General features: G+C 37.4%; 2 protein-coding genes across 2 annotated transcripts; both read left to right on the top strand.

The window, feature by feature from the left end:
• The first annotated feature begins 33230 nt into the window (after window positions 1-33230).
• CLCA2 (chloride channel accessory 2) lies at window positions 33231-88060 on the top strand. Its single transcript, XM_044674093.1, has 14 exons — window positions 33231-33461; window positions 34898-35035; window positions 45337-45487; window positions 47240-47348; window positions 48340-48499; window positions 57306-57533; window positions 58991-59224; window positions 61924-62101; window positions 65707-65813; window positions 68526-68750; window positions 71714-71984; window positions 73919-74089; window positions 76434-76670; window positions 87271-88060. Exons 1-14 carry the CDS (start codon window positions 33231-33233, stop codon window positions 87711-87713), a joined length of 2883 nt encoding a protein of 960 aa, XP_044530028.1. The 3' UTR covers window positions 87714-88060.
• An 8604-nt stretch (window positions 88061-96664) lies between these two features.
• On the top strand, window positions 96665-129114 carry LOC123245857 (calcium-activated chloride channel regulator 1-like). The gene is made up of 14 exons (XM_044674849.1): window positions 96665-96823; window positions 99304-99444; window positions 99616-99763; window positions 103707-103812; window positions 105246-105423; window positions 106626-106847; window positions 108214-108441; window positions 111703-111877; window positions 116389-116495; window positions 120464-120679; window positions 124214-124475; window positions 125485-125649; window positions 127582-127815; window positions 128729-129114. Exons 1-14 carry the CDS (start codon window positions 96665-96667, stop codon window positions 129112-129114), a joined length of 2727 nt encoding a protein of 908 aa, XP_044530784.1.
• Window positions 129115-137698: the final 8584 nt, after the last annotated feature.

The raw sequence follows: 137698 nt of genomic DNA, 5'->3' as shown, positions 1-137698 counted from the left end.
AAAAAAATTTTCCCAGGTTGTTGTTTCTCTTCTAATCTTGGCTACATTGGTTTTGTTTGTGCAAAAAAAAAATCTGTATTTTAATGTGATCAATCCCAATTTTTTTTCCTGGATGTATTTGTCAGTTCTAGGCTCCTACCAAGAGAATTCCTGGGCAGATAATCATATCCCCAGATTCACTTAGAAGGGGGCTCCTTAGATATTTTGTGAATATAGACTGAGTCATAATTTGTGAGAGGAGAACATGCAATAAAGCCTCTCCTTATTGCAGCAGAAAAGCATGCTGCAAAGCATTGTAGGACTTAATCAGTTTGGTTTTTGTATAACAGTTGTTTTAAAATAAAATTTCTATGTTATGGTTCTGTGTTTGGAAGTAGGTCTCAGGATCTGCTCTGTCTTGTGGCCAACCCCTCCCTGTTATAGCAGGGCCAACCTTTTTATCATCTTCCTAAAGTAAGTTCTCCTCGCAGACTCTGAGATTTAGCTCTTGTTTCAGCAAAAAGCAAATAAGGTTTATTGATTAAAGTTTCCTCAGATTCAATTCTACTTGTTGCTGGTACCTGTTTACCGTTTGAATAAACTGCCTGCCTGGATTCTAATCTGCTTCTTGGCCATTATCTTGACCTCTTGTCCATGACGTGGACTCTTTCTAATTCTTGAGTTCCCTTCTACACTGAAATCACTGTATGAGACCAACTACCTTCAGATTACCTTTCAGGTGTGGCATTATCAGCGCAAGCTGCTATTCAGAAATCTATAAAAAACCTTGGATTCTTTAGCTTCAACTCCTAGACTTACCTTGGCTCTGATAATTCTGGCTTCCTATTCTCTGCCTTGAAATCCACCCCTACCCACAGTACTGTCATAATGGTGGAGAAATTAGTGTAAGCCTATTGAACTGGAGAAGAGAAAGAAGTATTTGACAAAGTGTTGCATCTGAAAGGTAATCTGGACAAAGTTTCTCATATAATGGCAAGCAAGTTCCAACCTATAACAAATAAACAACCTGAAAGCATATCAAAGACACGTATGATTGGAAAAACCTAATAGATGCTGATGAGACATAACCTGTGGGCAGTCACTCATCACTGATATCTTCAGGATGACAACAGAAGAAGGTGACAACCTTCAATGCTGCAAAACTCCTAATATTTTTGTACTGCTTTTGCCATTGTTAGGCCCAACTATCTCTCCTGCTTAGTTATATAGTTAGTCAATAAATGTTTATTAAGCACCTACTATGTGCCAGGTACTCTCCTAAGCACTGGAGATCCAAAAAGAAGCAAAAGATAGCTCTTTAGCTCTAGAACCTCACAATTTATCACCACTTCTAGCTTCTGACTCAGCTAAAATCCTTGACTGAGGTATGATAAAGTTCTCCTTATCCACAAAAAGCAGACATTCTTCTTTCTCTGATTGCCAGCTAAAGCTTCCCTACTTCTGTTCCTTCAGTCTTGTTTTTGGGCCAAGATTCTCGGCCCCCAAAGTTAGGCTCTTTCTGAACAAAGCTAATATGCTTAGACTTTAGCATCTTCCCCCCAATTCTTCCTGGTCACCCTACCTTAGGCGGGCTGTCCAACACACTTTATAAATTCCTATCATTGCAAACTAGACAAGAAACCCAACAGTGTCCATTGGCCCAATCCTTACCAAATAACTTTGGGGATTCTCTAGTTTTTTCAACTCTTGGTCTCTCTATTCATGGAAATGTATGAGTATAAAAAAAAGGCACAATGTATGCCCAGGTGGGGCAAGTTCACTGTTTCTACTCATTTCTTTACTCCATTTCTGATCTTTTCATATACAAACATGGCCACTAGATGTCTAAAAGAGGCACACCTTTACATCTCATTGTTTATGTTATTCACTCCTTATTATCCTATAAATATGATATGATCAATGTCTGTGAAAAGTGCTCCCTTTCAGGAGGAAGGCCACTAGCACATTGAGTGGTGAATTTGTGGGAAGACATGAACAAAGAATCCCAAAGAATAATGGAGAATGGATGAGATACACTCTGATTCACTGAAGATGAGATCATATTTCCATTTCAGTAAATTTGGAAAATGGAATCTAGTCCTTTCCAGAATACTTAAATTATGCTTTTTTTAAGTAACCAAGAATATGATGTGGCCAAAGTATAAATCAATTTCAAAAGTTAAAAGTCATAGGATATTTAGTCGTGTAAATTAAACTTACAAAATTTGAAAGGTAAAGGCTATAGAAAAGTCATGGGATTTAGAGTATAAGAAATCATGTTTTATAATGGAAATAAGGAGCTTGATCCAAATTAAGGCTACTTCCAGCTCTGGCTTAAAAGTAGAATAAAAAGGAATCTTTGGCAATATGTTCAAGCCAGATATCTACTATGCCAGAAAGAGAACAATGAGGGAAAGGAGTGAAATCTCCCTCTGTCCTCCCTTCCAAGTTCCCACCTTCATTAATTCCAAAGATCTATAGAAAACATAGGAAGGGAGGACAAAGGCCAAAGCATCTTACCATATAGATAATATGGTAGATAGAGCACTGGGTCTGAAGTCAGGAAGTCCTGAATTGAAATCCAGCCTCAGATACTAGCTGTGTGATCTTGGGCAAGTCAATTAACCTCTGCCTCAGTTTCTTTATCTGTAAAATGAGGATTATCCCCTCCTGCTAACTCCTTGTTTTTATAGCTATCTATCTGTTTTTGCAATCTAATTATGTGAGATAATTTCCTCTAACCTTTTTCTTTCCCCCATATTGAAATAAAGTTACTTGTCTCTCAAGATTGATGTGAAGAAATGAGATAATAATTGTAAAATACTTAGTGCAATGAATAGCACATGGTAAGCACTATATAAATGTTAGCTATCATTAAGTGTAATTATGTTATTATTACCATTATTAATTCAATCAATAAGTTTTTATGAATTTCCTGCTATGTGCCAAGTACTAGGGATTTAGAGACAAAAAACAAATAGTCTCTGCCCTTAAGGAGTTTATATTCCATTGGGGGAGATAATATTTCAGTCCATGCAAAACGTGCTGAGATGGGAGATAGCGTCCTATGTGAAATTCAGCCAACACATACATCAGGGTGAGTAAAGTATATGTAACAGGACCCATCCCTTCTGAGAAGCATATCTTGAGTTAGTCCCCTTCCAGGATCCCATGTGCCCAGGATAGCTTCTAGTGACACATATGCCTTATCCTATAGCCCCCTTGATAAAAGATATGCCCAAGCAGAGGCTTCTGGCTGGACCCCGTTTGTTCTCCCCCCCAACACAGTGACGGCATTTAATAATTGTTTATTGCTTGATTGAAGACGGAGACCTTGGGGGAATTACAGAACAGAATGAAGTGCTGAGATAGGCGAAAATGAAATGCCTTTCTAGATGTTCTACAAGTATTTCATATTCTGAGTATTGTTTCCAGGGACATTACGTGTGTCAGTCTCTGAGTAATTCATGTTTTAAGTGCAAGGGTGGAAGATTTGGATCTCATTCTCTATCCCTCGACACAGTTTTTATAGTCATAGAATGTAGTACCAGATACTGAGGTGATAATGTGGCCATAAGCTATTAACACCCTGTGAACCCTTTATAGAGTGAAGACCTTTTTCTGTGGGAATTAAAATAATCCTGGCCATTGAAGGAACACAAGTTTATCGTGCCTGTGGGGGCTTTAAATAGAGAAGCCCTGAGAACAATTGGACAGTGATTTCAAGCATTCTAGCCAACTTTGGGAGGAGTCAGCAGTTGAGGAAGAAGCTAGCATCTTAGAGGGAATGAGGGAGGGGATGGACTTCTCTCTCTTCTCCATCAGTATCTATCAGCAGAGCTACTTGCCCAAGACCTAGGGGCTCAGTTTGAGAAAATCCAAAGAACAGATGAAGGGGCAGAGATAACACACAAGACCTCAAGGGCGCATTAAGCAGCAAAAGTATCATAATGACTCATATACTCTTTGTGGAGATTGGCATTAAAAAAAAACATTGGCACCTGATGCAGTTTGCAGGATTGGTGAGCAAAGCATTTTTTATTTCACTTCTGCTCTGTTCTATCCAAAAATTTCACTCTTGGTCCATGTCTATTAGAAGGAGAAACAAGTCAGGATTTGGTCTTAGCCATCTGTGGGCAATTGTCTCCTTCAAAAAGCACCAAAGTGAAGTTGAGGACAGCTCCCACAGTGCATCAGGCACCAATGAATCTGACCTTTTGGACTTGTAAGATTCCTTCTAAGACTGGGCATGTCCATCTCAGGACTACTTTTCAGTTACTTAGATGCAGAGAAGGAAACACAAAGTAGAACAGGCAGCCAGAGGAACAAAGACTTGGGCCAAAGCCCAACTAAGCACCTCTTCTAGCTGCCATGTAGGAGCCCTCGCCATGCAGTTCGGGTGGAAGACAGCCTTTCCTCTTACCCAAAGTAAGACCCACAGGTAGGAGATGCCCATCAGAGAGTCAAAGGAAGACATCAACCGGATGCTGGCTTTCTTTTTTAATTAATGTAGAACCCTTTCCTCCTTGCCACTGTCACACTCACTGGCTGCAGGGAGGACTAAGGTGCCCTCATACCAAAGTGTTGAGCCAAATATATCCCTCAGGGTTATCTTGGAGACTCAAATGTTGCCTTTATGGGCTTCAAAGCCCATTACATAGTATCTGTCAATGTCAACACACTTATGAACATGTTTTAAGCATTTCTTTCATGATAAAATAAATAGCAGTCCTAGGAGGCAGCTAGATTGTACAATGGAAGGAGCTTTAGATCTGAAGGCAGAAGACCAGAGTTTAATGGTCTGACACTTATGAACTATGTACCTTTGGGAAAGTCACTTAACTACCTCAGTTTCCCCAACTGTAAAATGAGGATTATAATAACTCTACCTCCCAAGGTTGTTATGAGCATCCAATGAAACATTATTAGTAAAATATTCAGGAAAGTACTCAGTACAATGCCTAACACAGCAGGCATTTAATAAATGCTTGTTCTCTTCCTTTCTTTATATCTGGTTTCCATTGTATAATGAGTCCCTTTCTAGAAGAGACCTGATCGATTCATTTGAGAGAAACCATAGCTTTGGGAAACTTAACTAGGCTATGTTTATGCACCCTTTTATATAATCAATAATGGGAAAGAGGCAGCAGAGAATAGTGCATAGATAAGCTTTGACAACAGGAGAACCTGGGTCCAAGTTTTGCTTCTGAAATACCAAGTCAACTCTCTGACTATCAGTAATAAGTTGTTGGTATGCATCCGTGTGAGGAGTTTTTCTATGGGGAAAAAAAAAAGAATCACAAGCCCTGGCCCTGCCTCCACCCCTCAACCCCAAAGAAAAGAAGTCACTGGTCAGCAGAGCTGCTACTCTTGTCAGTGATTAATGAGAACATATTGTCTGTCCCACAAGCCTCAGGGGCACGGCTGCTCTGTTCCTGATGGTGGGTCACCTCATGCTGCCTGGGCTTCTCTTTCCTCGCCTGTGGAATCCTGCCCAAGCTAACAGTCCTAGCTTTGGCAAACTGTCAGGTACTCACTATTTTCCTGCCTTTATTTTAGAAAAGGATATAAGCGTTGTTAATACTGTGATTTACAAATAACTCCTCGCTCTTCAGCGGAAACTTCAAACAACATTTCTTACCCTGGGACTCATTTTTTACTGCCTCTAGCCAAGGCCGCTCTGAAATCCTATTCCAATGGCTTGCTATGGCGTAGAGATGACTTTGGGTCATGGGAGGCCACACCAGGGGAACAGGTTCTGGTACAGCGTGGCCTAAATCTATATGATCTCATCAAGATGGAAAGTTGTGGGTCTGGCAATGGGCCCTCCTAGGTCCATCATACAACCTGGTTAAGTGTTTAGAGGCTCCTCACCGACTTTCAAAGGCCGTCTGCCCAATTTTTAGAGAGCTGCAGTTTATGTCAGCAGTAGGAATACCTGTTTGAGGAAATTCTAGATCCTCCAAGTTTTGAAACATGGTCAAGAGAACAACATACTTTATTCTTCCCTAAGGTTTTTCTAGATAACAGTTGACTATGGCCTCCCTCTCTCAGTGCCAAGCCTACGGTCATCATCCTTCAGGATTCCAAAATACTCAGAGTTTGAGTTTTTGTTTTCTCTGTCATCAGCTTGGCCCCCATAAGCCATGCTTCTTGCATTTTAGGGGTTCAATGAATAGCAACCCAATTGCATCTGACAATTCATAATTAAATAGCTTTTCCAAAGGGATATTTACTTCCAAAATATAGCTGGACAGAATGATTTCAGAAAAATCTGTGAAGACTTACATGAACTGATGTTAAATGAAGTGAACAGAACCAGGACAATGTATACAGTAACAGCAATACTATATGATGATCAACTTATCTATTCTCAGCAATACAACGATCTAAGACAATTCTGAAGGACTCCTGATAAAAATGTTATCCACCCCCCAAGAAGGAACTGATGGGGTCTGAGTACAGCCTGAAGCCTACATTTGTAAACTTTATTTCTCTGGGGTTTTTTTTTGCCTGTTTTCTTTCACAACATGACTAACATGGAAATATGATGAGACCCCTGAGTTTTGCATGACTATTGTATAGTTAGAATGTTCTACTCCAGGACTACATTCCCCAGAATTACTTTAGTATTAACCATCATCCTTTTCCTTTCATCCACTTAAAGTCCTTGCCTGTTTGTATATAGTTGTGGGTTACCCCCCTCTTCTCTCTCTTTTCCTGCACGCATGGCTAGGAAAGCTGGCTTTATTCGGGCTTTTACTTTTGGCTTTTCTTCCCTTACTTCAAGTTATTATTATTAAACTTTATAAAATATAATACCTGGAGTATTAGATATTAATTTTTAATCTTATACTTTATATGTACATATATGAAACCTATATTAAATTGCTTGCTTTCTCAATGAGGGGGGAGGAGAGGGAAAGAATTTGGAACTCAAGATTTAAAAAAAATTATCTTGGAAGTTTTTATGTGTAACTGGAAAAAAATTAATTAAAAAGATATAGATATGTCAAGTAAAAATCTTTAAATAAATTAGATGCTCATCAAATAAAAATAAACAAAAGTATAACCAGAAAAAGTACAAACCTTTTCCTCAATATCTCTTATTACCTTGGTATTCTGGGGAGTGAGGATTAGACTCAGAGTTTAGCTATGAAACATAGCTTAGACTCCTGGATCTCCTTGCCTTAAATTCCCAGCCCAGTCTGGAGACTCCATTCCCTGTGCCTAACACAGAGAAGAATGAACAAAAATGCCCCAAACTGGGTGGGGTGGCTTTTCTCCACAACCTTGGGAGGGGAAGGACCTGCAGGAGTTCCTTCTAAGGTAGAGTTTTATCATAGGTGTGTGTGGTGTATGGGGTGTTCAGGGAACAAGTTGGGAGGACTTGAATCCTTTTCAGGGATGCTCATCCACCTTTGGGAACCCTCCTGCTAGCCAGCTCTCACCCGTAGTTCCAAGAAACTGCAGCATGCACTGTGGCCGTACCCCAGTAAATTTATTGTCTGTGCAAGCAGGCTTAATCAGGCTGAGAGTAAATAGCAGCCCTCAGACTCACATGTGAGTCAGACGGGTGTCTGCCCAAGGATATAAAGCCTTCCCCTAGCACAAGGGATCAACGAGAAGGATTTGTTCCAATGGTCCTGGGGCGTGCTTAGGGCATGGTTGGACATCAAAGAAGCCAAGGGCATTTGCTGCATCCAGGCCCATCACCAGCTCTTCTGACTTTTGTTTTGCCACCAAACTCTGTAAGAGAGAGTGAGCCTGATGATGTAGTAGGACTCTGCCCCCACTCAAATCCAGTTTATACATAAGACCAAAGATATCACCAGTAATGCCATTCTGGTCCTCTTCAAATAGGAAGGATGGCAAGTTCTCTCACAGAAAGCTGTTAAGCAAGGGGTCACCTCACACCCTCAGAAGAAATTTAGCCCAAAGCCACAACTGGTGCTGGCTTGGGCTCATCACTTTTGGCTTTACAATCAATGGAAAAAGGATTCTCCTAATAATGTGGAAGGCCAGTTGGAGAAGTTGGAGAATGTCCACATAAACTCTACTCTTCATGGGTTTCCTGAAAGCAGCTCCCTAGTGTCCACTGATGGGGTCTGCACATAAACCAGACCTTCATTCCATCTGTATGACCCATATGAAGGCTTAGAAATACTATCTACCAGGTTTGCTACCATGCTCACTTAACTCCTCCAAGAACTCCTCCAAACTTTAATGGAACCAAATTTTATAGGTTTGATTCAGCTTTGTATCGCTTTGTACTTCTCCCTTTTAAAGTGAGATTGTAGGGGAAAAAAAAGCTATTTAAGCTTTTGTCCCACATCTTTAACAGTTGTTTCTTTTTTTAAACTTTGTTTATAATGCCATTTTGTAAATTGTAGAATCATCCAGTACTTTAGTCTCATTTAATTTTCATTTTCCTCCAAAATACATTTTCTGTTAAGCTTTTACTTCAGCATTTTGTTATAGCCAATGACCTCATTAATATGGTTATTCCCTCCAATGATACATAGACCATCCAGGCTATCTCATCCAGTCCAATTTTTGTCAATAAAACATCAAGGATTTTATTGAATTTCACCATCTCCCATGTTACCCATACAGAGAGAGATCTTCCTCTAATTCTTTCCTGATTCTCCTCAATGTTAGTGCCTTTCCTTTGTAGTCTTCTCCAATTTATTCTGCACATATTTTATATCTGCTTCATGGTTCGATTGTTGTCTTCCTTGGTAAACTAGGAGCTTAAGAGCACGGATTGGCTTTTGCCTTTCTTCCTATCCCTAGTGCTTAGCACATTGCCTGGAACATAGCTGATGTTTAATAAATTCTCGTCTCCTTTGCCTGATGTGTAGAGTGACCTGCTAGTCTGATTCTTCTTCGTTCCTGATGTTCCCCGATTCACGACCATCTAAGGAATCACCAGGAAAATTCTTCTGTTCAAAGACAAGGCCAGGAATAGTGTGGGATCCCAAATTTCCAAATGTGATCCAATTTACTTTTCTCCTTTGCGGTTTTGAAATTCAACTCATTGTCCATCTTCAATGCCCTGTCCAGGCTCTGGTGTGTGTGTGTGTGTGTGTGTGTGTGTGTGTGTGTGTGTGTGCACGCTCATGCACATGGAAACAAGCCTGATTCATTTTTGAGAAATGATGTAAAAGACATCATCCGACACCTATGATTTGAAAGGAGGGTAGAGACCAATAATATAGCACAGCTAAAGAAAAGAATAGCAAATGCAGCGTGATGGTGACACTGATATACACAAAATACCCAAGGAATGAAGTTTAGCAAGCATACACCTCCCTGTTTTTTGCCTGGCTTGATACTGATACTCAGAAGAATTAAACAAAGCAATCTCTGAGGATACATCTAACAAGGAATCTTGAAATGTTTTAATATGGGCTCCTATTATACATACATGCATGATTTGCTGAAGGACAGACTTAAAGGCTGCATCATCCAATTTCTTTTGTTTTTAAATACTAAATGCAAAAAATATCTTACATTCTTGACAGTTGTGTGAGACAGAATTTCCAAAGATCTAAAACAGGGATTCATTTATTTTTCTTTTAACCCTTACCTTCCAAGGGAAAAGAGTGGTAAGGGCTAGGCAATAGGGATTAAGTGACTTGCCCAGGGTCACACAGCCAGGAAATGTCAGGCCATATTTGAACCCAGGACCTCCCGTCTCTTGGCCTGGCTTTCAATCCACTGAGCCAACCAGCTGCCCACTATGGTTTTATTTTATTAGAAAAGCATCTGCGCAGGTGTGGGTATGTCTTGTTTACTCATTTTCTTTCTGCTGCAGAGATGGCTAATATCATAAATAAGACTATATATGGAAGGAGGTATTTTCCTTGACAAATAGCATTATCATTATAATGGAGATTATCAGAGAAGCAATGTAACACAATTGTAGGAGCCGTGCTTAGGAAGTCAGAGGAGCTGGGTTCAAACTGGAGCCCTGACATTTACTCTCTGTTACCTTAGACAGGTAATGTAATGGGCTTACCAACAGAAGTTCCTTCATCTTTAAAATAAAGGAGGTTGGGCTGTGGGACCTCTGCTGTCCCTTCCAATTCCAGATCTTCAATTCTATGAGTTACACAATGAGGGGGTTGGACTAGATGACCAGCCAATGTACACTGGAGCCAGCCAGCTTCTGTCAGCTCTCAGGAGCTGAGGACTAACTTTTCACCATGAGCATTTACACAGTGGAAATCAGTAAACACTACAAATCATGGTCTGATTTATTGTTTTATTGATTATCTAGTCTGAAGAAAGTGTTCATAAAAAAGATTAAACTTAAAAATACATTGTCGGCACATTTCTCTCCCCTGGAGAGCCAGCCATAAACGTTCATTGGCACAGCCTGTTTCCAGCTTTAAATCTATGATGATCTAGACCAGTGATTCCCAAAGTGGGCACCACCACCCCCTGGTGGGTGCTGCAGAGATCCAGTGAGGCAGTGATGGCCACAGGTGCATTTATCTTTCCTATTAATTGCTATTAAAATTTTTTAAAAATTAATTGCCAGGGGACTAAGTAATATTTTTTCTGGAAAGGGGGTGGTAGACCAAAAAAGTTTGGGAACCACTGATCATGACCATAGTTAGTATGTATGTGTGTGTGTGTGTGTGTGTGTGTATATATATACATGCATATAAATGTATATGTGGTGGTTCCAAAATCATTTATATGTCTGTGTTTGCATGTATATGTATATATATACACATATGTATAAAAAGATAAAATACATATTATATAGGTTTGGGGAGAATCTGCTAAAAACATATATATGATAATAAAAATATAACATATACAAAGTAATATAATGAATGCAATATACATTAATATTTTGTCATGATAACTATATCCAATGTTATATATGATATATATTGTCTTGGTTGATCCTCTCAAATAGTATATATTATTTATATCATATATCACATCACATAATATGTTATTTATTTATTCTCTCAACAGCCATATTTTCTCTCTCTCTCAACCTCTCAGTCTCTCTCTTTCTATCTCTCTCAGTCAACCTTTCTCTCTTTCTCTGTCTCTCTCTCTGTCTCTCTCTATCTATCTCCCTCTCTCAATCTCTCTCTTTCTCTCTCTCTTTCTTTTCAACTTTTACAACTGAGACAGATTATGCTTTCTTATCCTGTGGGATGCTACTTATCCCTCGTTTCCCGTAAGTCCTCCATAGAGGAAGTCCATCCACCCTCTATCATTCTTATCACTTGTCTATCTCTATTTCCAAACCTGTCTTCAATAATATCCTTTTTGCCACTTTTTATGCATTCTTCCATTGTATTTCCCATTGCCCTTGGGTCATCTACAGTTTGAATTCTGCTGAGATCAGGGTATTCCATCATTCACATATATGCCCAGCACCCCTGCAAGAATTCAAAAAGGGGGTAAATATCTGGTAGAAAACCAGGGAAACCATTGGTATGAACAAGCCATTTTCCATAGAAACAAGAATCATCAGACATTAGCTAAAGAAAAAGCAAATAACATATGTGAATCAGATTTTCCTCTCTGTATGATAACTAATTCCAGTAATTACCATAATCTGGAAAAATTCAAAAATGTTTGGAAAAGTATGCCAACAACTGTCAAACCAGCACAAGTTATAGCATATGGCCAGTGTCTACACTCAAGGAAAACAGCTTATATATGGAACATTTAATATATTATCTCTTAGGAGCTGATCCATGTGGTGTCTTGGCCATATTGGAGGATGAGAAAATTTATTCCACAGCCATTTCAAGGAAAACATTGTTTATTCTGCTTTTTTATTTCTCATCAGGTTTCTTCCCCATAGGAATTTAGCTTTTTTTTTTTTTTGAGGCCAAGAAAAAAGTGCTTCCTAGCTATAAAACAACCTCCATAAACTCTTCAATGTGGTTGACCTTGTTGCCCAGTCATGGCTTTGAAAATGTAGTATAATCAGCTTTAATATCAAAACATGAAATCATTTGTATAGTCCTAGAGAATACATACATTTTCTCTACGACCCTGGCACAGTCCAGAAGTATATTGTTACCACTAACAACCCGTCCTCAAATCTATTGCTTAGAGAACTCCCAGAAAAAAAGAAACAAATAAATGATATTACCAGATGGAAAGAGGGACATCCATATACAATTAGGGCATAGAATATGTGAGGTTTGGAAGCAGAAGCTTCACTCTCCAATGATATAAGAATGGGCTTAACACAGATTTGGAAAAATTACATTAGAAATGGAGATTTTTCCTAGTTCAAAGAAGTAATAAAAATAAATGGTGATGGTCAGTACCAAGGTGGTCTAGATGGAGCAATATTTCCAGAAAATCTCTTCTCTCCCTTATCCCCCAGTTTTACAGCCAAAAAAGAAGCTTCTCATTTAAATAGCCTATTTTAAAAGAAAAGTATAGAATAAAAGACTGTATCTATAGTCAATAGAGGGAAGTTCCAGGACGGAGGTTCTGTGCATCTTCCCAGATTAATCTTCCTACCTTGACTAAAGACCCTTATTATAACCAAAAAAAAAATCAATAAACTTAAACTTGAGTCCTTGTTCTGATACTAGCCATGTGATCATAAATGAGTTATTTGTTTTCTTTGAGCTTTAATCACTACTGGTAAATGGAGAGAGGGCCAGCTAAGTAGCTCAGTGGAATGAGAACCAGGTCCAGTGATGAGAAATCCTGGGTTCAAAGCTGGTCTCAGACATTTCCTAGCTCTGTGACCCTGGGCAAGTCACTTAACCCTCATTGCCTAGCCCTTACCACTCTTTTGCTTTGGAATCAATACACAATACTGATTCAAAGACAGAAGATAATGTTTTTTTGAAAAAAGAAGAAAAATGAAGGCAATACTATTTTGCTATTTCAAATAGAATTGCCATGAATAAAGTACATTGTAAGCTTTAAAATAATATGTAATTGTGAGATATTATTTTAACTAGATTGAAATCAAATGGTCAGATCATTGATTTAATCAAATTTTCAGTGTCTTTGACTGTCCTTGTGAAATTTGAAATATAAATATATCAGAAGATACCAGCTATATGTATAGCTAATGTCTTCTGAATAGTGCTTAATCTACAATAGTGGAAAAACAAATATTTAAGGTGACGACAATAATATGTACCTAGCTTGTGAATATCAGTAAAATGAATATGAATCGAAGGAACTTCCAAATAGTAGAAATTATTAGCACATCTCAAGTAACATTTAAAGATTTTAGCTTGATGCCACAGTTCATAAGAAAGTTGCTGAAGAGAATTCATTTTTGCATCTTAACAACTCATTCTTAAACTGATATAGTGTCTCCTTCATAGCTGATATTTAATAGATCTTTGTCTTAATATCTTAGTATAACTTTAATAAGTTAATAAGTTGCTTGAATTTCATTTCCAGCCCCTTCATTTTTGAACAAGCTGATCCTCACGTCTGGAATGGACTCCCTCCAGTCACTGGTGCTCTCTCCCTTCTCAAATTATGATGCGTAATTTTAGCCATGGTCCCATTTCATCATCTCAATAGACTATAAGCGTCTTGAAGGCAGGTACCATTGTTTTCCCTTTGTCTAGTTAGCGCAGAAAGCATTTAAAAAATGTCAGTTGGGTTGGAATGTTTGTTGAGGCATGAAAAAGGTTTGCAACATTGCTCCCAAATTATGTGATCAAAAATGCTTATCTGGGTAGACAAAGCCAATTTATTCCATGAAATGTATAGATTTTTAAAAGCCACATATTCCTTGTAATCATTGATTTTAAAATGTTGCTAGGACTTTGCTAACTTCATTACCCGTTCTTTGGAACTGAGGTTGAAAATTCATTACACAACATGTACTTAATTATTTTCATTTTAAATATGCAACTTTATTACTATAGGAACTGTGAGGTGGTGTAGTAGATAGTCTCCAGGATGTGGAGTCAGAAAGAATTGAGTTCAAGTCCTGCCTCAGACACTAGTTTTTTAACCCTGTCAAGTCACTTGAGTTCTCAGCCTCAATTTTCCTCATCTGTAAAATGAGAATAATAATAGCACCTATCTTACAAAGATGTTTATTATATGAATTGACATATTTAAAGCACTTTGAAGAATTTAAAGAAAATAAGAGCTAACTATAATTATTATTATTAATACAGAACAGCATGGACATTGTCTTTCCTTCCCGTATTATTTGCCTTAACAGTCTGAATCCTAACCCTCATATTCTACCAATTCATTTCTCCTTTCTTTTCATCTTCATCAGATAGCAAAACACACATGCAAAAGACAAATACAAAGCTGTTTCAGCCAACACAAAACTTACTTCCTGCTAGAACATATATTTTCCAGTCATACGTTTTTTATGATAACTTTTGCCCCAATTTTTCTTTTTCCAGAATGTCTTTTGACCTGCTAAAGCCTGACATTCTCCTCTCTCTTGCCATTTGGGTGGTCTTCAACTTCCATTCTTCAGAGTTCTATAACTCACAGCTATACAAGCTCACTGAAAAGATATTGGTGTTTGAAAGATGGGTCTTTGTTTTGAGGAGAAAGTTAAGATCATTAAAAGAACTTTCTAATACCCCATGTTAAGAATGAGAAAACTGAGGCAACTTTCTCAAGATCATACAGCAATTAATTGCCAGAGCCAGGATTAGAACCCAAGTCTCCTGACACCAAATTCAGTCTTCTTTGTGCCATATACAGCTGCTGGTTGACAGGATGTGGTCTTTGTCCTTAAGGACCTTACAGTATCTGGTTATTTATCTTTCTTCTCTGTACTAGAAATGTAAAGACAAAGAGAGAAATGTGAGAGCCAGGGAAAACATAGAAAACCAGAGGAAGGTTGAGAAACCCCAACTAAATGAGCCATATTTGTAAGAACTTGAGTGAGAAATAAAAGCAGTGGACAGAGCAAGAAAGCCCAATCAAGTTCTAGTCTATGGTCTTCAGATCAGATCTGTGATCCCATCCTAGCTTCCTGATGGGGGTAACCAAGGAAGCAGAGAAATAGATAAGTGCAATCGTATCATAGTTCATTCCTTAAAGATCAGTTTTTAAAATAGGGGTGAAATCTCCTAACCAGGTGATTGTAATGATCATTGAATCTGGCACCTATTTGTGATTTTTTTATCATTGGCACCTACTTGTAGTTTTTTGATCATTGGATCTGGCACCTACTCTTTTCCAACTTTCAAAAAACCATCTTATTGTATCATTGTTCTTCTAGGAACAAAATTTGAACATTGTCATTAAGTGCTTTACATCTGTTATCTCATCTGAACTTTATAACCACTCTGTGAAGTAGGTGTAATTATTTCCCCCATTTTACAACTGAGGTCTAGAGAATAAGTGACTTTCTCAGTAGTCTGTGACTAATAATATCAAGATTTCGCATAGTTCTTTAAGGTTTACAAAGCACTTTACAAATTTTGTTTTCTTTTATCCTCATAACAACCCTGTGAAGTAGGTACTGATCCCCCTTTTTAATGGATGAAGAATCAAAGGCAAAGGTTAAGTGACTTGTCCAGGTCATATAGCTAATTAGTGTCTGAGGCTGGAGAGCCTAGACTTAAGTCTTCATGACTCCAGGTCCGTTGCTCTATTCATTAAACTGTGTAGCATTAAGCAGTATGATTTACTTAAAATTTTTCCTCATGAGTTCTGGAGAAATTCCAATATTCCCAACGAAAAAATAATAGACATTTGAAGAATATACCTCTTACCTCTCTCTCTACCATTTTGTATATTAGTTTCAAGGACTTGAAGATGCTTGAGGAAGTTATTGGTTGTCAAAATGCCAGAAGTTGTCCATTATTGATGTCCACCTGGAGGTTAGGAGCAGGTTGCACAGTAACCTGTATTGCAACCCTACTTGTCAAGAGCCTTCTGTCATGGCTTAGAAAGTCCTGGCACTCTTGTAAGGGTGAATTCTTAATTCTTCTTTTGCCTGGTTTATTCCCTTGGGGAAGATTGACTTCTTGGGAGCTCCAGAGAGAGGGAGCTCTGGAGAGCTCCATAGAGCAATGGAGAAAAGTAGGTATGGAAATGGTCAGCTACCAAGCTGCACTAGAGTTGCTTTTCTTTTTAGTGGAAGATAATGGCTCTTGTAAGGGGATATAAGGATGAGAGATGTTATCATAGAAGTAGCAGCTGTCAAATCTACCCAGTTGTGGGATTGAGTCCAGAGCAAAGCACAACACAGAAAGGAGGCATGGTACCGGAACTGAAACTAGGAATTCTGATCCCTGCAGCAAATCATTGGAAGAGTAAGGATATCTGGAACATAACAACTCCTGTATATAGCTGAGGTGCACTAGAGACCAAGGTCGGACTTTGAGAAGACTGAGGACCTGGGAGACCTGCATGTTGTAAGGAAGCCAGTATTGGTGGGGAAAAGATTGCAAACCCATTACCTAGAGGTCCATGCATTATAGGATAACAAATTTAGAGCTGGAGGGATCTTGGGGGTCATTTACTACTAACCTTCCCCTCATTTTACAAATGAGGAAATTGCCTTAGACACCATCGGACAGAGGTGGATGAAGAGATTCAACAATTTCACATACTACTTTAACTTAATCAGAAAAGGAACTTGGAAGAGAAGGCAGTGGGGAATTAGGTGGAAAAGTATGCCACTAGAGGCTCAGAAAACAAACCTGGATGTCTGAATGTCTCGAGTCAGAAAAAAAAAGGGATAGACAAAAGAAATATGTGGAAAGCTGAAAAATGTACCAATGGGAGTAGTTGTAAACATGTAATACTTTTTGTACCCTGGTGATGTATCCTTTCCCTTTCTAGAAATCCATTCTTCATCAGTTTGCTTTATTTCTTCTTTTGATTATTTCATAAAAATTAAATATACACAAGTGAGATAAAAACTGCATTGCCTTACAACTCAATGGAACTGAAGCTGGACTTTCCTCTCTGCCTTGAAACAAAGCTTTAGGAAGAAAAAAAAAACCTAATAATATGTTCTTGAAAACCATGCCTAAGATGTCAGATCATCTGACTCCTCTGAGACTAATAAGACAGTTTACTTGCTCTGTGGGCAGTTCTCTGCCAGCTGACTCCCCTGAAAAGGAAGTGGACAGAGAGATGTTTTGTGACTGGCTGTTGTTGGTAGAATGAGACAATGAACAAAGACAAGCTTTAGATTCTTCGGTTACAGAAACTGAATAAAGTCTTCTGTTCCTGAAAACAGATAAAAGTCCCAAGTATGCCAGACACTTAGCATTTATATAATATTAAAATAAGTTCTTATAACTGTTTCTCCATCCCTTCCCTCTTCCCACTTAAGAACATTTTTCAGATTGATATCACTAGCCAAAAGTTTGTTTAGTGAATGAAGCCTGCTTTGTACCCACAGAACAGTCATCTTTCTTGGCAGCATACTCTATACTCACCCACTCTGCCCAGAAATATTCCCCTGAGCCACACTTTCCATTTAAACATTTATCATTTCTCTTAAGAAAAGTACAGCACAGCCAAAGAAACAAGAGGGTCAGTATCTATGAAATAGCTTTATATCCCTCATCCTGATCAAGTTGGGTGGGTTAAGGGCAGACAGATTAAAAGAAGTCACTCTGATTTCCCGTTACCACAATGAGGAAAATCGTATGTTTTAATATTATCACTTCATTTTCTGTTTCATTATCTGAGGAAAAAATTTGATATTTTTAGATTCATCCCTAAGGAATAATGTAAGAATTGGAAGGAACCTAAGAGACACTTTGATAATTCACCAAGAATTTTCTTCATGTCATTCTTTATGAATGGTTGTTCAGCCTCTTCTTAAGTATCTCCAGGTAGGAGGGACCCTTCTCTCCCAGAGCAGCCCATTTACATTTTAGATAGCTCTGACTGATAGGAAGTTTCTCCCTTATCAAGTACACATTGGTCTTTTAAATGCCCATTCTCTGCTTGTAATTGTACCTTTTGAAGTCAGGAAGAACAAGTCCAATCCCACTTCCACATGGTACTCTTTAGATGGCTATCATGGCCTCCTCCAAGCCTGTTCTCCAGGTTAAACATTCCCAGTTTCTTCAAAGGACTCTCCTATGGCCTGATCTCATTGGCCTTTTATCATCCTGGATACCTTACTCGGGACACTCTCCAGCTTAGCAATGTCTTTCATAGAATGTGGCATCCAGAACCGGAGGTCTTTTTGCCATTTTCTCTCTAAAATCGTACCCATAGTTTGCAAGGGACAATGTTTCTGCCAACGAATGATGTTAGACAGATAATTTATTGGGACAAACAAGAGAGAAGTGGGACTAAGTATTTAATGATTATCCAGCCCTAGCTTACTTTAAATAAAAGGTTCTCCAACTTTTTCACAATGGTAGAACCTTTCAGTTTAAACCAAACTTTGGCATAACCTTTGCATCAAAATCCTTTTATTGTTTTTCATTCCTAGTAACAGTGACATAAATTCGGGTGATTCAGGGTTCCTTGCAGCATCATTTGAGAAACACTGGCTCAGATCATAGAGATGGAAACAGTTCAGTGGAGTGTAACACTGCCTTTGGAATTAGGAGACTTAAGTTCCAATCCTTCCTTTGCCAGTTAATTATTCTTCTCCAGGCTGTATTCCTCACTCATATCTATAGAACTTTCTATCTCTTTATACTAGAAGCTCACTCCATCCCTGCACTACTTATTACACTGGAAATACTTCCACCTTCTGTGTTCTCTCCCCCTGATTGGTTGGTTCCTTCCAGAAACTCCAGTCTAAAGAGGAGACCCAGAACTTGGTTCCTGTCCAGGTTGAACTTCTGATCCTGGGACTTCCTCTATCCCACTCCTGTATAGGACACCTTCATCTCTAACCCCACTCCTGCTGCCACTTCTTTTTATGCATTGAATCCCTCCATTAGAATATAATCTCTTTTAGGATAGGGATTATCATTTTTTTCAATTTACATTTTTATTCCTAGAGCTTAGCACAGTACCTGAAACACAGTAAGCACTCAATAAATATTTCTCAACTTGACTTGATTTGTTTTCTGTGTGATCTTGGGCAAGTCACTTCCAAATACCACCAGTTAGCTTTCTTGTTCCTCCTGAATCTTCTCTTCCCCAGACTAAATACCCCCACCTTATTCTTTTTCTGGTAATTAAAATATTTTCCCACTGTATCTCTTTCTAGCTTTCCCCTGCCCTAGAGAATTATTCATATCTTCTAATAAAGAATTTTAAATAGAATAAAGAAAAAAAGTTCTACAAAACTAATCAATATATGACAAGAAATCTGACATTATGTACATTATTTCATACACACACACACAAATTTCTACAAAGGAGTGGTAGATAGAGCTGAAATCAGGAAGATCTGCTTATTAGCAATGTGTCCCTGGCAAGTCACTTAAAATCTATCTGCTTTAATTTCCTCATCTTTAAAATGTGGATAATAATAGCACTAACCTGTTAGGGTTGCTGTGAGGATCAAATGAGATAATAATTGAAAAGCTTTTAGTATAGTGCCTGGCATATAGTAAGCACTATATAAATGTCAGCTATTATATCTCTTTTTGGGGGCCACATTTGACCATTATAATTTTATAATTTCAATTGTTTCATTGTTCTTTCTAGTTACATTGTTGAAATTATATTTTGTTTTCCTGGTTCTGCCTATGTCACTTCTTGGTTCATATAAGTTTTTTCTATATATTTTATATTCATCATATTCATCATTTCTTAAAGCAGTGGTTTCAAATCCAAATAGAAATGAAGGCCAATAATCATGAATAAAGAGCCATATTGACTTAAGAAACCATATAATAACATTATATGGGAATATTATTGATTTTTGTGAGTCAATTTATTATTCATTAAATTCATTAAAAGTTTCAAAAAGTTTTTTTGCAGATTCTCTTGGATTTTCTAGGTAAACTATCATATCATCAACAAATAGAGAGTTTTGTTTGCTTTTCCCTTCTCTAATGCCTTTAATTCTTTTGTCTTATTTGTATTGCTAATATTTCCTAGAGCTACATTAAATAATAGTGGAGAAAGGGGGTCATTCTTGCTTTATTCCTATATTTATTGGGAAATTTTGTGTGTCCCCATTACATATAATGCTAGCTTTTAGATTTAAATAGATACTTTATATTATGTTAAACAAAACATTTTTGCTGACTACAATAATTTTTCCAATCTATTTTTGTAATCTTCTTACTAGAGTTTTACTGAATTTTAAAGTTGATTTATTCATTATATTGGACTGTAGTTTTCTTCCTTTATTTCATCCCTTCCTGGTTCTATTAGTTATCCTTGTTTCATAAAGCATTATTTTTTGGTCAGTGTTTTAGAATATTTTGCCCGATACACACACACACACACACACACACACACACACATATATATATATATATATACATATATATATAATTCTTTAAAAGTATGATAGGATTCTTCTGTAAATTTATCTGAAGCAGAAGTCCCTTCCTCATTACTACTCTGGTATAGTTACATCAATCATTAGTTCCATTTCCTAAGAGCAATTTAAGATCTCTATTTGGTATTATGTTAATTTGGGCATTTTATATGTTTGTAGGAAATCTTCTCTCTTATGTCACTCAGATTCTCAAAGTTTATAAAAAAAGGAAAATGATAATTGTTGGACCTGTCATTTGAAGACAGGCACACTACTACACCACTGGTAGAGCTATGNTTCTATTAGTTATCCTTGTTTCATAAAGCATTATTTTTTGGTCAGTGTTTTAGAATATTTTGCCCGATACACACACACACACACACACACACACACACACACACACACACACATATATACATATATATATATATATATATATATAATTCTTTAAAAGTATGATAGGATTCTTCTGTAAATTTATCTGAAGCAGAAGTCCCTTCCTCATTACTACTCTGGTATAGTTACATCAATCATCAGTTCCATTTCCTAAGAGCAATTTAAGATCTCTATTTGGTATTATGTTAATTTGGGCATTTTATATGTTTGTAGGAAATCTTCTCTCTTATGTCACTCAGATTCTCAAAGTTTATAAAAAAAGGAAAATGATAATTGTTGGACCGGTCATTTGAAGACAGGCACACTACTACACCACTGGTAGAGCTATGGTTTGGTCTAGTGATTTGGGAAAGCAACCTAGAACAATATCTAAAAGTCACTAAGCTATGCATATCCTTTGACACAGCAATACCACTACTAGAACTATATCAAAGAGATATCAAAGAAAAAAGAGAAACCATATTTATGGAAGTATTTATGGCTGTTCCTTTTATAATGGCAAAGAATTGAAAACTAAATTCGTGCCTGTAAATTGAATAATGGTTGGGACCAATTAAGGTGTGTGAATTTAATAGAATATTATGATGTCAAAAATTATGGAAAGATGAATTTTAGCCAGACCTGGGAAGAAGTCTGGATTGATGCAGAATGAAATGAGCAGAATCCAGTGACTAATGTATGTAATAACAGCACCGTATGAAAGAAGGGGAGAGTAATGAATGTTGGAGGGGATGTGGCAAAATTGGGACATTAATGCATTGCTGGTGGAGCTGTGAACTGATCCAGCCATTCTGGCTGGCAATTTGGAATCACGCTCAAAGGGCTATAAAAGAATGCTTGCCCTTTGATCCAGCCATACCATTGCTGGGTTTGTACCCCAAAGAGATCATAGATAAACAGACTTGTACGAAAATATTTATAGCTGTGCTTTTTGTGGTGGCAACAAACTGGAAAAGGAGGGTATGTCCTTCAATTGGGGAATGGCTGAACAAACTGTGGTACATGTGGGTGATGGAATACTATTGTGCTAAAAGGAATAACAAACTGGAGAAGTTCCAGGCGAACTGGAGAGACCTCCGGAAACTGATGCAGAGCAAAAGGAGCAGAGCCAGAAGAACATTGTACACAGAGACTGATATACTGTGGTAAAATCGAATGTAATGGGCTTCTGTACCAGCAACAATGCAATGACCCAGGACAGCCCTGAGGGATTTATGGTAAAGATGCTACCCACATTCAGAGGAAGGACTGCAGGAGAGGAGACATATAAGAAAAGCAACTGCTTGAACGCAAGGGTCGGGGTGGACATGATTGAGGGTGTGGACTCCAAACTACCACACCAATGCAACCACCAACAATTTGGAAATAGGTCTTGATCAAGGACACATGACAAAACCAGTGGAAATGTGCGTCAGCCATGGGTGGGGGGAGTGCGGGGGGTGAAGGGGAAAGTAGGAGCATGAATCATGTAACCATGTTAAAAATGATTATTAATAAATGTTAAAAAAAAAAGAACACCACTTTGAAAGACTTAAGAACTCCGATAAAAAAAAAAAATTGCCAACTATCATTCCAAACACACTAGCCAGTCCCTAGATTGAAATATACTTCTGACAGAAAGGTGATGAATTGAAGGTGAAAAATGAGACATATTTTCAGATGGTCATTATACAAATTTGTTTTGCTTGACTATACCTATATGATAAAAAGGGTTTTCTTTCTTATTTTTTTTTTTGGAAATTAGATGAGGAGAAGAATGGGAGGTAATGGGGTGAACAAAAAGAAAAGTAAGAAAAAGAGCATCCTTGAAATAGTAAAAAAAAAAAGTGTAGAAGAAAATGAGAGCCAGTAGGAAACATGGAAAGCACGTACCCTGGAAAATAACTTGTTAAATTTATTGTATACTTCAAAATAAAAGCAAGCTGCTCATAATGCAGATTCACAATTTCATACACAATCTTTTTCTCTTTTACTTTTTATATGGAAATGTTCAACTTAAATTGTGTTGGTTAAATTCAAAATCATTTTAAAATCTAAGATAAGTTTTCCTTCTACATATGCATAAAAATTATAATGCACACACATACATACACACACACACCTACCCTTTGTAAATTTGCATTTACTTCATTCAGCTTGTATGTACTGGATGCTCCATATATGTTTGTTAAACTGAGTTGAAGATATCATTAAGAGTGAAGTGACTGATCTTCAAACTAATGTGCACCTTAGACTCTGTTTTTAGCAGCTGTTCTTTATTTTAGCTGGCAATGTAAAAAGAGATCTGAGCCCGAATTATTGTGGGTACATTGACAGGATAGGAATACCTGGAGCAGGCAACGATTACTCTTGTTTACAAGATCATTGTTTATATTACTTTCTGTGAGGCACAAAAGAGCCTAGTAGTTAATGCCCTATAATTATAATCTATGATGAAGGGATAAAACAGAGGGAGAATAAGAGAGGAGTGGCTCTAAGCCTGAGAAAAGACACGATGGGTTTACCTGTTTAAATGACTGAGCTGTCTCACAAAAAAAAAAAAATCACTCACAGATGAAACCTAGTATCGTACCAGTACATATTGCTGTATGGTGGTTTTCAGTCGTGTCCTACTCTATCTCACCCCACGTAGGATTTTCTTAACAAAGATACTAGAGTGGTTTGCTATTTCCCTCTCTAGCTCATTTTATAGATGAAGAAACTAAGGTGCATAGAGTTGAGTAACTTTCTAGCTAGTCTGAGTCAGATTTGAACTCAGGAAGATGAAACTTGCTGACTTCAGACTTGGCATGTCATCCACTGTTCCAGGTAGCTGTTCATATTATTATTTCCTTGTTTTATTATATCCTACCCCAGGGAAGAACTTCAGGGAACATCTCTTAAATAAATGTTAAGAATAGCTCCTATCTCCTCCAAAGGGATTAATAGGGTGCCCTCAACAAAGGTACTCAGAGTACAAAGTAGGGCAAATTAGAAGGCAGCCACTTATTTGGGTCACTCCAAGAAAAAATGCTTAAAACTCAGAAGATTCATAAAGGCACTTTGACAAATATTTAAAATGCTTTTTTATTTGCTTTTGAATGAAACCAAGACATTTTCCATTCTTAGGAAGAAGCAAAGAGTCTTGTGACACTGCTCATTCCACATTGTACCTTCACCTTAAATCTGTATTGTCTGAGCAAGTCAAGGTTCATCTCTTCTGACAAGTCAGCACATAATTTATCTTCATGTTAGTGTCCATCTTCTCCTCCAAGGAATGGTGTAGTAATAGGAAGGGACTCCTGCCAGTCAGCATTCATACAGCTCCTGACCTTCAGAACTCTCATTCTGCTGTCAGGGCTAGGAACACCCATCTCAGGATCACTGTTTAGTCATCTGTGCTCAGAGAAAGAAACACAAAGTAGAAGAATTAGCCAATGTTGAAATCCAATCTCACTTTCACTTAGATGAGCGCATACTCTTGCTTCCGTGTATAAGCAACTGTCCCAGTTACAAGAGGATGTGTAAAGTATTTCCTCTTCTACCATCTACATGGAGGTCTAAGGGAATGAACTGAAGAGTATTAACACATTTGATTAGTTCAGAGAAAGATAGATAATGAAATTATTTCTCTTCTTAAAATCTAAGTGGACAGCTCTTCCTACTCTTTGATCTTTGACACAGTTCTTCCCCTAATCGTGGGGACTAAGAAATGAATGACTTCATGAATGAAAAAGCATTTCTAACCACCTATTATGAGCAAGACACTGTGTTAGATATTGGGCATACAAAAACAAAAATTAAACCATCCCTGCCCACAAGGAACATGCATCCTCCTGGGAGAATAGTAAGAAGAGACAATAAGAAAAGTAAAGTAAGTTGAAAGAGGAGATTAGACCTAAAAGATATTCTCCACTGGGTAGCCTTTCAAGAGATCATGAAAGGTGGGGAAGAGATCTACTCTATCTATAGTCATAAGATTATTTATCTAGATCTGGAAAGGACCCAGGAGTTCATCTAATCCAATCCCAAGATTCTACAGATAAGGAAACTAAAGCTCAGCAGACTCAAATGATTTCTCCAAAGAGGCACAAGCTTATGTGACAGAGTCAGGAATCTAATTTAAGACTTCTAACTCCAGACCAATGCTCTAACTATAACACCATGCTTCTACTTCATCTAATCATTGGCCAACTACCCCAGATCTCATTGGGGAATTATTCCTAATCTCAAATAAGGGATTCTTGTGTTCTCCCAAAGCAAGAGTCCTTTAGCTCTGAACCAGAGATATTCTCTTTAGAAGTAGCCCAAGGTCCAGATAATAAGGAGAATTTTCCCTTTATTGCAACTATTACTAGAGTAAAAATGGTGAGAAATAGCCTGGTATATTAAATAAGAATCAAGAAAGACCAGGAGCCCAGGCCACCTTCTGACTCATTTGACCTAAATCACTTCTAAGTTTCTAAGAATAAATGTTTAGGGACAGTTAGGTGGCTCAGTAGTTAGAGAGTCAGGCTCAGAGATGAGAAGTCCTGGATTAAAACAATTCCTAATTGTGTGACCCTGGGCAAATTATTTAACCTCAACTGCTTAACCTTTACTGCTCTTCTACCTTGGAACCCAATATTTAGTATCAATTCTAAGACAGAAGGCAAGGTTTGTTTTTTTTTTTTAAGACTAAATGTTTATAGGATTGTAGCTGATTAGTAGAATAGAAGGTTCTTCCTCACTGGGAGGTTCTCTTACACCAAGGAAATAAAAGATCTGGTTAAAATGATAATTAATTATTATTATAGTAACAATAATAATAAAATAATAATACTTATTGCTCACATTTATAACAAGATGATGATTCAAGAATGAAAAAGGTGAAAATAAAATTAATTGGATATCACTATCTGAAAGAAGGTCAGGCAGTCAATAAGCAGTTATTAGGCATTTAAAGGCATTTATTCTTCTACTGTGAAAACTTTCCTGGAAATACTCATAAGACCTGCATGCTGGTCTTGGTTCTCTTCTAAATAATGGGTTGGCCTGAAGTATGACACTTAATCTCACTGGGCTTTGATTTCTTTACCTGTAGAAAAGACATTCTAAAATAGTGAAGAAAGTATTGTACTAACAGTGGGATCAGAATTTAAGACTTCTGACTTTTAGTACATAGTAACAGCAAGACTGTATGATGATCAACTATGAATTGATTGACTATCATCAGCAATGCAAGTATCCAGTGCTTAGAATATAATAAAAGCTTAATAAAAGTTTTACCTAGCTATTTCACTAGCAAAAGAAAGTAATCAATCAAAAAAAAACCTTTATGTCAAATATCGGTTTTAATTGTTTCATTATTGTTCTTTCCATTTATAGTAGAGGTACTGTTTATTATTTTCCTGGATCTACTTAGTTTACTTTGCTTCAGTTCATATAAGTCTTATGTTTCTCTGAATTAACTTTAATCATCATTTCTTATACCATAGTACTATTCCTTTACATTCATGTGTTCCAATTGGTTTAGCTATTCCCCAATCATAGAGTGTCTATTTGGTTTACAATTCTTTGCTACTATAAAAATTGTTGTATTAAATATTTCAGTATCTATGGGACATTACTTTTGGTCATTGACCTCCTTAGGATATTTGACTAGCGAAGAATCTTCGAGTTAAAAGGGGTAGATATGTGATTCATTTTATTTACATGATTTCAGAATGCTTTTAAGACTAGTTGGACCAATTCACAGCTCTGCCAACAAGACATTTGTGTATTTGTCTCTGTGCAACTCCTACTATATGATTTATTTCTGATTTTTTTGGTTAACATTGCCAATTTTCCTAGAGATGAAATCTCAGTGTTGGTTTGTTTTTATTTGCATTTCTATTGTTATTGTTATTTTTATCATTTTAAATTTGAACCAGTCTTTTATATTGTTGCTAGTAGTTTACAGCTCTTTATAGAACTGTATACTTATATCCTTTAATCATTCAAGAGGGAGGGTAAGGCAGAAGGTATATAGATAGGGGAAGGAAAGAGAAGACAATAAGCATTTGGATAGTGTCTATTATATGCCAGGTACTGTGCTAAGTGCTTTTTCAAATATTATTTTATTTGAAGTTGAACAGACAATGACCTAGAAGGAAAGAGAGCATCATAACTAAAACTTTTGATGTCATTGACAAAGAATTGGAAACTAAGAAGATGCTCATCAATTAGGGGATAGCTGAATAAATTATGTTACATGAATGTGATGGAATAATAATATGTTGTAAGAAATGATAAAGAAGGGGCTGACTAGAGAAACTTGAGAAGGTTTATATGAACTGATGAAAAGTGAAATGAGCAGAACCAGGATAATAATGCATAGCAATATTATAATTCCCTTACCACTCCTGGGCCAAGGACGGTCCCTAGCCCGGATGAAAAAGGAGGAGGGTTGGGCGTGGGGCTAGCAACCCCACCCTGTAAAAACTACATCTGCTAAAGAAACTGCAACCTAAAGTAGGGGCAGCTGGGCTAGCTCAGTGGATTGAGAGCCAGTCCTAGAGACGAAAAGGTCCTAGGTTCAAGTCCGGGCTCAGACACTTTCCAGCTGGGTGACCCTGAGCGACTGAGTGTCCCATTGCCTACTGGATGTGGCCCTATGCTCCTAGAATGGAGTCCCAGGATAAAAAAAATATTATAATTATAATAAATTGTGAAAAATTGTGAAAAAGTTAGTAATTCCAATTCAATCCTTGATAATTCCAAAAATTGATGATGAAAAATGCTATCCACCTCCAGATAGACAAGTGATAGACACTGGGAGCATATTGGAGTACTTCTTCTCTTTTTTTTTTTCCTTTACAACATGACTAATGTGGAAATATACTTTGCATTACTTCATAGTATAATAGGTATGGGTTTTTTTTTCCTTTTTAATAGTTGGGGGAGGAAATGAAGATATATATTTTTTTAATTTTTAAAGTACCTTTTAAAGTTTATATTATTTTTTAAATTATTTACTTGAAGTAGTTAACAGAAGGGAATGGAAAAAGCCCATGCCTTATCTTTATTCAACAAAAGCCCCAGTGAACACCAACAAAAACTCCCAGAATTAAAAAAAATAACAGATAGCATTTCCATGATGCCTTAAGACATGCAAATCACTTGCTATATTATCAAGTGATTCCATTTTATTTGTGTAAAAGTTTTTCATTTTAGTATAATCAAAATTATTTATTTTATCTTTCTTAATGGTCTCTATTCTTTATTTGGTTAAGAATTTACCTTCTAGACTCAGTAATAAAAATATTTTATCTGGTTTTCTTCTAATTTTTGTTATGCTATGATCTTTAATATTCATTTGGTATTCATTTTGGCTTTGTTATAATATAGCACAGCTATTGATCTATACCTGGTTTCTGCTAGACTGTTTTCTGCAATAGACTTTAAGCACTCACTGTTTAGTACTTTGGCATATGCCATTTCCTAACCTTTTGGGGATATCACCTTGGTTTCCTTCCTCCTCAGAGACTTTGCTTATAAATTAATTTTAAAATATTACTTAAAACCTACTATAAGCTAAGTAGGGAGGTATAAAGACAAAAATGAAATAGTCTCTGCCTTCAACCATTCTACCAGGGGGAACATAACATGTCCACAGTTGAATAAATAAGAAGTATATACAAAATAATACAATATAAAGTAATTTCCAGAGGCAAAGATGGGGATTAGGAATAATTAGGTGACAGAAGGCAGTTAGGTGGCACAATGGAAAGAACATTAGGTCTGGAGATAGGAAGATTTGAGTTCAAGTATGACCTCAGATACTAGCTGTGTGACCGTGGGCAACTCACTTAACTCTATTTGCCTCAGTTTCCTCATCTCTAAAATGAGATGGAGAAGGAAATGGTAAACCATTGCAGTATATTTGCCAAGAAAGCTCCAAATGGAGTCAGGAAGAATCAGACATGACTAAAAAACACCTGAACAACATGAGAGAAGATGGTCCCTGGAATATGTTAGAAACCTAAGGTAGTTCTATTACATCCTCTTGAGCAGCAACTGCCAAAAAGTCTTCAGAGACTTGGGATCTTTACTTTGGTTAGTGACTCATTATGTACATTGCTGGCAGTTAGCAAAATGAGACTGGGAGAAGGAGTGGAGAGACTTGCTGAAATTTCCATTTTCCATCCCATCTTGGAAGCTGGGAGGAAATCAGTTTTGTTTTCATAAAGTTGTCCATGGAAAACTAATCCTTTGGATATAATGCCAACTGCCTAATCATCTTTGGGAGGAATTTTACTGGAGCCAACTGGAAACAACAAAGCCTTCACATCTGTTTTCTTGATCTTCCAAATCTACTTCTCAATAAACACAGAGTTCACCCTCCAACTTTGAATCAGAGGCTCTAAAAATAAGTCTTAAAGTAGAACAGCAACCACAGGATCTCAGACTTACAGTCCTTCTCTTGTATGGCTCTGTGGGATGCCAGACTGACTGAATAGCTCCATTTCCCAGCTTTAGATAGAAGGTGACCCCAGAGACACACACATCCTCCAGTAACAGAGTCATCAGAAATCAATATGAACCAAAGAGATCTTAAAGTTTACATTTTGACTTGTTACTTTTTATATTTTTTTTAAATAAATTTCATTGAATTAGTAAACAGAAGGGAATAAAGGGGGAAAAAGCCTTATCTTACATTGTAGTAAGAGAGAAAACCAAGTCTTTATGCAACAAGAACCCCCAATGAATCCAACAAAAATAACTCCCTGTATTAGAAGTAATAATAATAGCTAGCATTTTCATAGTGCTTTATGATTTGCAAATCACTTGCCTTATTGTCTCATTTGATCCTTATAACAACTCTAAGTAGATAATATTTATTATTCCTTTTTTGCAGGTGAAAAAAACTGAGTCTGAGAATTGGCTTGCTAAGGATCACACAACTAATAACAGAGTGAGGTAGGTGCCATTGTTATGCCAATTTTCCAGATGAAGTAACTGATGCTGAGGGATTAAGTGATTTGCCAATGCCACACAGCTAGTATATACATTTGAGAATTTTTTTAAACTTTTAAACTTTATTTGTTGATTTTTACATTAAAGTCCCCCCAGTGTCCCAATCCTTCTCTTCTGTCCTCACACTACATAAGGCATCATTTCACACACACACACACACATGCTTGTTTCTATTCATCAATTCTTTCTCTGGTGGTAGATATACATTCAGTTCTTGCTGTTTCCAAGTCTAGCACTCAAAGCACTATCACCTAATTGTCTCCTAAATGTCTTTGACAGAACTGAAGGTGAACTCTGGAAGATTCTATTGATTGTTCCAGCCCCCCTACATGCACAGGACTCAGTTGACTTTTTTGATGCAAATGATTTCCCTGGGCCTTCCACTCACTGAAAAAATTCCAGTGAGTGTCCAGGATTTCTATTGTGGGGAGAGAATCCTGCCTAGAACCAATTATAAGAGAAATACAAGACAAAATAACTTCAAGCTTTTACTTCACACCCAGAACTTTGGCAAAGATGACAAAAGATGGGACTAATGGGTGTCAAAGGGGTTATAAGAAAATAGGTAAACTATTGCACTATTGGTGAAGCTATGAATTAATATAATCATTTCAGAAGGCAATCTGGAATTACACAAAGAGAGCAACTAAAATGTCCATGCCCTTTGACCCAGGGATTCCATTAGGCTTATAACCTAAGGAAATCATTAATATGAAGAAAATCCCTATCCACACCAAAATATATGTAGCAATACTTTTTGTTATAACAAAAACGTAGAAACAAAGTAGATGCTTATTGATTGGAGAATAGCCAAACAAAGGTGGTGCCTGAATGTGATAAAGTGTTACTGTGTTGTAATAAACCACACACCTACCTAAAGTTAGTAGCAGATCTTAGCCTAAGCATAAATATAATCTAGATATAATTTCTGGTAGGACAACAGTGACTTAGCATGAATATTTTGCAAAAGTCTTACTTTAACATTCATCATACTATGGAGGTAATCCTGCATTCCTGAGGGGTTATGGCATTAGAACAAAAGTTCCACCAGGTATGACCAAGCTGAAAAGACTTGGTTTTGGAAGCAGTATGGTCTTGGCAACAAATTGCATCTGCCACTTAAGGACCAGTCTAGCTATATATGGTCCTGATAATGTATGTTAACTAAGAACCAGATGGGTTAAAGTGATCAAATTGAATGCTGATAGGAACATGAAGAAACAGAAAATTAAATTGACAGAGCAGTTGTGAATTTTTTTAAAGAAAACTAGACAGAAATATACATTAAAAGCTATAAAGCTGTTCATGCTCACTGACTTAGGAATTCTTTACTAGGGTTAGTCCATAAATATTGAGATGGTAAAAAGTTGTGTATGTATGAAAATATTCACAGAAGTTTTGTTTATATTCACCCAAACTGGAAATAACACAAATATAATGATTGGGAGAAATGGCTGAATAGACTGTGATATTTGAATGTAATGGATTGTATTATATTATTAAAAAAGATAGATATTAGAAATTTAAACAAAATAAAGGAAACATAAAAAAGATGAAAAGAGAAGAAAGGAGTATAAGACATGAAGTGATTACATTTTTTAAAATAACTACAAAATTAAGAGAAAAACTATTCAAGTAAAAAAAAACTCAAAAGGAACTAAAAAGCAGAGGATATTTATGTTAGCATACATATATAATTTATATACTTTTAAACAAATTATAAACAATTATGGAGTTTGTGGGTTTGAAAATAATTTTCATGCATTTTTATTTAGTTGAACATTTTATGTTGGTGGTGGCAGTTACTAAGTATAAAAAATAATGAATGTGTTAAATACAGAGAAGCAGGGAAAGAAAAACTGAAAGATAGTGAAGTAGGTATAGTCAAAAAACTATATATATGATTACTACAACAACATAAATAGAAAGAATCCCAAATAATTATAATCTTAATCCAGCAAAACTACCAAAAACAAGCATAAATGGCCCCAAAGAGTCAATGAGAGAAGACATCTTCCATTCTATTATGGATGTAAGAAGTCAATGGATGTAGAACATTGCATAAAGTGCCATATTTTTAAAGCATTGATCAGTTTTTCTGATTGTTTTTTCTTTCTTTTTTTTCCTTAAAGCATATTCTTTGCTATGTAGGGATGGATTTCTGGGAGAGAAGAGGAGGTGGGATGCCAGGGGAAATTTCAGACTATATAAAATAAAATATATCAATGATATTTTATATTTCAAAATGATTCTTCGTAACTTTGAGGTAGGATTCACACCTGATAATTCTGACAATAAGAACAGAACTCATTTCTTCTCTGTAATCCTGCCACTATATTATGGGACAATTATCAGCAAATGTGGTAGCTGATGTACTGATAGTCCTGTGTCCAGACTCATTGCAACCAAGGAGATGGAGGTGCTTTTCCAGTTCTCTTGGCTGCTGATGTCAGAAAAAGAATGAAGAATGCTTCAGCATGTCCCCAGACTCAGAAACATGTTGGAGAGATGCTAACACGAAGGTTTGTACTCTACTCCCAGTTCTATCATTCTCTTTGTAGAGCCCAGTATGAAATCCTCATCTTTTATTAATTTTTTTAAACTGAACAAAGAGATCCATTCAGATGAGTTCTGATAGCAAGAGCTTTATAAATAAAGGAAACTTCAGAGCATACTCTGCAATAATGTGTGTCAGTATTTGATGGCATTCCTGGGCATTAGAGGAAAGATGAATATGTTGTAATCAACTACCTAGAGAGAGGGTTGAGAAATGAGGCTATTCTTACATCCTACTCAAGGAAAGATAACAGAGAAGCCAGGAAGAAAGACTTTGGTAGCCTGACCCCACCACCTTAGTGCTGACAAGAGGATGTTACCTGATAGCTCTTGCCTTTGCAATAAGGAGAGAACTCTTTCAGACATCTCTTGCCCTATGGGACAGGACTGTAGTCTTCTTCCAGAAACTTCCAAAGAAACAGGTAATTTGAAGCTGAGGAAGAAAAATGATCCTAGAGGAAAGGAAAAGGGAGGTGGGAAGAAAGGGGACCAGGCTGTCAAGGAGGGCAGGAGGTTTGACCAAAGGGAAATCATTCTTCAGTTTTGCCTTTCTACTCAAACAAAGGAAGAAGGTCATGCCCTCCAGGAGATCTGGTCTCCATCCCAGTAGGACCACAAGTGTCAGCCAAGTTCTTCCCCTACCCTACTCTCAAGCTGTCTTTATCTCTATTTCTTTCTCTCTTTTGTTAATAAGATAGCAAATGAGTAAGACGGCTGGCAGGTATAGCTGCCCAACCATGATTGGAAAGGAAGACTGGCTACAGGGCTGGGCAGGTACAACACTGACTACAGAAAAAAGATCTGCCAAGACAGGTTCCAAAGAGATCCACCCTGGGTGTCTCCAAAAGAAGCATTTTGGTTCAAGTCTCCACATCTCCCAGTTTCAAGGAATAGAGTTGGACAGCATTAACTACCCCGGGATCATGAGCATGGCAGAGAGCATATGAGTGAGCCAGGATCCCTGGGCATTCTTTCCAGCATGCCAAAGAGAAATAGCAAAAAAAGTCTGTCCCATGTTTCTATCCTGAAGTCTCTGATTCTCTTAGTTGGCCTGAGCCCAGAACTCCTGCTGCTGGGGACCAGCCTGCAGCTACAAGACAATGCCTATGATGGGTTACTTGTTGCGATTCACCCGAGAGTATCAGAAGATCAGAACCTCGTTCCGAAAATTATGGTGAGTGAAAGAACCATTAGCTTAGCACTGTTAAAATAGCCCTGTTTTCTTTTCAAAATGAAAATTCAACAACTGTACAGTGTCAGAGAGAGTTTTTCCAGTGGCCCTTGAAAGTGATTATTCATGGTATATATCTGCCTATTCTCAGTTCACCCCAAACTGATCTGGCTCCTTTTAAGGTCTACAGAGCTACTGATTTTACCATCAGTTATTAGAGCTTTTGGTTTTACTTTGCTATTAAGTTTTTATTCTATAATTAAAAGAAATAAACTCATACTAAAGCAAAAACTGGAAAATTAGCCATTAAAGTATAACTTACTGCACTTCCTTCCTCCCTCCATTAGATGGTCCTGAATAACACTACCTTTGTGGGGGAAATCAGGAAAAAAACCCATCATAGTATGCTAAAAATTTTAGAAAAATAATTGTATATGATAGTAATAAATATCATTCTCTGAAATAACCAAGATCTATTTCGGTGAGAAAACAAATCGAATGCCAGCCATTGGAAGGAGGGATGGATTTTGACCCAGAGGATCTAGGTTCAAACATTAGCTCCACTACTCACTAGCAACGAGGCTTTGAGGGGCTCACTTGGCCTCTCAGTTAACCTTATCTCTAAAACAAGAAGGTTGGACTAGAGGACTCTCAAGTCCTTTTTACCAAAGTCTATTCTATTTTACTATCTAATCCAAGTTGTCTATGAAAAAGAATCCTTTCTGCATTGTACCCATAAGTAGTCATCTAACCTCTGCTTAAAGGTCTCCAAAGAGGGGGAACTTGCCTCCCCCAAGGCAGCCCTGTCTACTTCAGGAATGCTCTAATTGTTGGGAAGCTTTTCCTGATGCCAGTCTTAAACTCGCCTCTCTGCAAGTCTGCTCACTGCTCTGAATGCAATTTTTTTTTCACCATAAGAGTAAAGCTTGCCGGAAAGATGGCACCTAAGTAGGAGAAGGGTCCGTCAACTAAGTGACTGAAATTAGAAGGGAGTCAGGAGAGCATTATTTTTTCTTCCTCTGCACCTGAGTGTCCTCAGTCTTAGCAGCACCATGTAGGAATAATATTGCATTATTTAGTGCTTCCTAGAGGGCAATGATAAGCTGAACTCAGCATCGTCCTTGAAGGCATGGGCTCCAACATGTTCTTGGGTGAGACAAAAGGAGAACATCTTAGAAGCCATTAAAATTCCTCTAAGGCACTGAAAGGGTTAGGAAGGCAAGTTGAGACAACACTTCTTTTCCCAAAACTCCTTTTAGGGAAACAATATTAAAAATGTGCTTTGAAACTAGTTCCGTAAAACTGGGATGTCTTCTTAAAAGAGAGAAAGTCAGATTTTTCATTAGTCACTCAGCCTGGGTTAACAAGTCTTTCAGGTTGGCTCATGAAGCAAAAGTGCCCTGCATGATGAAATATGTTCTGCTTGTGTTTGCATCCAGGAAATGATAACTGAAGCTTCCTCTTACTTGTTCAATGCTACAAAACGAAGAGTCTATTTCGGGAATGTAAAAATCTTAATACCAGCCACCTGGAAAGCTCACAATTATAGTCAAGCCAAACAGGAGTCCTATGAAAAGGTAAGAAAGAGTTTAGGTTCCCAGTAAATAAACCTGATTACATTAAATCAAGGATTCTTGAATTATGTCTTTATTTTCACGAACACCTAAGTGAAACTCAAGATTGCCTTCCTTCTTCCCTTCCTTCCTTAGGATTATTTAAAAATACAGATATTGGTGCAATTAAGTGGATCAGTGGATTGAGAGCCAGACCTAGAGATGGAAGGTCCTGGGTTCAAATTTGGTCTCAAACACTTCCTAGCTGGGTGACCCTGGGCAAGTCACTTAGCCCCCCATTGCCCAGCCCTTACTATTCTTCTGACTTAGAACCAATACACAGTATTGATTATAAGATAGAAAGTTGTGGTTTAAAAAAATACAGGTATCCCTTCCACATCATGACTTTCTCCATTCTGGTTTTGATATATCACAGGTCAGAGTAAGAAATTAAATGGGAATTTTTTGAGAGTTTTGTGAAAGCTGCAGACAACATGCAAAGGCCAGCAGATGATACAGAAAAGGTTTAGAGACTCAGAAATGCATAAAATATGTGAATAGTATTAAAAGATATCTTTTGTCTTTTAAAATCACAAGTATACACAGTTCCTTTTTAAAAGTTAAAATAAGCGAAAAGTTAAAATTCTGAAAAGAACATGAAAGCAAACAAAAAAAAAATCAAAGCTTTACATGGATTTTCCAGATGGCCAGGGTGTTGGATCCCTAACCCCTGGCAATGCAGAAGGGATGCTTATATAGCCATAGACTTTACCAGACAGCTAAAGGGATCCATGAGTTAAACAAGAAAAAGTTAAAAACTCTTGTATTACATGAATATTCACAATACAAAAGTGCGTTAAGTAAAAAGTTCTCTGTTCTTTAAAAACAATCTAAACAACTATAAAGGGACTAGCACAATACCTGGAACATAGTAAACAATATATAAATGTTTATTCCCTTCTCTTCCCCTGCCCATCAATTAAATAATTGGATTTAGTGAAATATAGTTTGGGATTTGTTTTTTGTTTTTATAAAGCCTAGGGACATAGTTCAATACAGGGGAAGAGAAGTGTTTCTGGAAGAGGACCTGAATTCAGATCCCATCAGTCTTACAACTTGGGTAACCTTACTTAGATAAGTCCTTTAATTTCAGTGGGCCTCAGTTTCCTCATCTATACAATGAGACAGGCTCTGCTAAATGGTTTCTGGGACTTTTTTTTTGTTCTAGAGCTATAGTATCATTGTAGAATTCAAAATTTGAAATGACATCTGAAAAATTCAGATCACTGAATTGAATAAATAAATGTCCTTTTTGGAGAGATGGTTATCCATAAATGGCCTGGGGGCATGAATTAAGGAAGGTTATGAAAGACAAGATTTAAAAAAACAGAACAGTTCTATTATCCAAGCAAGCTCCCAACGATGGAGGGGGGTCCTTCCTGGAATTTTTGGTTGGGAGCCCAGAATTTAACATTCCCCGCTGATTGCCAATTGTAAAGAAGAGCTTGTCTGTCCTCATTTCCCAAATAGTCTGGAGCAATAAACATACATGTATAAACAGAGACACCACCCACATGTCCACCAATATGACTGCATTGTGATTCTTGAGGCTAAATAGAAAACTTTCACATTTTTACAAATCTAGAACCCTATTTTAGATGGATGTGGAGTTAAGATGGAAGACAAATGAGGAATAAGGGCCTTTTTCCTTTCTTAAAAAAAAACTCTTGGGGCAGCTGGGTAGCTCAGATTGAGAGTCAGGCCTAGAGACGGGAGGTCCTAGGTTCAAGTCTGGCCTCAGACACTTCCCAGCTGTGTGACCTTGGGTAAGTCACTTGACCCCCATTGCCCACCCTTACCACTCTTCCACCTATGAGCCAATACACAGAAGTTAAGGGCTAAAAAAAAAAACCAAAACTCTAACATTTCATTTAAAAAATCCTTTAGCATTTTTTTTATTTAGAGAGAGCCTTGGCAAACACAGGGCATTGCTCAAGGTCTCATCCATTTAGAACACTTAGAAGTTACCTTGAAAGTCATGATGTTTGGTCTCTTCATTTTCCAACTGAGGAAACTGGGTTCCAGTTCTTGTGCAAGATTAGTGAAGTAAATGGCAAAGCCAGGAATTGAAACTAGATTCTCTGACAGGCAAGAGCAGCTAGGTGGCACAGTGAATAGAGTGCTAGGCTTAAAGTAGGGAAGACCTGGGTTCAAATCCAGCCTCATACACTTAGCTGTGTGACTTTGGTCAAGTCACTTAATCCTGTTTGCCTCAGTGTCCTCATCTGTCAAATAAGTTGGAGAAGGAAATGGCTGACCACTACAGTATCTCTGCCAAGAAGACTCCAGATGGGGTCATGAAGAATCAGCCATGTCTAAAAACAACTGAAGAGCCAAAAATTTCTGATAGGCAAGCCCAGCATTCTTTCCGCCTTTCTGTCTGTTGTATGATCTGCCTTCTAAAGATCCATCTTTATTCTTCTATTGAATAGGCAGTATCATGCAATAACCAAGGCCCTTAAATTTTTTGTATCATGGATTCCTTGGTAGTCTGGCAAAGCCTATGCATTCATTTTAGTATATTTTTAAATACGTAGGATGACAAAGAAAACCTGTTATACTGAAATTCTGTTATCAAAATATGTTGTTGCTATTTTTTAAAAACAAGTTTATTTGTTGGAAAGAAAATGGGACCTGGATGGATGTCAGGAAAGACGTTGGTTTGGAATTCTCCCTCTGATGTTCTCTCTGTGTAATTGAAACTGTAGTGACCAGCAGCTACTATCAGTGGAAATCCAACCCATTCAGTAGGTGAAACTTCTTAACCTTTGATTTGGACATGACAGAGATTTGGCTACACTTTCCACATTTCAAAGGCATGACTCCTAGAAGGGATGTTTTTCTAGGCAACTGTAGAAAAGGGTTTAAGAATCTCCGTAATAAGGCGTGGGTGAGGATATTGGTTTTCTAATGCTTTATTTTTCATTGACTTTCTGATTAATTATTTCACTCTTTCAACATATTTTTCTTGACTTCCCTATTTAGCCTAAAAGAAAATATCAGGTAGGCTGCTGATAGGCATACTAACACAGTAAAGCTCTGATTTGGTCCAACTGTTCCTGGAAAGTAACGTGGAAATTATACTACTTCTAACCAAAATGGCTAACCAAAGGAGACAAATTGCCTGTTTCTTACTTACTTAGTCCAGCAAAACTCTGAAATTATAATCAAGATAAATAATATATAAAATAATAATAATAATGAAGAAATCCAATGAGAAATTATTGAAAATGACTTTGACCCCCAAACTGGAATGGGAACTTTTTTCTTTTCTTTTCCCCCAGAGGAAGTTTATTTTTTTTAAACATTTATTAATATTTGTTTTTTAGAAAAGTTAACATGGTTACATAATTCATGCTCTTACTTTCCCCTTCACCCCCCGCACTCCCCCCACCCATGGCTGATTCGTATTTCCACTGGTTTTAACATGTATCATTGATCAAGACCTATTTCCAAATTGTTGATAGTTGCATTGGTGTGGTAGTTTCAAGTCTACATCCCCAATCATGTCCGCCTCAACCCATGTGTTCAAGCAGTTGTTTTTCTTCTGTTTCCACTCCTGTAGTTCTTCCTCTGAATGTGGGTAGCGTTCTTTTCCATAAGTCCCTCAGAATTGTCCTGGGTCATTGCACTGCTGCTAGTACAGAAGCCCATTACATTCTATTTTACCACACTGTATTGGTCTCTGTGTACAATGTTCTTCTGGCTCTGCTCCTTTCACTCTGCATTAATTCCTGGAGGTCTTTCCAGTTCACATGGAACTCCTCCAGTTTATTATTCCTTTTAGCACAATAGTATTCCATCACCCACATATACCACAATTTGTTCAGCCATTTCCCAATTGAAGGGCATCCCCTCATTTTCCAGTTTTTTGCCACCACAAAAAGCGCAGCTATAAATATTTTCATACAAGTCTGTTTATCTATGATCTCTTTGGGGTACAAACCCAACAATGGTATAGCTGGATCAAAGGGCAGGCATTCTTTTATAGCCCTTTGAGGATAGTTCCAAATTGCCAGCCAGAATGGTTGAATTAGTTCACAACTCCACCAGCAATGCATTAATGTCCCAGTTTTGCCACATCTGGAATGGGAACTTCTGGCAAAGCCAGCACCAGCTAATATACCCAGCCTGCCAGCACAACTGACAATGAATCAGAGGCTTATGTAGCTTGAAGGGTTTTATGTCTGGAGTTAACAAGACCAGAGGATTTCTCCAGAAAGCACTAAAAAGGTCAGAAATCTCCAAGGTCCCTCCCTACCTTGAGAGAACAACCAGATCATTATGGCAACATTCAGACCAGGACACCAAAGAGCTCCAAAATCCTCAGCAATTTATTCTGAGACAACACAGAAAGCCCTGAGAATTCACTGCTGTAAACATTAGAAATCCAGAACACCTAGAAGGTAGAGGTCAGTGCAGGAACTCCAGAAACCAGGGCAAGATAAAGCCTGGCATTGGCACCAAGCTGCTATTGAGGAGCTTATTTTAGAAAGATGAATAAATCAAAGAAAACACCACCAGTATAAAAATTTGTTGTAGATCTAAAGTTCCATAAAGTGAAGGTACAAGTAATTCTACAAGAGTTACAAGTAATGATTTGAATTTTTTAAAAGAGAATTTTCCTCAAGGACTATGTAAATATCTAGAAGAAAGGAAGAAAGATATTAAAAATAAATAAATAAAATATAAGGAAAAAAGAATTGAAGGGGAATAAATAGCTTAGATGATACAATGGTGAATTTTACCCAAGTAAATAATTCTTTTAAAACTAATGGACCAAACTAATCAATGATTCCATGAGAAAGTAAGAAATATTAGAATAAAATTAAAAATGAAAAAAAAATTAGAAAAAAAAACCTAAGAAGAAAAAATTATCAAAAACAATTGAAATCAGGACAAGATGATACAATTTATGAATCACTGGATTTCCCCCAAATCATGATTTTTTTAAAATCCCAGAAACTACATTTCAAGAAATCATAAGCAAAAACTATCCATGTCTATTTGACCAAGAAAGAAAATTAAATGTAGAATTAATTCACTGATCATCTCTTGATCAGGAAGAGAGTAAAGAAGGAAAGGCAAAGTCCCGGTGATGTCATAACCAAAATCCAGAGCTCTTATATCAAATTCAATATTCCAAAAGGCAAAAGATATAGGCTTTCAATGAGAAATGTTACACCATAAAGCTTCTCATAATCATTCAAGGGGTGGGGTGCAATGGATTTTTAGTGGAATAGAGAACTTACAAACACTTCTGCAGGAAAGACCAGAGCAGTGTACAAACTTTGAGCTATAAAAACAAGAGTCTAGAAAAATCAAGAAAGGTAACACATCTAGAATGGGTTTTATGATGATGTAGTGTTAACATTCTAATAGTCATTCAGTCAAAAAGAATGCATTAAGTGCCTACTGTCTGTCATTGGGGATACAAAGGAAGACAAAAGAAAGTCCCTCTCTGAAGGAGAACACAGTCGGATTGAGGAGAAAATTTTAAAATATACAAAAAAATTAAAGGATAAATAAGGAATCATTAATGGAGGGAAGGCACTAGAATTAAGGACTATATGGAAAGACTTCTTGTAGACAATGGGATTTTAGCTAGAACTTGAAGGAAGCCAGGTAATGTAGCAAAGATAAGAAAAGAGAGCATTCTAGGCTTCCAGAACAGCCAGAGGAAATTCCTAGAGTTGAGAGATGGAGTATCTTATTTGTAGAATAGCAAGGAAGCCAATGTCACTGGTTTAAATGAAGTATAAGACAACTAAAAAATTAGGGGGTAGGTAGTGGCCAGGGCTCTGAATGATAGACGGGTTTTTTGTTTTATTTATTTGATCCTGTAAATGAAAGGGAGACACTTGAGTTCACTGAGTAGGAGGGAGTGACATGGTTGAACTTGTGCTTAAGGAAAATCACTTTGGTGGCTAAATGGAAGATGGATTGGAGTGGGAAGAGACCAGCTATTTCAGTAATCTAGGTGTAGGATGATGAGGGTCTATACCAGAGTGGTGGCAGTGTTAGAGGAGAGAAGATGGCATATTTGAGATGTTATAAAGAAAGTTGTAGTCAAAATACCTCAGCAACAGATTGGATATGTGTGGAGAGAGATAATAAAAAGTTGAGGATGGCACCTAGGTTGAGAAGCTGGGAGACTAGAAGGGTGGTGGTACCCTCAAGAATAATATGGAAGTTGGGGTGGGGGATGAGAGTTCAGGGGAAAATATGATTGTTTTGATTTTGGATATTTTGTTTTTAAGATATCTACTACTGGCCAGTGGAATAAATTAAATACACAGTGCCTATTAATAAATGACCATAGTAATAGTAAAGTTTTGTACAAACAAAACTAGTGCAGCCATGATTAAAAGGAAAGCAAAAGGCTGGTGGGGTTTGGGGTGGATAGAGAGTTTACAGCAAGTATCTCCAATAAAGTTCTCATTTCTCAAGTATATAGAGAACTAAGTCAAATGCATAAAAATATAAGTCATTCTCCAATTGATAAATGGTCAAAGGATATGAACAAGCAGTTGCCAGATGAAGAAATCAAAGTCATCTATAGTTGTATTAAAATGCTCTAAATCACTTTGGATTAGAGAAATACACATTAAAATCAATGAGGTACGACTTCATACCTATCAGACTGGTCAATATGACAAAAAAGGAAAATTATAAATTTTGGGAGGATGTGGGGAAATTAAGACACTAATGAATAGTTGATGTAGTTGTGATATGATCCAACCATTCTGGAGAGCAATTTTGAACAATGACCAAAGGGCTCTAAAATTGTGCATAGCCTTTGATCTCACTATAAGATCTGCATCCAGAAGAGATTTTTCTTAAAGGGGAAAGGACCTATTTATTGCAGGGCAGCTAAGTGGCACAATGGATAGAATACCAGAGCCTGGAGTCAAGAGGCCCTGGGCAAATCACTTAACCCAAATTGCTTAGCCCTTGCCACTCTTCTATCTTAGAAATGACCCTAAGTCAGAAAGTAGTTTAGATGTGTGTACATTCATTCATTCATTCATTCATTTGTTGTAGCTCATTTTGTGATGGCAAAAAAATGAGAAATTTAGGGGTGGTCCCCCAATTTGGGAACAGCTGAACAAGTTGTGGCATATGATTATGATAGAATACTATTGTGCTATAAGAAATAACAAGCAGGATGATTTAAGAAAAAATTGGAAAGGCTTACATGAATTGATGCAAAGTGAAGTGAATAGAACCAGAAAAACATGATACACAGGGACAGCAACATTTTTTGATGAATAATTCTGAATGTCCTAGTTATTCTTAGCAATTCAATGATCTAAGACAGTCCCACAGAATCGTGGTGAAAAATGCCACCTACCCTTTGAGAAAGAACTAATGGAGTCTGAATGCAGACTGAAACATTCTATTTGACCTTCTTTCTTCTTCTTTTTGGTTTGAGATCTCTTCCATAAAATTACTAATATGGAAAAATGTTTTTCATGACTACACATTTAAAATCTTTATCAGATTACTTACTATCTCAGGAAGAAAGGAGAGGTGGAAGGGCATAAAGGAGAGAGGGTGAGAAGGAAGAAGAGAATTTGGAATTCAAAAAAAATTTAATGGATATTAAATTTTGCTTTTACATGTAATTGGGAAAAATAAATTTTAAAAAATCATAAAGAAGATGTCTACTGAGCATCAAATTTGCAATGCCTAAAAAGCAGCTGGAGGTGTAAGATGGAAGGTCAGTACAGAGGGTATAGAGCAGGATGGATACAGTTGAGAATAAGCAGTATAAATTTGAAAATTAAATCCATGGAAGCTGATGAGACCACAAAGTGAAGTAGTATAGAGGAAGAAGAGAAGAGGAGAGGTGAGGAGAAGAGAGGAGAAGAGAGGAGAAGAGAGGAGAGGTGAGGAGAAGAGAGGAGAAGAGAGGAGAGGAGANGTCTGAGGCTGGATTTGAACCTAGGACCTCCCGTCTCTAGGCCTAGCTCTCAATCCACTGAGCTACCCAGCTGCCCCTGTAGTATGTGTTTTGAAAAAGTATCATGGGGCAGCTGGGTGGCTCAGTGGATTGAGAGCTAGGCCTAGAGACGGGAGGTCCTGGGTTCAAATTTGGTCATACTTCCTAGCTGTGTAACCCTGGGCAAGACACTTAACCCCAACTGCCCAGCCCTTACTGCCCTTCTGCCTTGGAACCTATATTTCACATCAGTTCTAAGACAGAAGGTAAGAGTTATTTAAGAAGAGAAGAGTAGAGGAGAGGATGGGAGGGGAGGAGAAAGGAGGGGAGGAGAAAGGAGGAGAGGAGAGGAGAGGAGAGGAGAAGAGAAGAGAGGAGAGGAGAGGAGAGGAGAGGAGAAGAGAGGAGAGGAGGGGAGAGGAACCAGCCTGAGGGATATTTATGAGCAGAAGGCATGACCTGGATAAGGATCCAACAAAGGAGAAGACACCATGCAAGCAACTACCTATAAACACACTATATATAGGACAATTTGGAGAAAATCAGCAGGAGGAAGACACTAACATTAAAGGGGATTGGGAATGGTTTCTTGCAGAAGGTGAGAGTTTAGCTAAGATTTTAAAGGAAATCAAGAGGTTGAGATGAAGAGGAAGAGGATTACAGGCATGGGAGACAACAAGTGAAAATACAGGGATTTGGAAAGCAGTGTGTATCTTTTGGGAGGAAGAGTAAGGAGGCCAATGTCACTGGATCACAAGGAAGCTGGGGACTGGGAAAACTTGTTGTAAAAGAAGACTGTCAAGATAAGAAGGAACCAGATTAATAAAGGGAGAATAAAGAAATTTCCCTTCAGAATCTTAATGTTTTTAAAGGGGATTGAGAAAGTTAAATAAGGAAAAGAGAGGGCCTAGAGGGTATATTGATTCTTTTTTGAGGGATTTTAAGAGAGGAAAGAGAAGGGAGAATAAAAGGAATATGCTAGTATGGAAAGGAGAAAGAAGAGGGAGGCAGAACTTGCTATTTTTCATAATTAGAATCCATGAGAAGAGTATAAAAATATGGAAGAAAATGTGGGAGAAGTGGGCATAAAATGAACCTCACTCTTATCTGAAAGAAGAGTTGAACAAACACATACAATGGTTTGGTGTAGTCAAACATCAAACTAGTTTTAGAGGGAGGATAACTCAAGGGAGCGAATAAAGCAAAACAAACTTCCTGATTCCAAAGAGAGTATTAAAAGGAAAAAAGAAAAACAAAAAGCAAAGAACTAGAACATAAGAGTGTGCTCAACAATTGAAGAATGAATGAACAAATGGTGGTGATATGAACATCATGGAATATTGTCATGCCTTAAGAAAGACTGAAAGAAACAATTTCATAAAATCTTGGATAGTTTAAATGATGGAGAGTCTAGTAAGTAATACTAGGAGAAAAATTTGTATGAGGGTGACAACAGCAACTTTGAAAGACAACTCTCATCAGTGCAATGACCAGTCATGTTTCCAGTGATTTCAGTGATGGAACACACTACCCACCTTCTAAAAGGGAGGTGATGAATTGGAGATACAGAAAGGGTTATACATTTTTGTGCATGGCTTGTGAAGAGGTGTGAATAAATATGCTCTCGAAACCAGCCCACTCCTCTTCAGGAAAAACTGTGGTTTTCAGCTTGAGACAAGGTAGAAAAGGACTTTGGTTGAATGCTTGCTCCTTCTTTTCTCCTATTTATGAGAGGAGAATCATATCATAACAGAATTGCATCTCTTTACCTCTCTCTGCCAAATATTGCTGGTCTAAGTGTACAATTTTCAGGATTTCCTTGGTAGTTGACCCTTAACTAGAGAGAAATGGCAGAGAGGGGAGGGAAGCTGACACCTGCCAGCTTAGCCCCTTCTTATCAAATCCTAGTTACCCCAAAAGACCATCACAGAGAGCAAATAGTAAGGGAACCCCTTTATATAAGCAAAACAGAAACCGAAGAAATTCTACAACTTAAAATTAATTTACAAACTAGGATAAATTGAAGAGGTGTCAACCTAGATTATTTAAGGAGAATTCTCACCAGGAAGTTCCTTGTACCAAAAATGTAGTTGATTCAGTCCCTATGCAGTAAGGAAATGAAATTAAGGGGAGGTGGTGGCAGTTTTTATTTACCTTTAAACAGGAAAATGGGGAAAGGTCATATGATCATAATGTGATTTCATATTACTTTTACTAAACATTTTAAAGTACAGTTAAATATTAAGGGAAGGTACTGTGATTAAATTTCAGTGTCTCTGCATTTTTTATTTCATCCATGTGGTATTGCTATTGTTTTTAGGCAAATATCATCATAGCTGATTGGTATAGGAAACATAGAGATGATCCGTATACCCTACAGTACGGAGGGTGTGGAGAAGAAGGCAAATATATTCATTTCACTCCTAACTTCCTCCTAAATGATAACCTGACTGCCATCTATGGACCACGAGGTAAGTTCAGTCCATCGGTTAACCAACCACCAGAATGTCATCAAAGTCCCTACTATGTTCAGTCTATAAACACTTATTAAGCTCCCAATATGTCCCAGAAATTGCTAAGTGCTGGGGATACAAAAAGAAGCAAAAGACAGTCTCTGTCCTCAAGGACCTCACAAATCTACCAGGAAAAGTTTAAAACACTGTGTGATCACTAGATATAGATCTGTAGACAGGTGAATACTATTTAATGAAGATATAGATCTACATACATACACACACATATATAAAATCTTCATAGCAGAATATAAAGGATCACCACCCAGCACATGATTTACAATCTAGATACAAAGAGAAGAAATTCACCATATGAAAAGCTAGCTAACAATAGAAAGATATGAGAAGTATTTTGGCAACTGTCTGGGCGCTCTTCCATTGGAAGGTTTAGGATTGATTAGATAATCTGGAGATGAGCAAATATTTATGATTATTTAATTTATGGCAGCTGAGTGGCAGAGTACATAGTGCTAAGTCTGGAGTCAGGAACATTCCTCTCACTGAGTTCCAATCTGGCTTCAAACACTTACTAGCTATGTGACCCTAGACAAGTCATTTAACCCAGTTTATCTCAGTTTCCTCACCTGCAAAATGAGCTGGAGAAGGAAATGGCAAACTATTCCAGTATCTTTGCCAAGAAAACCTCCAATGGAGTCTCAAAGGGTTTGACATGACTGAAACCACTGAACAATAAAAGTTAAATTATGGACAGATTAGCGGAAAATAAAGAGTAAGAAAATTGGATAGATAGGGAAGGGTCTATGAAGATTGTAAAGAACTTTAAATGCCAACTGGAAGACTGTATATTTGTTCCTGAAGGTAATAGGTAGTCACTGGAATTTACTGAATAGGGGTAGGGCTAATGTAATTAGATTTATGCCTCCAGAAAATCATTTTAAGAGACTAGAGTGGGGACAGGAGTCAGGAAGACCATTTAGAAGACTGTTGCAATAAGCCAGACAAAAGATGATGAGCCCAGTGGCTATATGAGTAGAGAGAAGGGGAGTCATATGTGAAAAAAGGCTGTGAAGGTAGAAATCATGAGATTGGGCAACAGGCTAAATATTTGGAATGAGTGAGGAGTTGAAGATGAGACTAAGTTCTAAGCCTCAGTTGCTGGGAGAATATTTAATAGTAATAGAAAAATTGGCAAACGGGGAGACTTGGGAGTGAGGAAAGTCATGAGTTCTGTTCTGGATATACTGTTTTTGAGATGCTTCTGGGATATATAATTGAGATGCCCAAAAAGCACTTGGTTAGCTCATTGCCTCTCCCTGTGATACCCATACACTGGATGAATCCATGTAGATTTACCTGATAGAACTAAACTCAATAACCTGATGGTAAAACTATAGAACTAATGGTGGAAAGGACCTTATTTATATACCACCTAGTCCAACCTCCTCATTTTACAGTCAAAGAAATGGAAGCAAAGTCACCCACACAGGCAATGAGAATCAGAGGAGAGAGTTAAACCCAGGACTCTCCAATCCTTCATCTAGTGGGAGGACAACGATGATGAGTTCTTAAAGTAACAGGTGGTGAGTTAGGCTGAACCCCCAAGTCTGAGAGCATCTCAGGACATGCCAGAGATAGGAATGGCCAAGCGATTTGTCATTGTAAGGGATTAGTAAGGCCTCTTTGCGTAAGGACTGACATTTAAGCTGATTATCAGGAATTCAAAGAATGGGCACTTTTTTTTCTCCACAGGCAGAGTTTTTGTCCATGAATGGGCCCATCTTCGCTGGGGTGTGTTTGATGAGTATAACAATGAGAAACCTTTCTACATGGCAGGGCACAATCGGGTGAAAGTCACCAGGTTGGTATTTTCTATCTGAGTTTTAAATCCAGTCATTAGAAATTTGGAGCAGGAAAGGACCTTGGAAATTGTAAAGTTTCTTTTTGGGGGAGTTGGGTGGAGAATTTTAGATCTCTTCAATTATGCTAAAAATAATAGGACTTTTGAGGTGCCATGTTTCTATTTAAGTCAAAGGAAAGCCTTTAATTTGAGATTCCTAGAAGCCCCAAGGGCAAGGGAAGAGAGGAGGAGAATTATAGTATTCTATATTTATATAACTTATTTAATATATAAATATATAATTTATATGAATATTAAAATTTTATATATTTACATAAATTAAATAATTATGATTATAAAAAGGACACATCGAGATTTCCAAAGAGGCAAACTATATGACATCTTGGTGGCAAGGAAGGAAGGAACAAGAATTTACTAAGCACCTACCATATAATGTACACTGTGCCACATGCCTTATAAACATTTGCTCATTTGATTTCCACAGAAACCCTGCAAGGCAGGTGTTATTATTATCCCCATTTTACAGTTGAAGAAACTGAGGCAAACAAAGCTTAAGTGACTTGTATAAGGTCGAAGTATGATGCTGACGTAAGCGTCTGAGAGCAACAAAGGTCATCTGGTCCAACCTTTGACCCATTGCCTAAATCTCCTCTACAGTATTCCTTACTTATCCTCATCTAGCTCTTTAGTTTATTTAATGCCAAAAAGTTATTTTATTATTATTTATTTATTGTTTAATTAATATAATAACATTATATTATAATAATATAATGGTTATTATTATTTGTAATTATTATTCTTAGTGAAAAGTTGGTTGAGTTAATGATTTTCTGCTTACCAGATGATAGCCTGTAATAGACTTATTTTCCCAGCTCCATTTTATTCTCTTCTTTTCAACCTGACCAAAAGCAAGGAAGGCGACTTAGGATATCTCTACCATGGGTGTACTGGAAAATTTTTAACAATTGTCTCTCTGTTTCTGTTTTTCAAGGTGTTCTTCAGACCTCACCGGTATTTTTGTTTGTGAAAAAAAAACTTGCACCCAAGAAAACTGCATTATTCATAATCTTTTCAAAGAAAGATGCATATTTATACATAATAATACACAAAATACCACAGCATCGATAATGTACATGCAAAGTCTATCTTCTGTAAGTATGACCTTCAGAGAATATCATCATTTAGAATTACTTTTTGTCTCTGTAATACCAGAATCATTTGGGCATTTGAAAAGGTGCTGCCAATTTCATAGAATACAAGAAATAGGAGGGAACCTTAAAGATCTGACCCATTACCTCAGTTTACAAATAAATTAAATCTCAGAGTTTAATCACTGTTACTTAAAAATAACATAGAAGGTTTTTGGAAAGCAACGTTTCTCTTTAATGCCCAGGAAAGGCTTTTTACCTAGTAGAACCCTCGTGCTCTATAAAGAAAAAAATATTTTTTATTTAATTTCTCTATCTCTCAGAGTGCTTTATTTTTATGGATTATTTTCCTCAACTTGACTGCCATAGAACAGATTCCATTGTGATTTGTTCAATACTTCTTTGAGAACACATTGGTAAATAAAATGGATTTTTCATCAGGTAGAAGTTGGAAGAAGGCAAAATGTCAGGAAAAAAATAGCCAAGTGGCTGCTTCAGAAAGTTGTGAGTTCTCCTTCATTATTAGTTTCCAGGTAGGAGTTAAAGGATCACTTGTTTGGAATCTGATAGAATGTGATCTTTTATAGGTTTGGACTGGACTAGGTAGGCTCTGGGGTCCCTTCCAATTCTGAGATTCGGGAATGAATGAGAAAAAAAGTTAGATTTCTCTCTTTCTTAGGCTTACAACCCTTCCAACAACAAAATTTTGGCACTACAATTTCCAACTCCTTTTCAGTTGCTTTACTTAGACAGTCATCCATATCTGAGCAGCTTTGGAAGATTCCTGGATCCTACTCAGAAAACTTGAATAGTCTCTACTCTTGGATAATTCCATTTAACTATGAATCAGCAGAGAGTAATGGAAAGAATATCACTCATTCGAATACCCCTTGTGTCATGAACTAGCTTAGAGATAACCAGCTATTCTGCAACTGAATTTCCTTATCTCTAAAATGAAGGTTTGGTTGGAAGGAAGATAAATTTGCTGGAAATATTTGGAATCAGAAGACCTGGTTTCAAATTCTAACCCTGTCACCTGCAAGCTCACTTGACCATAATGCCTTTGACAAGTTATTTAATTTTTTTCAGCCTCATTTTCTTTATCTGTAAAATGAAATTGCTCTAGCAGATTTGTTGGACCTTTTTTGACTCTCAAGTGTTATCAAAGCCAACAGGAAATGCTTATATTAAGCAGTCACCCCAATCCCACACTCAGGGTTTATATTATTGTATCAATAATATAATTATAGCACTTTTAACCTTTGCCTTAGTTATGACTAAATGAAAAAGTCAGCAAACTTGTAGGTTAAGGTTCTCTACTACTCTTCCCCATTGTTGGAGAGTGATTATATTTGAAGTAGAACAATTTTTTAAAAGATGCTGTCATGTATGTGTGTATGTCTAACTTCAGGAAATAGGTTTTGCAAGATAACACTTTGGAAATATTTAGTTACTAATTAGGGTGTTATCTTTCGCACCTTATCCTTCTGTGGTGGAGGAAGTGACGGCAATAGGATCAATTTGTTCAAACTTGGGTATGTAATGCAGCCACCAGTCAATTTCCCTGCAAATAGGGAATGCCAATGAGGCACAAATAAGCTTCAACATTTTCCTGTACCCCATGCTTTGATCCTGAAATGTTAGGGTACAGAAGGGTTCTTGATTTTTGTTAAAATAAGAACCATTCCTAACTTAGAAAAATAACTTGGTCTCTCCAACTGCCAAATCATCATGCAATTCCCTTTTCTCTCTTAACTAGTGATGTTAGTATAAGGAAAGTGACTTTACTTTAAAAAAATATCCTATTTTTATTCATCTCTCTTATTTTGGGATCGCATTTATTTTTCTCTCTTTTACACAGGAAGCTATCTGTATAGAAATGAGATTTAAATGTGTAACACAATTTTTTAAAAAAGCAATTCAGCAGACTAACATATTAACTGTGCCTGACAATAGATAAAATATTCCATATCCCAAATTCCACATTTCTGCAAGAAGGGAGAGAGATATATTTTGTCACCTTTCCTCCAGAGCTAACCTTGGTTATTACAATTCTGTAACATTCTGCTTTGCATGTTGTCCTTGCTGGTTGTTCTTTCAATTCATTTAGTCATTAGTCATTGGGTCTATTGTTTTTTCTGGTTCTGTCCACTTCGCTTTGCATCAATGTGAATAAGTCTTCCCATAGGTCTCTGAATTCACCATCTTCATGTTCATTGTTTGAGTATTTTTTAACCTTTTTTTCTTTTGGTCTTAGAATCAAAACTGTGTATTGGTTCCAAGTCAGAAGAGAGGTTAAGAGCTAGGCAATGGGGGATGGGGGTTAAGTGACAGCTAGGAAGTGTCTGAGGCCAGATTTGAACCCAGAAATTCCCATTTTTAGGTTTCTCTCTCAATCCGCTGAGCCATCTAGCTGTCCCTTCATTCATTGTTTCTTATAGTATAATAATAGTCCATTCCATTCACATAACAAAACTTTTTTAGGCCTTCTACAACTGATAAGCATTAAACTTCATTTTCAGGTTTTTGCTATCAAAATGTGTTGCTGTGACAATTTTGACAATAAATATAGCACCTTTCTAATAGATTTCTTTGATCTATACCTCTACCAGCAAAATCTCTGGGTCAAAGGCTTTGAAGATTTTTATCACTTTTTTAAAAACTAGAATTCTAAATTGCTTATTAAGAATAACTGGACCATGTCAGATCTACCAAAAGACTATAACTGTGCCTATAGTTGTACAGCCTCTCCACTAGTGATTATATCCATCCATTTTGATTCTATTTTCAAATATAGTGTGAGCTGTTGGTCTAAATCAGTGATTCTCAAAGTGGGCACCACCGCCCCCTAGTGGGTGCTGCAGCGATGCAGGATGCGGTGATGGCCACAGGTGCATTTGGGGGTGGTGAATAACTGTAAGGGGGCGGTGATAGTACGTGACAGGGGGCACTAAGGCCAAAAAAGTTTGGGAACCACTGGTCTAAATGGATTTTTCTGCCAAATTACTTTCCTGTTCTTCTGACAATTCTTATCAAAAAGTGAGTTCTGTCCTGAGTAGGTTATGCTGTTGGGTTTATCAAATATTGAGTAATACAGTTATTTATCAAGCTTGCTCTTTTGATCTACTTTTTCTATTTTCTCAAGTTAGTACCAAATTGCTTTGCTAATTACTGCTTTATAACTTATTGTTTGCAAGTGCCATTCTCTCTTCAGTAAACCTTTTTAAAAATTGCTATTTACCTTTAGAGTCTAGATTTTTTTCTACTATGAATGAATTTTGTTTTTATTTTGTCTAGCTCTATAAAGTATCCCCACAGTAATTAAATTGAAGTAACATTAAATATATAAGTTAATTTATCATCTTTATTATGTTGGCTTAGCCCAGCCACAGACAATGAATATTTCTCATGTTCTCCTGGATTTTCTTATTTTTCTTTGGAAATGCTAATGAGTTATGTTTATTTAATTAGTATTTTACTGCTTTACTGAAGCCATTAATTAGTTTCTTTGTGAAGTCCCTAGAGTTTTCCATGTAAAACACATCTTCCAATAGGATATGAAATATGATCTGTTCTTTGACAGTGTTTTTGTCTTTAATTTCTTTCTCTAGCTGATTAGTGTAACTAGCATTTCTTAGACTTTGACCAATTACATTGCTTTATTTGGGAATGCTTTTAGCATTCCCCAATTGCAAATGTTAACTTTCATATTTCAGATATATGCTTTTTAATCTTATTTAAGATGACTTTCCTATACATAACATACTGGGAGATGGGAGGATGCTACTATATACATCTGTGCTTTCTTGGGAATATGAAATAAAATGTGTGTTGCTCTTGGTTAAAGGCTTTATAATCTGTTGATATAATCATGAGATTTTTATTTGTTTTTAGTATGATTAGTTAAATTCATTGTTTTTCCTAATATTGAAACAGCCTTGCATCCCAGATAAATCCAATTTGGTATTAGGGAAAAAGTTTTTTTGATATATTGCTATTTTTAATTAATGTTTTATTTTTAAATTGTACATTGATATTGATTAGAGATATTAGCCTATAATTTTTTTCTTCAATTTATCCTTCGTTAGTTTAAGTATTATGATTCTATTTGTCTTGTCTATCTGAATAAACAGAACTACCAAAATAGTAATAATAAAAAGGTTTGTAATCTGGCAAGAATATTATAATCTGGGATCCTTCACAGCACTGGGGAGTCCATCAGAGATAGGGAGAACAATTTATATCATCCCTGAAGGAAAAGAGCCTGGAGAAACTGCCACAGTCCATAGAGGGAGAGACTGAGGCAGCCAATGACTGCAGAGGTGGGGCCACAGTTCTCTCACCCTTGGGCAATGCTTGGTTCTGGGAACAAGGTAGCTTAACTAGCTAGATAGTCTCCAGTTGCAAGGTTAGCTAGGAGTTAGCAGCAAAGGCAGCCAATGGTCAGTTGCTGCATTAAACAGTCTCATAAAAGAAGTTTAGTAGAATTTATTTTTTCAACATATTTGAAAATATTTATTTAAATATTTGGTAGAATTCACCTGAAAATTCTTCTGCATCAGGCTTATTCTTCTTCCCCACCATTCCTGCATAAACACTCCTATTCCTTTTGCATTTCTTTTATAGTTTATTCAATTTTATTTTCTGTGATTGGACTATTTAATATTAATAGTTCATGTTCTTATAATATAAATATTTTACATTTTTGTAGCTAATCTTCCATTTCTTTTCAACTCCAAGTTATTATATCATATAGATGCTCTTAGAAGCTTCTGACAATTATTTTTTCTATTTTTTAAATAATTTTTATCTTGTTCCCTTTCTTGTTACTGTTAATTAGATTTTTTTCACTTTGGTCAGGTTAACTGAAGATTTATCAGTTTTGTAAGTCTTTTAAGAGAACCTTCTTTTAGATCTATTTATCATTTCTATTTTTAATAGTTCTACATTTTTTCATTTTATCTATTTCTCCTCTGTTAAAATTTTCTCTTTTGAGCTCATTTTGATTTGTTTACTTGCTTATTTCCTACTTCTTTAAACTACAGGCCTCGTTCTTTATTCTTTTTTCTCTATTTTGTTAATGCATGTTTTCAGAGATATGATGTTTTTCTCTAGTGACTTGTTTAGCTGTCTTCTCATTCTCTTTCTTACAATTATTAATTTCTATGACATGGTCTTTGACCAGAGCCTCCATGTGGTCTGTATCTTTTGCTGTTATTCTCTGTAATAACTGCTATTTTTATTGCAATTTGATCTATAAAGACTTTCTTTTATATTTATTTTTGCTTATTAATAATTTCTTTATGCCTCTATTTTTAAAGGTCATATTGAGAAATATGATTTTCTTTAATGTTCCCATTAGAAAATGCTATAAGCCTTTCAGTTCTTCTCCAAAATTTTGTTGTCTTGTTTTTTCCTCTCTAAAAAAAGGAACATTAAAATATACAATTATATTACGAACTATATATCCTCATTAGTAACTTTTTCCTTTTGAATTTAGAAGCCATGACATCTGTTAAATATATCTTTAATGTTGGTATAGTTTGTCAAAAATTCTTTTAATATAATCCAGAAGTTCTATTTATTTCTCTTGATAGGGTGAATTTTTATAAATGCTTTTTTGGAATAATCTAATTAATAATCAATTTTGTTTCAACATTGCATTTTTGTTCTGTATGTAGTGTTTTTTTGTGTCCGTTTCTTGTTTACACCTGATTGTTGGGTTTGTTTTTCTATGCTGTCACTTTCATTTTTATTATATTATTTAATTCATTCACAATTAAAGTTATAATTCCTAGGCTTGTGTTTTCCATTTGCTCATTTTTATTGGTTTTTTATCTCCTTCTTTCTTAAAAAGTCAGTTCTTGTTCCTCCCAATAATTTTATGTATACTGGCTTGAAAGTCATCTGTTCTCATAAGCTCTACCTTCACCCTAACATGAATTCCTTATATTGACTTTTGCAACATCTATCTTTTTTCCTTGCCTTTTTAAAGGCCTTTTCCACTATCCAGTTTAGGAATGTGGCTCAAATTACTCCCTCCTCATCTTTTCCATTCTCTTACTCATTTTTAGTAATATAGTTTGTTATAAATATGTAATTAATTATAATAAATATGCTTATTTAAGAGAAACATTCTCACATTAGCTATTTACAAAAATCTTTGTCTCGTTCTTTTTTCTTCTCACTTCTTCACCATCCCCAAAAAGTTTTTTCTGTATTTTCTATAGATTGTACATATATTATCACATTATATGTATTTCCCTGTTTGTCATATTATGAAACAAACTACATATTGTTTACACTGGAGAAAAATTCATGGAGGAATTTAAGTGAAGAATGGTATGTTTCATTCTTCATTTGGACTCTATTCTTTCCATGTCAGTGGACAGACTTTTTTATCCTGAGTCTCTTGGACTTATCCTAAATCCTTGCTTTGCTTATAATAATTAATTCATTTACAATTGATGATCATACGTTATTGTTGTTACTATGTACAAAAGTCTCCTGGTTCTGCTTACTTCACTTTGCATCACTTGATATGTCTTTCCAGATTTTGGGGGGAGGATCATCTTGTTTGTCATTTCTTATGGCACAATAATATTCCATTACAAACATATACGACAACTTGTTCAGCCATTCTCAAACTGATGGCATCCCTTTAGTTTTCAGGTCTTTGCCACCACAAAAAAAGAAAAAAAGCTGCTATAAATATTTTAGAATATTTAGTTTCTTAACCTTTTTCCCTGATCACCTTAGGAAATAGACCTAATAGTGGTATCACTGGGACAAAAGGTATTCACAGTTTTATAATTCTTTGAATATAATTTCAGATTGCTCTCCAAAATGATTGGATCAGCTTACAGTTCCACCAACAATCTATGAGTCCCCACTTTTCCACATCCTCTCCAACATTTATTTTTTCCTTTTATCATTTTAGTTAATCTAATAAGTGAGATAATATTTGAGTTGTTTTGATTTGCATTTCTCTAATCAATAATAATTTAGAGCAATTTTCATATAGCTTTTATTTCTTTATCCAAAAATTGTCTGTTTATATTTTTTGACCATTTATCAATTGAGGAAGGTTCTCAATATATTTTAGATATGAGACATATCCAAGAAATTATCTATGAAATTTCCCCAACTTATTGCTTTCTTTCTCATCTTGACTATGTTACTTTTATTTATACAAAAAATTTCAATTTGATATATTCAAAATAATCCATTTTGCATTTCACAATGCTATCTATTTCTTGTTTGTTCATAAATTCTTCTATCCATAAATCTGATAGGTTCCCTATTCTAATTTGTTCATATCTCCCTTTATACCTAGGTCATACATACATTTTGATATTATCTTGGCAAATGGTGTAAGATATTGGTCTATAGTTTCTTCCAAACTGCATTCCAGTTTTCTCAACAATTTTTCCAGATAGCAAATTCTTATTCCAAAAACTTGGATCTTTAGTTTTGTCAAATATAAGGTTACTATTATCTTTCATGACTATTTGTTTGTCTATTCTGTTTCACTGGTCTATTTTCCTATTTCTTGGTCAGTACCAGATAGTTTCGATAATTACTGTTTTATAATATAGTTTGAGGGGACAGCTAAGTGGTTCAGTGGATTAAGAGCCAGTCCTAGAGATAGGAGTTCAAATCTGGCCTCAGATACTTCCTAGCTGTGTGACTCTAGGCAAGTCATTTGACCTCCATTGCCTAGCCCTTACTGCTCTTCTGCCTTGGAACAAGTTGATTCCAAGGCAGAAGGTAAGGGTTTTAAAAATGAGGTTAATAAGAGCACCTGCCTCCCAGGGTTATTTTGAGGACCAAATGAGATATTTATAAAGCACTCTGCAAACCTCCAGTGCTATATAAATACTATTATGATGATTAATAATCCCATCACCTTACAAGAATATCAATTCTATGAAGGGTTGTGTTTCTATTGTATTAGGTTTTTGAAGTGAAATATTTTGCTTACTTCTATTTTTGTTTACTTATCAGAACTATTCAAAATACCTCTTTTTTGTTGGTTGTCCATCTTTTCTCCTTGGTGATTAGGTATAGCTTTATAGAATATGCTATTTGGAATTGTAGGTTTACTTTAAAAAATAGAGTATTCTCTTCTCTTCTTTATGTTTCTCCTGACTGTGGAGCAATTCTGAGCAATTCAAAGAGGCATCCTTTCTCATTTAATTCCAGTCATTTGTCTTTGGTTTCTGTTCTCACTCTTTACTCTGTTCCCACTAATGCTGGGTCTCTTCAGCATCTTTGCATTGGGGAATTTGGGACTGACCTGGGTCTCTGACCATAGTAGTCTCTGATGAAAGAATACTAGCCCTCATGGGCTCCTAGTCCTCTTTCTTTTGGGCAAAAGTGTTTTTCCCTTTAGCTTGCAGCTCAATGCACTGTTCTTCCCCCATCTTTAGACTCTCTACCAATTCTTCTCCCTTTCCTTTGAGTTGGTACCCTTCTGAAGCACTCCTACAGAAAAAATAGCCACAGACCCCAAAACTGGACCCTGCAGCTGCTTCTTCCTATTCATGGATCAGTTTAGGGCTGGGAATAGAGTATTCAAATTCTTTAAGTATTCTCTAATCTCTAAGTATTTAAATTCTTGAGGATTTTCCATGGTATGGGGTATCTCTGTTCATTTGGATCCAGCTTTAGTAAGTCTAGGTAGCACGTTCTTCAATTTTGTGGGTAGAGTTTGGGGAGTTGCAGAATCTTAAGGAAAACAACTACTTCTTCAGCTTGGACTCACAAGATGTTCCCTTTGTCTCGTCTTATGATATTCCCTTCTTAGGTGGTGGAATTCTGTAACTCCAGCACTCACAACCAAGACGCACCAAACCTTCAGAACCAAATGTGCAGCCTGAGAAGCACGTGGGATGTGATCATGGACTCCGTTGACCTGAGACAAAGCTCCCCCCTGAATGTCACTGCCCTTCCATCTCTCCCCACATTTTCCTTGCTCCAGACTGGGGAGAGAGTCGTCTGTCTAGTTCTGGATGTTTCTGCCAAGATGGCTGAGGTAAGATGACTACCAACTCTTTTATCTATTCTCCAACCCTGATTAAAAAGTATTTAAGAGGGGACAATTAGGTGGCTCAGGGGATAGAGGGTTAGGCCTGGAGAATTGAAGTCCTGGGTTCAAATCTAGATTCAGATACTTCCTATTAGTGTGACTTATTAACCTATTATGAGTCAGACATATGAATATAAAAAAATAAAATAGTTCCTGTCCTCAAAGAGTTTATTTTCTACTTGGGAAGGAGCAGAGGTACCAGCCACTGTCCTAGGCATTGGACATATAGAGACAAATCCCCAAACTACTGGTCTCTCCTCCTAGGTAACTAGATGGGCAGCTAGATGGTGAAGTGGATAGAGTGCTACCAAGGCTTGGAGTCAGGAAGATTCTTCCTGAGTTCCAATTTGGACTCAGACACTTACTAGAAGTGTGACCATTGGCAAGTCTCTTCACCCTGATTGCCTCAGTTTCCCCATCTGTCAAATGAACTGGAGAAGGAAATGACAAAACACTCTAGGATCTCTGCCAAGAAAACCTCAGAAGGGGTCACAAGGAGTAGGACATGACTGAAAACAACTCTATAGTTAGAGAATTTTGTACCTTGGACTTCATCTCCAAGAATCCTTTTCTCTTCCCCCACATTTGTGCCTTCATGTATTGTTTATAAGTTCTGTGCCTCTGCCTCTCTTGCTCTCTTCTCTCATGACATGGTCTGGGTTAGCTAGCTTTTTAGCTAGCTTTTTTTACTTTAGTTATTATTAATAGATTTTATAAACCATAATAGTTATTGTACATTAATTTTAATCTTAACACAACTGAACCAAAAGGGCAGCCATATAGTATAGTGAATGGAGAGCCAGACTTGTAATCAAGAAGATCTGAGTTCAAATCTGCCCTCTCATACTAAATAACTGTGTGACCTTGGGCAAATCATTTAACCTTCATCTACCTCTGTTTCTTCAATAGTAAAATAATAGCAGCAACTCCTTCCCCAGGGATGTTGTGAGGAATCAAAGGAGATAATATTTGCAAAGTGCTTAGCACTGTGCCTGGCACATAGTACACCTTAATAAATTCTTGATACCTCCCCTCCTCACCTTTCTCATACTATTTCTTCTGCCTAGAACAATCTGGTTTCTTCTCACCCCCTGGTGAAGTTCTATCTGTCCTTTAAAGTCCAGAGCAAATGCTGCCTCAATGTATTCATGAAACTCTCCATGAGTTCCCCCAATCTAGAGATGGAATTTATTCCTGAGTTCTCACAAAACATTCTAATGCAACTTACTACGTGGCATTTTGTCTCACTGGTATTCCCAGTGCCCAGCACAGTCCATGACACTTCATATTAAAACTTAAAACTACAGGAAGACTTTGGGGACATCCTATGTTTCAGATATAGTAAGTATTCTGATCAATATTTTCCTAATTTTTGTTTTTTTGGGGGGGATTTTGATCCATAGGCTGACAGGCTCCACCGACTGCACCAAGCTGCTGAATTTTACCTGCTGCAGGTTGTTGAAACGCATACATACGTTGGCATTGTAAGCTTTAGCAGCAGAGGAATGGTCAAAGCTCAGCCTCTCCCAATAAAGAATCACCAAGACCGAAGGCAGCTATCCTTAGCTCTTCCTACCTCTGTGATAGCCAAAAATGCAGAGGCCAGTGTATGTTCGGGTCTACAGATGGGGCTTCAGGTACCAAAAGTCGCCACATTTCCTGTCTGCATTTGTCCATACTCGCCACCCTTCTTTTTAAAAAAATGTGTTTGTCATACAAAGCTTACTTCCATATTGGTCATTGTTGCAAGAGCAAACTCTTCCATAACCCCAAACCCAAAATAAAACCAAAGATACGGTCATGTGAAAGATGACTTCAACAGTTATTTCTCTGGAGATAGATAGCATTTCCCATCGTAAGTCTTTCAGGATTGTTCCAGATCATTGTACTCTGAGAAGCCAAGTTTTCACAGATAATCATTGTACAATATTGCTGTTATTGCATACAATGGTCTCCCAGTTCTGCTCATATCGCTCTGCATCAGTTCTTGCAGATCTTTCCAGCTTTTTCTGAAGTCATCCTGCTTATCATTTCTTACAGCACAATAGTATTCCGCCACCAATATGTACCACAGTGTGTTCAGCCATTCCCCAATTGATGGACATCCCTCCAGTTTCTAATTCTTTGCCACCACAAAAAGAGCAACTATAAATATTTTTTCAAGGAGATCCTTTTTCCATTTTTTTGATCTCTTTGTGATACAGACATAGCATGGTATTACAGAATCACATGGTATGCACAGTTTTATAGTCCTTTGAGCATAGTTCCAAATTGTCCTCCAGGATGGTTGGATCAGTTCATAACTCCACCAACAATGCATTAGTGTCCCAATTTTGCCACATCCCTTTCAACATCGACAGCTTTCCTTTACTGGCATATCAGCCAACCCCTCTTCCCTTCTTAAAGCCTCTGATAGCCTGAGAATGCTCTAGCTAAACAGACAATGCATCCCAAAGAAAAGATTGCCTAAATCTGTGCCCTGCAAAATAGCTGAGGGAATGCAGAGCTTTAAGCTGAAGGGCTTGTTCTGTAGTAAGTTACCATCCACCATTTTCCCTGCTTATAGAGTACTGGGTCTGGAGTTAGAAATCCATAGTTCAAATTCGGTCCTAGACCCTGTAAAGCTGGGTGACCCTGGGCAAGTCCCGCCATATTGAAGTGACTTAATAAATGCTTGTTCCTTTTCTCTTCCCTCCCCGATGGAAGATTCCTTGGGCATTGCTAGTGTTGTACATAAAGTTGTACTGTGTAACGGAGTGTTGGATGTGGAATCAGAAAGACCTGAATTCAAATCATATATCCTATTCTTAGTAACTGAATGACTATGGGCATCACGCTTAATTTTTCTGAGTCTTAATTTCCTCCCCCCTTAGAATGGGAATTATACCACCTGGGGGCAGTTAGGTGGCAGAGTGGAAAAACACCAGACCTGGTGTTGGGAGGACTTGGGTTCAAATCTGACCTTAGACACTTCCTAATGGTGTGACCTTGGGCAAGCCCCTTAACCTCAATTGCCTTGCCCCAACTGCTCTACTGCTATGGAACTAATATAATTCTAAGACAGAAGGTAATGATTTATTTTTAAAAAATTATACCACCTAAAGTGCCTACCAGTGGTTATGAGGCAATATTGATAAAGTGCATTTCCTTTGGAAATTCATCATTACTATTTCTACTACTACTACTACTACTACTACTACTACTACTACTACTACTACTATTTCTACTACTACTACTACTATTTCTACTACTACTACTACTACTACTATTTCTACTACTACTACCACTACTACTACTACTATTTCTACTACTACTACTACTACTATTTCTACTACTACTACTACTACTACTACTACTACTACTACTACTATTTCTACTACTACTACTACTACTACTACTACTACTACTACTACTACTACTACTACTACTACTACTACTACTACTATTATTATTATTACCTAGGATTATTCCTAATCAAGGTTAGTAGGTCAACGTGTGACCATGAAGAACACAGAGTCAGATTTCTAGGCCAGTCTAGAGCTGAGTTTCTTGACCCTTTTTGTATCATGAATCTCTTGGGTAATCTAATCAAAACTTGGGAGCCATCCTCAGAAGAAGTGTTTCCTTGTCTGTATTTGTAATTGAAAGAAAAACCAAATTTCAGTAAGAAGTGAGTAAAAATAAAAGTATTATTTTTGCTCCAATTTTATGGACCCCACACCAAGTAAGATCAATCAGCAGTATGAGCCAGAGGATGGGTTCAGGAACAGCTTGTGAAATCGGAATTTGGAAACTGGTTTTAAGGAAGAGATCTGGAACCAGAAATAGATCAGGAGCAGATTTACTGGGGTAACTGATATCACCAAACCTTCAGAGTTTTTTGAGCTCTCACTGGTCAAGCACTGGACTCTGAAGATGTCAGGGTAAATACTCATAGCTTGCCCAGAGTTGGGCATGGAGATCAGTCATTTTATCTCCAATTTATCCTGTCTATATCTTGCAGGTACCTATTGGTTTAGACTGTGAGCTCCTTGAGAACAGGTGCTATTTTTTATTTTTCTTGCCTCCCTGGTACTTAACACAGGGCATAGATAACAGAAAATATTTAATAAATGTTTCTTGACTTATATCTGGCCTATGCCAAGAAAGTCAGAACAAGAACCTAGGCCATGGGATAGACAGCTATTGATAATTTTTCATAGTGCAAAAAGCTATTTTTACATTTACAGTGAAAGTATATCTATATACATATATGAAAATGTATGCTTATGTGTGTATATCATATAGACAATTAATTTAATTAGAATTCCCATAATAATGGATAATCTATTTCCAGGTGATTGAAAGTCTGCATGGAAATGCATATGGCTCTGTGATAATATTAGCAACCAGTGGAGGAGATGGTGATATCAGTAATTGTTTGTCTACTATGGTTAACAGTGGTTCAACTGTTCATACCATTGCTTTGGGACCATCTGTAGCTGAAAATCTTGAAGAATTATCCACACTGACAGGTATGTGCTCTGCTGATTGGGAATATTTCCCTTTTAATGTAGAAAATGTGGAAACCCTTCATGAAGTCCTACTCTGCTGCCTTATCATGGCATCAATATAAAGTGCTACCTTATTTATCCCTGGATTCTCAGGATGTATGACAAAAGAATGCAAGCTCTCCTTTGAAGATTTGACAATGCTAGAAAAGATTTGAGTAGAGTTCTAGCAACAGACCAAGTCTACTTTCTGAGAACCAGACAAGATAAGTGCAAATAGGCTGGCCACTTGGTGATTCATTTTTTTAGCCCTGGCAACATATAAAACAAAGTAAAATGCAAAATGACTGGGTTTTATGTGGCTTCACGGTTTCTTCATTGAGAAAGGCAATTTAACTTGAGGGAATCTATCGAATACTTAATTGCCTCCCCAGCAATTTTTCTTGACAGAGAAAAGGTCAGATGCACTTAGAAACAAGACTTTTCGTTTTGTGTTTGTTTGCTTTCTTACTATCCTTAAGCTTTAGCTTGACTTGGTACTCCAAATATGAGATCAATGTACGATGAGAAATGAAACTACTTTTAGGGGAAGAGAAAGTTAATCCTTATATTCTCACTATAAATAAAACATGAAGAAAAAAGGAAGTTGTAGCTAATTGGAAGAATGGCACATTGTACTCCTTGGAGAATCAAAGAAGAGTTCGTGTTCATTTTATATCATATTATGGTGCACCTGAAGACAAAAAGAACATTATTTTATGGGAGAATTTATCATCTCACATTGTAGTGCTGCTCATGATTCATACCGCAAAAAGACTACTACAAAAATAATTGCAGCCTATTCACTAATCTCTGCAAGAAAGAGGGTGATTCTATCAAGAATTCGATAGATTCCCTCAAGTTAAATCAATATACACTTCAATACTTGGTGACATCTAGGCAAAGGTGGGTATAAACATAGATGGAATGAGAGAGGGCAAAGATTATTCAAAGACCGCATAGAAGAATTAGGCTTCTACATCAAGAATACTTTGTTCAAGAAGAGGATTACTAGACATGGCAAGCACTGAATAACATAGAATTTTACTTGTTACTGACAGAAGAGTCATTCCTTCATAAATTGCCCTATATCCAAAAGACTGCCAGCTTGTCAGTGAAAGACAGAAATTAGTACAAAAGAGGGCAGCTAGGTGGCTCAGTGGATTGAGAGCCAGGTCTAGAGACAGGAGATTCCAGGTTCAAATCTGGCCTCAGATACTTCCTAAATATTTGACCCCTGGGAAAGTCACTTCACCCCATTGCCTATCCTTATCACTCTTCTACCTTGGAACTAATATACAGTATTTCTTCTAAGACTGAAGGTAAGGGTTTTAAAAAATTAGTACAAAGCTAGATAAAAGAATAAAAATGAGAATTATATATCATGCAGTTGAAACAATTCAATACTGGTCTATTCAAATGAGTTATTGATAATGGAAAAAATAGGTTAATGCATGCAAGAAAGAACAAGTTGATTATATTAATTTGAAAAAGAAGTTTAACTATGGTTAGCCAGTTGCCTTAAAAGGGAGAGGCTAAAAGCACTTTAGTAGGTGAATATTCAACTTATTTGTCAAGTGGCAAGTCAAAGACAACCCTCATTCTAAATATAACAAACTTATTTGTGGAATTTTTTGGGGAAGGATAATCAAAGATAGTGAGCAGTATAGCTTCAATAAAGCACAAAAATGCAGTGGAAAACTTGGTGAAAGAGCCAAAGTACACTCATAGCAAGAGCTTTTAAGGATGAAGAATAAAAACAACAAATGGAAGAAAAATGAAAAAAAGATCTGCAAGTATGTTATAACAAACTGTTTTCATCATCAAACACAGTAGATTTACCATACTCGGACTTTAAAAATCACAGCCTCAGACATTTTTAAAGAAGAGGTAGAAATGGCATTTTTCAACAAAAATGGGAAAAGCTGATAGATTAGAAACATTGAGAAGCTCCTTGTTGGAGGTAACTGATATCTAAAGGGGGGGGGGTGAAATACTTAAGATGTAGGGGAGAAATCTCACATCATTTTTAGTGGTGACCAAGAGAACGTCAACTATTAACTAATGTACCTATTTTCCTACTAATGAAAAATTTGGGGGACATTTATCCACAAACTTATGGAAGACATTCTTAGTGATATTACCAATTATATTCCAGAGCAGTGCACAGAATTACTATTCCACAGTTAACTGAAAGATATAGAGAGTACAATTTTCCACTGTCACATATGGAAAATTACATACTTGTTCTATTGTCCCCCACAGACAAGTCATGGTTGGAAGTTACAAAGATGCTAATTTAAGTGTGATGTCAAGAAGAACTAAAATTTTAAGTCACTTTTCAAATGTGTCCAACTCTTCATGATCCCATTTGGGGGTTTCTTGGAAAAATACTGGAGGGGTCTCCCATTTCATTCTCCAACTCATTTTATACATGAAGAAACTGAGGCAAACAGGATTGGGTGACTTACTCAGGGTCACACAGCTAGTAAGTGCCTGAGGCCAGATTTGAACCCAAGAAGATAAGTCTTCCTGACTCCAAGCCCAACACTCTTTCCATTGCACTACCTAGCTGTCTATCTAATTGTTAACAGGTAGTTTATTCCTGACAGTTTTCCTCATGGCTTCTCTCCTTCTCTGCTCCAAGACTCCCAGATGCTAAGGATCCATCCTTTCCACTCAGAGCAGATTTTGTATTAATGGGTTGGGAATGGAGAGGGAAACTGGGGAGGGACACATGAAACTGAAGGGGGAATTGGACCATTTTATCTCTATTTCTGCATTTATCTTTGGACTTCCCAGTTCTATATTTTTACCAGATGACCTCTGACTATCCCAATAGCTCTGAGATCTTGGGAGTCTACAATTTCTTTTCATAAGGGATAAGGTTTAAAGAAAAGAATAATGATAACTAACATTTATAAAGTGCTTCCTAGGTGCCCAGCACTGAGTTAAGCCTTTAAAATGATCACATTTGATCCTCACAACCACCAGAGGAAGTAGGTGACATTATTAATCCCTATTTTATAAATGAGGAAACTGAAACAAACAAATGGGGTGGGAAACCTTGGACCTACAAAGCCTTCTGACCTACCCTCTTATCTTTTTTCCCCAGTAGATAAGGTGATTTTATCTCCAGGGTAGTTTTAAGGAAAATCTGTTTCTAAGGTCAAAGACTAGGTCTAGCTTCCTCATCTATAGAGTGCTTGAACTTTTCCTAACAGATTTCACATATAAATGTTATTATATATAAGATATATAATATATCATCAGAAGGGAGACTGTTACTTGTGGGGGAACTGAGTTGATTTGTCCGGATTGATTGGTTGTGCCACAGTCACACCTAAGAACTCATGCCTTAGCTTCTATCTTCCTTTGGTCATTGTGGATCCCAGCGGAGTGATTCTTCCATGTTTATAGTGGGAAAAAAAATTGCCTGGGGTTGTTGAATTTCATCCTCAGATATGTGTGTGGTCGCCAAGCAGGTTAAAAGTGGATCAAGGAATTTCACATTCTCCAGTAAGGGTTAAAGGTAAAAGATGAAACACTTTATGAGGTTCCCAAATTAATACTGAAATCACCTGTTTCAGGAGGATTGAAGTTCTTCGCCTCAGATAGAGCGAATTCCAATGGCCTGATAGATGCTTTTAGTGGAATTTCATCAGGCACTGGAGATGTCTTTCACCAACCTGTCCAGGTCAGTATTTCTTCATCACAAGAAGTTCCTAGTGATAGGATGCCATGTTCCATAGTAATCTGGAGGATCCTTGTATCTATAATAGCAAAACTGGCTCACCCAGAGATGCTAACCTTCCTTGGGTGCTCACTGTTAGCAGATTATCTATTAATAGCAGCAATAAATACATATTCACTGACCTCTTGCTGGTGTTGGGTGCTAAGAGAGGTACAAAGTTTCGAGAAGACACATTCACTACCTTCAGGAATCTAACAGTCCTGAGAAGGTATAAGACACTGACAAAGCTACAATGCACAAAATTATGAAATAGTTACAGTGTGCAATATTACACAATAAGTATAAGTATTCATGAGCCACAAAGCAAAAGGCCAAATGAAGTATGAGTGGAAATATCTTTGCCCATCATGGCAACTAGGGAAAGCTTCCTGGAAAAGGTAGCATTTCAGATAAGCTTTGAAAAAAAATTCATCAAGTTCAACATGCCTAAAGGAAAGAGTATGCCAGGTACAGGGAATAGTCTGAGCCAAGGAATGGAAGAATCCTGTAGATTAGAGTTATGAGTAGGGTGGGGTGACTGGAGCTAGCTCCAAGTAGTCTGGGAATATAATTGAGGGTTGAGGAGTAGGCTTCCTCCCTGAGGCATTCCTCTGACCCATAATCCCTATTCCCAAATCAAGTGTGACTGTTCCCTCTCCCTCATCTCGCCCTGGGCATCCATTACTGGGACACCCCTCCCCCAAAGGGTCCCCTTTCCTACCACTGTCTTGTTCCTTACCAGCTGCCTATCCCAAGTCCTTCTGGGTTATCAGGGGCTGCTGCTTGATTCTCTGGGGGATCCTCCACCCCTACTGGGACATACTGATCCTATCAGAATTCCTAAATGCAGTTACTGTAGAATTTATTTGGTGGAGTTAGTATAAGTAGTCCAATTTTACATTTTAAATTAGGGGTAATTTTTTAAAATAATTAAATAAAATTTAGAAATAACTGACAAAACAAAATAAGTGTTAAAGACATTGAAATTGTATATCATTGATACTTCTGAAGTTGAATATTTGGCTAGCTCTGCAAGCAATATGGCTTCTAAGTCTCTATTCCAAGGGGACCCAAAATTTATTTTGAACCTAAGTTGTTTTTTTTTCCTAACACAATTGCACAGTGATTACCTTCTGTCCTTCAATTGTTTCTATCACAAAATGTGAAAAATAATGTAAATAATACAAAATATTTGGAGGAACTGTACCATCCTATAGGTACCTACGTCCTAAGCTTTTCCTCTAGATGTTAAATTCATCAAGGAAAAAGTCTATATTTTATTGATCTTCCCATCTTTGCCAGTACCCAGATCTATGAACTATATACAGTAGGTGTTTGATAAATTATTGTTGCATGAATGGATGAATGCACTCAAGATTATGCTTAAACTATAACCCTAATACTCTAGTACTGATTAATTATAATAGTGAATTCTATTTTTCATTACATAAAATTTCATTTCATAAAATACATTACATAAAAACATGAAAATATTTTACCTTTAGCTTTTCTTCTTTAGAGGTGTCTCTAAAGTCTATAACAGTGCTTATCACAAAGTAGGTAATAAATGCTTATGGGTTAATTGATGTGGATAGAGTGCTAGACCTTGAGCAGGAGGACTTGAGATCAGATCCCTCCTCTAACACTGGCTTACATGACTGTGGGCAAGTCATGGAACCTATTGGAACCTCTCTGAGATGTTTAGTAATCAATGGACAGCTAGCTCTTTGTCTAGGTGGTTAGCAGGAGTCTTCTTTCTTCTTTCTTCACCACTTCTCTTTCCTCATCCTCACCTCCTATTTTCTCTTGCTTCCTTCAAGTCCGAACTAAAGAAGCATTTCATCGTCATTAATTTTAGTGCCTTCTCTCTGAGATTATCTCTATTTTTCATATATTTACATGTGTTGTTGGTGCTATTCAGTTGTTTCAGTCATGACCAACTCTTCATGGCCTCATTTGGGGTTTTCTTGGCAGAGATAGTGAATGGTTTGCCATTTCCTTCTCCAGATCATGAGGCAAACAGGGTTAAGTGACTTGCTCAGAGTAATACAACTGACAAGTGTCTGAGGCCAGACTTGTACTCAGGAAGATGAGCTAACCTGTCTTTGGACCCAGAGCACGGTGGCACTACTTGGCACCTTCAGACCCAGAGTTCTATGCACCATAGGGCGCCATATTTGTATTGTGTGCATGTATACATAGGTTGAGTGGCTTATGTGTATCTATAATTATACACCTACATGTCATACATGTATATTGTAAGTGCATGTATTATTTATCATGACATAATTACATATAGACACAGACAAGCACATATTCATATAGAGTTGTTTGCGTGTTGTCTCTTCCTAGATTGTGAGTTCCTTGAGAGCAAGGACTTTCTTTGTGTTCTGGCACTCAGGAGGAGCTTAGCAAATCTAGGTTATTGGCCAGTCCCTCACTGATTTTTTATGAATGTGAATAACCAATCAATACCCAATAAACCTTCCCAGGTCACCCTCCAAGCAGGCTCCATCTCGTGAATTATTCACATAAACCAGGTTGGACTTTTTCTATGCCCCTTGGTTTGGTCCCCATCTTGCCCTTTCACTGGCCCCTCTGTCACAAAGGGGGAAGGATGGGGATATGCCCAGGAATGTGCCCTTTTAATGAATGCAGTGTTTTCTTCATCAACAGCTTGACAGCACTGGTGAGATTGTTGGTGTCCATCAGCTTTTTAGCAGGACAGTAACTGTTGACGGAAGCCTGGGAAATGATACCGTCTTTATGGTCATGTGGCAAACTGGGGGACCTCCCGACATGGTCCTCCTCAGCCCTGGTGGGAAAAAGTACTTCACAGGTGATTTTAATACCCATTCAGGGTTGAGGAGTTCTCTTCTTCGGATTCCAGAAAAAGCCCAGGTAAATGGTTACTAATCGTTGTCTTTGCATCCCCAGAATGTAGCCAAGTGCCTGGCACTTTGTCCTATGCATGAGTATAGCTAACATATCAGATTTTATGTATTATAAAATATACAAATACTTCCTAAATTGAGTTGGATTGAATGATCTAATTACTAATAATGTTGATTGAAAGATTAATTTGAGCTTGTTAAGAATATCTCTCAACAGAGAGGTGATGGTCACTGAATTTGGATATAACCAATGTGGGATTTTGTTTTGCTTGACTAGGCATCTTCCTTACGAGGATTTTGTTCTTCCTTTTTCTCCAATAAAGAGAGAGGAGGTAGGAAGAAGGAGAAATATTTCTTAATTAAAAACAAAACAAAACTGTTGTTCAGTCGTTTCAGTCAAGTCCAACTCTACATGATACCATTTGGGGTTTTCTTGGAAAAGAAAGTGAGTGGTTTGCTCATTATTGAGTGGTTTCCTTCCAAAGTTCATTTTACAGATAAGGAAACTGAGGCAAACAAGTGACTTCCCCAGAATCACAGAGATACTAAGTGTCTGAAGCCAATTTTGAACTTAGGAAAGTGAGTCTTCCTGACTCCAGGCCTGGAACTCTACTTTCCACATTCATACAAATATATAATTAATAATTTAAATATGATCTATTTCCTCTAAAATCATACATATAATGTTCTGTGTTTAAAAACATTCTGAGAAGAGGTCCAAAGGTGTCACTGAACACTGTCAAACACTGTCACACAAAAAAAAAAAGATTAAGAATCCCAAAATAGACCGTGAAGTCTGTAGGACATCCTCAAAATGCCTGACAACTACCACTCAGATGTTTCTAGTCCCACTATTTTTCTCAGACATGTCCCTTTTGTAATATGTCTATGTGGTAGTGCCAAAGTATGAAAGTGAAATCTAGATATGGAAGTCTTGAAATCCAGATTTCTTCTGTTTAAATCCTGGCTCATCCATCAGCTTTAGGACCCAAGGCAAGGCACTTTAAACCTCCATGGGCTTTATAGGCAGATAGATTGGGTTAGATGATGTCAAAGGTCTTTCCTACATCTATAATTTTCTGGTTTTATTACTCTAAGTCATAATATTAGACACACTGTCCTAGGATACAATTCTTGTATGAAAATGGGAAAATACCTAATGAGGAAATATGAACACCAACTGCGTAAGCTAGTTTAGAAAGGCAATAAAAAAAGTTCAGTGATTTCTCTCTTGTTCCTGACTCAGAGCTGAATCACTTGATATGTAGTTTGAGATTTTATCATGCATCCCCAAATCAGTGTGTGAATCAGTGAGCTCAATCTTTGTATTAAGTCTCAGTGAATGGATACGGGGGAGGTTTTGTAGCAGGAGAAAAGTTAACCTATGGCGACTCCAAACAAGAAATTTTAAATGGAATGAAAAACTAAGAAATGCCTTCCCACAATTGATTTACTTTGCTGGTGGTTCTAACTTACTCTTATTTGGTAATAATCTTCAGTTAGCTAAGTTCCTTTCTGGCTCTCAATCTAAGATTTGGATCCAAGATATAGATCTCAAGGACTGCCTCAAGATGTCCCAAAATAAAAATTACGTGCAAAAAGCCAGAGAAAAAGCTTCATGGAATGCATGGCTCTGGGGAATAGAGATCAGGGATCTGGGAAGAGTTAGGCTCCAGACAAGGGAGCCACCTAACAACTAGAGCTGTCTAGAGTGGGCTGCCTTAGAGAGAAGTCTTCAAGGGTGACTATGTTTGGGAATAGATAGTCAGATATTGGTTGGAATAGATGACTCTGGAGCTCCCTTCAAACTCTGGTATTCTCTAATTCTGGGATCCCAGCAAATGCTAGCATTTCCCGTTAAATTGTTTTATTGTATATAAATATAAAGAAAAAGAATTTCAGAATGGTGACATGGGGATTGTTGATCCCTGGGTTTTCTATATTAAGTCACAAACTAGTGTAGATTAGAAATCAGAAATCTAGGATTCTGATCCCAGGCAATTAACTCATTAGCTGAGAAAACTTGGCATGTTCCTTAATGTCTGAGGGGCCCTTTTTCCCATCTGGCAAGCAACAAGGTGGCACAATGACTAGAGCCCTGGACCCAGAGGTAGGAAGATCTGAGTTCAAATCTAGCCTTGGACACTTAATAACTGTATGATTCTGGGCAAGTAATTTATCCTCTGCCTCATTTTCCTCAACTATAAAATGGAGACGATAGCATCTTACTCCCATATAGACCCAACATTGATATTTCCTTTCCACTTCCATTTCCTGTTGTTATTTGGGTTGCAGATGATTCTATTGGATATTCCAATGCATAGAAGAATGTTGGTTTCTTTTGCTTGAAGTCTGCATCCTTCCTTCCATTTGTTCATTCAATAAACATTTGTTCATTTCATTTCATTCAATTTTTTCAGTTTCTTTTTGGAAAAGGAATTTTTAAAAGAGTTCATTTTCTTCTTGGCTATTGAACAGACATTTCATGTTTGTGAAGTACTTTGGACTTGGAAACTATTATAAAGGAAATAATTATCTACAAGAAACACAAATGAGTGGGGAACCCTGCCAAAGCAAATAGACTAGCCTCAAAAAAATAAGGAGAGGAATTCTGCTATGATCACCATGAAAACGTTTAATCTGGTTATTCTTTAACAGGAATGATTATTTCAGAAATATCTTTGCTAGGGGGCAACTAGGTGGTGCAGCAGATTGAGAATCATAACTGTGTAACTCTGGGCAAATCTCTTAGCCCCCGTTACCCAGACCTTACTGTTCTTCTGCCTTGGAACCAATACACAGTATTGATTCTAAGACTGAGATAAGGGTTTAAAAAAGAAAAAAGAAATATCTTTGCTGGCCCCCTTTTTTAAATCTGAAACCACTAGGTTGGCACCCCTGTTTGTATTTTAAAGGTAAAGGACAAGTTTTTGTTGTGATTTTCAAGGTTCTTCTCTTTCTGTGTTTCAGACTGGCCACTGGACTTGGCTGCTGAATAACACTCACAGCTCTCCTCGGGCCCTCCGAGTGGCGGTGAGCTCTCGGGCCTCCGATCATGCTGTGCCACCGATAACTGTGACAGCCCATGTGAATAAAGATGGAACCCGTTTCCCACATCCAGTCATCATTTATGCAGATGTGAAACAAGGGTTCTATCCTATTCTCGAGGCCAAGGTGACTGCTGTTGTTGAGCCAGACGCAGGAGAACCTGTAAGATTGGAACTGTTCGATGATGGGGCAGGTAACGAAGAAATGTCACATTATTTTTTTGTGTGTGTTTTCAAAAAGATTCTCTTAGCAAATGAATCAATTAGATCAGTGGTTCCCAAACTTTTTTGGCCTACTGCCCTCTTTCAAGAAAAAATATTACTTAGCCCCCTGGAAATTAATTTTTTTTAAATTTTAATAGCAATTAATAGGAAAGATAAATGCACCTGTGGCCATCACCGCTCTCCTGGATCGCTGCAGCACCCACCAGAGGGCGGTGGCACCCACTTTGGGAATCACTGAATTAGATTGTAAACTCCTTGAGGATAGGAATCGTCTTTTGTCTCTTTCTGTATTTCCAATGTCTGACACAAAGTAGGCACTTAATAAATGTTTGTTGACTTATTGGATTAACAAACATTTATTAAGGGCTGATTATGCCAGGCCCTGTCTTAGACATTAGGGATAAAATTCAGGGATAGGAAATAATCCTTTCTCTCAAAGAATTTACATTATAACATGAATGAACAAGGTGTGATGAGATGAGGATCAACACCAGTCTCATTTTCAATATTTCCTTGTTTAAATTATTATCTTATTTGATATTTCTAGGGTATGTAGGCCTCATTTACTCACTAAATAACCACAGACCAAATTTACACAAGGGAAACAGGCTGTGTATTGTGAGGGGAATGGTTTGGGCCTCCAATTTACCTATTTTTTTGTACAGATTATATGTACAAATATGTACCTATTTGTACATGGGGAGTGGGGTGGTAGGATGACCTGGTTTGGGCTTCCTTACTTAATAATCCAGATTTCAGCTTCTCCATCAGCCATCTGGATCATTTTGGCAACAATCACTGTAACTCTGCCAGGTTACACAGAATTATCTGAGTGGAGAGAAGGTTCCTGCAGAGGTGAGGGTCAGAAGTGGGCTCACTTGGTTACACAACTCTGCCTCCATCCTCTCCATCAACTTACTCTCCCCACTGGGGAGATCACTACCCCTCAATGATAGAGCAGCTGGCCTTCAGGAGGTGCTACGGCTGAAGACATCATGATCCTACAGCTAATTGGGACATGAGATTCCTTGAACTAAGTCAACTCGATCCTCAAAAAACAGATTCACATCTATCATTTAAGTTGCCTTGTGCAAAACCAGCTTGAAGACTACTTACTCATTCCAGTTGCTTCTTTTTGGGAACAAGTCACTCACACTGAACATGCTTTCCAATTCAGTTCAACAAACATTTAAAAAATACCTACAAACATCAAAGCTCTATGCTACACACAGGAACAATAGATACAAATGAAAAACCACATCTTCCTTGAGTGAATTTACATTCTACTGTAATTCTTACCCCCCAAGAAACAGTTTTGCAAAGCAAAACAGAAATTAACTCCTCAAAAATTGTGATATCCCAAGAAGGGTTTTTTTTTTGTGGGAGTCACAACAGCCTTGAACAATTTTCCAGTTGTTTCTACTTGTCCTTTTTGGTCTTTGCTTCCCTCTCTCTCTTTCCCCCCATTGCTATCTTTTCCAGAATACATTGTTCAAAAGCTATGTCTTCTTCTTGGAGGCACCTAGGCAACACTGCAGAGTTCAAATCTATCCTTAGATTCTTACCATCTGTGTTTCCCTGGGCAAGTCACTCAACCTCTAATAAATGCTTATTGCCCAGAGTGCTTTCTAAACCTTTAAGTGCTTTGTAAATAACTTATTATTTTTATTGCTATTATTATCAATGGCCTATTTTACCTAGAGCTTAGCAGGCAGATTTTTTTTTAACTTCGTCCTTACATCATCAAGGACAGGGCAAAACTCTATCCGATATAAATTCAGTAGTTTCTATACTGATATAACAGCCCCATCTCTGTACCTTGTGACAGCTCTGATAACCCAAATCATTTGCAAAGACTTCTGGTGTTACATCGTAGTGCTAATACTAATTTCTTTCTGTGCAGGTGCTGATATTATAAAAAATGATGGCATCTATTCGAGGTATTTTTTTTCCTTTACTGTAAATGGCAGATATAGCTTGAAAGTCCATGTCTATCAAGAGAGCCACAGTAGAAGATTGCCCCACTTTATTCCGGGGAGCTATGCCATGTATGTTCCAGGTTACATAGTAAACGGTAAGAAATCCAGAGCTATGTTTATAGGGTTGGGATGACTTGGAAGGTAACAGGTTCTCCTTCCCTAGAGATCTTGATGTTCACAGTACGTGGGCACTTGTCAGGAATGTTACAGAAAGGGATTCTTTTTCAAGTACAAGATGGTTTCGATAGCAGATTCTATGGCATTTAAAGGGTGTTTCATGTGTATTATCTTTGTGAGTGTATCAGAAGTTTGAGGTGTCAAAGTAAACCAATACCTTTGGGTGTTTAATTCAAGGAAGATTTCTGGAGTAGTTCTGGCATCTCCCAATTTTTTTAAATCCCAAATCTCAATTTTGTCATCAGTGTTGATTTCCTCCAAAATGAAAATTCCAGATGAGTGGCCAAGCAAGGTGCTCTTGACCAGAGAGAGAGTCAAAGCTTGGTCACGTAAAAAGGCAAACCCATTAAGAAGCCTGTAATGGATTGAGAGACATCATGGATAAAATGGTGGCTTTGGAAATGGGTTCAGGTTCTCACCCTGTGACATTGAACAACTCATCAAACCTCTCAGTTGCTCTAGGCAGCTCTTTAAGACAAGAAGTTGAAGAGAAGGTCATAAACTACATTGGTAAAGGGACTTTTCTCATCTGGGAGTTCTCTTTTTCAATGAAATACCAGAACTAATTCCTCTCCTAAAACTATGTATAATAATTATCTGGATTTCTGTTCTAGACTATCAGCTCTCCAAGAGCAAATAACTATGTTTATCTAAATTTTGGATTTCTTCCACTGCAGGATTCAGGACTCTTCCCACACAGCAGTCCCTTACAAGTTTTGTTGAATGAATATTTTTTAAACAAAGAAATAAGCCACAAACTATAAAGTCAGCCCCTAAATAAAGAATTCGTGTGGTTCACTAGTTTCTTGTTCAATTCAACGTTCTTTCCTTCAAGGAAAAACCTCATGACAGTACAAGAAATATACTTTGAATCATCATCATCATCGTCATTCCTAATTAGAAATAATTAGGAAGTGTGCTGGAGCCAGCTAGAAACAGTTCAAAAGCCAAGTGTTAAGTTTTCAGTTTGAGAATTTATTTTCGTCTTGGAAAATGGGAAATGCCAGAATCAGGACTTTTTTGCTGGTAATCTAAACTAAGAGATGAACAAAATGCAGATTTAAGAAGTATGCTGTGGGTATTTTTTTCCCTGGGCAGCTGGTTTGTAAAACATTTACCATCACATCCCTGGTTTGGGTACACAGAAAAAGTTTTGGTTTGGACTCTTGCATCATAATTTAAAAGTCTATTTAAATATTTAAAAGATTTTTAGTCTTTGACTTTCACTATGCTATGTTGACAAAATCATGGATCTTTTCCTTGTTTCTGCATTTGGCAACTAGATAGGTCAGTTAGTAAAATCCATGATCCACATATATACTCACACGCTGAAGTGTATCATATAGAATAGATATAGATATAGATATATATAGAGAGAGCACACAGTAGAAAAGTGGTACACTGTACTATATATATACATATATATATATATAGTGCAATAGAAATAGTAATGAGTCTGAATTCAAAGGTCCTGGATTCAAATCCTGCTTCTGTCATTCACTGCCTATGTCTTTAGGAAAGTCACTCAGCCTTTTTGAATATTAGTTTCCTCATCTATAAAAAATGAGGGAATTACACTAGATGGCTTCCAAGGTTCCTTCTAGCTCCAGATTTATGAGCCCATGATCTGATATGTGCTGTTAATAGCAACGAATTAAGAGATTTCAAGTAGATTTGCATCAATAAATAAAAAGAAGCCAGGCTCATTGAGTCCTACTTGGAAGATCTAATTCTTACTCCATACAAACAATATTAATGTCTTGTTGCAAACATCTATAAGGTCCTCTATAGGGTCATTTAGACAGATGTACTTGGGCTCCATGCAATAAGGTAAGCTGGATGCTCTGTGTACTTATGAAATTTCATATTTGGAGGGGAGAAACTAATATAACCAACAAAATTTTTTTCAAAATAATACTAATAGGGGGCAGCTGGGTAGCTCAGTGGAGTGAGAGTCAGGCCTAGAGACAGGAGGTCCTAGGTTCAAACCCGGCCTCAGCCACTTCCCAGCTCTGTGACCCTGGGCAAGTCACTTGACCTCCCATTGCCCACCCTTACCACTCTTCCACCTATGAGACAATACACCGAAGTACAAGGGTTTTAAAAAAAATAATAATACTAATAAGAAATAATTGAGATGATAATGGTACAACTCAATGGGAAGCTATAAAGAAGTCACTGAGTCTCTTCTAATTCCATAATGACATTCTCTTTTAATGGAAAACTAATCAAGGGTTGTTTGATCTGGTTTTGCCACCCCAGGTAACATTCAGATGAATGCTCCAAAGAAGTCTACAGGTGACAGTGATATTCAAATGCAAAAGTGGGGTTTCAACAGGACAACCTCAGGAGGCTCCTTTTCAGTCCTAGATGTTCCAGCAGGTCCTCATGCAGATGTATTCCCACCATGTAGAATCATTAACCTAGAAGCCATAAGAAAAGAAGAAGAGATTATTTTAACCTGGTCAGCTCCCGGAGATGACTTTGACCAGGGCCAGGGTATGTTTTAATTCTCACACTTGTTTCTCTATGAAATGGCATTTCTATGACTATATCCATTGCAATTTGGCTTAAAAATAGTTTTGTAATTTGGAATTTTAGCATTATGCTTATTGCACTGAAGTATAGATGTCTCTCATCTAGAATCAGTTCTTTAAGTCTGGAGAAAGAAAAAGAGACAAAGAGGCAGAGAGAAACAGAGGTAGAGAGAAGAGAGACAGAAAGAGGAGAGATGGGGAGAGACAGACAGACAGAAAGACAGGGACCGAGAAAGACAAAGAGGAGAAAGAGAGAAAAACAGAGAGAGACAGAGACAGAGAGAGAGAGAGAGAAACAGAGAGACAGAGACAGAGACAGAGACAGAAAGAGAAAGAGAGAGAAACAGAAAGACAGAGAGACAGAGAGAGGTAGAGAGAAGAGAGACAGAGAGAGGAGAGACAGGGAGAGACAGACAGACAGAAAAACAGAACCGAGAAAGACAAAGAGGAGAAATAGAGAGAGAAAGGAAAGGGGAGAGAGAGAGGATAAACAGACATAATATAGTTCTACATACATAGGTGCATAAATAGATACATGGATAGATATGCATAAATAGATGAGAAAATAATAATAATGTTCAATTTCTATAGAATGCCTGTGTACCAGGCACTGTACTAAGCGCATTATAATTATTAAAGAGATAGATAGATAGATAGATAGATAGATAGATAGATAGATAGATAGATAGGCACAAAGGTAGGTAGGCATAGGTAGGTAGGTAGGTAGGTAGGTATGTAGGTAGGTAGAGAACATTTATTAAGCACTTCCTTTGTTCTAGGATCTGTGCTAAGCACTTTGGGTAAAAATGCAAAGGGATAAGATAAGAGCAGGAACTTACATTATAATGGGAAAAAACAACATTAGGAAGGGGGTAGTACTTCTGTTAGACAGTGGCATGGAGGCTTGATTTCTGACAAGATAAAATTAAAACTTACCTATCAGAGCTTGGAGAACTAAAGATAGTGTAAAAGTGGAGGAGGAAAAGAGAGGATAATCTTCTAGGTATAGGTAATATGAGACGACATGGCTGGGAAACATCATGGGGACTCAGGTGAAACATGATTAGGTAATAGTGAACAGATCTCAAGAGACAGGATATAATGGGAAAACAATGTCTCATGAACTAAGATTTTAAGAATTATTTATTCATTTATAAGGGGAAATATCACTGGCTAGCAAATGGAAACTGGTTCACTATGGTATAAGTAGATAAAATGCTTGTCCTTTCATCCATATCATTCCAACTAACTGTAGATATATCTCCAAGGTCATCTCTGTACTCTCTTTTATTTCTTTTCTCTCTCTTGATGACCCTATAAGATTCAATAGATTCATTTGTTACCTCTATTCAGAGTCTCTCAAGTGAGCTCCAGTTGGAGCATTTTAAAATGGATTTTCGACAAGTACCTCAAATTCAACATGTCCATAACAGAACTCATCTTCCTTCCTCCTTCTCTACCTGCCTTCTACCTTGTCTTCCAGACTTTATTCTTTCTGCCCAAGGGCACCATTACCCTTCTAATCACCCAGGTTTGCCACTTCACTGTCATCCTCAGCTCTTCAATCTTATCCTACATATCTAATCAGTTACAATAATTGTGATTTTTCTCTCTCTGTGTCAGTTCTTGCATTTGACCCTTTCTCTATTCACATAACTAAGACTCTACCTTAAGCCTCTATCATTTGTACCTAGAATGTCTAGAATTTGTGCCTAGAATGTTCCCCTTCCTCACCTCTGTAATCCTTCTGGATTTCCTTCAAGATGGCTCACCTTCTGCATGAGGGTTGTCTTGGGAACCCACAGCTAGTAGTGCCTTTCCCTAATTTCTTGAGATGACCTTGGATCTGCATTGTATGTGTACTGTAGATGCCTATATACATATATGTTGTCTTCCCCATTTAAATATCAGCTTTTTGAGGACAGGGAATTTAAAATTTTTGTCTTTGCATCCCCATTATCTTTGGGTATCTGGAACAGAATAAGTAATTACTATCTGTTGACTTGGTTGAAGTAGGTCCCTGCCCCATCTTTTCATTTGATAAGCCATGACTAGTTTCCTAAATCAGGGCACTCTTTCTAATGACCTATTGCTTGGACCAATACTAATGAATCCTACTATTCTCCCTCCTCCATCCCTACTCTCTTTTTTCTAAATTCTATGTTGACCTTGAGGTCTTCCAATTATATCAACTCTTCCTTATTGAATCATATGTTCTTAGTGCCTTTACAACTATCTTCCTCAATCAGTTTTATATTCATTAAACTTGTTTCTTTTTTTAATTAATTAATTAATTTAGAATATTTTCCATAGTTACATGATTCATATTCCTTCCCTCCTCTCTTCCCTTCTCCCTGATGGAGATGACAAGAAATTCCACCATATTATAAATGTATGTTTGTTCAACACCTATTTCCATTTTATTAATATTTGCAATAAAGTAATGATTTAGAGTCAAAATCCCCAATCATATAACTCTTGAACCATGTGATCAATCATTTTTTTTCTGTGTTTCTGCTCCCACAGTTCTTTCTCTGGATGTGGATACATTCTTTCTCATAAGTTCCTCTGACTTGTCCTGGGTCATTGCATTGCTACTAGTACAGAAGTCAGTTACATTCTATTGTGCTACAATGTATCAGTCTCTATGTACAACATTCTCCTGGTTCTGCTCCTTTCACTCTGCATCAATTCCTGGAGGTCATTCCAGTTCACATGGAATTCCTCCAGTTCATTATTCCTTTGAGCACAATAGTATGCCATCACCAACAGATACTACAATTTGTTCAGCCATTCCCCAATGGAAGGACATCCCCACATTTTCCGAATTTTTGCCACCACAAAAAGCATGGCTATAAATATTTTTGTACAAGTCTTTTTTCTTATTATCTCTTTGGGGTACAAAACTAGCAGTGGTATGGCTGGATCAAAGGGCAGGCATTCTTTTAGTGCCCTTTGGGCATAGTTCCAAATTGCCATCCATAATGGTTGGACCAATTCACAATTCCACCAGCAATGCATTAGTGTCCCGATTTTGCCACATCCCCTCCAACATTTATTATTTTCCTTTACTGTCATATTGACCAATCTGCTAGGTGTGAGGTGGTACCTCAGAGTTGTTTCAATTTGCATTTCTCTAATTATGAGAGATTTAGAACACTTTTTCATGCATTTATTGATAGTTTTAATTTCTTTATGTGAAAACTGCCTTTTCATGTTCCTCGCCCACTTATCAATTGGGGAATGGTTTGGTTTTTTTGTATAGATTTAGCTCCTTATAAATTTGAGTAATTAGACCTTTGTCAGAGGTTTTTGTTATAAAGATTTTTCCCCAATTTGTTGCTTCCCTTCTAAATTTGCTTCCGTTGTTTTTGTTTGTACAAACCCTTTTTATTTAATGTAATCAAAATTATTCATTTTGCATTTTGTAATATTCTCTGTCTCTTGCTTGGTTTTAAATTCTTTCCTTTCCCATAAATGTGACAGGTATACTATTCTATGTTCACCTAATTTACTTATAGTTTCTTTCTTTATATTTAAGTCATTTGCCCATTCTGAATTTATCTTGGTGTAGGGTATGAGATGTGGAGCTAAACCTAATCTCTCCCACACTGTTTTCCAATTTTTCCCAGCAGTTTTTATCAAATAGTGGATTCTTGTCCCAAAAGCTGGGAACTTTGGGTTTATCAAACACTGTCTTGATGAGGTCATTTATCCCAAGCCTATTCCACTGACCTACCCTTCTTTCTCTTAGCCACTACCATGTTGTTTTCATAATCATGGCTTTATAGTACAGTTTAAGATCTGGTACTGCTAGACCTCCATCCTTCACATTTTTTCCCCTAGTTTCCTTGATATTCTTGATCTTTTGTACTTTCAAATGAATTTTGTTATAATTTTTTAAATTCTATAAAAAAATTTCTTGGTAGTTTGATAGGTATGGCACTGAAGTAAATTAATTTGGGCAGGATTGTCACTTTTATTATATTAGCTCATCCTACCCATGAGCAATTAATGTTTTTCCAATTTTTTAGATCTAGTTTTAATTGTGTGGAAAGTTTTGTAGTTGTGTTGATATAATTCCAATGTTTGTCTTGTCAAAATATATTCCTAAATATTTTATATTGTCTAAAGCAGTGATGGGCAAACTTTTTAAAGAGGGGGCCAAAGGAAAGGAAATACTCATCTGTCAGTCTGTTTCTAAGGTAACTTTTTAGAAGTTTCATTGTATTGTATCCTACTCTTTGTATTTGTCAGATTAGGAATACTGTCCCACAGCCAGATAGAACATTTCAGGGGGCCACATCTGGCCCACAGGCCGTAGTTTGCCCATCACTGTCCTATACAGTTTATCACTATAATCTCTATGTATACTTCTTCTAGCTACCCTGATGACAATAACACTTTTTAAGAGTTATCAATATCATCTTTTCATATAGGAATACAAAATATTTCAATTTATTGGGTCTCTTATTTTTCCCCCTTTCTAAATTACTTTTTGGTGATTCTCTTGAGTTCTCTATCTGGGCATCATATTTTCTGTTTAAGTCTTGTCTTTTCTTCAGGAATGCTTGGAAATCTTCTCTTTTATTAAATGACCATACTTTCCCCTGCAAGAATATAACCAGTTTTGCTAGGTAGTTGATTCTTGGTTGTCAACCCAGTTCTCTTGCTTTTCAGAATATCAGATTCTATGCCTTCAAGTCCTTCAGTGTGGATGTATCCAGGTACTGAGTAATCCTACTATGGCTCCATGATATCTGAATTGTTTCTTTTTAGCAGTTTGTAGTATCTTTTCCTTGGCCTGGAAGTTCTTCAACTTGGCTATAACATTCCTGGGCATTGCCAATTGGGGATTTAATGCAGGAGGTAATGTGTGGATCTCTAATTTATCCTACTGTTCAAGAATATCAGGGCAGTTTTCTTGGATAATTTCCTTTTTTGAGATTAATTACTGCAGCCACTGAAATGGGGAGAAGGGTGTAACCACCTAGCTCTTTCTTCATCTCCAGTTAGGAGGCAGACAATTGTATTTTCCCTTCCTTGGAATAATGAAGGTTTAATGAAGGACTAGATTAAAACTAATCTCCTCCTGTCTCCTATTTGGTAAAAGTCAAAAATTCCTCTTTTGTCCACCACTTTGGATGAGCCATTTTAGTGAAGAACAGAGCTAGTTCAATAGGAAGGACAAAAATACACAAGTTCTTTTATCATCTTTGATGCTGAAGTGGTTCGCATGTAGCTTCTTTTCCAAATTAAGGACTTATGCAGCAGTATAGGTATAAGATTAAAAATTATGAGACTGGATACAAATTAATAATTTTATTAATCAAAGGTAGTGGGGGGAAAGGATAGAAAAATAAGAGAAATATATAGGTTATTTTCCTTATTGCTCCATTTAGTTTGCTAATGGTGTCCATCATAAGGCCTCCTAGCCACATTCACAAGGCCATCTAGTCAGCAACAAACCTGAAAGAGAAGAAAGAGAAATCTGCTTTTGCCTTAGTTTTTCAAACCTATTCTCTGCCCTCTACCTCTCACACATCACATCTCAGGAGCCAACCATGGCTTTCTATTTTTCCTGGGCTGCCTAGAGGGGTAGTCCAAGGGGGACAGTGCAGGGCAAATCACCCTGCCCCCTATCTCTCAATCTCTTGATTCTGTTGCTTCATTTTTCCAGCTGCTGTTCTACCCTCCTGACTCAATTCACCCAGTGATTTTCAGGTCAAAAGGAGATGAGGTCAAGCGTGTGATGCAGGAAAGGGAGGAAGAGAAAATTTCATACACACATAGGAAATCTGGCTGAGAAAAAAAATTATAAAAATGAATGAAAAATTTAAATATTAGAAATTCCTAGAATTGGAAGGAACCTCAATGGTCAGAAAGTCCAACCTTTACCTGAAGGATGCCCCTTACAATGTGCCCATCAAATGATCATCTAGTCTTTCCTTGAAGAACTTTAGGGAGAGTGAACCCCCCCACCAGAGGCAGCTGTTCTACTGTTGGATAGTTGTTGCTTTTTTTTTTAATTTTTATTTAGAATATTTTTCCATGGTTACATGATTGATGATCCCTTTCCCCTACTATTGCCTCCCCCCTCTCAGAGCTGACAAGCAGTTCCACTGGGTTATACATGTATCATTGTTCAAAACCCACTTCCATGTTATCCATATGTGCAATAGTGTGATCCTTTAACATCAAAACCCCAATTATATCCATATCGCACTACATGATTGATCATATATTTTTCCACTGCATTTCTGTTCTTTTGGATAGTTCTAAGAAGCATGTCTTTAGACTCAACCTGTTTCTAACATCTACCTTCTTTTAGTCCTCTGGAACCAAACAGGACAAGTTTAATCTGTCTTTGCTATGAAAGTTTTTCAAATACTTGAAGACAGCTATCAAGGCCCTGCTAAAGCTTCTCTTCTCTGGCTTAGGCATTATCTGACTCTCATTAAACATGGACTCAAGATCAAACTTCGCCATCCTGGCCGGACAGTCTCCAGCTTACTAATGTCTGACCTAAAATGTGGTTCCTATAAATGATAGCCAATATGTGACAATGACAGATTTCAGCAGTACTGTCACCTCTCTGCTCCTGGTCTTTATTCTTCCCTCAATGCAGCTTGATATTTCACTAGTTTCCAGCCTGTTATATCATACTGCTGACTCCTGTTCACTTTGAAGTCCACTAAAATCAAATGCCTCAGAAATACTGAAGATTTTCATTTCAACCAATCCTTCTGTACCTCTAGTCTCCAGAAAAGATCCCTAATTATACAGGATAGACTGTTGTGTATATAACTTAAACTATATTATCTTCAAGGGCATGTTTTATAACTCATTATGAGAATAGGCTTCTTTTAGTTTCCACTGTTAAGTTAGAGATAAAAGTAGGAAACTCAGATAACTTTTTTATGATAGTTTCTCAATGCCAAACATGACCTGAGCATAAAGTTCACTCATGAAAATAACTGGAAACCATTTTTTCTAGACTTATGTTTGTGCTCTAAAATGAAGGACAGCTTCACTGTATTTTCTCTTTAAGTGGAAAATGAGAGCACTTTGTGGAGTTCCAGAATCTCAGAGTTGGAATGGATCCCAGTGACTAGCTGGTTGGTCCCGTGCATATCTGAAAAGAATTAATAACCTGACTAAGAGGGTCTCTCAGCCTCTACTTAAAGATCCCTTCCCAGGAAAGGAAAACCCATTCCCTCCCAAGGCAGACCATTCCATACAGGGAGAGTCCTAATGGTGAGGAAGCTCTTCTTTATATGTCTTCTTTGTAATTTACACCCAGTCCTCCTAGTTTTGCCTTGTAGGGACAAGTGGACTATGTGATAGTCCTTCAAATACTTGAAGAAAATTATTCAAGCATGATGTAATTGTTGACTTTAAAGTCAAAGGATCTGGGTTCAAAAGCTTTGTGATTACCTATTACCTGTAAAAATGTTGGTAATTCAACTTACTTTCTCACTTGTCAAATGAGGAGATTGGACTAGACCGCTAAGGTCCCTTCAGGCTATAAGTCTAAGATCCTCCCCACACCATCACCCAGTCTTTTTTTTTTCAAGCATTTATTAATATTCATTTTTAACATGGTTACATGATTCATGCTCCTACTTTCCCCTTCGTCCCCCGCACTCCCCCCACCCATGGCCCATGCACATTTCCACTAGTTTTGTCATGTGTCCTTGATCAAGACCAATTTCCAAATTGTTGGTAGTTGCATTGGTGTGGTAGTTTCGAGTTCACACCCTCAATCATGTCCACCCCGACCCATGCGTTCAAGCAGTTGTTTTTCTTATATGTTTCCTCTCCTGCAGTCCTTCCTCTGAATGTGGGTAGCTTTCTTTACCATAAATCCCTCAGAATTGTCCTGGGTCATTGTATTGCTGCTGGTACAGAGGTCCATTACATTCAATTTTACCACAGTATATCAGTCTCTGTGTACAATGTTCTTCTGGCTCTGCTCCTTTTGCTCTGCATCTGTTCCCGGAGGTCTCTCCAGTTCGCCTGGAACTCCTCCCAGTCTTTTAATAAAATATTTTATGAATTTCTTTTTATATCACTATCATTTCTCAGTCATTTCCCCATGTCCATCCTTTTTTCCATAGAATCCTTTCTTATAACAAAATAACTGCAGCCAACCAAAATAAGCCAAAAACATTGAACATATCTGGAAAACATATGCCTCATTTTGTACCTGTTGTCCACCACCTTCCTAGTGAGGGGGGAATGCAGGATTTAACTCTCAGTTCTCTCAAGTCATAGTTGATCAATCCCCTGATATAAGTTCTAAGGTCCTTGAGTATTGTTTCCCTTAATATTTTCATGGCCATTTTTTAAATTGTTCAGGTTCTGCTTATGTGGCTCTATTATCAGGTCATACAAGTTTCTCTGAATTTTTCATATTCCTCATTTCTTATGGTGCAATCATGTTCCATACCATTTCTATGCAGTTTGTTCATTTCCCAATCAAAACTTACCCACTTTGCTTCCATTTCCTTGTTATTAAAATCCACTGTCCACATAGGGTCTCTTATAGTACAATACAATAAACATGAAGAGCTTGCTATATGCCAGGCACTGTACTAAGTGTTGGGGGTATGGAGAAATAAAGTCCCTGTCCTCAAGGAGTTTACAACTTAATGGGGGAAGATGATACACAAAAAGAAGCAGTAAAGGGGAATGAACCAGAAAGTAAGGGAGGTAAGAGTGATGATAATACTGGTAGAGTTGAAACCAAACAAGAAACAGCTGTGAGAGTTCCTTTGGCCAGTCTTCATATGGGAAAAACCTCAATCTTTTGATTATTCCTGACTCCTTTCCTCTGAACATTCTTCAGTTCATCAATATCCTGATAAAAAATGATAGCCCATCTTCACAGTCCTTATAATTTACCAGAGAGGAATGATATGTATGCAGATAAAATGATTTTTAGGTACACTGTGATGAGAACTAAGGAAAAACCCAAAGTTCTCAAGGAAAATTTGAGTAGGTAGGAAATGTTTTCTAGTAAGAGATCTGAGAAGGTCAGCGAGGAGCGGACCCTAGGCAGAGTCCAGTGACAGCTTGACCAAGGTCTGGATGGGGAGGAATTGTAGCATGGGAGACCTCTGCTGCTATGAAGGCCATAGACTTTAGAGGACAATCTAGAAGAAGGCCATAAGGACAGTTGTCTATTCTCTAAGTTTGAAAGCAAATGTTGCTTATATTCTTTGTAATCCAAAAAGAGACAGCTCTGTTCATGGCCCTCTTGGTTCTCACATGTATAACAGTAAGAATCACACAAAGGGAGGAAGCAAAGTGTCTCAGGTACTTTTCTCAAAGGGTAAATTGCTCTCATTCTTGGAGATAGGATGATTGTTTGGTTTGGACAGACTTCTAGAACTAAGTAATTGCATAGCTCTAACAGCTGAGAGAACTTTTGGTCCACTCTCTTATTTTAAAGAGAAGTGACTGGCCCAGTATTGTACAGCTAGTACGGCTAATTATTGGTAGAGCCTCATAGATCAGGAACCCAGCAGGGCTGTCATCTTTTAGCCCTTCAGAGTATGTGTTTCGCTGTCATTACAACTCAGGATTAGAAACTTTCATTATTCAAGATTATATTAAAGTATATCATTATACTATTTAATTATAAAGTATTAATTATTATAAAATGTGTACCTACACCATGTATGCTTTTTTTAAATTTTATTTTGTAGAATACAGAGAGATTCTTCAGGTTAAAATAGAAACTGCATATCATATCACTTTTCTCTTTACCTTCCATGTGTTATCTAATATTAGATATTTATGATAGAATTATTGTTATAGTAGCTAGTCAATAAATATTTTTCAATTTATATTTCCATCTTACAAGTTGTATAATATATGTATATCTGCCTACATATATATAGGCAAACACATATAATCATTATAAGAGACATTGTATTAAAGGAGCTAGAGAATTGATCTCAGAATTAGGAAGACATGAGTTCAAGTCTCTTCTCTACTGGCTGTGTGCCTGGGGAAGTCAGTTACTTGTCTAAGTGCCCTTTAGGAAAGGCTCTAAGTTCCAGAGTATTTACATGCTGATGTGCATTAGAAGAGGGAATTTCCTCACCAGGAGGTCCTTAGAACAATAAGTTGACAGATCAGGCCAAAAAATGATTTTTTTTTCATTTAGTAGCTCTTTAAGGTTTACAGAAACTTTACACACATTATTATTTGCATCTTCACAAGAACACTATGAGATAGTTGCTATTATTGCCCCATTTTTCAGAAGAAGGAACCAACGTTCAGATATGTTGAGTGACTTACACAAGCTCATCTGCTTAGCAAGTGCCTGAGATGAGATTTGAATCCAAACCTTCCTGAACCCATGACAAACATTATTTAATAGAACCTACTCCAATTGCTACAATGATCACAACTGATAGGTTCCATTCTAGGCTCCTTGATGGCAGAGACTATTTTTGTCTCTTTTTGTCTCCTCAGCCCTCAACATGTTGCCCAACACATAACACACACTTAATAAATGTTTACCAATTGATGGGTATTTCTAATTTCAGCTGCAAGTTATGAAGTAAGAATGAGTAAAAGTCTCCAGAAAATAAAAGATGACTTTGGGAACACCATTTTGGTCAACGTTTCCCAGCTGATTCCCCAACGGGCCAGCTCCAGAGAGATGTTTGTCTTCACCCCGGCACTGCTGACCAAGGAGCAACAGCATGAGCTTGATGAGGAGGCAGGAGAAGGCAACAGAGTCTATTTAGCCATCCGAGCGGTGGATGAAGCCTCCCTGTGGGGCCAGGTGTCCAATATAGTTCAAGCGGCCCTGGTTGTTCCCCAGAATGTTTCTCCTGTTACTGCTCGAGAATCTCTTATCCTAAAAGGTGTTTTAACAGCCATTGGATTGATAATGACTATTTGTTTTATGATATGCCTGGCACATTGTACTTTAAGCAGGAAGAAGAGATCAAGAAAGAAGGCTAATAGCACCAAACTGTTGTAAATAAAGGTCAGGAGGCTATTTGCCCTAGCTGTTAAGTACCTTTTTGCCTAGAGACAGAGGCACTCGGATTTCACAAAAGCACACCAGAAATATGTGTAGAGACTGAACTTGGGCTCTTACTGGCTTAGGGAGCTCCCAGTGAGGAAGCTCCCTCTGCCAGGGAGGTCAGAAACTGCCCTGCGACTTGGGGTCTGAGAGAGTGGCCTAAAGCCCTGATAGGGGTCACTCACTGGATAGGTAGAGAAAGAGGCACCAGAGCCTGGGTCTCCCTGACCGAGGTGAGCTCTCTGTCTACTTTGTCCCTTTGCCTCTCTTGCCAACCGTATAAAAATAAAATTAAAATTAAAATCGTGCTTTGGTATCTCAAGTATGTGGTATTTCATCCACGTAGATGCTGCTTCCATTCACATAGGTTATGAGATCTTTCTGTCTCTGTAGATGGCATCGAGAGTCGTTGCTAAGGCCACCCTGAGGTCCACTTGGCAATGAGCTTCCCCTAATTTAGAGGCTGGTCCTCAAATGAGAAACAATCACTGGGCTAACTCACACTTGAGGCTTTTTTTGGCTTGGTGTAGGGATTCCCATGGATGTAGCTTTTGAGAACCCAGACAGCGAAGAGTGAAGCCATTGGCAATAAGATAAAACACACAGGAGAGAGAAGTAGGTTTTTGAATGCTTTATAGATAATAATAATGCCTAATAAGAGCTAAAATTTATATAGCCCTTACTTTGTGCCAAGAACTATGGTCAGTGCTTTGTTAATATGATCTCATTCGATGCTCAAAACAACCCTGGGAGGTAGGTGCTTCTATTATCCTCATTTTTCAGATGAGGAAACTGAGGCATACAGGTTAGGTGATTTGCCCCAGGTCACACAACTAGTAAGTATCTGAGGTTGGATTTGAACTCAGGTCTTCCTGACAATGGGTCCAGAGATTCTTCAGGTTAAAATAGAAACTGCATATCACATCACTTTTCTCTTTATCTTCCATGTGTTATATTGATTTATTAAAGTACATGAGTATAAATATGTGTATATGTATCATATATACACCTTCTGTTATGTATAAAATCCTGTAACCTGTTTTCATGGGTTGCAAGCTGGCAGTTGCCAATATATAACACAGAACCTGGCAGAGGACCCAGGCTGGGTGCCAGGGTGACAGTTGAAGCAAGGGTATAAAAGGGGGTCCCCAGACCCCTGACTTCACTTCTGGCTCTGATCTTCAGGGTTAGGGAGGAAAAGGGTGGTCTGGGTGGTTTTGGGGTAGATTCTTTAAGCAGGAAGGAACAACTACCATAGCTAGCCAATTACAACAGCTCACTGGCATACCCAACAACCCTTATTGTAACCAAGAGACAAATTCTACTGTCAAGACATCACCATCTGGCAGCCAAGAGTATCAGAGCAGAGATTGTCCTCAAGGCTTTCTTATACTGCTGCACCTATGAAGACCTTTCAATATTTCCTAAAGTAGTTCGGTGATATTATTTAATCAAGATCTTAGCTTACCTCACCTACTTTCCAACTCCCTTTTACCTGATTCAATTTAGTTAACAATAAACCCATTTAATCTCTAGCTTAAAGATCTTTTAAGTCATTGCTTTTACATTTATCAAAGGCCAAGTATCACCAGCAGTCAGATCAGATTATTAGCTCTAGTTGGCAAACTTTTATTAAACAGTTAGTTTCAAGAAGTGCCAACCTCCTTCCTGGAGACTACACCAACTGTCCAATTAGAATTGTTTCCATCTCCCAGGGCAGAGAATCCTGATCTTAAAGGGGTCTTGGCTTTGCTAGTGAGAGAGTTTCATCTGCCTCTCATTCAGCTTATGTGCAGGACTCCTGTTACACATACCAACTTCTACATCTGCTTAAGGGCCCCTAGGTCTGGCCTAATACCATCTACACTCCATCCCTTGTATTGCAGTTAGCCCTGCATTACACTTCATACACATATACAGATACTAAAATATATAATTAACCATCACATCTTATTAACATATGAATAGGTCCATTGTTTCCATTGCATGCCCCATTATTTTTCTCATTATTAGGCTTTCTTCTTCTAGCTTCATACTAATTCATAGCTATGCTTTAACAAACTGGGGATCAAACTGTATACAGATAAGTGGATTCTGGACTGACTCCCAAATCAATGATTCTTCTTCTTATCTATAAATACCTGTAAAAATATATCAATTTAATTTTTTGTAATGTATTTTGTGTTGACTATATTCAGTGCCTAACAATTCTTTTCCCATGGTGTACATGCATGAGGCTTCTGTGTAGTACCTTTGCTTTCTCCCATTCCTCTTTCCTTATTCCTATCCTATGTTTTCCAATAGATTTCTTGACACTATTAACTATTTCCACCTTTATATTGAAGTCACTGAGCACCAAAGACTATGTTGACTTAATTTGAAGCATCTTATGAATTTCTTGGTAGAATTGCTCTACTTTTTCATCCCCTGACCTGGATATAGGCCTATAAGACACAAGGAGTTTCATGGTGGTCCTTTTGTAAATATTTATCATGAACATCACAATATGTGATGACAAATGTCTCATGAAATTGTTTTTTATTGCCTTCAGGCATATGGTAAAACCATCTCTGCCAACTGCTTTCTTTTTCTCTCCAAGGAATATCTGTGAGGCCTCTTTACATTTAACCAAACTCTTCTCAGAGAAAACAAAATAAGAATAAGATAATTCTTTTCTCTGCTGACAATTATTATCATCCCATGTGCCTGGGCATGGACTCCATGTATTTCTAATCTGTCTCTTTTCTCAAATATAGCAACAACAAAAAAGTTCTTTTAGGTTGTCCTTAGGTCTCTTTTCCAGCTTCAGATCATTCCGAACTTTAAAACATACCATATTGATCATAGAACACCACCTTGGGCTTTTGTATTCATGTTTTATTACTTCCTCTTATTTTAAGTCAGGTTCTCTAAATATTCATATTCACAGATTACATTGTGCTAATTAAATAATCTCCCAGAATACTGCAAATACTCCTCAGCAAAAGCCACAGTGAGAAGATTCATCTAACCAAATATAGTAGATAAACAAAATGGATGAAAAACTCTCATTTCCCAGATGCGCTGGTGGATTGGCAGTCTATTAGTGGAATTACTCCATCAATATGCATATTTGTATATGTCTGATGGAACAAACAATAAGCTCTTCTCTAATTATGCTCATTTGGAAAACTAGTGATTTTTAAAGATCACCAATTGTTTGCTATAGTGACAAGCTATTCTCTTAGTGACTGTCAGTCATAAAGCACCATGATCTCAGGAGAGTTAAGATTAGAAACAACCCAAAAGTTAATAGAAAGACATGTAATGATAATAGTTAACATTTAGATAGCACCTACTATGTGTCAGGAACTGCACTAAGCACCTTGCACTTATTATTTCATTTGATCCTCACAATAACCCTAGGAGGAAAGAACTATTATTATCTCCATTTTACAGATGAAGGAACTGAGGCAAACATAAGTTATATGACTTGCCCATGATTACAGCTAGTAAGTGTCTGATGCCAAATTTGAACTCAGGTCTTCCTGACTTCAGATCTGGCACTCTTACCCACTGTGCCACTGAGACACAGAGCAAAAATAAGTACATAGAAGCATATTCCCAAGATTGAATTCTAATTAAGAAGAGCCCTAAATGACATCATGGAGGACTTGGAGGATCAAAACCAAAGTTAGGAATGAGTGATAAAAGATAGGCTGTCTAAATGGTATAGTGGTACTTCCGAGGGATAGAGATCCAAACTGGACCTGGAACTACCAGGTGAAAAACTCCTTCTACCCATGGAGTTGGGCACTTCCTCTGCCACTTACAGTCTTAGAGAGTTGCCCAGAGCATTAAGAAGTTACATGTCTTAACTAGGATCACACAGTCATTGTATGTTAGAGGTAGAATTGTAAATCTGATTTTCCTGACTCCAAGGACAGTTCTTTATCAATTATACCAGATTGCATCTTGTTACTACAAAGACATGAATAAATTAAAAAGAAGGTTTCTAGGATACTAAATAGATTTCTCGAGGGATTCATGGAAGAACTTGGAAAAGAATAGCACAAAGCAGGGAGATGTGGGGGACTATAATCTGCATTAAGGAGGATCCACATAGAATCTTCCCTCCTGAATCCCAAAGAACTAAACTAATAAAAAGAATAATTGCCCATCCATTAAGGTACTTACCTTTAGAAGGCAATTAAATTCTGGTTTTATATTTCCCTGGCTCACAAATATCCTTAGGAATCTATGTTCTCTGCTAGTGCTTTCATTCTTATACTTTTTACTCATTTATTGTGTATCTTCACAATCTATAAAACTTTTACCTCTGGGGAAAAAATGAATTATTCTTGATAAACTACCCCACTACATCCACAAGTGTTATAAAAATAAAGAAGATAGAGAGGATAATCTCTATACTGCTACTAATATTACTAAGGCTAGTTATTATAGTTGTTATTAATCTGTATATAATCTGAGGAAGCTGTGGTTTGGTTCCCCTAATGGCTGGTGCAGGGACACCCAAGTCCTGCCACTCAGCTGGATGTTATAATAACTGCCCTTCTTTATAACAGTGCCCAGGCAGGATCCCTAAAAGTCAGTGGATGGGTAACCCTTTCAGGTCCCTCCTGGGGTTGATTATTATAAGTATTGGGCTCTATCAGCCTTGGATAATGTTCATCTGACTGCATTGCTCCCTCCCCAGAGTAGTGATGGAATAACTACTCCAGGAAGGTACTTAATAACTTTTATCTATGTTGTATACAAGGGAAAGGAATGATCAGGAATGGTTTGGAGAATAGGAGACCCTATCACTAAATCTATGACAATAATCCCTCAGGACTGTAGGCTGGGCTTGTTCTTCATCTCCTCTGGCTCAGCCTGGCCACAGCCAAACCAGAGTAAGCAAACTGTTTGGATGACACAAATGTTGATGATTTCTCTCAGCTTCTCACTGCTAGTTGTTGTGCCAGTCCTACAGCCTTCAGGAAATACCACCCTTACCACCCTCTTCTTCTTCTCCTACCCACTTCCTGGATCCCCCCACCTTGGGCCCCGGGATACCTAAATATCTAGAGATGGTTTAGGTGCCTAAATATCTATGGATTCAGAGAGAATCAGAGGATCCACGGTGTGACTCACAGGTCAATCAATGTTCAAGATCAAAGGTCTAAGGCAAGAGTTTAGGCAAAACTCAGCCAAAGCAAAGCCAAAGTCAAAGCCAAAAGGGTCCCCCAAAGACAAAAGGGTCCAAGGATCCCTGTCAGGGGCTGCCCAGGGTATTTATTCCCTCTCTGCCCAACTGCCTTTCCTCCTGTCCTCATGGCCTCTGGGAACATTCTGATGTCTCCAACTGTCTTCACCTGTCAATCAAGGTGCGACTCTTGGCTCCCAGAGTCTAATTATGACACAAGCCATCCCTTATTAACCTTGACAACTCTTCCATTGTTGTTGTTGTTCATCCTTCATTTCAAAGAGGACCAATGACATCACAGTCTTTTGACTCCCACATGAACTGGGTGTAAATAGAGCAGAGTTGCACAAAGTCATTGACTTCACTTTCTCTCTTCCAAAGTCATTGAAGTCCAATGGCAAGACAAAGTCAGGATTGTGGAGAGCCGTTGGACGTAGAAAAGCCATTGGAGAAATAGGATCAAATTTAGGGCCTATTATCTGGATTCCCTACGTGACCAATCCAGACTGAGGCAGTCTTTGTGTTTGGTTCTGGTCACCTGAGTCCAGAAAAGCTCTGGTACAAGCAGGTAGGTTAATCCAAAATAAACTTGATCCCTCCAAGAGGCTATTAGGAGTCATTTAGAGAAACAGAGTCTGTAACAGATATTTTATCTGGATCCCATTATAAAATCATCGGAAAGTAAAACTGTGTGTATGATTTTTCTGCACTGCTTGTCAGGACAGACAGAATGGGTCATCTAAGATAAAAATCTGAGGCTCTTCTTTTGACTCAGTCTTTGATCCCCACCTTTCTTAGAATTCTTATTGGAGAGCTTTGAAGTGGCAGACCAGCATCTACTGAGTTGATGATTCCTTTCCTTGATAATTGAGAAGCCTGAATCCTAACAAATGTTACTTAGATAAGATTGCATATTTAGATTAGAACTGGCTCCTTTAGTCTGGACTTCATTTGGCCAAATGCAGGATTTGATTGGTGAGCATCTCCATGGGGTATTTCCGCTCCCAGAATTATCCCCTACTAAGTTGGTGGTTGGAATTTGACCATTTGTCTTTGCACCTTTACTCTTTAGACTTCAATGGGTTATGTGTGATTTATTACCCCTTCACAACTGTGACTCTTTTTGTTCTTTGCTTGAAATCAGTATATAATAAACTCCCAAGCCCACAGAATTCAGAACAGCATGGGCTAACCACTAGTCAGTTGTTCTAATTTTCTTTCTCCTGCTTTAACCATCCTATGCTACCATGCCACTCAGGACTCCCAAAATCACATAGAGGCAGGCCCCCTATACAGGATGACTCCTATGGCCCAGGATGCAGAGGATGACCATGGCATGTTGGATGTCTGACCAAGCTCTAAGCACTCCACAGTACCTGCTTCAGCCAATTTCATGACCATGGATATATGGGGTGTTCAGGGAGGACTAGTCCACCTCTTGTGTGAGCCAAGCCCTTTCAGAGTTGTTCATCAACCTTTGGTATCTACCTGCCATGCAACTCTCACCTGCAGCTCCAAGAACAGTTCATATTATAGCTGCAATAGCATGAATCTTCTGGTTGGGGTTGTATAGCAACAGTCTGTTTCAATCAAGGCAACATCAAGTGATTATTTAGTCTATCAGTGCTATGAAAAGCCCTAAGGCAACTATGTATAGGAAAGAATAAAAAAATTAACTTAGTTTGCATGTTAGTAGAAATAGTTTCCATATTGTTGCTCATCTCTCTTTTTCCAGTTTGTTCCTAGGTGTGATCCAGGAAAACTTGACCAATTTTAGGTAGTTTTCTTATCTTATTTGTATGGCCCCTTATCAGTGTATCTTTTTTTTTTCAGGCAAAACCCAGTAGGTAAATGTTAGAACTGCTAGTTATAGCACCTAAGAGGTAAACATTTTGAATATGCCCATAAATTATATATTACTGTTATTTTCATGGTATTTACTCAAAAATGTCCTAGCTTCATTTCAAATAGAGTGAACTGACTGATAATAACAATAATGGCTAGCATTTATGTAGCTGGTTTGCAAAGATTTGTTATCTGTGCTACCTCCTTTCAACTAAAGATAATATTGCAAAGTCCATTGGTCTTGGAATCTTTCTGCCATTAACTAACCCTGTGACTTTGTTCAAGTCACTTAACCCATGTTAAGGGAAATTGCTGGAATTCAGGGTATGTATGGTCCTCCAACTTTCCCTTCCCAGCCAATTCCTTCAAAACTTTTGTCAGTTAGACAATAAGATGCCAGCATTGGACTAATCCCTGAAATAAAGTATATTTGGATTACCTTAAGAAGAGAAATATTTTTGAGAACTGAGATGGAAAATAAAAGCTTATAATGTCCAGGGCCAGTTTCTTCTTTTATGTAATTAAGGAATGGAGAAAAATGGCCTCTGATACCTCTTCTAGCTCAGTCTGAGATTCTCTAAAAGCAACTTAGGGTCAGCATAGTCTAAGGATAAGAGGAGGGGCAGAACTATACATCTGGAGGGAGCAGAGAAGTGTAATAATAAGACAGGGGTGGTAAATAGAATGAAATGGAGAGTTTTCAATGCCAGCAAGCATTGAACCAAGCATTTGAACATTATCAGTTGGGATGTTTTGATCAGATAGGGTTGACAGAGCCAAAATTTAAAACTTGATTGGAAATTAGAGATTACTAGATCTAACCACTGTAGTTTGCAGCTAAGGAAACAGAGGCACACAGAGATGGATAAAAAGATATGGATAATAATATTTTTTATTTCTTTGGCACTCAAAGGTTTTCAAAGTACTTTACTAACGATAGCTCATTTGGTCTTTACAATCTTAGGGCAACTGTTATTGCTACTTTACAGTTGAGGAATTCGATGCAGGGAGAGGTTAGATAGATAGATAGATAGATAGATAGATAGATAGATAGATAGATAGATAGATAGATAGATAGATAGATAGATAGAAAGATAGATAGATAGAAAGATAGATATGGATATATATGAGCAAATAGATAAAGTATTTTTAAGTACTCTGCTAAGTGCTGGGGATACAAATATAAGCAAGCAAGAGAGGCCCTGTCCTGTTTTAAATCTTATATTCTAACATGGAAAGACAACGCATTGATGGTCATAAGCCATAGGTGTATGGATATCATAATTTTTCCCATAAGGACACTGGTATCAAGAGAATTAATGTAATTCACCCAAAGCCACAAGGAAGTAAATGGGGGAAAGGGGAAAGAATTCAAACCTAAGTCTCATAATTCCAAATTTCATGCTCTTCCCACTACATCTTTTGCACCTTGATAACTGTTAGTTGAATTTGGCCAGACATCTTTGGGGAGGATTAGGGTCCCAGAAAGGGCAAACAGTTGTAAGAACAATATCTGCCTTGGCTAACCAGCTGTTCTGATTGTATATGAGTGTGGGTACATTCTGGTAAACTAGGTGTGGGACTCCCACACCCTCAATCCCAACATACGGGTGGGGCATATTGATTATAGCACAATGCCTTGTCCAAAGTGAAATATTTGAGTGTACACAAAATTTGGGGCCATGTTATTGATCCCTGAATTAGAGACAAGCATAATAGTGATAAAAATGTAGAATATTTAGCTGGAAGAGGGTTCAAAGGGCAATAATAAACCAACACTGAAAACCTGGAAAATGAAATATATATATAAAGATAGAGTAAGAGAGGGACACCTTAAGAAAGGGGCCTCCTAGATCAATCTTTCCTGACATGCAAGATGAGGTCCTTTAAGAATTTTGTCTTTATCCTGTCTTTGTACCTGCTGCAGGGAGCAGGTGCTTCCCTGATTGAGCTGAATAATAATGGCTATGAAAATATTGTCATTGCTATTGACCCAGCTTTGCAAGAGGATGATAAACTCATTCAACACATAAAGGTAAGAATATTGAAATAATACATGTGTTCTCATTGGGAGAGGATTTGCTTTCAGCTAAAGAATGGTTTGGGAAGATGTAGTTGGTCATAGGAAAAAGAGATAGAAAATCTGGGCTTTCCCTCTATTTGTTTATTAACTCCTCAGAGCATCATCAGTTGTATCGACTATAAGTCAGGGATAATAATGCCCAGTGTGCCTTAGGCAGAGATACGCCTTCTTTGACTGGAAACACCACGGTTTCAGGGTTTCCCCAGAGAGATTATTGCCTACCAGAAATTCTTTCCTTAAAGAAGTAAAGGATCCTTGGAAGTGGGGCATCTGTTTGACATCTGAGAGAAAGCCTGACACAAAGGAAGGGCATTTACTAGTTTTGGAACTTCATCCATAATAGAATAGAGATCATATATTACTTATCTCACTTTGTACTAAGGAATGTGAGGATCAAATATGATAAGAACACATATAAAGTGCTTTGCAAACCTCTAAACCTTAAAGTGCTATATAAATGCTCTTGTTAATGTTATTCTATTATTATATTAGCCTTATAGTTATTGCTATTATTATTACAATGTCTTTGAATCCTTAGAGTTTAGAATAGTGCCTGGAATATGTAAATTATTCAATTAATACTTCTCAATAATTGATTTCTGAGGACCAAAAATATCTCATTACCAATTCTAATTTCTTAGAAAATATGAGATATTTCCTTTCAGTAACCTAATAGGAAAGATTCCTTTCTCAAGGAACCAATACTTTTACTGTTTTTAGAGTCTATGACTAATTTTTTCATTAAAAATAAATTATCTTATTTTAGATTCTTGTATTTGGGGGTTTTGGGAGGTGGAGAGTGGTCCAGATGAGTGTTTTCATAGGTATAGGGAATCCTTGGTCAGAAATCTCCCTCTACAAAGATGTTTCTAATTAATTGTTTTCTGTCTTGTAACCTTTGTTAGTGTAGTAAAACCATTTGGTTCCTTTTAGAATAATGTTTTTAAATACATAAAATTCATAGAATTACAAAGGAAATCAATTATAGCAAAATATAGTTATCAAAGCTTTTTTTAAAAATGTACACAGTCTAGGACCCTGATATACCAATAGAGATTGTTATCTGTTCTCTGATGGTCTTAGAAAGTTGCTAGGGATAGTGAGAGGTAAAATGATTTGTTGAGGGTCACACAACCAATGTCACCTCCTCTATGAAGTCTTAGATGGAAGGGGTCAGGATTCACATTTCTCAAAATACATTGGGTACTTCCTTGCATTTATGCCAAGATTCTCTTTTATTCCAGAGTTATCCATATTCACTTGTACTCTTTGTATATATGTCTTTCCCCCAACCATTAGACTGTAATTCTTAGTTCTAAATAAATAAAGGTTCTAAATAGCAGGGTCTGTGTGGTATCCATCTTTGACTCCCTAGTGGCGTTTCAAAATGTTAGGTACTTAAAAGCTATTTGTTGAACTGAATTTAACTGAATTGTGTCATGTTGACTGAAAAGTCCCTTAGAGACACTGAGGGTGGAGAAAAACAGCCTCAGGATCCCACTAGGAAATGTATCAAATCTTGGATGGCTTAGAATTGAATTCCAAAGCTACCAAGTTTCACAATAAAGCCCAGAGACTCTTGAGCAAAGATCCTCAAGATATCCCAATTTGTCCCTTATTAAAAAGCTATCTAATTGTGAGGCAAGCACCTATTATGATTATGCCAAGTAGAGAAGATACAAATGCAAAGAATGAAATAATCCATCCTCTCTAGGAGTTTCCATTCAAATAAATGATGAGAGTTTACAAATCACAAGATTAATGAAAAGCTTGTATGTTCTATCAATATTCCATCAGAGTTTTAAAGAAAAGACCTCTACCACATTAGTTGATGTTCTAATGAGAATTTATGGAAAGGCATGGACAAGAGGCACACATAATGAAAAGGCATGGATGGGCTGTATAAACAGGTGGAGAGAATATCCACATCAAAGAGTTCAGATGCATTAAAATATAGAAGTAACTATAACAAAGCTGTAGACTGATTTTTTTTTAGAGAAATAAAAACTTAAGCACAAGTTTTGTTTTTTTTTAATTCTTATTTTTTAATGATTTACCCCTGATTCCTCGTGGTTTTGTACATGAGAATACCCTATGCATGTATGTATTTAACATTATGTATACAGGAGTGGAGATAGGAGGAAAGGTTGGTTTGAAGTGCTTCCCATGGCCATAGTGCTGAGTAGGAATGCTGGGAGTCCATCAGAAGGGACATTGTACTGTGGTCTTTTCTAAAATAGCATTTATGACCAGGACATGAAAGAAAAATAGTGTAAGCCAGATTGAATAGTACAAGCATTTTCACATTTTTCCATTTTCATTTGGTTAAAATACTGTGGTATTTTTGTACCTTCATGTGAAGTTAAATGATTGATTGGTTTATCCCTCAGTCAGCTCTCAAGTATTCTGATGGATTTCTTCTTTTCACACAGGACATGGTTTCGGAGGCTTCAAATTACCTATATGGAGCCACAGAAAAACGATTTTACTTCAAAGGTGTCTCCATCTTGATTCCTGAGACATGGCAGACAAAACCAGACTATGAGAAACCAAAACTTGAGACCTACAAAAATGTAAGATCATCAAACTCCCATTTTTATTAAACCTTCATTGTGATTTAAAAAATTTTTTAAACATGATTCTCTAATAATTAGATTTGGGGAGAAGCTTTCAAAAAATCTAAATATTGTGATTTTTGTTTATTATATTCTATGTAACAAAAATTCTTTTAAAAACATTTCTAGGCAGATATCGTCATTGATGTCCCCAATCCCCCAGGCAATGATGCTCCACGAACTGACCAGTTTGGACAGTGTGGAGATAAGGGAGAGAGAATTCACTTAACTCCTGACATCATACTGGGGAAAAAGCTGAAAGAATATGGACCACAAGGTATAGTCTAATATTTCATCACATCTATAGTATATTTAGTAACCTGTTTCATGTCATAAATAGAATATGATTCTCTTTATTTGAAAATAAAGCTAAGCTAAAAAGATGGTAGGGTTATTTTAGACTGGTGATCTCGAAACTTTTTTGATTGCCCTCCCCATTGGTAAAAAAATTTTTTGAGCACAATTCCAAATATGCCCTTAATTACAAAATATATGTATGTACAACTACACAAATTATCATGTACACTCAAAACCTCACACAAAACAGACATTTTTAAAGAATGAGAAAAATGAAATAACTATTGATTCTAGAGTGAATAGGGAGCCACTGGAGTTTACTGAGTAGGGGAGTGACACTGTCAGACCTGCACTTTAGAATGATCACTTTGAGAGTTGTCTGAAGAATGAAGTAGAGCAGGGACAGCTCAAAAGCTAGGAGGAAATTGGAACAAGTGTCTAAATCAGTGTCAGCTGGGTTAGTAGAGAGAAGAGGATGGAAAGTGGTGGTGGTGTTTTTAAGAAAGAATAAAAGAGTTTAAAGGATGAATTCATTTGGGAGAAAAGCTAATAGAAGGAGCCAAATCACAAATGATCCATACCAACTCATCCTACAAAAAATGGAAGGAGGATCTTGAGGGCCCTTCACACTGATTATTGCCTCCAAATTGGGGTGAAGACTGGGGGAGGGCCAGACTTTTTCCAAGGACATCTGGACAGCTGCTGTAGGTTGCCAAGTTAGTTTAGCTTACTACTTCTTGAAGGTGTTGACACCTAGCCCAGGAGGTGGAAGATTGGGAGCCTGAGGGCAGAGGGAGAGGTTAGAAGGAAGAAGTTTTAGAAAATCAGGGTAGGTATGATTGTGTTTGAAACTAGAACTAGCAAAAAGGGTATATGATGGCTTATCTCCCCACCTTTGAGTTGGCTGATCCCACATGCCTTGGGGTCAGACCACAGTTCCTTCTGAGTCAGTCTTATTGTCTACTGTATGCTAGGCACTGGGGATACAAAAAGAGGCAAAGAATATCTCTATTCTCAAGAAGCTTACAATCTAATTGCAAAGACAGCTAGCAAATGTATACAATAAGCTATATACAATATATATAGGAAATTATTAACAGAGGAAAGGCACTGGGATTAAGAGGGTTTGAGAAAGGCTTGTAAAAATGAAACTATAAATCAGAAAGATTAGTAGTCAATGTGGAAGAGGAAGAATATTCCAGACTTAGGGGATAGCTATAGAAAGTACTTGGGAGTCAAGAAATGGAGTGTCTCATTCACGAAAGAACCAAGAGGCTGGTGTTACTGGATTGAAGAGAATGTGTTGGGGAGTAAGGTGTAAGAAACCTGGAAAGGTAAGAAGGGACCACGTTATGAAGAGCTTTGAATGCCAAACATGATTTTGTATTTGATCCCAGAGAAGGATAGGAAACCCCTAGAGTTTGGAAAGCATGAGAGGAGAGAGAGTAGATGGTGACATGATCTGATCTGTGCTTCCAGAGAATCACTTAAATGGCTAAATGGAGGTTGAATCAGACTAGGGAGCGATTTGAGGTAGAAGACCCCACCAGCAGGCTACTGTAATAGTCTAAGTATGAAGTGATGAGGGCTTGCACCAGCCTAGTGGTGGCAGCAATGCATAAAAGGAGGGATCATATTCAAGAGATGCTGCAAAGATGAAATCAAGAGTCTTTGGCAAAAGACTAGATGTTGGGGGTAGACAGTGAGGAGTCCTGGATGATTCCTTGGTTAAGAGCCTGAGGGACTGGGAGAATGGTGTTCTCCTCTGTAGTAATAGGGAGGAGGGGGAAGGTTTAAGGGGAAAGATGAAGAGTTCAGTTTTGGATATATTGAGTGTAAGATGTCCATTGGTTATCAGTTCAAGACGTCTGAAAGGCAGTTGGACATGCCAGATTGGAGGTTAGCAGAGAGGATAGGGAAGGATAGATTTATCAGCATAGAGATGGAAATTAAATTCATGGGATCTGATGGATTACCAAGTGAAATAGTATTGAGGGAGAAGAGAGCCCAGTTTAGAATCCTGTGGGGCACCCCTTGGGTTAATGTCTTGACTCCCTAGGGGTGCTAAGCCTCTACTTTGGAGATCACTCTCCTTGAGAATATATCCAGTTAGTTAAACTATTTCTCATATAAAAACTTTATAAATCAGTACAGCATCCAATATGAACTTAAGGTTTCAGGCATCTAATCAAAACATGTTATTAAAAGGATTAGAGTCAAACAGAACCAAGTAGATCTTTTTTTTTAATTCAGGAAGTACTTACTAAACACATATGTATAAGGTACTGTGATAGGTGTAGAAGACACAAAGATAAAAATGAAACATTCTACCCCCAATTAATCCAGAGTCCACTAGAAGGATACAAGATGGACACAGAGAATTAGAAAACAAGGCAGGAAGTAAAGAGGGAACAGGAGAAATGAGCCAAAGAGAATCTCTGAATAGAGAATGAAAGTGGACTAATAGGTAGTGGGATCAAGGATGACTTCACAGAAAAGGTGGCCCTAGAATTGACATTTGAATGAAGATAAGGATTCTGAAAAACACATGATAAGAAGAGAATTACTACTAAAAATGGGCCAGAGCTTGGGCAAATATATATAGACAGCGGATTGCTCCCTGAACTCTGGGAATAGCAAATTATTCAATTTGAGTGGAAAATAAAGAACACAAAGGGAGGTAATAAGAAAGATATAAGTTAGAGTCAGAATCCTTAAGGATCTGATTGAGTCATCTGCATTTTATCCTAGTGTAATAGGGAACTACTGAAGTTTTTTAAACAGAGACGTGACATGTTCAGATGAAAGATCATATGCTCCTAGACTGAGCTCTGCAAGGGATCTTTGAGGTGATCGAGTCCAAAGATTTAATTTAGCACATGAGTACCCAGGGGTATTAAATGATATGGCCCAGGCCATATAAGTAGCTGGGATTTGAGCCAGTGTTCCCTCTATTACAACGTATTGCCCATCAACATTTCCTAGAAAATAATAGTTATCTAAGGAGGTAGAGAACATTGGCCATCAGGGAGAGAGATCAGAGATGGCTTTGTGGTAGAGAAAGGGCTTGAGCTGAACATTAAAGGTAGATAAGGATTTTGAAAAGCAGAGATAAGGAAGGAGTGCATAGTTGGCATGGAGGATTACTAGTATTAAATGTAATAAATATATCAGGGCCTATCACTGAACATAAAATATTCAAGGGATAAGCAACATGGACATCATATAGCAAGTGCTAAGCACAGGAAACTGAGAGATATTTCATTGGTATTTATACAACGCTGAGAAATTTATACAAAGACACATTTCTCCTCAAAGGAAGGAGGAAGGAGGAAAGGAAAGAAGGAAGGAAGGAAGAAATGAAGGAAGGAAGAAAGAAAGAAAGGAAGGAAGGCATGAAGGAAGGAAGAAAGGAAGAAATGAAGGAAGGAAGGAAGAAAGTAGGGTGCCAGATACTATGCTAAGTGCCTTACAAATATCATCTCAAGTTGATCCTCACAACAACTCTAAGTGGTATGCATTGTTAGGACTTCCATTTTATAGTTGAGGAAAATGAGACAGACGTTAGAAGCCTTGCCCAGGATCACACAGCTAGTAAATGTCTGAGGCTAGATTTGAACTTAGATATTCCTGACTCCAGGCTCAGTACTCTATCCACTGAACCATTTAAATTGCATGGATCTTACATTGGTAGCCAGGGAATATAAAATATCTAGAAGATGGATTTCACTGCCGGGGATAGTTTCTCTACAGATGATATAGGAAAGGACATGAATAAGAATTTCAAAGAATAAGAAAGTATAAGTAGGGTGCAATTTGTATTGATAAAGACATATACCCCCACATAGATCTGCGGAGATGCCCACTAAACCATTGAATTGTAGAAGTAATTATATGTTTGCATTCTAAATATATTCTAACAGGTAAAATTTTAGTTCACGAATGGGCCCATTTTCGGTGGGGAGTGTTTGAAGAATACAATGAAGATGAGCCTTTCTACCTGTCTAATGGAAACAACGTACCAGTAAAGTATGATTATCTTCTTTCAACTTTTTTTTAAACCATATCAGCCTAAAATCATCTTCTGAGTTAATTTTGAAAAATATTTTAGTTATCTAGGTTGTTTTTCTTTTCATCTATAGACTACAACGATAGTGTGCCTCATAAATTTCACAATGATCTTTTTTATATAAAGTTCCTACCCTAGTATAATTCAAACCAGAAGCAGTTAAATCAAAGTACAGAAAATTTTCTGAATCTGAGACTCAAAATTATCATAGACAAACTCTTTGGTATTGCTACATGTGACTGGAATACAGAGAAACTTGGGAACCTGGCCTCAAGATACAAGATACCTCTAAAGATATACCTTGTACGTGAACTTATTGCCTCCTCAGAACATCAGACACATTGATGGAGACAGAAAAATCCTAAAAAATGTAAGATTGCACTAAGGGACTTATTTGGTCCTCTTCCTCTTTTTCCTCATGCACAATCATTCTATTTCCTCAGGGTAAAATGATTTAGGAGGAAGCTCAAGCAACATTCTATTACTTCTCAATGCATGTTGTGGATAATTATAGCCATCAAGGAGGGAAAATGCCAGTATCCTTGTTTTTGTAAGCTAGAAATGTTCTTCTCCTGTTCCTGCAGGAAACCCACATTATTCTCCCTGTTGAGTCACCAGTGTTAGCATCAATCATTCCACAAGCCTTTATGAAGCACCTGCTATGATCTGGGTGCTGTACTTGGTGCTAGAAAGCAAAGTGGGAAATGAAACTGTCTTGGCTCTCAAAGAGCTTATATTTTATTGGGAGAAACAACATGCATTCCTATAGATATGTACACAAAATTGATATGAAGTAAATGCAAAAGGCAATTGGGAGGGACACAATTCTTCACTGTGCCCTTATTTCCTCTACAGTAAAAACTAGCCTTGGGCTTGACTGGGTCAGAGAGTTTTAAGAGACCCTCTGTTGAGATTTTTTTTATCTATCGAATGAATCTTTAGGAAAGAAGTCATAGGGAAAGCACATTGGATAACTGGGAAAACCGATAAAGAACTTCAGCCGCCCATGTGTTAGTGGAGATGACAACACTGAGGAGCTCCTAAAGCTGCTGAGAACAAGGAAGAGTCCCTCTTAATTCCCACAAAAATGACAATAAGGAGCCTAGTTCCCCTTCCTGTGAGCCCTGGCTCCCCGCAGACAGGCTAGCATAGAGATGTTCCAAAGAGCCCACCTGAAATTCCCTGCAGGAGTTTTTTGCCAAACAGAAACAGCCCTTGCTGGCTACATAAGACATTGCTGGGTGAATGGATTGCTCGATATACACCCTCTATGATGAAGAAATGATTGGCATGATAACATCAGGGATACACATGGGTTGGGGTGGTTTTATTTTGAGGAGGGTGACTTTAAATAAGGTAATGCCCTTAAAATCTAATCCTGCTGTGTTTTCAGATGTTCTGCCGGTATTACTGGTACAAATAAGGTAAATGCATGTTCTGGAGGAAGCTGTTCCATCAGAAATTGTCGGAAAGATCTCCAAACAGGAAAGTTAAACAAAGGCTGTAAGTTCATACCTAATGAAATTCAGACTGAGAAAGCCTCCATCATGTTCATGCAAAGCATCAATTCTGTAAGTATTTGGATCATCAGTTCTGAAGTTTGTAAACAGAAGACTCAAAGCCTGCTCCAACCCTTAGAGCTGGTATTCATTTAGTGTTAAAGTTTACAAAACACTTTGTTCAGGCCTTCTTTGATGCTTAGAATGATCTCATTTGTCATAACCCTCTTTCTTTTCATACATGAGGAGAGAATGCTGGACCTGAACTGGAAAAACCTGAGTTTCAATCCCCTCAGAGACTTTCTAGATGTGTGATCCTGGGGAAGTTATTTACCCTCTGTCTGCTTCAATTTCCTCATATGTAAAATGACCATAATAATAGCAGGGTTCTTGTGAGGATCCAATGAAATAATAATTGGAAAAGGCTTGGCAGAGTGCCTGGAACTAGTAGACGCTTAATAATTGCTTAATCTTTATTCCCTTCATGAACTCTTTTTTAGACACTTCTTCTCATCTTATACTCGTGATTTTTGAACTGAAGTGAGGGATTCCATTTCCCCTCAAGAAGTTTTATTTCCCTTACTCCCTGTTCCAGTCTGTTGAGGTTTTAGATACTCTCCATACTGCCACCCAGTGGATTAGCTATCCTACCCAATTTTGTGTGAAAATCGGGCACAGTTATTTTTTATTGTCTTCACCCTATATAAACAAAAGCTATTGAGCTGGGGGGCAGCTGGGTAGCTCAGTGGATTGAGAGTCAGGCCTAGAGCCGGGAGGTCCTGGGTTCAAATGTGGCCTCAAACACTTCCCAGCTGTGTGACTCTGGGCAAGTCACTTGACCCCCATTGCCCACCCTTACCATTCTTCCACCTATGAACCAATACACAGAAGTTAAGGGTTTAAAAAAAAAAAAGCTATTGAGCTAGGGAGGCCTCAATAATTTTTAAGTATAAATGAATCCTGAGACCTACTGATCTAGTTCAACCTCTTCAATTTGTAGGTGAGGAAACTAAGGTGAAATGACTTGGTCAAGAGAGTGGAAGGGCCAGGTTTTTCACTCTCTTTGTGTCATAAACCTATTAGCAATCTGGTGAGCCTTCGGACTCATAATAACTGAATTTTAAATGCATAAAATACTTAGGATGACAAAGACAATCAATTATATCTTAAAAGTTATGAAATTATATTTTCAAAATTGAATTAAAGGATCCCAGGTTAAGCACTCTCTGTTGATGGTTTTTGTATTTATTATGCTGTTGTTTGTTTTTTTTCAGGTGGTTGAATTTTGTACAGAAAAGAACCATAACAAAGATGCTCCAAATGCTCATAACCAGAAGTGCAACCTCAGGAGCACTTGGGAAGTGATTCAAGACTCAGAAGACTATAAGAAATCAACTCCCATGACAGCAGCACAGCCACCGAAGCCCACCTTCTCACTGAAGCAGATCAGAGAAAGAATCTTGGTTTTAGTTCTGGATAAGTCTGGAAGCATGGCGGTAAGCCAAAACTGCCCCATTCTCCTGGATACTGGAAGGATGTGTTGATGATATATGCTGGATCCTTAGAATCTTGGTTGGAAATCTCATTGAATTAGTGGTTTGAAAAAAAAAACTAGGGAGCAGGGAATCATTCACTGTTCACTAAGTTTTCATTTAAGCCTTCATACACATACTTACTCCTCTCCTCTCTAGACACACTCACAAACACACACTCTCCAACAAAGACTCATGGACAATTGTCCTCATCCTTGAATCCAGATGACATTTTGATTTACGAAGAACAACTAAATTTAAAATTAACTTAAGAATTAGTTTCCAAGCCCATATACATCAGCAGTCCCTGTTACCAAACTTCCCAATCAACTTTGTATGACTTACTATTTTTCTCTGTTTTTTGGATGACTGTGCAATGGCATCCAACACTCTATCTAAAAATGCATACTTAAAAAGGCCTACAATTTCATTAATGTGCATCCTCTCCATTCCACCCTAATGCTTCCTATTTATCACAATAAGCTTAGTAGTTCTTGCATACAGCTTCATTAATATTTAATTATTCATTATAATTATATAAATCATTAATAAATATAATTAATAAGAATGAGTACATTAAAATAATGAATACAAATATGAATTTATATTATTATATTCTATATAAAACAATAATATAATATATACTATATACTATAATATAAATAATAATTAATAAAAACATGGTTTAATCAATGGAGGGCTGATTAGAAGTCAGGTCCAAGTCCTATATTGATATGTATTGGCTAGACAATTTTCTAAAATCATAAGTTTCCAAGAAGTTGCCAACATGCATTGGTATAGAGAAATTCTTCTTCTGGGAGTCTCTTTTACAAAACAAACAAACAAACAAACACATATCTAGTCACTATCTTACATGGTAGTCCATCCTTGATGATACTGCTCAAATAAAATGGCAAAAATATTTCATAGAAGTTCTTTCATCTATGGTGCCCAACACCAATTAGTTTACTATTATGCTCCCACTAAAATCCTATGTTTCAATGTTTTGAGAATCTGTTCATTTGTAAATAAGGGCTCACCAATACACAGACAAACCATTCCATGATTTAAGCTTTGAGAGTCACTGTCTGAAACATTTACCACCCCTTTGGTTGTGTGGTGGTATGCCTCTTCAAATTACACATGCCCATCCTCAAATCTTTTCTAGCCTAGAACACCCCAAAGTTTGTGTTCCACTGTCCTAGCCTTGGAAAACATAGAATCTCCATCATGGAAGCCAGAGCCCCAGAAGTTCCATTTCTCTTCTGCTACTGCTTGCTCATAGATAATCATTTGCCAGTTTTAATTTGTGTTGTTTTTTTTCATTCAGGGTGGAGACCGGCTAAATCGACTTAGGCAAGCCTCCAAACTCTTCCTGCTTCAGATCATTGAAAAGGGATCATGGGCTGGGATGGTAACATTTGATAGTTCAGCCACTATACAAAGTGACCTGATACAGATAGAGACTGATGCCCAGCGGAACACTCTCATTACAAAGTTACCTGCTGTTGCTGGAGGAGGAACATCCATCTGCTCTGGACTCAGAACAGCATTTACGGTGAAAGCATCTCCTCTCCATTGTCTCTATTGTAGTGGATATTTTTTAATTGAACTTCTATTCCAAATGTCCCTCACATACCTACTAACTAGTACAAATTTGATGCATATAAAAAATGAATGTATTTCCAGCAGGGAAAAAGAATATTGACAAGTATTGATATGGAGAAACTCTAATTAAATTCAGCTCCACAAATATTAATTAAGCATTTAGTATGAGGAAGTAAGTATGCCAACCTTAAGAGTTTCCTGAGAGGCAGCATGGTATATAGTACATAAAACAACCAACTTGGAGTCAGGAAGAGCTGATTCCAAATTCTGCCTCAGGAACATACTAGTGGTATGACCCTGGGCAAGTCACTTAATCAGTATAACTTTCAGTTTCCTCATCTATAGAATGAAAATAGTACAGCTGATGATCTTTGAGCTTCCTTCCAGCTCTAAATCTATAATATTCTGGCCCATACTGGCTGTATATGATAAACAAAAAGGTACATGGTATACAGCAGAAACATGCACAGCAACCAGGCTGTGCGATCTTGAGCCCAGGCTCCATTCTGGCAAAGCCAGAGGTTTCTGCTTTGTTGATTTAATAAACACATTGAGACAAAGAGTTATTTGTTATTTACTTAGGAGATACTACAGGCCATGAATTGATAATTTGACTCCCATTTTTAGGGGTCTTCCTCCTTTCAATACATTAACATTATTTAAAGATTGCAGTTCTTAATATGAAATAAAATTAGAGAACATCTTAGTGATCATGTGCTCCAACCACCTCATTTTATCAATGAGGTGCTAAAAAAAAAAGGAATGGCAAGTTGGTGGGTGGGAACAGGTCATACTATTTATGCTATTTGTATAATTCCTCAAAAATTAAATTTTAAGCCTAGAGTCAACTTGAGTTTTAGATATACATCAAATAAAGGTATAAACATCAGGAGAGACTCCCACATTTGTCTTCAGAGGGAATGGGAACTTTGTTCACTTAGTCCACCCAGAGGGGATCTGAGCTTTGGATCTGAGTAATTCTCAACCATTTTATTTACCCCATTGATATCTCAGAATCTGAAAAGCTCACCTTGAGATTTACAGTCATTTATAAACCTTGTTTAGAATCCAGTGAACTAAACTGCCAAATGAGAGACTGGAGAGCAAAAATAGGAGAATCATAAACATACTTTTGGGGAGTGTCCATGCTAAAAAGGTGGAGAGGAGGTAGTGGAACCAGTAAAGAATCCAATAGAAATGTAAGAGGAGACCAGGGATGGAATAGTGTTATAGAAGTCAAGAGAGAGAAGAATGTATCAAGAAGAATGGGATAATGGTCAATTAAGAGTGACTAAAAGATCATTGATGATTTTGGACATACAAGCTACAATGGTGTGGTACAGAGGGAACCCAGATTATAGGGACTTGAGTGTTATAAAAGTGAAGGTCAGGGGGCAGCTGGGTAGCTCAGTGGAGTGAGAGCCAGGCCTAGAGACAGGAGGTCCTAGGTTCAAACCCAGCCTCAGCCACTTCCCAGGTGTGTGACCCTGGGCAAGTCACTTGACCCCCATTGCCCACCCTTACCAATCTTCCACCTATGAGACAATACACCAAAGTACAAGGGTAAAAAAAAAAAGTGAAGGTCATGAAGTGTAACAGTGAAGGGAAAGAGAGCCTGAGCCTGTGGTCCAGGTAAAGTTAATTTGCATAGTAAAGGACACTAAATCTTGTTTGTAGGAATGGAGGAGGAAATTAGGACAGAGGGGAGACCAAAGACATATAAGAGGGAAAGCAAGGAGTGTCAATAGAGCAAAGTGAAAGGAAAGGGAGGGAGAGGGAAGGGACTGAAGGCAAAGTGGAGGGGTTGGCTTTAACATGGCAGTACCACTGTTTCCTCTGAGACAAGGGGGAGGAAATGGGTGAAAAAGCAGAAACATGTCAGATGGTTTCAATTTTTTCAGCAAAATAAGAGATGATGTAATGTTCTGGAGTTGGGAGATAAGAACGAGAAACAAGGGTTTCAAAGAGTTAGGAAAATAGTTGAACACATATGAGGAATGTGCTAGAGAATCAAGAATGAATGAATGGGACAAGTGTAGCAAAGGTCTGGTTTAAATCCATATAGGGTACATTCCTAGGGCAACTGGACCATGTTCTTGGGACTTTCTGAACCAGTTTTTCATTGCTCAGGAGCAGGAACAGAGATGTTGAGAGTTAGTCAGTGTTGAAAATTAATAGGGTGACAAGAGTGGAAGAATAAGAAGTTAAAAGATTCCTGAGCATTGGATAGGGAAGTAAAAGAGAGATTAAGAGTTATGAGGGCCACTATTTTTTTACTTTAAGGTTGATTTGAGAGCATTCTCAGAGCAGTTCCAACTTTTGCTGCTACTAAGCCATCAACTAGGGGCAAAGCACTTGAGAAGAGCAGGGTTAGGAAGAATAAATGAGAAGGACGGGAGATTGTGGTCAGACAAAAAATTGTACATCCAAGTATCTTGGGCTGTCACTCTAAGATGTATCATCTGGTTTAGTATAAGGAATTCCCACCATAGGAGTTATGTAATATTCCCTGAATTGAGTGCCATTAGTAATACCTTTGTAAGAGTCCAGTTTGAAGATGTAAATAGGGAGTGGTTTCCCAAAGCCTCTGTTGGAGAGCATTCTTTATTGTGAAGTGGTTTAACCTAATAAGGCAAGTGATAGGGATCATAAGGGCATAGAGTTAGAGCTGAAAAAAGCCACCAATCTCTTTTACAGAGAAGGAAACTAAGAGCCAGGGAGTGTCAGACTCCAAAGCCACTGATTTATGAAGACATGATAATGTCCTCTCTAAGGCTGATCAGCTTCCTCCTCTTCAGACCTCTCAGTAATAACAAAAGAATCTGAAACAATTACTCACATATTCTGGATGTTCATTTTGTCTAGTGTCTCATAAGCATATTAGTGTTCTGAAAGAACAGATACCCTGGCAGAGATCAGATAACCAGGGAACAGAAGCTGGGTCCTTCAGTTTGACCAGAACAGCCCTATTTCCAAATGGCACCATTGACACATCTTCTGACATTAGAGTAAGAGAAAAAGATCTTGGCTTGGTTTCTAAAGGTTCCACATTTCATATTTGAGGACTGCAAGACAGGAAGCTCCTTCTGGGTTTCCTGGGCTTTTTCTTTTATTTTCTTCTTTAATACCTGGCCTGCTCCACTCACTCAGAGCTATCTAGCATCACTAATAAGTCTATTTACCAATGCCTGGGATAAATCTGTGCTTTCAGGTAATTAAAAAGAAATTCTCAACTGATGGTTCAGAGATTGTCCTTCTGACTGATGGGGAAGACAATAAAATCAGTACATGTTTTGATGAAGTGAAACAAAGTGGAGCCATTATCCACACAGTTGCTTTGGGACCTTCTGCAGATCCAGGCCTAGAGAAGCTGGCAGAGATGACAGGTAAAAGATAATCTGGAGAATATATTTCTTCAGTAGGCACAAAATGATTATTTCTATATAAACTTCCCCTCAAGTTCTCCTCTAAGATCTGCAGGTGACCCAGGATTTCTGAAGGCTATGGAAGTGGGGCACAAGCTCAGAAGGTCAGTTAATGTCAATCAATAAACATTTAGGCACCTACTATGTGCCAGGCACTGTGTTAATACAAAGTGACAATACAAAGAAAAACAAAAAGCAGTCCCCACCCTCAAGGAGCTCACAAAGTAATGGGAAGTGGGGAAGGTAATACACACACACAAAAAGCTCTAAGTGGGGGAAGAGAAGAGAAGGGTAGCCATCATAGAGGCATGATGAAATCCAGATGACTGGTTAGAAATGAGCACATGATTCGCTTGGGCACCATACTTAAATAGAAGATATAAGAAGATATAAGAGAAGATATCTTCTGCCTTCTGCACTCCACCCCTTCCAAACAGAAAGAGTCAGGGACCTGATGAAGTATGAGTTTCAGTGTAGAAGTGACTTTGCAGGACGATGAGGCAGGATGGAGAAGTCCAGAGGAGGGCAGGTGGGTGGAAAATTTAAAAATGACTGGTCTTACCAAATTGGAGAAACTTCAGATAAAGTACATCAACAGCCCAAGGATCTGTCACCATAGAAGCCAGAGGTCAAAGAGATAAAAGGAACTTACCTGGGGTCAAACAGCTATTTATTGGTGGTAGAATCAGCTCTAGAAGCTAGATGAAAGTTCTTTAATCAAGTCATGCTGCTATGGCTATTGTATTCTTTGACTTCTTGTGTCTTCTTTTTCATAAGATTTCTGTCCCCAACCTTGATGTCATTTCCTCATGCTACTAGTGGGACTGCCTTAAGCAAAATCCACCTTCCTTCTTCCCCACTACTCTTCTAATTTACCACTTTTACCATCTGTGGGCTGGGAAATCAAATCACCAAGCTCATTAAATTATCCTTAAAAGTAAGTTCTTTGTAAAATTCCTATTCTGAATCTTCATTCTGAAGGTAACCCTAGGGTCTCAATGTCTATGTCAGTAGAGCACAAATCCAAGTAATCCTAGTAAGATGAACAGGTTTCAAGTGAGGACATGATTATAGGTGGTGTCCATTGTCTAAAGATTCTGATTCCCTAACATGCTAATGCGCTCTCTCTCTCTCTCTCTCTCTCTCTCTCTCTCTCTCTCTCTCTCTCTCTCTCTNTCTCTCTCTCTCTCTCTCTCTCTCTCTCTCTCTCTCTCTCTCTCTCTCTCTCCTCTTTCCTCTCATTTCCCTGAATTTACTTACCCATGTACATGTATTTTCCTGTCTCATTCCTCACTCCCACTTCTAGAAAGAAATATAAGATCTTTGAGACTTACAGACTATTTCTTTGTAGAGGATATTGCTTGAAAATAATAGGGGCTTAAAAAATAAAAACAAAAAACATTTAAAAATAGTAGGGGTTTAGGGGCAGCTGGGTAGCTCAGTGGATTGAGAGCCAGGCCTAGAGATGGGAGGTGCTAGGTTCGAATCTGGCCTCAGACACTTCCCAGCTGTGTGACCCTGGGCAAGTCACTTGATCCCCATTGCCTACCCTTACCACTCTTCCACCTATAAGTCAATACACAGAAGTTAAAGGTTTAAAATTAAAAAAAAATTAAAAAAAAATAGTAGGGGTTTAATAATTGTTAGTTATAGTCTATCAATAGGGCATATAAGAAGCCTTCAGAGGGCAGGGAAGTTCAATCTCCAACACCCTTCCCCCACCTACTGCACTGAGAGCTTCTATAAGAATCCTGCTGACTCGGATCACAGGGTGAAGGCTGCAACTGCCACAGAATACCTTGATAAAAGGGCAGGAAGCACAGCTCCCTTCAGCCTCCAAACCTTCACCTACACCAGTGATTCCCAAAGTGGGTGCTACCACCCCCTGGTGGGTGCTGCAGCAATCCAGGGGAGCAGTGATGGCCACAGGTGCATTTATCTTTCCTATTAATTGCTATTAAAATTTTTAAAAATTAATTTCCAGGGGGCTAAGTAATATTTTTTTCTGGAAAGGGGGCAGTAGACCAAAAAAGTTTGGGAATCACTGACCTACACTTTCAGCTTCTGCTGCCAGCTGGGGAAAATCTGACCTCAGGGTCCATTAATACTCCATCAGCCTAATCTAGTCAATCAGCAGAGCAGAGAAGAAGCCTCTTCAGGAGAGAATAGCTCAAACCCACAGATCCAGCAAATAATCAGAGGAGCAAGATTACAGCCAATTTCAGGGGAGAAAGAAGGAAAAATATGAGTAAACAACAGAAAAAGAAAAAGAAACTATAATCAACAGCTTCTATCCAGGTAATGAACAAACAGAAAATGGAACAGAGGAGGATGAAGGAACACTAAGGAAAAACACAGAAACTCCAGCAAATTGGACTCAGGCTTTGAAAGAACTCAAAACACAATTCAAAAAACAATTAAGAGTTGCTGAAGAAAATTGGGAAAAGAACTTAAAAATCAAAATAAGTCATCTAGAAACAGAGGCGCATGAACCAAAACAAGAAAATAGTTTCTTGAAAGCCAGAATTGACCAGCTTGAAAGCAAGGCAAAAAAAAGTTACAGATGACCTACAAAGAAAAACAGATCAAAAGGAGAAGAATGACCAAAAAGCCAAGGATGAAATTTAGTCTTTAAAAATTAGAATCCAACAACTAAGAAGCAAATGACTTCACAAGACAACAAGAGTCTATGAAACAAAATCAAAAGATTTAAAAAACTGACAAAAATAAGAAACTCCTCATTGATAAAACTGTAGATCCAGAAGAGACGTTTTAAGAATTACTGGACTACCAGAAAATCATGACAAAAGAAAAAGCCTGGACATCATTCTATAGGAAATTATCCAAGAAAACTGCCCTGACATTCTTGAACAAGAGGGAAAAGTGGAGATTAAAATAATCCACAGATCATCAATTAAATCCCCAACTGACAATGCCCAAAAATGTTATAGCCAAATTCAAAAACTACCAGACCAAGGAAAAGATACTACAACCTGCTAAGAAGAAACCATTCAGATATCATGAAACCACAATTACGATAGCATAGGACCATTCTGCATCCACAGTGAAGGACCAGAAGGCATGGAATATAATATTCTAGAAAGCAAGGGAACTAGGTCTACACCAAGAATCAATTACCCAGCAAAACTGACTATATTCTTGCAGGGGAAAGTGTGGTCATTTAATAAAATAGAAGAGTTTCAAGCATTTCTAAAGAAAAAACCTGCCTTAAACAGAAAATTTGATGCCCAAACACAAAACTCAAGAGAATCACCAAAAGGTAATTAAGAAGAAGGGGGGACTTTTTTAAGGGACCCAATAAGATCAAATGATGTGTATTCCTATAAGAAAAGATATGTTGGAAACTCTTAAAAATTGTTATTATCATCAGGATAGCCAGAAGAAGTATACTTGGAGGGAACAGAGACAAACTGTATAGGATGAAATGTCAAAAAATATGTGTATATATATATATATATGTATATATATATATATACACATATATATGTGTGTGTGTGTGTGTGCATGTGTGTGTGTATGTATAAAAAAAGAGGATAATACTAAGATAAATGGGAAAAGAAATAAAATGGGGTAATTTTATATTTTATAAAAAAGCACATGGTTGGGGGGGACCAATACAATGGAAGAGTAAAAGAGGTTGGAGACAGTATTTTAATAATTACAAATGGAAGGGACAGAAAGATTCAAATGGAAGGAAAACTTCCAACTCCAAATTCAGTCATCATCATCTACATCAACATCAGCATCATCAATATCATCAACATTAACATGACTATCAACAACATCATTATCATCAACATCATCATCATCAACATCAACATCTAACTATCTATCTTTTCCTGGCCCAGGAAAGATTTTTACTGGGTGGCCTAACCTAATAGCATATTATACAAAGTACTGAATGAGAGCCAAAAGACCTAAACTCTAGGCTTGAGTGCCACTATTTGTCCTTTAGGGGTAAAAAGAAAGCCTTCTTTTTCCTGACTCAGTTTCCTTATTTATGTATGAGTGAAGCTTACCTGGACTCTGCATTAAGTTAACCAATTAAATCAAAGAATAAACCAGGTGTAAAGAAGAATAATTGTTAGTTGAACTGAATTGTATTGACCAGCATTCCTAAAATTGGGAAGGCAAATCACTAGAAGATTGTCCACTAAACAATGAATTTTTCTGGCCATATGAATTCACTAAATGAAGGCATGGAGAGGTTATAGTAAGCTTTGGTAGAGGAAGCCCCTACATGATTGGATTGATGTATTCTTGAAGTATCCAAGAAGCAAATAGTTAATAAAACACATGAACTTGTTTAGATCATAGCCTTTGTAACATTAATCTGGCTCTTCATCAGGCTTTATTGTCTTACCAAGGCCTGGGTTTTGTTCCAGATAGTGACTTTAATTTTTGTATTCTGTGCCAGTTATTCAACTTTTGTTAATGTATTCCTACTTTAGGAGGTGTGAAGACAACAGCTACAGACAATGCTCAGAACAACGGTCTCATTGATGCATTCAGTGCCCTCTCATCAGGAAATGGAGCCATCACTCAAAGGTCCATCCAGGTCAGTTTCACTTTCTCATTTCCCACGTTCATGTTATATATAAGATCATAGTATTCCAAGATCTTAGATTTAGAGCTTAGAAGAACCTTTGAAGTTCATAGGATCATGCATCCTAGACATAGAACTGGAGGAGTCTTCAGAGGTCTTTTTCCAAACTCCACATTTTATAGGTGAAGAAATTGAGGCAAATGACTTACCCAAGGTCATGCAGGGCATGTATGGTCATATCAGGATATGAACTTTAGTCCTCTAACTTCACATTTAGCCCTCTTTCCACAATACCAGGCTGTTTGGGATAGTAGAATTAAGAGGGATACTGAGTATACAAATATAAAGTTTTCTTTATATATATGTAATAAGTTTTATTCATTAAGTATCTATTCTATACCAGACACAAATTTGAAATGATCTCATTTTATCTTCACAATGACCCTGGGAAGAAAATACTATAATTATCTTCATTTTACAGATGAGGAAACTGAGGCAGACCAAGAATAAGTGACTTGCCCAGGATCAAATCTGAATTTAGGTCTTCCTGACTCTAAGTCTAGGGTTGTATCAACAGTAGTGCTACCTAGTTGCCTCTAGACCAGTGATGGGCAAACTTTTTAAAGAGGGCGCCAAAGGAAAGGAAATGCTTATCTGTCAGTCTGCTTCTAAGGCAACTCTTTTGAAGTTTCATTGTATTATTTCCTACTCATTGTATTCATCAGATTAGGAATAATCTCTTGGCTGGATAAAACTTTTCAGGGGGCCACATAGTTTGCCTGTCACTGCTCTAGACTATGGGCATTTATACAGGCTTTGCTTTTTGAAAAAGAAAAACAGTGGATACCCTGATTAGTGATACTAATTCACATGACACTCTAACTCTCCAGTGCACACAGAACAAGCTCTTCCCTCAGCCTGCTTTGAGAAGTTGTCTAGTCCTGGTGGCTCTTTCCAGAGCTTTAAAGGATAATGCATTGAATTACATTGCAAATAATGAATCTTACTATCAGTGATGGACTCTCTCCATACCTTGCTCCCCTCACCAGGCCATCCTCTGACCCATAAAGATCATTCCTATTGATTTTTTCTAACAGATCTCCAGATATATTATGACTTCTCTCAAATTCAAATATTGTAGCACAGTGAAGGATGTCTGAATCCAAGGTCAACATTTAAATCTCTTCCAAGGATCCATAACAGGCAGGATTTTCCAAGGAGTGATTAGGAAGATGAGAATGGATATCAGAGTCAAATCTGTTCGAAAATAGCACATGTCCCTTTTCATTCTTTTTCTTTACTTAATGATGATTACCATATATAATCAATCAACAAATATTTATTCAGCACTTACTATGTGTCAGGCATTGTCTTAAACATTGGGGATACAAATAAAAAGTGAATCAGGCTCTGCCTGCAATGAGTTTGTATTTTACTCAAGGGAAGCAACATGATCTAATTTAAATAAAGGCAGATTTTTTAAAAAGTAAATACAGGAGAAGGAGCTGGAAAGGAAAGCAAGAAAAGAGTTTTTATGATGTGCCTACTACATGTGCCAAGCATTATGCTCAAAAGTAGGCGGCATGGCCAGGGTGATGCATAAAGTCTGGGGCTGGCCATATGTAGTATGTTTTGCCACTCAGGAAAGCACAGCTGCAGTCTGAGAACTCCCAAAGTGAGTAGCTTAGTTCCTCCAGAGCATATTAGATTTAGATTTCACAGCCATTTATGAAGCACCTGCCATGTGCCAGAGATGTTATAAGTTAAAACTGATCACAGACTAGATACAGAAAGTGAGAGAGAATGAGGAATTGAGGAAGACACCCAAGTTGTGAACTTGAACGACTGGAAGGATGACTCTCATTAATACAAAAAAGCATGAAAAAGGGAGACTTTGGGAAAAAAATGAGTTCAATTTTATACATGTTGAACTTAAGATATCTATAAGCTATCCATTGGAGATATCTAAAACTTGCTGAGAATGCAAGTCTTGAGGTCAGCATAAAGATTGGGGTGAGATAATTAAATGCAAAAATCATCACCATAGGGATAATAACTGAATTTATGGAAGATTAGGAGACCTCTAAGTGAAAAAGTATAGAGGGAGAAGAGAAGGCCCAAGACAGCCCTATGACCCACAGTTAATAGGCATGACCTGGAAGAAGATTCAGTAACAGAGATGGAAAAGAATTAGGAAAGGAGTGCATCATGGACAACCAAAGAGAAGAAAATATCAAGAAGGATTTGATCAACAGTGTTAGTGGCTAAAGAGAGATCAGGAAGACTGAGCATTGAGAAAAGTGATTAGAATTGGTAATCGAGAGAGTGATGATCATTATACTAACTTTGGAGATAGCAATTTCAGTTGAGTGATAAGGTTGGGAGTCAGTCTCTAGTGAGTTTAAAAGGGAAGGAGAGGAAAGAAAGAAGCACTTATTGCCGACAGACTTCTCCAGGAATTTAGCTGCAAAAATGGGAAGAGATATGGGATAGCTAGTGGGAATGGACAAATGAAGTAAAAGTTTTTTAAGGATACAGGTGACATGTGCATGTTTGTAGTAGAGAAACAGCCAAGGAGACAAGGAGAAACTGAAGATAAGAGTGAGTGGAGAGATAATGGAGGGGGCAAACTGCTGGAGAAAACATGATGGAATTAATTTTCTTCTACATGGGAGATGGTTTTTTTCAGACTCTCTATCTTTCTTTCCCTCCACTCTTCTTTCTACTTCTACTGTTTTATATCTATCCCTTCTCCTCTCCTCTCTCTTTTTTCATTTCTCCTATTTTAGCTCTGTTCTATTTTATTTCCCTTCTTTTCTCTATCTCTATTCTCTATCTCTGTCTCTTCTTCCTCTTCTCTTTTTTCTCATGTTATATTTCCCCTCTATTTTTCCTTTATCTCTCCTTTTTCCTTCCTTTTCCCCCTTTCTCTTCTCTGGCTTCGCTTTCATGGAAGAGCGTTTTGCCTCAGCAAGAAGGACTGCCTCTTCATGTGAGATAGGGGTGAAGGAAAAGTAACAAAAATCATTTGGGAGATATGAAATGAAGAGGATGAGGGGGGAAGAATGAACTCTCAGTGAATGATCTCAATATTTTAAGGCAAGATTCCCAGGTGAGAAGGTAAGATAGAGAGAACCACATGAGATGTAAGGAGAGAGGAAAAGGTTAGGAAGAGCCTCTGTGGAGAGTGGGATATAACTGAGGAGGTAAAAAAAAGGATTACAAGGCAGGCCAGGGCACACCATTGAGGCAAGGTGATTCAGTGGAAAGAAATCTAGATTTGGAGTCTGCCGATGCCTTCCCTCTGAGATTATTGTCAATATCTTATTTGTCATTATTTTTGCATGTTGTTCCAAACAATTAATCAGAATGTGAGCTAGTTGTGAGCAGAGACTGCTATAAATCTTTATGCTTTGTTTATATTCCTTCTACCCACAAGAATATTGCCTGCCTTTACTGCTGAGCTGCTGATTCAAAATCAGGGAGCTGAATTCAAAAACATGGCTTAGATGACAGTTTTATCCTCTCTTCAGCTATAATGGAAGGAATCTGACTTAGAAGAGAAGTAGGGTAGGAAAAGGAGGCAAAAAGATGGAGGACAGAGAGTTAATAAGTGGAATTTGAATCATTATCCTTAGGTTAAAACTAAGTTATTTCATTCTAGTCCGGCCTTTCATGTCCTTTGTACCAAGAATATTATTCATGCACATTTGGATAACCATGATACCTGTCTTCCCTCTTGACCATCCTATCTCCTAATAGATACTGACCACAGGGATTGGAAAGGACCCTCCTATATAATTGGTATAGGGAACTCCCAGTTGAGGAAATTCCCTCCACCAACCAATATAAGTTGGAACCTTCTCTGCAATTAATAGTCTTGTTCTCATCAGCATGTCCTTCAGATTAACTAAAATATTACTTATTGATGACTTTTTTCTTTGCTCAATCACTAAATGTTTTATTTATTTTCTTAACAGCTTGTGAGTAAGGGAGCTACTGTGAAGAATGGGGAGTGGATGAATGGGACCGTTATTGTTGACAGCACAATAGGAAATGACACTCTATTTCTTGTTACATGGACAGCACAACAACCCCAAATATTTCTCTTAGATCCCAGTGGGAAAACATATAATACTTTTTCAGTGGATGCAAACTCCAAAATGGCACACCTCCAAATACCAAATACTGCCAAGGTGAGGAATCATTTTTTGACTCTCTTTTTTTAATTTTCAGAAAATGAAGCTGAGATGTTAATATCATTATTAGAACTTTACAACAATTCTTGAGTGATAATAAGATTTTTTTTTAGTAAAACACACACTCTTATTCCATGTGTTCTTTTAGAAATGTTATAATTAACTACCAAAATGAAAGGCTTAAACAAATGATATGTAATTTAATATAACAAAATTATCCATTTTATATCCTATAATGCTCTCTCTTTTTTGGTCATAAATTCTTCCTTTATCCATAAATCTGACAGGTAAACTATTCCATACTCCTTGAATTTGCCTATGGTATCACTCTTTATGTCTAAATATGCATATTTAAAAGGTTTTATATGAACAAAACCAATACAACCGAGATTAGAAGGAAAGCAGAAAGCTGAGGGGAAGTTTTACAGGAAGTATCTCTGATATAAAGGTCTTATTTCTCATATATAAAGAAATAATTCAAATTTATAAAAATAAAAGTCATTATCCAATTGGTAATGGTCAAGAGATATGAATGCAGTTTTCAGATGAAGAAATCAAAGCTATCTATAGTCATATGAAACATTCTCTCAATCACTCTTGATTAGATAAATGCAAATTAAAATAATTCTGAGGTACCACCTCACACTTATCAGATTGGTCGATATGAAAGAAAAGAAAAATGATAAATATTGGAAGTGATATGGGAAAATTGGGACACTGATACACTGTTGGTGGATTTCTGATCTGATCTAACCATTCTAAAGAATAATTTGAAACTATTCCTTAAGGGCTATAAATGCATACCCTTTGACACAGAAATATCGCTACTAACTCAGTATCCTAAAATGATCAGAGAAAAGGAAAAATGGCCTATTTGTACAAAAATATTTATAGCAGCCCTTTTTGAAATAGCCAAGAATTGGACATTGAGGGGCTGTCTATCAGTTGAGGAATGGCTGGACAAGTCACGGCGTATAATTGTAATGGAATACTATTGTGTGATAAGAAATGATAAGCAGTATTATTTCACAAAAAGCTTTTAAATTTTTTTAAAAATTCTTAAAAATTTTTTAAATCTTTTAAAATTCAATGATATTTTATTTTCCTAATTACATGTAATAATTTTTAAAATGTTTTCCAAAATTATAAAATCTAAACTGCCTCCTTCCCCCCTCCCACTCAGAGGTGGTAAGCAATTTAGATCTGGGCCATACATATATTATCATGTGAAACATACTTACATATTGGTCAATGTTGCAAGAGTACACTTAAAACCCCCAAAATAAAACCACAAATACACTGATGTGAAATATAGCATGCTTTGATCTGCATCCATCTGAATTAAACAGTTCTTTCTCTGGAGGTGGCTAGTATTCCCCATCATGAGTCCTTCAGAATTGTCCCAGATCATGGCATTGCTGAGAGTAGCCAAGTTTTCACTGTTAATTATCATATAATATTGCTGTTACTATGTATAGTGTTCCCCGGGTTCTGCTTATTTCTCTCTGCATCCATCTATGTATGTCTTTCGAGCTTCTTCTGAAATCAGCATGCCTATCATTTCTAATAGCATGATAGTATTCCATCACCAACATAGAACACAATTTGTTCAGCCATTCCCCAATATATCTCTTCAACTTCCAATTCTTTGCCAGCACAAAAAGAGCTGCTATAAATATTTTTGTATTAGTATGTCCTTTCCATTTTTTTATTATCTCTTCGGGATACAGACCCAGTAGTGGTGTTACAGGATCAAAGGGTATGCTCAATTTTATGGCCCTTTGAGCATCGTTTCAAATTGCCCTCCAGAATGGTTAGATCAGTTCATAACTCTACCAATAATGCAATAATGTCTCAATTTTGCCACATCCCCTCCAACATTGATCACTTTCCTTTATTATTATATTGGCCAATTTGATAGGTGTATGGTGGTACCTTCACATTATTTTAATTTACATTTCTCCCATCAAGAGTGATTTAGAATATTTTTTCATATGATTATTGATAGTTTTGGTTTCTTCAACTGAAAATTGCCTGTTTGTATCCTTTGATTATTTGTCATTTGGGGAATGGTTTGTATTCTTATAAATTTGACTTATTTCTCTATAGATTTGAAAAAGTAGATCTTTATCAGAGAAATTTGTTATAAAAAATTTTCCCTGTTTGTTGTTTCCCTTTTATTCTTGGTTATATTGGTTATGTTTGCACAAAAGCTTTTATATTTAATATATCATATTATTAGTTGCACATCTTATAATGTTCACTATCTCTTGTTTGGTCATAAATTATTTCCTTCATAAAACTGCCAGGTAAACTATTCCATGTTCCCCTAATTTATTTATGGTATCACTCTTTACATCTGGACCATATACCCATTTTAACCTTTTCTTGGTATAGGGTGAGATATTAGTCTATACCTAGTTTCCGCTATACTTTTTTCTAGTTTTCCTAGCAGTTTTTGTTAAATAGCAAGTCCTTATCCCCAGATCTGGGGTGTTTCAGTTTATCAAACACTAGGTTGCTATGGTCTTTTACCCCTGTATATTGGATATCTCATCTATTTCATTGGCATACAATTCTATTTCTTACCCAGTATCAGACTGTTTTGATGATTACTGCTTTATCATACAGTCTTTGAAGTATAAGTCTTGGAATAATTTCATGAACTCATGTAAAGTGAAGGGAGCAGGATCATTGTATACAGTGACAGCAATATTGTTTGATGAACAAGTGTGAATGACCTAGCTATTCTCAGCAATAAGTGACCCAAAACAATCCCAAGGACATATGATGAAAAATGTCATCTGCTTCCAGAGAAAGAAGTGATCAAAACATATCACATTTCAATTTTTTCTTCTCATTTTTTGTTTGATATTTCTTCCACAAAATGACTAATACAGAAAACTGTTTTACATAATTGCACATGTAAAATCTATATTATATTACAGACTGTCTCAAGGAGATTAGAGGGGAGGGAGAGTATATGTTATTAACATTTTTTAAAGGAAGTTTAAAAAATATACTATAGTAATAAAAGAACTGTCAAAAGAGGTATCAGAAGGGCAGAATCCTGACTAAAACACAAGAGAAGTTAGGGAGATAAACCAGGAACTTATAGAAACCCTTTCTGATTGGTATGAACATACTTATGACATCCAATTTCCCAATCCAGAACTTTAGAGCCCATGTGTTCTGGTCTAAAATCTTTGCCTTGCTTCTGAGAAAATAGGACTATGACAGGGGCATATATTTTAGGTCACATTTTCCATAATAAAGGTTTCAATAGTAATAGGTATTATGCATATCCCAGAGAAAATTCTAGTCTAGATGTCTCTCTTATAGGGAAGAAAGTTTGAAAGGACTGTTAAAGCTGAAAGAGAAGTAAAGTCATATAAACTCTCTAATAGATGGTTTTCTTAAATTTCATTTGTATAAACCAGATATCATCATAAGATAGTGGATAATAGAGAAGGTAGGTAGGGCAGGTCTTAACATAATTTTGTTTTAATGAATTTCTATTGCATTTTTCAGGTTGGAATTTGGACTTATAGCCTTAAATCAAGTGCACAGACTCTGACTCTGACAGTAACCTCTCGTGCTGCAAATCCTACTGTACCCCCCATTACGGTGGACTCTAAAATGAATAAAGACACCAGCAGCTTCCCTAGTCCAATGATTGTTTATGCAGAAGTTCGCCAAGGATCCTTGCCGATTATAGGAGCCAACGTAACAGCCCTCATCGAATCAGCAGATGGAACAACAGTGACTCTGGAACTCCTGGATAATGGTGCAGGTAATTTACCCCCCACAAAAACCTCAAGCTTCTTTCTCTCTCTTTTTTTTTAAACCCTTGTACTTCGGTGTATTGTCTCATAGGTGGAAGAGTGGTAAGAAGGCTAATTTAATCATCCAAGTGCTTGAATTGGTTAGAGGCTGTCTGGGGAGAGGAATAGAGACTGATGCAAGAGATGATGTGGAGGTAGAATTGACAAGACTTGGCAAATGACTGAATCTGGGGATTGAGAGAGAAACAAGAAATACAGGTTTAAATCCTGCCTCTTACACTCTAGTTCTCTGACTGCAAAAGTCACATAATTGATCTAGTTTCAGTTTCCTCATTTGTATAATGTGTAAAATAATATTTTTCCTCAGGGTTCTGCTGGCACATGTTTAAGAATTGGTTCTCTTGGAGGTAGGGGGAGTGCATACAACATACTTGTAAGCTTAATTGTCATCACATTTTTACATCTATATAATCAATAAAATGATAAATCAAGCCCTAATCTGTAGGTATTTCCAAGGTGTAAATGGTCACACTGAAAACTTAACAATCAGCTTTCTCTAGTACCAATTGACTACCACAACACTGTTACAATACTTATCTTTTTTTTTTTAAACCCTTGTACTTCGGTGTATTGTCTCATAGGTGGAAGATTGGTAAGGGTGGGCAATGGGGGTCAAGTGACTTGCCCAGGGTCACACAGCTGGGAAGTGGCTGAGGCTGGGTTTGAAACCAGGACCTCCTGTCTCTAGGCCTGACTCTCACTCCACTGAGCTACCCAGCTGCCCCCTACAGTACTTATCTTATAGGGTTGTTGGGAGATTTCAATGAGAACAAGTTTGTAATAAGCTTTGAAAACTTTCAAGAACCTTCTAAATGTGTGTTTGTTTTTAGAAGTGGCAAGTATGTATACCTATATGAAGGGTCTACTATTCTCTTCCAATGTCCAATTGTATTTTTGAGAATTTACATATTCATTCATCATGGCTCTGCTTATTAACTCGTTTATATCTACACAAAGGTGCTGATGCTTCCAAGAATGATGGTGTCTACTCAAGATATTTCACAGCTTATAAAACAAATGGTCGATACAGTTTAAAAGTGATAGCCTTGGGAGGAACAAACACCCAAAGGTCAAGACCCCAAGTGAATGGAGCCTTATACATACCAGGCTGGGTAGAGAATGGTAAGGAACCTCCCATAATAAAAATACAGTACATATTTTGAGTCAAGGGCAAAAGGGGTTATAATTGAATTTTGGTAGAACTTGAATTTTAAACTAAAAATTGTTCATATCTTATAAGGAATTTGTTGAAGAACTGGGGCTGTTTAACCTAGAGAAAAGAAGACTTATCTATCAAGTATTTGAAGGGATCTTCCATGGAAGAAAGAGTATAAATGATCTGCTTGGCCCTAGAGGGCAGAACCAGCTCAGTGGATACAAGTTGTAAAGTGGAAGATTTGGGCTTGATAGAAGGGAAAACTTCCTAATAATTAGAACTGTCCCATAGTGAAATGAGCTGCCTCAGGAAGGAGTTTCCCCTCAATAGACGGTTTCCTCATCATGGCAGATCTTCAAGTAGAGTCTGGATGACTCAGGTTTACTGGTTAGGGTTTTTGTGTTTGCAAAAAATATGGAATATATGGCCACTTGGGTCCTTGGCAACTATGAAATTCTGTAATTTAGAGGCTACTTATCAAATGCATCTTACTATAAGTCCAATATACCTGTTCTACAGAAAAAATTGAACAAAACAGTATAACACAAGGAAGCAGGGCCAGCATATATATATTAGAAGAATCCCATTTTTAAGCCAAGTATTCCAGTACTGCTCACAATCATAAATGTTTGGTTCGAAGCAAAAAGGTTAGGGCTAGGTATCATAGCATATCAGAATTGGAAGAGATGTCCACAGACTTTTAGATCAACCCACTACTGGAACAAGAATCTACCCTACAATGTATTCTATCCATGATTGTCAACCTGCTTGACAACAGTTGGGTGTCTCTGAAGGTGGGCAGGTAAGAAGAATGATAAAGAGTCAGGATTAGGAGGGCTAGAGATGCCAATCGTGATCAAAAGGCAACTTTCTTGAGAGAGTAATCATGATTTTTATAGGAGGAGCAAAACAGGTTTGAGGTTTCTACCAAAGCTTTCCATATTTTCCATGAACAGACAATGATTAGCAGAGACCTTAAGTGATTATAATATATTCTGCCATATATCAGTGATTTATTGGGTATATGTTATACAGGGGTCCGAGAGATAGAGGATGTTTCCATAATTTACCTGATACAACTCAAGATTTTGCCTGGGTTACATGATGCATACAGAAGAACTTGCCTGGGTTACATACACATACAGGGGTTTCTAGGGATATTGGACCCAAACATAACCTATGCAGAAGGATAGAAGGAGGGGGAATGTGGCTGGGGACTTTCTACTCTATGGGCCTGAGCTTTGCTGAGCGTCTTTGGACCCGAGGGTCTCAGGTTCCATACATGACATACTTAATGGTCTCTAGTGATGGAGAAATCCACTGACGGAACCCATTTCATTTTAGAATAGCTCTAATTTCTATATCTGCTCCTTTCTAATATCAATCCATATCTCTTGGTTCTCTCCAAAATGGCCAAGCAAAATAAGCCTACTCCCTCCTGCCTGTCAGCTATTCAGGCAGTGTATTTGATGCTTCTGGTCTAGACAGTTACGTACTACAGGTCTCACAGGAAAAGAAATCATATCACTTGAGGCTGGAGTAGTCAGGAGAGGTCACCAGGAAGACATAGACCATGAACTAGGATTTGAAAGATGCAGAGAATTTAACTAGATAGGCAGAGAAGGTGGCATGAATTTTCCAAGTGACTGATTTCCAGCAAAATTTCTATAAAATATCTTTGGGGAAAAGAGCTAGAATATTTCCTTTCTTCCTTTTCTTCTGAATCAACTTGACTCATGGCTTGGTCTCTAAATTTAGGAAGAGATGGCAATGTTAATGAGAAGAAAAAAGTAAAAGAAGAGGGTGGGATGGAGACACTGTGATAATAAATAAATAATGAAAATATGCATAAGCATGTGATACTGTGCTTAAAGACCTGAGGGACTTTTTCTATGCAGGAGAAATAAAAATGAATCCGCCAAAACCTGACTTTATCAGTGATCTTCAAGGCAAGCAAGTGTGTTTCAGCAGAACATCCTCAGGAGGTTCATTTGTGGTAAACAATATTCCAAGTGGCTCCATTCCAGATGTATTCCCACCATGTCAAATCACTGACCTCAAGGCTCAGATGGATGGCAATCACATTAATCTGACATGGACAGCTCCTGGGGATGACTATGATAATGGACGAGGTAAGTCTAAAGTTTGGTTTTGATTTTAAATGTAAAGGAACAAACTTTTCCAAAGTATTTTCTCTGGGCAAAGCAGTATGGTAGGCATTGAAAAAGACAGTGTTACTATTCTCAGGAAGCTTGTTTTCTGGTGAGGAAATACCATATCAATACAGTTTAGTAAACACCATTGATATACAAAAGATTTCAAAGGAATTTCAAGAGGAAGAAAACATTTCAAAACATATTAAGGCTGGAAGGGAGCTCCAAGTCCATCTAGTCCAACTCACACCTAAATAAATGTTTCCTCTATAATACATCCTACAAGTGGCTATCCAGGCATTCCTGAACACCCTCTTCTGAGGAAAAAAATCTACTCCCTCCCAAGGATTCTGAAGACATGGCAATTGAAAAATGTAGTTTTAAAAACAAAATCAATTCCCAGAAATTCATACTTTTATACTAAGAGCAACTATACTAAACTTATATTAAAGCAACTGTAACAAAGTTCATAGAAAGCTCCTCTTGGCATTTGTACCAGAGAACAGAGAAGTTTAGAGGCTAGAAAGATGAAAGGTAAGTAAAGAAGCAGAGTTAGGAATGAGGCAGATATGTTCTATAGATCAAAGTTACTTCCTTTGGAAATAATTTTAAAACTTACCTGGGATTCATTCTCTAAGTTTATCTGAAAGTACAATTTTCCACTCAATGGAGGAATGAACTCTATGGAGATCTACTAGATTAGATATCTGATTGACATTTATCACTGTCAAAGATGCATACGTAAGAACATTAAAGGGATGCTAGATAAGACTATAAATATGGCTTGCCATTGATCTCTTAGATGGAGACAGGTTTTCTTGCTCTTTGTGATTTTTTATTTTTTCTTTGTTAAATCTATTTAAATATTACAAATAGTTTATTTTCCTTGTAGCTGAACAATACATTATAAAAATGAGTAAAAATATCCTTGATCTGCGGGATAAGTTTGATGATGCTCTCCAAGTGAACACTAGTGACCTGGTACCTGAGAAGGCCAACTCCCAGGAATTCTTTATTTTTGAGCCAAAAGACATCAATCCGGTCAATGGCACCAATATCTACATTGCCATCCAGGCTGTTGATAAAGCAAATCTGAAGTCCAACATATCCAACATTGCACAAGTATCTGTGTTTATACCTCCAGAAGAGACTCCTTGTGCAGGCAATAACATCTTTAAAATAGTGTTGAAGTGGTTGGGTGAGTTGCAGCTGACAATCCCCAAGGAAAGCACTAATAAAGAGACCTCAATCAGCACAGATTTTGTGAGAGAAGTATAAAATCCATTTTTTCCTCTGGATTTCTCCCACCTCATCCATTTCCTTTTGATTGTAAATGTTTATCAGATATATTTCTGGCTTCTGTATTAGAAGGGCATATTGATATATGTATGATTAAATATGAAACAAATGGATGTATATGTGAAAGAACTATTTAGCCACATGTGACAATTATCATCTTTTTTATTCATGATACTGTGTACTGACAAATAAAGGCAACTTACTTGATATTTTTAAAAATGTGTTTGATTATTTGGATAAGGACTAAGATAGTTTAGAATGGCACTCAAACTTGCTCTTAAAGAAGAAAGAGGAAAACATGCTTCCCTCTCTGCATTGCAGAGGTAGGGGACTGTGGAAATGGAATATTCCATCTACAATAGGAAATGATCAATTTACTATTTAGTTTCAGTGAATTTTTAAGTTTCACTTCTTTTTAAGAAAACAAACTTTTATTATAAAGGATGGATTGTTGGGTAGTGGCAGAAAGGGAAATATTTTCAGAAACTAACACATAAAAATGAAAAGACAACAATAGAAATAAAGCAAAACAATTAAAATGTAAAGAGAAAGAACAATATTAAATGGTCACTCGTTTAGCAGAGAGCTTGAAAAATAATCAGCTGAACTAAATTATGTTTAAGTTCTCTTCCAGCTCAACAAACCTTCTTTATGACTAGACTTTTAAAGAAATTCAAGAGGTATAAGTGAATTAGTTTATTTATCAAATATCCCAAAAAATCCCAAAAAGATTGGGAGCATATGATCTATTTTATTTCCCCACCTCCTGGAAGAGAGAATCTGCCAGATGTATCCTGACTCAGAACAATCATACTGTAATGTTGCTAGGATCCATCCTTTGTCTGACTCTGCATTTTAGCTCCTGCTCATGCTATTACCTGGGGAGAGTTGTTCTTATTTAGACCAACCCAGTCCTACCACCCTGTTTTTTGGCCCTTTAAATGCCAGGCTAGACAACCTTTACTGTCATCCCTTTACTTCTCTAGCTTTGGGAACAGTTATCAAATCAGCATCATCATTACTGGAAAGAATGTGAGATTAAGTGTCATGTGGCATCACCTGTGCTTTCCCAGAGAAACAAACACCCCTCTTCCTGGCCACCATATCCCTTTATCTATTGTCTTTCCCTAATAGAATGGAAGCTCTTTGAGGACCAGGATTCTAGTTTTTTAATACTGGTATCCTTAGCTCTTAGCACAGTACCTGACACAAAGTAATTATTTACAAAATCCTCTTTCATTCAAATAATGTGAAGTGAGCGCTATCATCACCATCATCATCACCATCATCATTATTTTACAGATAGCACTAGCTAATCTCTAGGATATCATCCAGCTTGAAATAGTAAAACCCCATGAACTTGTAATCTTTGGACTGAACTTGTGACTTCAAAAGTAAAAACTGAGTATAGATTAGTACCCTATCTTTCCCTGCCTACACTCAAAGGCAAAATCTCTGCTCCCTTTTTTTCCACCTCCTACTGATCAATCCTCCACTAATTTTTTTTATCACTTGGATTCAACTCCAAAACAACTCCCTTCCCTTATCTTTGATAAATTACTGAGCTCTTAGGAGACACTGTTCTTCTGACCTATTACATAGTAATGATTTAGGAGTTTAGATGAAATAGCATAATTGGAAGCCAGGTCTGGATGCAGCAGGATTGATGGAGATTGAATCAGACTTGACTCAACTTATTCTGACTCATTGACAAATGATCTAGTGTTCTAATTGCTTACTATTTTTCGATTTTAATTTCCCTAGCTCAAAAGTTATTTAATTATAACCATTTAAATGCTTTGAGATCTTTATGAAAAGACCAGAGAAATAAATGCATTATATGTGTGATAAACTGGCCCTCAATCACTTATCTGTAAAATGAAGGGATTATACTTAGAGACTTTTGAGGTTCTTTCTGATTCTAAATCTAAGATCCTATGAAAAGTCCAGAACTCGGCTCATTACTTTAGTTTCTACTTTTAAGAAAGCAACCAAATAATTCAAAAATTGCGCTTGTAGAGATTATTATAGCATTGAATAAATGAATAACTTGGGATTTCCTCAAACTTCCATTGTTAGAATTCCTTCTTCTTCACTCTATTAGCTAATAATTCATTTATTATCTAGTTGATAAGGCCTAAGAAGTTGCCTGAGACACAAAGCCTAGCCCAGGATAACTCAGCTAGTGTCAAAGATGGGATTTGAACTAAGAACTTCCTGATTCCCAGTTCTGCTAAAATAAGTGGCCTCTCTCTAATATGCCATTTTATTACATTAATAAATTAAAGATTTCACTGTTTTATTTGGTTATAGTCAACATTTAATGAACTAGAAAATCCATTCAGTGTGCCGTAAATATATCAATTTACATACATACCAATTTTAGCTATATTGTGAAATAAGAATTTGAAAAAATCCCCCAAAGACAAGGTTTTCAGTGAACATGCCCAAATATTCTGGGTTTAAAACAAGCTAATAGTATGGATGGTGGATGGCCTCACAATCATGCCATATGAGAAGGAAGGAACTTGGGGTGTTCAGCCTGGGGAACACTATGTTAGGAATGATGGCTGATTTAATCTATTTGAAGGACTAGCATGTTGCTAAGGGAGTAGACTTTTTCTGGTTGAGCTGCAGAAGGAAAAATTAGCAGCAGTTATTTAAAGGTGAAAAAGAGGCAAGTTCAAATGGATGTAAGAGAAAATTCCTTAAGATTTCTTCCCTCAGATTTCATTGTCATGGGAACACCCAGTACAGAACCTCTCTTTACCAACTGGTCAGTCACTTTTAGTCTTGGAGAGTTGCCTGGGACACTGAAAGGTTAAATGTTCATCCAGTATCATTCAGCTATTATATGTCAGAAGAAGAACCTGTGGGAGCAGCTGGGTGGCTCAGTGGATTGAGAATTAGGCCTAGGGAGGGAAGGTCCTAGGTTCAAATCTGGCCTCAGATATTTCCTAGATGTGTGACCCTGGACAAGTCACTTAACCCCCATTGCCTAGCTCTCACTGCTCTTCTGCCCTGGAGGAGCCCCTCTGCAACACCCTTGACAGGTGTTGAAGAGGGGCTTAGAAGGTGCCTTATAATCAAAACAAGTATTTATTCTAAGATGGAAAGTAAGGGTCTAAAAAAAAAGAAGTAGGACCTGAAACCAGGTCTTTTGGACTCTTAAGATCCAACTTGTGTCCAATTGGCCAAGCTATCTCTTTTCCTAACAAAAAAAATGAGAACCAAGAGTCAGTTAGCCAAACCTCCAGCCACATGCAGCTGGAAAAACTCCCCTGTGCAATCCGAACCAGATTAAAATGTAATTGGAAAATGTTTAGTACAATAAACAAAAATTCCATAAAAACAGATAATATTAATTTGTGGTTTTCTAAGTCACTGGGTGAGACTCCAGGCATCTTTTTCTATTTGAGCTTGATACCGCTAAGTGAGCTACCACCTTGAAAAATTATGGGATTCCCTTCATCAGAGGTCTTCAGCCCCTGTCAGGGGTGTTGCAGAGGGGCTCCTCTTTTTATGTTCAAGTTAGATGACATAACCTCTGCAGTTCCTTCCAACTCAGGTTCCCACATTCATCTCCAAACTTTTTCAACAGGATATCAACTTGATAGAAGAATAGAAGGTGGTAAGAGAATCTATTTCTAACAAATAGCATGAGATTTCCTTACACTCAGATGTTCCTAATGGAGCACAGGGATCAGTTGTAAGACTTCCATTAATCAGAACTCAACTTACTGACACCCTCTAGAAATACTTGAACAAGAGCCAGAGGGGCAGCCCACCTAAAGAATACAGCATCCCCAACAATTTCATTCTGTGGGAAGAGGAGGGAGAACAAGGTGGCCACTATGGGTCTCGGCTACCAGGAGGAGTCCTTTCTTCCTATGGGCTAGATGGCCCTCTAAGAATTTGTCTCGTTCTCTTTTTCTCCATTTTGAAGACCCAGAGACAGATGGCTGTTTGTTTCTCTAATTCCTTCTTCCTCTTCTCCACAAATAACAGCTCTCAGTTTCTTTTTCCTTCCTTCCTATGAGGCAATCATTTCCTCCTTCTTAATAATAATGACAATAACAATAGCTGGCATTTATATTGCGATTTAATGTTTGCAAAATGCTTTTACATAGTTAAGAAATTAAACCCATTATCTTGTTTGATCTTCACAACAACCCTGTGAGATTGAATGCTCTGGACTGGGCCCCAGCTGCTGCCTGTGGTTCGATGGCTCACTCTATGTGCCCGGAAGGGCTCTGCTGGGGAAAGCAGGGTGGGGGGACTGTCTTACAGAACCTTGTCACAAAGCTCTCTAGGCCCATTTTCTTTCCCTTTTCATTTCCCTAATTCGTTTCATGTTTTATAGTTCTAGAGGCCTTTAGTGTTAAGCCATCAGTGTTAAGGAATGTGTATTGCTTTATTGGCCTCAACTGCTTCCCGTAATCTTGACTGAAAAATCAGAACCACCCAAATCTGATCTGCAGGTTAGTCATCCCTTGGGGAAGATCAGAGATGGCAAATGGCTGGAAGATAGGGCCAGGCTTTATCTTTGGAGGGGGGGATGGCAATAATTAGCTAGTCCTTGTTTACAGGAAGGAGACCCTCCAAATTAGCCCCAGCTAACAGAGATATCATAACAACATTCCCTTTCAGCCACACCTTTGGGCTAACTGGAACAGGAGAGGCTGCATTTCTGAGCAGGGCGAGTCGAGGCACTCCAGGGCTCTCCAGAGCACCTGCTACAGCCACCTTCATGGCCACTGGGACAAACCATACATCATCCCCACATTCTATAAGGGGGGGATCCCTCAGTCACTGACAGGTTTGAGATGGCTGACCAGGGTGTGGCTGCTGCCCCACTACCGCTTCTTGGAGCCACAGGGGAGAGCTAGACACAGCGGACAAGCAGCCATGGAAAGGGCTCATCCTGAGCAAAGTTTTCCTCTTTGTTAAGGTTGGTAAATGATTCAACCTTGAGAACTGGGAAAATGAGAAAAGGAAAAAGCCAGTCCTCCCATCTAGCTAGAGTAGGAGAGTTTCAAATCAGTTATGTTTTATTTTGTATGAAGAGTAATGTAACTTAACATCTGTTAGTCTAGAGACTTTACAACATTTGTCCAGAGACGCTACTCCTCCCTGAACACTCCATCCACCCCAGTACATTGCCAGTACAATTAAAGCTATAACAGGTTGTCCCAAGCTGGAAAGACTTCAAGCAAAGGTCCTTTGGTGGCCTGGATGTCTGTTTTCTGAGAACCAGCCTCAGATTCATTATTAGCTAACTCCAAGCTGATGAAATTTCTGGCCATTGGAAACCCAGAGGACACATCCAAAGGCAGGTTTTCTTAACCATCTCACATACAAAGACATAGGACTACAAAGGAAACAACTTATATGAAAATAGATTTATTAATATATAAATTTTTAAAAATTGATGGACCCCAAGTTAAGGATCCCCATATAAAAAGGTTTTCAAAACTCATGGAGAAAATACTTAGGAAAACAGAAATGCTTCAAATGCAAAAATAATTATAATTGTACACTAGTAAGTTCCCACTGTAGTATACTACACCGCCTAAAGGACATACCCATACACTTATGTCTTTAGGAAATTTGCTTTTATAAAGCAGTAGGGTCAATGTTTTGCAGTCTGGTAAACATCTAAAAGATAACACACACACACACACACACACACACACACACACTCTTACCCTTCTTTGCAAGAAACTCCCAGAAAGGTCTTTGTCCTAGATCAAACACTAAATGCTCAAGGACCTGTCAATCGCCAAAGCTAGAACTGAAGACAATCAAAAGCTCAAGGACATCATCATTCAAACTCCAGGGTATTCAATTAATTGATAAATACCTCTACTTTTTTTTAGATTTAAATATTTTATTTTTTTAGAAAGATTTTCCATGGTTACATGATTAATACCTTTACTTTTTATATAAGTTCCTCAGTTTGTGCAGATCATCTGGAATTATGGACTATAGGCCTGTGTGACTTCCCCAATTATAATCTGTCTGCTCTGATTAAAGAACTTTGATAGTTTTGATTTATTTACAGGTTGACATATTTGGAGGCCCCAGGGGGAATTTGAAGTCCCTCACCAGCTGCCTGCTTGAGGTGACCTTTGGACAAGTGGCTGACAGGAACTCATTACATTCCAAACTTGCAGGTCAGTTTAGGTGAATGAGCTCTTAAAAGTCTGAATTCAAAAAGTCTGTTTGGCTGGAGTTCTTATTGGCTCTTTGATCAGGAGTCTGTTAAAGAGCAATGGGCAATTTCAGGTCCCTCATGACAGGACTCCCTGGGTGGGGGAATGACTCTACTCTTAGATTATGGGCTTGGTGCTGGCACATGCTTAGTAACTGACAGAACTTAACCAAATTGGACTCCAAGAACCGTTGGTGAAAATGGAGTTCCTTTAATCATAAAAAAGGGACCTTTTTTGCAGTCTACTTTTGATTTTGCTGGCCTTAAGATTGAAGGTTGATTTTAAGATTATAAATCCATTTTAAATTTAATCCCAATATTAAAATTCTGAAATATTGCTTAATTTAACTGCTGTGGACCAACTAGAATAAAGAAAGAAAAGTTCCCTATAATATGCTATAACTTGAGATTTTTGTGATAATGGTTTGTTTAAAAAAAGTTTCTGTTTTTAGAGGCTTGAGAACTTAAGTTCTAGGTTTGCTCAAATAGTATTTCTTAAATGGAGTTTTCTGTAATAATCTTAATTGTCTTCAATTTAAATGTTAGTCATTAATGTTTAAAACTGTACTTAATTGTTGATTCTCCAAAAGCAGAGAATATAGAACTTGTAATCTGGGTTTCAGATTGTCCAGCAGGAGTCAAGAAAAAGGTCCTGATTTATATTTTACATTCATAACCTTATGACTTAGTGTTTTCTTTATAGCTTATAGTCTTGCAAATGTGGAAAGTGCTACTGATTTTTAAAATGATACAAATAATACTATGAATTTTTTTTCTAGGGATTAACTCCTTTTTATGTGAATGCTGTGAGTTTACAATTTAAGCTATTATTTGTTTAAAAAGCATAGTGCTCCTCTTATTAGCAGAGGATTCATTCAAAGCACATGGGTCTTTAAACATCCCATGGCCCAGTCATTTTCTAAGGAGCCAACCTCCAGAATGGGTCACTCTACAGCTGAAAGCTGAAGAAGTCCATAGAAGACACTTGTGCAAGGATTCCTTATAACAAGATGGTAAAGGATTTCACCAAGATGGCTAAATATCTTCTTTTGTTCTCCCTTTAATTTGTCCATTAGATTTCCCTCAGCAAATGTCCCAGGGGTGGCTATAGAACTCCCTTGATGTTTTTCTTGGTCTATAATCTATTCCCTTGAGAATTCTCCTGGTGGCCTACCCTGAGCAAAGTTTTTCTTTTTTTTTAAGGTTGGCAAATGATTCAGCCTTGAGAACTAGGAAAATTAGAATAGGAAAAAGATAGTCCTCACATCTAACAAGAATAGGAAAGTTTCAAATTGGTTATGTTTTATTTTGTTATGAGTAGTATAAACCAATACCTGTTAGTTTAGAGACTTACAACATTTGACCACAGAGCTTTTCTAAATTTGTGTAAATGATTATGCATTCATTATCTATCTAAAATTCCAGAATGTGATCATTTTCTCAATCTGATAGCAGGAGATTTTCAGGGAAAGTATTGGATTTTTAGCATCTCATTCTCTTCAGGGGGAAATGAGAATTTTAATTTCTGAATTTACTTTAATTTTTGAGAATTTTAATTTGTTTTGAAACTAAATTTTTTTCATATAAGTGTTCTCAGCTTTCAAATATCATAATGGGTATCTGATATGTGCTTAAGCAAAAGCCCAAGTTCCTTTTGAGAATCTGTTTATGGATGTCTCTTCCTTTTCAGCAAAGAAGTTGTAGAGGAGAATTCCTGGGAGAACACATATCAACAAAGTCTATTACAGACCCAAAGACAGGATGGACTGTGGGAAATCATATACTTTTTTTCTTTTGTAAAAGTTGTCAATCTGTGTTTTCCTTTCTAAATCCTACTTGCTGAAGGGAAGTGACCCTAGAAGTTATTTTCCATGAGGTCTGGCCCTTATCTCCCTCACAGCTTTAGTGAATAGAGGTTTCTCTCTCAGGTTCTCCTAGACACTGCCTTTTGTTCTTTGCTATGGTCAGTGACTGAATCACTTTGACCACAGAGGGAAATGACAACCTTATTCGCAAGAAACCCCAGGATGGGCCTGAGTTATAGACCAAATACTAAATCCTTGAGTTCCTTTCATTCACCCTCAGTTAGAACTCTGAAGCTGAAGACAAGCTTAAGAAATCAAAACCTCAAGCATATTGTCATCATTCACACTCCAGTGAATTCAATCAACTGATTAATGCCTTTACTTTCTTTTCTTTTTTTTTTAACCCTTGTACTTCGGTGTATTGTCTCATAGGTAGAAGATTGGCAATGGGGGTCAAGTGACTTGCCCAGGGTCACACAGCTGGGAAGTGGCTGAGGCTGGGTTTGAACCTAGGACCTCCTGTCTCTAGGCCTGACTCTCACTC

The sequence above is a fragment of the Gracilinanus agilis genome, chromosome 4 (assembly GCF_016433145.1).
Source record: "Gracilinanus agilis isolate LMUSP501 chromosome 4, AgileGrace, whole genome shotgun sequence".
NCBI lineage: Eukaryota > Metazoa > Chordata > Mammalia > Didelphimorphia > Didelphidae > Gracilinanus > Gracilinanus agilis.
Note: the sequence above shows the minus strand (reverse complement) of the source record. Positions and strands in the feature narration are given on the sequence as shown.

Bases quoted from the DNA above. Each gene is read 5' to 3' on its own strand.
- CLCA2 (XM_044674093.1), top strand. From the start codon at position 33,231: ATGAGTGAGCCAGGATCCCTGGGCATTCTTTCCAGCATGCCAAAGAGA. The intron at 45,488-47,239 runs GTAAGTTCAGTC...TTTTCTCCACAG, and splicing joins TGCCATCTATGGACCACGAG to GCAGAGTTTTTGTCCATGAA. The intron at 76,671-87,270 runs GTATGTTTTAAT...TTCTAATTTCAG, and splicing joins TGACTTTGACCAGGGCCAGG to CTGCAAGTTATGAAGTAAGA.
- LOC123245857 (XM_044674849.1), top strand. From the start codon at position 96,665: ATGAGGTCCTTTAAGAATTTTGTCTTTATCCTGTCTTTGTACCTGCTG. The intron at 96,824-99,303 runs GTAAGAATATTG...CTTTTCACACAG, and splicing joins AACTCATTCAACACATAAAG to GACATGGTTTCGGAGGCTTC. The intron at 99,445-99,615 runs GTAAGATCATCA...AAACATTTCTAG, and splicing joins AACTTGAGACCTACAAAAAT to GCAGATATCGTCATTGATGT.